This window comes from Neolamprologus brichardi, chromosome 16 (genome assembly GCF_056152115.1).
Source record: "Neolamprologus brichardi isolate AB-2024 chromosome 16, ASM5615211v1, whole genome shotgun sequence".
NCBI classification, from domain to species: Eukaryota; Metazoa; Chordata; class Actinopteri; order Cichliformes; family Cichlidae; genus Neolamprologus; species Neolamprologus brichardi.
Window position 1 is genome coordinate 19706350 of NC_142119.1, and position 121896 is coordinate 19828245.

General features: G+C 39.5%; 6 protein-coding genes across 20 annotated transcripts; 3 read left to right on the top strand and 3 right to left on the bottom strand.

The window, feature by feature from the left end:
* Positions 1-10256: 10256 nt before the first annotated feature.
* trim13 (tripartite motif containing 13) lies at positions 10257-25291 on the bottom strand. 4 transcript variants are annotated; one of them, XR_004843547.2, is made up of 3 exons: positions 22668-24505; positions 15745-15822; positions 10257-15635 (listed from the first exon to the last, which is right to left on the bottom strand). XR_004843547.2 is itself a non-coding variant. In XM_006788217.3 (3 exons), exon 3 carries the CDS (start codon positions 23800-23802, stop codon positions 22594-22596), a length of 1209 nt encoding a protein of 402 aa, XP_006788280.1. In that variant the 5' UTR covers positions 23803-23808; positions 24515-24629; positions 25221-25291; the 3' UTR covers positions 22247-22593. The 4 variants fall into 4 exon arrangements, 3 of the variants coding, with proteins under 3 accessions (XP_006788282.1, XP_006788280.1, XP_006788281.1); XM_006788217.3 differs by lacking the exons at positions 10257-15635; positions 15745-15822 and adding exons at positions 24515-24629; positions 25221-25291 and having other exon boundaries at positions 22247-23808; XM_006788219.3 differs by having other exon boundaries at positions 10257-15822.
* A 117-nt stretch (positions 25292-25408) lies between these two features.
* On the top strand, positions 25409-32531 carry spryd7b (SPRY domain containing 7b). Its single transcript, XM_006788220.3, has 5 exons — positions 25409-25655; positions 26629-26745; positions 27164-27330; positions 30584-30686; positions 31372-32531. The coding sequence occupies exons 1-5, from the start codon at positions 25550-25552 to the stop codon at positions 31467-31469; spliced, it is 591 nt and encodes a 196-aa protein (XP_006788283.1). The 5' UTR covers positions 25409-25549; the 3' UTR covers positions 31470-32531.
* Positions 32532-32781: 250 nt separating this feature from the next.
* kpna3 (karyopherin alpha 3 (importin alpha 4)) lies at positions 32782-50626 on the top strand. 3 transcript variants are annotated; one of them, XM_006788221.3, is made up of 17 exons: positions 32782-32937; positions 35464-35508; positions 39780-39869; positions 41021-41050; positions 41172-41224; positions 41322-41417; positions 42944-43029; positions 45701-45787; positions 45907-46076; positions 46394-46438; positions 46585-46716; positions 46806-46934; positions 47279-47383; positions 47657-47728; positions 48028-48190; positions 48311-48405; positions 48518-50626. In XM_006788221.3, the coding sequence occupies exons 1-17, from the start codon at positions 32869-32871 to the stop codon at positions 48614-48616; spliced, it is 1566 nt and encodes a 521-aa protein (XP_006788284.1). In that variant the 5' UTR covers positions 32782-32868; the 3' UTR covers positions 48617-50626. The 3 variants fall into 3 exon arrangements, with proteins under 3 accessions (XP_006788284.1, XP_035762533.1, XP_035762534.1); XM_035906640.2 differs by lacking the exon at positions 32782-32937 and adding an exon at positions 34159-34242; XM_035906641.2 differs by lacking the exon at positions 32782-32937 and adding an exon at positions 34918-35284.
* Positions 50627-52966: 2340 nt separating this feature from the next.
* On the top strand, positions 52967-68647 carry LOC102781939 (RCC1 and BTB domain-containing protein 1-like). The gene is made up of 12 exons (XM_006788222.3): positions 52967-53191; positions 56095-56342; positions 58700-58850; positions 58933-59099; positions 60540-60698; positions 60794-60901; positions 62193-62335; positions 62412-62602; positions 64183-64309; positions 64425-64576; positions 64788-64918; positions 67498-68647. Exons 2-12 carry the CDS (start codon positions 56217-56219, stop codon positions 67636-67638), a joined length of 1596 nt encoding a protein of 531 aa, XP_006788285.1. The 5' UTR covers positions 52967-53191; positions 56095-56216; the 3' UTR covers positions 67639-68647.
* Positions 68648-69003: 356 nt separating this feature from the next.
* Positions 69004-77788, bottom strand: phf11 (PHD finger protein 11). Its single transcript, XM_035906687.2, has 18 exons — positions 77596-77788; positions 76390-76494; positions 76171-76304; positions 76003-76037; positions 75811-75914; positions 75019-75089; positions 74859-74908; positions 74698-74777; positions 74583-74605; positions 73210-73280; positions 73030-73118; positions 72893-72912; positions 72537-72571; positions 72387-72439; positions 71931-72090; positions 70314-70703; positions 70149-70220; positions 69004-69381 (listed from the first exon to the last, which is right to left on the bottom strand). Exons 1-18 carry the CDS (start codon positions 77749-77751, stop codon positions 69305-69307), a joined length of 1725 nt encoding a protein of 574 aa, XP_035762580.2. The 5' UTR covers positions 77752-77788; the 3' UTR covers positions 69004-69304.
* Positions 77789-78539: 751 nt separating this feature from the next.
* Positions 78540-121375, bottom strand: mcf2lb (mcf.2 cell line derived transforming sequence-like b). 10 transcript variants are annotated; one of them, XM_087853232.1, is made up of 34 exons: positions 115181-115572; positions 102250-102333; positions 101050-101164; positions 95730-95820; positions 92295-92414; positions 92042-92158; positions 90903-91052; positions 90654-90778; positions 89934-90048; positions 89742-89861; positions 88471-88662; positions 88184-88375; positions 87812-87971; positions 87063-87121; positions 86882-86967; positions 86664-86730; positions 86459-86574; positions 86301-86370; positions 86113-86205; positions 85663-85755; positions 85431-85556; positions 84794-85015; positions 84607-84699; positions 84437-84515; positions 84257-84329; positions 84000-84106; positions 83638-83730; positions 83108-83167; positions 82537-82602; positions 82311-82388; positions 81770-81879; positions 80895-81007; positions 80702-80805; positions 78540-80605 (listed from the first exon to the last, which is right to left on the bottom strand). In XM_087853232.1, the coding sequence occupies exons 1-34, from the start codon at positions 115335-115337 to the stop codon at positions 80526-80528; spliced, it is 3726 nt and encodes a 1241-aa protein (XP_087709358.1). In that variant the 5' UTR covers positions 115338-115572; the 3' UTR covers positions 78540-80525. The 10 variants fall into 10 exon arrangements, with proteins under 10 accessions (XP_087709358.1, XP_087709357.1, XP_087709350.1 ...); XM_087853231.1 differs by lacking the exons at positions 83108-83167; positions 115181-115572 and adding an exon at positions 120841-121375; XM_087853224.1 differs by lacking the exons at positions 82311-82388; positions 83108-83167; positions 115181-115572 and adding an exon at positions 120841-121375.
* Between the last annotated feature and the right edge of the window lie 521 nt (positions 121376-121896).

Genomic DNA, 121896 nt, shown 5'->3' on the forward strand with positions numbered 1-121896 from the left:
TCAATCTTTTCTGTTGGCGCGGAGAAAGTGAACTTTTCTACAAATCTATGACAGAAAATAACACATCGAGAGAGCAAATGGTGGATGGGATTATTGCTCAAATGCAGTCCAGCTTTTACGCTGAAGAAAAGCTGAATTCGTTTGACAGCACAGGGTTTTTTTTTTTTTTTTCTTTCTTTGAGTGGTAGAAAACTGGAGGACTCCTACTCCTTGCTGTGGGGGGTAACGCGTTACTGAGCGCGTTACCGCCCTGCACTGTCCGGAAACTAGTTTGAAGTTGAAAAGGCGTGTAGGCTGCACGCGTTCTGCTTTTGAAGACCGTGGCTCGGCGAAGTAACAAAGAGAAAGCCCGTCTCTGCTGTGCGGCTCTGTGCAGGAACTCAATTTACCGAGACGCACTGTATGCAAATGCACCCGTTCCTCTACACGCGCACGGGCGCACCGACCTGTAGTAGCCTGATCTTGGACAGCCTATCGGACCCGGGCACCGTGTGCCGTGTAGCCTTGTCTGCTTCACTTTGAAGAGATGCTGGTCGTCCCGAACACGTGAGCTGAGCTGTTGAGAAGACTTTGTGGCGGATTTGGATGAGGGTTTTTTTTCTCTGTGCGTTAATGGCCAGGCGTGCGAACTAGGTTATGGTGCGCTCAGATGTGTACGTATGTATGTGTGTGTGTGTGTGTGTGTGTGTGTGTGTGTGTGTGTGTGTGTGTGTGTGTGTGTGTGTGTTTTCTTTCTCTCCCTCGGTCGCTCTGTGTATCCACCGCTCCGCCTCCTCCCCCCTTTTCGCAACATTGACGCAACCAAAAATACTGGAACAAAAGAAACAACTTCCTTGAAGCTTTGCTGAAACTGCACTTAGTCGGTGAATAGAAGGTTGTTGTCAACTTGCCTGGATGAAAATGTCGATGTGAGGGTGTCACCAGTGGCCGGCTGGCAACGAGAGAGATGCAGTCGATCCCTCTGAAACGCGCCCAGGCTTATCCAGTAAGTGCTATTAAACATTCAGTGGAGTAATTTCAACTTTTGCTGTGTGACCTCTCGACTAGTTGAGTTTGCTGTACGCTGTCAGTCAACGCAAAAATAAAGAGTCGTTTTGGTCGATTCTCCGCGACGCCGGACACAAAGTAAAGTCTCTCTGAGGTAATGTTGACGACCTGACGAGGTAGAGTATAAGTTATATATTGTGGCAGACGTCGTTGTGCACGAATGACAAGTTTATAGCGTTCTCCTTTTCAACAATCCGGCTCTTAGGAACCAGTGACAACAAGGCTTTAACTACACTGCTGTCAATAAATAAATAAATAAATAAAAAAGATCCGTCAAATGTGAACGAGACATCAGTTTGTTTGAGGCAAATGTGACGGGGGCACTATTAGGTTGTGCACTAGCAAGTCTTGAACACGGGCTACCAGTTTATTATTGTTATTCATGCAGCAGCCTTGAGCTGTCGCCGGTTGCACGAAGATCCCGGTGATCTTCAAACATGTCCACAACGGAGCAGCAATGCGAGTGTTTTTATTGATTCGATTTGCTGTCACCGTTTCAGATGATGTGTCTAACTTTGCTTTTAAAGCTTCGGTCCGCAGTTTGGGGCGGACGATCACTCCGCTTTGTCGCGTCGCTGTTTTTTACTGCATGAACAAAGGACTGGATGGAGTAGTCGGCTCGGCACAGAGCGTCGGTGGAGAGCAGGCGGGCTGTTTACAATAATAACACGATAGCGGTGACGTCACGCAGACTGACAGCAGCCTCGGCCAGTGCGGAGTTCGCGTAGCCATCAGCAACACGCTATATTTGGAAAGCGGTTACATCATCGGGATACAACAGTGGCCCGTGGGGGGAGGGACTTCCGCAGGAATTCTCGATTTGTAGTCCAGAAGCAAGACAATGAATAGGCCTACATCAGTTGTGTCTTTGCAGGGTGAAATCAAATTATTTCAGACCTTCTTTGGATTTCCATAACCTGCTCACACTCTCATATTTCTAAGATGGTGTGAGAAGTGCCTTAGACACTCTTTATGACTGTGGTACTACAATACCAGTAGGTTCAGGTAACATATAATTGAATCATAACATCTCAATGGAAAATGTAAGGAGACTATCTCCGATCGGCATTCTTTCAGTGTATCTGCTAAAGTTGGGGGTTTGGGGAAGGCTTGCGAGGCCGATGTTGACTTTGCATTGGTGAATAATATTTTCCAGCCTACTTAGTAATGGTTACTCCCCCAACATAGTAAGTAATGGTTCCCTAGTAGTAGTAGTAGTAGTAGTAGTATTGCTATGATACCTGCACCTCTTTTTAAGTCAACTTGAATATAAGGATTGCTGCTCTCACACAGCAGCAAAGTGACCACCAGACGTCAATAAGCAGATTAACTGCTGCCTGTCCTCAGTCTCCTCATCCTTAGCTAAAGTGCCTCAGGTGAAATTAAAGAAATTTGTTCAAATTTTGTCAGATTTTATATACAGATCAGCATCGGTAAGCCTACTACATGCTACACAGCACTCAGAAAGCTGTGGACTCCAAATCGTCTGCACAGAGCAACTTTGTTGCAATAACACACAATCTGCTTTGTGGCAAGCAGCATCACTGGTTTCCATTTGCTATACTGTTGTACACAGGTAACCTTTGAGTATTTAATGTGATGAGTATTTTCTTTATTTCAGGCCTCATTAGTACCAGTGATACGTTCTCTGATATCATTCAGTCAACCTGAAACCAACATTTAATTGAGTTAAGCGTGTCATACACAAATCTAGACACTTTGTTTTTATAATGGCACAAAGTCATTTAGTAACTTGAATTAGATGTGATTGTATGTACTTTTAATGTAAACAATGACATCATGTTTAATGAATATTGCCCTTTAATCAGCTTGCAGCAGTTAAGAAAACAAAAACAAAAAATTAAAATCTGCACTAATCTAACTAAACTGACTTATTTTCAGAGCTAGAAAGGATTATGCTACCTAAGGACTGCCGTGACTTCAGTGTGTTTTCCATAAAACTACAGGCCAGTGTTTTGGCATCAAAGTATAGTACAGTATGTGAGTAGTGTAAAAAAAAAATTTTCGGGTATGGAAAGCAAGAACAGTATTTGGTAATGTTCCAAGCACATTGGGTACTTGAAGATTAAGTAATAAATAAATAAAGCGCATTAAAAAAAAGAATGTTCCACCACTGTGTGTATATCATTTTCAATATATTACTGTCATTCCAGTATTTACTTGTTTCACAAATATACATCATGTAAAATAACAGCTTTTTTCAAATGTGGTCTTGCATGCATCAAAGGTGAAACTTTTTGGATAAATAGGCTTAATTGAAATGTTTCTGAACACAGGTAAAAAAGTGAGACAGACATAAAAGAAACATCATCTCAACGCTGTGACTTATACAGTGGGAGCATAGGAATATTGCTCAGTGCCAGTAAATACAGTTTATGAAATCTGTCAGACGCAGTAGTGGTTTTTAGATACATGCCATTACCTAAACACAGTTAAATGTCATAGATAGCATCTAGCAGAGAGCTCGCAATAGACTATCAATAAAAGAAGGACTGGCCAGAGGGATGTTTTTATTATGTGAGTCTCCTTTAGTCTTTTGAATGCCACTAGAGTTCATAAATGATATTAGACACTCTATATTCATTTTAAAACCATCTGCTTGGCTTTGTGAAGCTTTCGCAGAGACTTTTTGGTGTATTTCTTGTTCTAGTGACTCTAACTGTTACATGATTTTAATGACTCGTGTGCATGGTTAATGTGCTAATTTGATTAAGGGGCATGCAAATATGCATATAAAAATGATTTGTTTACATTGTTTCTGTATAGTTTGGGTCTTAGAAGACAGTTAAGACCTGTGTTGATCCTGCTGTTCAAACAGTACTTGGCTTTATCTTTTTTGTCATCCTCAAATTTAATGATAAAGAACATAAGCCCAAATATATCGGCAGTCATCAGCTTGAGGCAATGACCCAAAAAAAAGAAAACACACCTAGACAAAGTGCTCGTAACACCCAAGGTAACTCTACTGCCCTAAGATTAACTCTTGCTTGTGTTTAGACTTCTCTGTTATCCCTCTCACAAATCTGCCTTGAAAATAAATAAATAAAAATAGGTGGTGTGGGGTGTGGACAGTTTAGTTGAGATTTTTTAAAAAACAAACTACAAGTTCAGGAAGCAGCATGAATAATGTTTTGTTGTCAGATTTATATTTAAACCTACCTTGAATGGAAAACGGCTCTCATTATGTTACACACCAACGAGGCCACTTTGACTCAGGATGCAATTACACATGTCAATGCGGTTATGCTCCATTTTTTTTTTTTTTTTTTTTCATCCATCAGGCATGGGATCATTTGGCCTTTTGGCACATGACTTCACATTTAGTCTGGAAAACACACTATACTCATAATCAACTGGTATCAACAGAAAAAGTGTCCAAGAACACAATTTTAGGATGAAAATTAGGCGACTTGTGCTGGCTTTGTGACTGATGCTCGTTGTTTGCGGACTGCATGGAAGTCTTTGCTTATCCTTTGGCTAATATAGAGAATTTCTCTGCTTTAACCTAGCCTTCTGTGAAATCCCTTTTTTTACTCTATCTGCATTACCACCAGGACAAGTATAGTTTGTCCCCATAATTGTCCCCTGTTAGTGATGTCGCTTTAGCCTGTCCAATGAATTGTGCCCATTTAATTTGATTGCTGTGAGAATGTGTGTAAGCTTATGGAGTGAACAAGTGAAAAGGGCTTCTTGTGCTGTAACATCTGAACTTGCTGGCCAAGCATGTGATAGTGTTTAGAAGAATTCTGGCTGTTAGAGTTCATCTTTTTCTTTTTTTTAAAAGTGTGTTTTGCGTTCACCTGAGCAAGTTATCTGTCAAGTAACTTTATTGAGCGAAAGTTTGTCATAAAGCAAAATAAGAAACATTATTTACATGCAAACAAGTCGCATGCATGTGTGGAGTGCACGTGTGTGTGTGCCAAATTTTAAAGCACCCAAGGGCTAATGTGACCACCTTTCAGCCTTTGTGCTTAAAAAAAAAAAGGTCAGAGGTCTCTGTTGTGTTTTCAGGATGACCTGCTAGTGACTATTAGCCATTGACAAATGTGATGTCCCACAAGTGTGCGGGCCGGACCCCTCCAAAGGGGGAGGTGTCGTAACACGCCCCACGCTAACCTCCGAGCCAACCCCACCTCAACTAGTGCATACACACACGCTCTGCCCTGCTGACAGGAGCACAAGGGGGCAGCTGCTACAGATGTCTAGAGGGGGAGGGGAACCAAGGAGACATCAATGGAGAGTCTCTCTCTAGTATGGAGTTTTCTGTGGGGCTCATTGTGTTCTCTAAAGACCAAGACGAGGGCCATGTTAATATAGTACGCCTATGGTATCTTCAACTTCGTTTCAGGCTGCGTTGGTCATAGGGCTGCCTCGTGCATATGCTGCTTTCAAAAGGAACTCTACTTTGATACGTGCTGCCAAATGTTCCTAAATGTTACACAGCTTGATATTTACCAAGAAGAGTTGGCAGAATAAGCGGTTTCTCTCCTTAAAAGTACTGTTTAGTCTCGAGTCTAGGATGAGGTGATATTTCTTTGATTTTACAGTGTGAATGGATCAGACTGTAATTAAAAATCACGATTATCCAAATTTCACCGCTACAGTGGGAGAAGGGAAAAAAAGAAGAATTAATTTCACAACCTGCTCTGTTGTGTTGGTTGATTTAATCCAGCAGGCAACAATGTGCAACAGAGAGCTGACAATGTGCGTACACTCTCCGATCTGCAAACACCTAATGCTCCTGAGCGAAGTTAAATCACCTGCAGTTGCTTTAAGTTGACAGAAATGCTGCAAACTTTGTGTTTTCTGTGGTACATGGGTGTTTATTCCTGGTTTAATATCACCCTTGACCCTCACTCACCCCTTTTGGGTGCTATTAATGTGCTTTTTTTGTCTTTTGGGTTTGTTTTTTTTAAAATAAAGAACGATATATTCAGTCTGTTACTACTGCCTATTTCCCCACCTTTTCATATCACGCAGCCCCAAGTCTGGTGGTGGTGGTTTTGGGGGTGGGCATGTTTTTGAAGCACATGAATCAAGAGAGAGAACCAAAATAATGTGTAAAAACCCCTCACTGAGTGGGTAGCGGTTGAGTGTAACAGCCAACCATGCACACGAGTCATCTAAACTGAAATCAAATTATGCTGAACTAAAACTACCCCAGCGTAGCAACTTTGCAGCCAGGTTTGCCTGCAGTGGTCAAACACCATGATACGTGACACTGTGGCTCTTGTTCGGCGCGTCTACCAGAGGACAAGGGAGAGCTCCACTCTGTCTCAACCCTCCTAATGAAGAGATGCATTATGATGTGGATTTCATTTAGGCCTGCAAAAAAAAAGGGGAAAGAAAAAAAAGCTGCCATGGATAACGGAGCAGTCTGAGTAGCATGGCTCATTTGTGTAGTGACATGTGACTTGTGTTTTCGTGAGTCATAAGGATCTCCTGCCTAATGGAAGGCAGTGTGTGCTCATGTGACGGTGACACAATGCAGGATGAACTGTATAGTGTTCACCAGAGCTCAGCTTGGCTACTGTTTTGGCACTGCTAATAGAGACCCATGAGGGTCCTGTTAATTTTTATCATAGTGAAACCAAACAAACCACAGTGTCGGTCACTTTAGGGTTTGGGCGATGATGATTATGTTTGTTTGTACACTAAGGATCAAAGCTGGAAGCACTGCAGAAATGCATGCATGCACTCGTGTGTGTGTGTGTGTTTGTGTGTGTGTGTAATGTCTATGAGTACTGCATCCTATTCTTCCCATGGTCATAGTGGTGTTTTTGCTGGCTCATCCCTGCCTCTCCACATGCCTGTTTAACAACACAGAGCTCCTCCTTACTGGCTTCCTGTCCAAACCAGTTTATCTGTAAACAAGTGTGTTTTTTTCCTCTCCACCCTATTGTCCACACTACACCAGAATGCATACACAATGGGCGCCCTCTCTCTCCTGGTCTGCTTTTGTCTTTTTGTACTCAAAAAGTAAAAGGCATTATGTTTTTACTACAATATACTGCAATGTAAAGAAATTATGTGCTTCCTGAAATGCTCTAAAGACATATTAAGTATTTAAAGGTCATTAGCACGAGTCAAAATGACTTAAGGCACAGTTAAAAACTAATAGCAGTTGCCGCTAATCCTTTTTTCCAGTGGAACCAACTGCTAATATAGCAGGTGAATGCTATGTGTTGTTATTATGTGTGCATTGGGATGAAATGGCTGTCTCTGTTTATCTTGCCTGAGGTACACTATGCTACAGTAGATGTGATAACAGTGGGGTTATTGTAGTAGAGCCCAACCCGTACGTGCTTTGGCTACCGCATGTATACTACAATGGTACGTGTAGTTATATAGTGTTGCCAATATAATCCTAAATTGAGAGAAAACGGTTATCCCATTACTTACTTATGGAAGGTGTTATTTTAACAGAAATGTCCAAGCCCACTTTAAAAGGCGTGGAAATAAATCAGTGAATAGTTAAAAAGAAAAGTGTAGCCTCGCTAAAAAGGAAAGTTAATTAAAATTAGGCACAGCAATATGATGTCACAGCAATTTAAGATAAGAAAGCAATGTTTGAACTGTGGAAAATAAAACAAAGCCAACCTCAGAGTGTGACTGAAAAGAGTTAGGAAGGAGGATTTTAACTGCTGTCTGAGCCTGTGTTACCTTACTCAGTCAGTGCTTTTCTTTTTTGCTCATTGTTACATTAACATTATTTGGTTTGCATCTCCATAGCCTCAGGACTGTTACTTGTTGACCTATAACACAGATGTTAGACTTCTGTCTACAGTATGCTTAATTTGGCTATTCTTGTCTTTGATAGGCCTGTCACTCCAAGGCAAGCATTTTAGTGCTAACGACAGATAACCACGCCATCCTATAAATGACTAACCGAATTTGAATAGACATTCATAGTGCTTATATGAAAGATGGTAAGAGAAGCATGGGAGAAAAGAAGTAGAGAAGTATTTCAAATTCTTATGCATCAGTAGGAAGATGCTTTTACATACTCTGCATGGGATCAATCCTCCTATATACAATATTCTATGGCAAGTATAATTAGAAAGATTGCTTATACACTGGCAAAAGCCTTAAGAAGAAATAATCAGTGAGTTGGAAAAGAGCAAACTATTGTAACCCCAAGCATAAGTGCAACATCCTTGCTATTTTGTTGTGGGTCACTATGGACTGAATTTGCTCAGTCTAGCCAGTACAAATGGATATAGTTGCAGGTGTAAATAACTGTAGCTCTCAGTAAATGTTTATTCGTGTACAATCATGCCTGGTAGGACACATTATGTGTGTATTTCTAACGATATAGATTTTATTCTATGAATATAGGCCAGCTTGTATTCTGTTGATTTTTTTTTACACACACTCTTTTATTCACACTTTTACTATGTATTTAGACAGACTGCAATGTTTTGTAAATAGTGCGCAGTCTCTACTAAGAGTATTCGTGTCATATCAGAAATCCTCGTATGAACTAGTTTGAACGAAAAGGGTTTCCCGTTAGTTGCTGCCGTAAAAGACACTGCGAGGCCTGAAGAGTTAATTTGTTGATCGCTGCGGTGGGCTGCGAGATCATTCGAGAGTGCATTTTCAGCAGCCAATCAGCAGGCAGACTCGACACTGTATTTGGCCAATAGGGCGAATGGAAGGCTCTATCGAATTTGAATGAGACAAGTCTTTCGGCGCCATTTTCGAGTGAACAGCGATTGCCTCGACAGCTGCGGGTAGAGGATGCTGCGAATGTAGAAAGCTGTTCCGAGACGAGGGGGGGGGGGACCAAGCGCTCAAAAACTGCGCTTTTAGAGAAGGAGTCGTGTTATTTCAACGGAAACACAGGTAATTGTAGCCTCAAAATATTTAAATTGATTTAACTGGAGTGCACGAACGGACTTAAGGCGAGGAGTACGTGGAAAAAAGACCGCGGAGGGGAGACGTTAGCCATTTGGCCAGCTTTGCCAGCTTGTACTTCTTTAGCAGCTAGCCTACTAGCTTAGCGTGCTAGCACGTAGAGAGGGATATCTGACTTTGCTGCACTGTAACGGTGAAAAAAAACGAGAGCGGGTCGTTTTAGTCAGGAGATGAGGAAGAATTATTTGGGTGAAAAAAGACTTGATGGGAAATTATACCACACTGAAGACGCGCTTCAATCGATTGTTATTAATCAAAGTTAAACTATAATGGACTATTTATTTTGCGCTGGAGCTCAGTTTTGAGCGGGAGGTGTAAAAGCTGCCAAGCTGGAACAGAGGCGAAGCGCATTCGGCAGTGTCAACAAATGCACACGGCACCTACGCTGGCTTAGGAGGGAAAAAACCCCAAAAGGAGACCGGAACAGACACAGTGCTTTTTGTAGGAACTTAATTTGACCAAGCTTTTTAAGTTAAGACAGGCGTTTTTTCCGAGCTGCTTAACTGCATGTGTGATGTTGGAAGTGTTTTGTGGATTGTTAGACAAAAACACCTGGTAAGTTTATTATTATATCCCTGTATGACCTATATCCCTGTAATGCCCACAATAATAATGACGGAGTTTTGTTTTATTTCCCTATCTCTGTCATGAAGTGGCTACTAGCGTTTGTTTGTTTCTGGCCGTTACTAGTGACAGGTCGTGTTATAATGAAACTCCGATGAATAAAAATAGGACTTTATCTTATGTAGCGTTGAGTACTTGCTTTAAATTTGTGCCTGTCAATATATTCTAATGCCTTAGATTAATGTAAGATGATCCGTGTGGCTCTCAGCCAAGGGACAACAATCATAACTCGCGACATGATGTTTCTACTTTAATAGCTGTGTTAAAGGTTTGACGAATGGCTGTCACAGCCACTAACGAAGCAATAAAGTTGAGGTAAGGTTAGATTTACAAAATAAAAACGCACAAAATACGAGGAATTGGTAGTTGTGGTGATTCCCGTGGCATGCTGTAATGTTAGGGTATTCGGTTCATTGTAGTTTGATGTAAAAGACTTGGAGCCACTGCTCGCTGCCTCCCTTTGCCCCTTCCTTTCTGCTCTTACTAGCGTCGCAGCAGTTTCTGTGTGCCATAGACCCTGATTTAATTCAAATAGAGTGAACCGGGGAGGGGAAACTGCGTAGTCTAACCTCTAACGAGTAACCGAAAAAATGGGCCCAATCATGACGGGTAGGGGCTGTTTCAGTATTATATTTATTTAGTTTTTAAAAACGAACAGGACTTCTCGAGAAATAAAGCATATTGAAGGAAAAGAGAGGCTCCATATAATTGCGCGTCTGAACCCGCCCTTCTACTTCCTTCCAAGTAGAGATCGGTTTAATATGTTACATAATGTGAGGCCTTTGTATCTTTTGCTGTGTAGCCTTTATTCATACAACTACGTATTCACATTAGTAAACAGGTGATCTTGCTTAAGTTTATTTGGGGGAAAAAAAAACACTTTCAGATGAGGGATCTACAGAGTGTAGGCACCCCTTTCCATTTTTCTTGAAATGTATTTTTTTCTAGGCCCATGGCTTACTAATAGCATTTTCCCTGGATTGTTATTTTGTCATACATATTCTGCAGCAGTAAGTAAAGAATTGTTTTAGGTTTGCACGAGTTTAAATGAAAATGTAACTAAATGGTTGGAAACAACAAAGTTGTCTTCTATGGAATTACATATTACACCCATAGTATGATAATTATTGTAGAAGTGGGGCAGCATTTTTAAATTATTATTTATTTATTTTTATAGTGAAACTTCTAAACCAAGATTTTGTATATTTTTAAGAGTAATTGGGCTGTGGAAAGTCCTTTCAAAGAGACATCAGAGCAAAGAAGTGAAGGAGGAGAAATTACTGTACAGCATCATCTGGTGTGTCAGACTTACAAGAATAGTAAAATTTGTGGGATTATGAAACTCTTTGAATAGTATGATGACTTAAAATGTGACAGGCATGTGATCACCAGTGTTGGGAATAATGCAGTACCACGTAGTGTACGAAAAACTGGAACTCTATATTTAAACCAAGTTCCCATTTCATTCTACTGTAACTGCCAGTTTGAAATTACATGTTTTAAAAATGTTTCATTGATAATTAAACCATATGTTACTCCTACAGTGTCAAAAAGGCTAATTGGGTCACTACACTTGAGCAGAATTAAAGAATGGGTGTAAAGTAGAGCTTGACAATGTAGGCATTTAGACACCTAATTGTAAATATTTAATGGATTCTTAACATTTGTCTATCTACTTATTTCGTACTAAAAGTTGAAAGTGTCAGCCTGTTGAACCATCGTGGTGTCAGTTTAGCCAGAGAGGCAGTAAGTTTTTAAGCTATGTAGTCAAATGTTTGTAATACTTTAGGTGGATGAGGGTATTGCTGAGTACTCGGTTGTTAAAGTGTAGTTATAAAACAAAGTCACACTGAAAATGTTTTGTTTCAAAAATCGAAAAGTGATAGAGTGATTATAAATGACTCTTTGTTTCAGTGTAGATTATTATGATATTATTATATCTAATTTTGTCTAGTTTAGTTGAAGTGGGCTTTAATGTTACTATGTTAGCTGCAGCATGAGTAGTTATTTGTGATATTAGTATTGAAGGGGAAAAGTGAGAAATTGCACCTCTAATGTCTAGAAGAGAGCGGGCAGCACCTTGTCAAAGTGAAATTTTATGATCAAAAACCTCAGTAATATTTGGACTCTTGCTTGCTGGTAACTAGGTTTTAAAATTTTTCTAATGTGCTCATATAGGTAAAGTGGGTGTAAATATTTACCTCATATTCTTTTTAATTTTAGAGTTACAATGCAGCATTATTCTACCACCCCTCACAATCCCTTAAAAATATTAATGCAGTGCCTTCAGTTGATCTCTATTAAAAGCTACAGGTTTATGTTTCCTCTCCGTTCTGTGGTATTTGCTTTCTCACACTCTTTGCAGAGCACCGATGTGCTGTTTCAGACATTCTGTGACTCATCATTCTTCAGACCCCTCTGGCAAAATAGGCTCCCACCCCCCATTTCCTGATAAACTGTGACTCTCTACTTGTACTTGCTCACATGTGCTGTAGCCAGACTGCAGAGAACCCCCACCCTTCTTTTTTTTTTTTTTTTAATTTTTTTTTCTTGCAGTGCAAAGTTGCTAATTCAAATTTGCTGTGATAGGGACAGCTTTGGATCTTTCTTTTTTCTTTCTTTCTTTCTTTCTCTTTCTTTCTTTCTTTCTTTCTTTTTTTTTTTTTTTTTAACACTTACTCGAGGAGTTGGCCTTGGCTTCAGCTCTGCACCATTAAATGGAAGCTGTCAAATGGTCAGTCACTTTTCTGGAGCAGTTTTAAGCACTGGTCATTCTAGTTAAGCCTCAAGCTTAGATGTGATCTTTTGAAAATGTGTGCTGATTTGCATGATGATTTCTCTCTCCCTCCCTCCCTCCCTCCCTTTCTCTTCCATCCTCCAAAGCATATAGTTTAAGGCTGATGGTACTAGTTACAACAGCTAATTGCCTTGCCACATCTTTAAATACTGCCCTTCTATTGGCTTTATTATTATTTTCTAAAAATGTATTTTTGCGTACACTAAGTGCTATAGTGCATATAGCCTTACATTTCTTTAACTAAAAAGTTGTAAGGTTAAGCAGTGTAAGGATTAATTAATCTGACTTAAAAAAAAAAAAATGTCAGTTTTATGTATAATTGTTATTGTTTCATCACATTTTTTTGTAAATCTGTTCAGTGGGGAAGTGTACTTTTGAGGTCATCCTAAAGTGAGATTATGTGTCTCGAACACTGAAGTGATTAGGCTGGTCTGTGTTCAGAATATTAGTAATTTCAAATGGTCAGGTACAGCTCTCTAAAACATGTCTTTAAAAAATATATATATATTTATTTTTATTTTTTTTAAGTGAAGTTGTGCCTCAGACAGCATGTTTAGAAATGTATCAGCTGTTACAATGCTAGGGAATAATCTACTTGATGATTACATTTTAGATTTTAGGTAAGTAATATGATAACCTGCTGCAGCACCAGCAGTAAGATTAAACATGGCAAGAGTCTGCCTCCTGGTTAGACACATGGTGTTTTCATTGGTCTTTTTCTGTGGCACAAACTTTTTTCTTTTCTTTTTTTTTCCACACGAGGGTTATAGAGTATCCCACAGTATTAACTAGTATGCCATCAGATTGGAAATATTTAATTATCCAAAAATTTTCAAGGCATTTTTATGTTATTATTTTTATTTTATTGCCCTAAAACAAATTACACCTTACCCACTACCCCCAGTAAGGGAATGTGTTTGTGTTCACATAGACCAGATATTTTCATACAGTGTGACAAACAGTGTTTTATTTAGTTAGTGTTAAGTTTTAAAACTACTTTGGTTTATTTCCAAAAGTAATATAAACCTATGTAATTTTGGGTTTATTGCTTTATCTTGTGTCGATTCACTGGTGTGTAACGGTCCCTGTAGCTGTAAGCAGATAAGTCGAGCCTAATAAGGAACATGGTGAAAACGACAATCATTCTTGTAATGTTTTTTTTTTTCTTTTTCAGACTTAACACACACAATAATCATAATACACTGTTTGTATTTATTTTTTATTTGTGTTGTTTAAAGTCGGCCAACTGCAGCAAAACTTTACATTTTTTAAAAGCCTTATTTTTGGCAGATAAGACTTTTGCTTGTGTTGTGTGCTTAACTTTTTTTTTTAAACACTGAACTAGGACAAGTTACTAAATTTCACCTAGACATTGTGCTTTATAAGCAAAACAACAAAAACAAGTATAGTCTGTGTTTGTGTAATTGCTGCATGAGTGTATGGGTGTGTGATTCAACTCTTTCTCAGTTTGCCTTTCCTTCCTCTTTTTTTCTCCTCTTACATATGTAAGCATGCACATTCAACATACATGCTTACTTAGATCCTAATTTCAGTCTTACTCATCGATCTGTAAGTACTGCTTGAGTGTAATGAAAAAACTTCTAGCAGCCATTTTAAAGGTTGTGGTAGTTGGGATTTTTTTTCTTTCTTTTTTTTTAGTATTATTTTTTTCAGGGTATTTGGAGCCCAAGGTTTTCTTAACTAACCTCATGCTGTTGGTCAACTATAAATTGGGTTCTCAGGTCGTACTTTTGATATTGCATCACAGTTTACAGCATTGTCTGCATCCTGTTTATGGCTGCTCTGTCTTTTGCGACAGTAGGAGGAAACTTGAGAGAGTTCAAGTATAGGAGTAAAAAACTGGAGAGACCAGAAATGTATTTGGTTAGTACTTAGTGGTACTCAGTTGAATTACTGTTTATACTGTAGTTCAGGTACAGCAGTTGTTTGGATTAAATATTTCACCACACATTGTGGACGTACTTGTATATTTAGATGACAGACACCGCTGTTTGGCATGGGGGAGTCTTACAGTGTGGTCCGTACTTTCTCTGGAAGTGGTTAAAAATGGCTTTAACTATAAATAAACACTTAAAAAATTAAATGAATGGAACAATGAGTCAAATTAAGCTTTGCATATTAGTTGATTAGATAGCCTTTGTGTTAGTGTTGTTCTGTGAGATGGGTTTATTCAGTTGTTGATCCTGATGTATATGTTTTGTAATGCTTCTGCAGTTTGTTTGAAAAAAATATTGCTGGAGCTTCTAGGGAATCCCAGTCACTGCTTTACATGTGTGAGTGGCCATGCAAATGTAACTGGCTTTTCTTGAATTAACACATACTGTCATTACAGCGCTGTTTTTTTGTTTTTTTTTTCTAGAAAGGAACAAAGCAGTTCTTTATTGGTAGCATCCTTGGACTACTGTGAACAGTAAAACTATTCATCACCTTCTGAGTTGCTCTTAAACAGCTCTCAAAGGTATCTGCCTCTTTTTTTTTTTTTTTATTAATTATTTTTTTCTTCCCCCCTCTTGGGGGGACAGTTGAGTCCTTTGTTATTTTGTGGACTGATCTATTTTGTGCGGAGATGATGAAAAGATCTCATGCTGTGTAAATATTGCCCAGTAGTTGGTGAAACATTTCATCATTAATTGTAAAGCTGTGGCACAGTGAACATAGTATATTTTTACCCTGTGCAGTTGTCTTGTCATATGCAGAACAACAATGATTTGGCTAGGCTAATCCCTGATGTTTATCTGGCTTACATGCTACATGAAACGGATTTGTAATTGGGTAAGGATATAGCTTGCTTGTAAAATGGAGAAGAAAATGTCTTCCAGTGTGGTTCCATGCACTGTAACTCTGGGATGGCCAAATAGTTTTAATCAGTGATATTTTTTGCAAAGACCTTGTCACATGGATGGATGTGATTGCTGTTCCCTGTTTTTTCGCAGTTGATGATTTCAATGCGGATCTCCCTTTACTTTGTGCTTATACTTGCAGAAGACTCTGTAAAACAGACAAGAAGAGGCTAACCCAGACCACTTGATCTGGGGAGGTGATGGGTTGTCATGTCCATGTCCCTTTTGCCCAACTGGGTGTAGGAGGTTACTTGACCATTCAACCTTGGGGTCAGGTGACTCTTTAAGGTCATTGTATGGGTAGCAAGTGTCTGTAGGAATGGGTTAAAAAGGCTGAGCAGAGAAGATGACATGTCCGGGCATGCTTCCTTTAAAGGAGAGAGAGAAAAATAGGGAGAGGTTAGAGTCAGTGATGTGAACACTTCCACCTGGACTTGGAAAGAAATGATCAGCTTATAAGGAAATTGCACAACTTACCTGGTCTGTTTCTTTGTGTGCTTTTTGTTAAGTATTTTAGGTTTGTTTGATTGCAACTTCAGTGTAGATCAGGCTGTTCTGCAAAAAAAAAAAGGTGTGTACAAACTAAATATGAGATGAGAAAATTATACATGATTATTCTGCAGGAAAGTAGATCCACTGTAACAATAGTGGGCTGTCATTGTTTTTATAACTAGCAAAACCTTTTTGTAAATCAGTGAATTTATATTTCTCATAAATTTATTTATTTATTTTTTATGATTTTAAAAATGTGTCTGATGTCATTTCTCACCTGCAGCTTTGCAGAGCATACTCGTGTCTTCTGTCAATTTTTTATTTTATTTTATTTGAATGGCTATTGCAAGTTATTCTGTTTACAAAGCTTAAAAACTGCAAATCCCTGTGATTGGGAAGTAAGTGTGTGTAGCATTTTTGTTTGAAGACTAGTGTCTAATTTTTGTTGCACTCCTAACAAGGCAGTGTGGACTTTATTAGCCTAGGAATAAAACAAGAATTTGCCCCACAAATTTGGCAATTGCACAGTCCTGGTTTGTAGTTTTAAATTAACAGCAGCTTCAAATGTCTTAAAACTCTGTTTTCTTAGTAACAATCTTATTTTTATTCATTTTTTTTGTCATTTAGAAGGTGCAAAAAATATTTTAGGTATGCATGATATCAACTGTAAAATTAGAATTAAGGAAGTGTTTAATTTCATACTGACTTAGCTTGTACTATGTTTTTTTCCATGTGTTTTTTTAATGTTAGGCAATAAGGGACATTATCTTTGAATTAAGGACTAGACTTCTACTTATAAACTGGGTAAGTAGAAGAGTGAAGTGGAAAGGGGGCAAAAAAAAGTAAACCACACCAAGTGGTTTTCACTGTTTTTCCACCCACCTGGCACTCTCAGGTAGGTCTGGCTGAGTTGTGCTGTGTCACCTGTGTTGACTACATTGGGTTACGCAATTGGGCTGTAATCATGAATGCCTCTCATTAATAAAGGTGTTTAATTTGCCTGAAGTCAGAATCACGCGATGTCCTTTAGATATCAGAAACTTTGCGGTAATGGCACAGGAGGTAAAATCAACATTTCTATGCAGGCTGGTATAACAAGTTTTAGTTTGCCAGTCATCATAGTTCAAGTTGCATCTGTTTAACACTTTATTGAGAAATACAACGTGTTTGGGGATTTTTAAAGTCAAATTCAAATTAAAGACTTTTGTCTGTTACAGTATAACAGATGAAAGCAGTGCCTTTGTGCCACTATTGTTGTTATCCCTACTCACACCTTCATTATTACATGAAAAAAAAAATGTTTTTGGCTTTTCTTTTCTTTTTAGTCTTTCATGTGAACTAGACTGGAGTTTGTGTGAGAAAGAAAACAACTGCTGAACTTATCAGTGTCTTTTTGGAGAGGAAGTATGCAAGAGACTTTATCAGATTCAGGCTATCATGTCCATTTCAGACTAAGGTCATAATTACAGGTCCATTGAGACCTCTAGTGGTAACAATTGTTGGCCTAAATCTCCCATGGGATTATTATCGGGATAATGTTTGTTTTAACACCTACATGTTTTAAGATTTAAATGTTTTGTTGACATTTACTACAGCAGCCTAAAACTTTTTTACATGAAGGTTGGCACATTCTTCAGTTGAAATAACTGGAAGATATTTTATTTGCTGAGCTGTTGTTTTATGTTGTGGGCAAATTGCTTTTTTTTTTTTGCATTTGCATTTGCTTTCATCTACATTTCCGATGACCTATTGTGTGCTGGCTCCTGAAAAGGCAAAATATCTGTTAGTATTCATGCGAATTTTATATTTGTGGTCTCTCCATATGACCCCCTTACTTTGTTTGAATTTTAATTTTTTAAAGTAAACTATTATTCTTATTCTTTTGATTTTGCCCTATTTTAAGATGAATTTTAAACCTAAGTTATTTTCAGTAGTTTCTATGGAGTATGAACAGTGAACTGCACTATATGCTAGCTTTACACTTGGGAGTTTGAACATCTGCCAGTAGCACTAATGGAAGTAGAATGAAAATGCAACAATAGTTTGCAAATTTACATTAGGGAGAAATTTAGTAATGATTTCTGACTTTTAGAAAAGTGCCTTGTCAAATAATTTTACACTGCTGACATAAATCAGTCCATGCCTTATTTGCAAGGGTGTAAATAAATAGTCATTTAATTTTGACTCCTACTTGTGTTTTTTAATAAAAGTAGATTGCAAAATCTTTAAACTTCAGATGTAAAACTATAAGTACATTACGAAGTCAGTGGACATTGGTGCTCCTATAAGCTGCTTGGCTCAAAGTTGAGGGGAATCCTAATTGTAGAGCATACAATAATATTTCTGCCACATTTTAAATGTGGCAACAGTTTGGGGAATAAATCTTCTAGTTTCACCAGTGCTTCCTGCATTGAGCAATATCTATAAAGAAATATATTTCCAAGTTTTGTGTGGAAGAACTCCACTGGCCTACACACAGCTCTGACCTCAATCCCTTCGAACAGCTTGTGGATGAACTGGAGGCCGACAGCTAGCCAAGGGTCCAGGCCTTATCATCCAGCATCATTGTCCGACCTTACATTGTGGCTAAATTGGTGCAAATCTTGGCAGCCAGGCTTTGAAATCGTGATAAGTGATTTCCTGGAAGAGTGCAGCAGCTTAGTAATGCCCATAGAGTTTTGAGATGAGGCTTTCAACAAATGCAAGAGTGTTAAACTCTCCTGTCCACATACTTTTCAGCACAAAGAACACTTTAATACTTAATGTTAATATTTTGAGAATGACTTCTGTATTATGTTAAACCTTTTCTCTCTTTTTCTTTTTCTTTTTGTTTTGTGTGTTTCAGATGCCAAGTCTCCTTGGCCACTTTAGGAGAAGACTGAAAACTTCAATCTGATTCTGGTGATCACCTGAACGTCTTTAGGTGGTTTAAATAATAGGTAATGGCTCTGTATCCATCCGTAAACACGTGCTAAGGATTAGAAGGTCAGAAGATGAAGACAGCGCAAATAACACAGAAGCAGAGACGGTTTTGAATGGAAGGACCGCAGCAGCAGTTCTGGTGATGTTGTAGCAGCACGGAATGGTTTGTGGGTTATACTGAGATGCAGGCCATACTGTGCTGCCGCACTAAAGCCTGAATATACTACATAGATATCCTCTCACAGTCCCTCCACCAAACATACTGTTGCAGTGAAAGCTTGAGGTAACAGGTAACGTACTGTCACTTTTGCATAAAACTGTCTTTACTGACTTGAATTAATTTCTCATAGCCTTTCTTCTCCCTCCCCCAGCTGTGATGAGAAAGTTGTTTGGGCTTCCCCATTGTCATTTTCTGGTCGCCTTACTGTAGCAGCACGTAAATATTGGAGTTAACACTCTAGCTGAAGTCTCCAGTATTGATCGTACTGCTGAAGCAAAGCGGGCCACTCACATTCACAGCAACTAACCACCACTGAGTGTACTCAGACCACTCAGGTGGTGGCAAACAGAGGCTGGCCTTTAGAAATGTTTACAGGTACAGGTTGACTCACTGATTCTTACTTAATATCTATTCCATATTGTATTGACATGTAAAATATGTATACTACATTTTATTACACTTCACTATTATGTGTAAACCTTTTGAGAATAAAAACGTTTTAATTCGGTTTTGTCTGCAGTGTGTTTTCAAGTTGTCATGCTAAACTTTGTGTCGGTGTGATGTGTTTAGTAGTCTTTAGTTTAAGGGACAGGAAAAGCGTTTGTGTTCCTGATAGCGGAAACTATTAAGGCGGCTTTAAGAAGCGCCGCCGTCCTTGAAGAAGAAATGCTCACAATGGCCTGCGTGGCCTTCCTGCAGCGCTGCTGGGATATTTGGGCCTATTCAGCAAAGCGCGGTGACACAGATTTGCTTCGGATTCAAATCGTTACAATCATGCTTGGATTGTCGCCCAAACACCAGGAGTGCTTATGAAAAATCAAGATGAATTCACTTTCTGTTATGTGTTTAAAAATAAATAAACAAAAATAAAAACAAAATACGGTTTTTAAAAATAATTTGTGAACCTAAGTTTGTTCGATAGTTGTGTGTTGTTGTTTTTTTTGTTTTTTATTTTTTAATAACTTGCTTATAGCGGTCAGAATTTACCTTATTCTTTTGCATTATAACTGCCTTTATATTTTTAATCTATAGCGATATATTTTGTGCACTAACTGCAGTTGTGCTCGGGCGGCGGGCTTAGCCCTCCATTTTAAGTGCTGCCAGGATGACGCTGACGATGATCCAGATTCAGACTCCCTTAAATAAAAAGCGTTTAACTTCGATTTACAGGCCTTTGGGATAGGGTCGTTTAAGCTGGTTAATATCTGTATTCTTTCAAAACATCACGTAGGCTTTATGTGGGTGTATAAATTAGAAAAGATTAATAGAGATGTTGACTGCGTTGTTACACTCCTGTAAAGTTATACATACCAGACCTTTCCGTTTTTTAAAGTTTGTATGAAACACATACCAAGTGCTTGCATTTTCTTTCTTTTTTTTCCTTGGGAACACTGAATTCTGTCTAGTCCAACATTTCCCCTTTTACTGACGAAACGCAGCTGCAGCAGTTTCCTTCCATTTGGCCTTATGCGCCTTTTTTGTTATTATTAAAAGTTCAGAAAATCACGTATTTATGGAACTAAGAGAAAAATAGAATTGGTGCATTTAACAAGGGTGATATTTATGAATTTCTAATAAAAGTGGCAGGGATTTTATTATCCCTGATTTATTTCTTTGCAAGAACTTTTGAGTTTTATGAAATTATACAAACAATATAGCCCTCGTACTTGTATATACACATTAAGCATATTTTATACCATTCATACGGATTTACTAAATTATCTATAATGTCTTAATCTTTAATATTGCCAAGACTATACGGTGGACTTAAAACAGGTGTGTGTGTGTGTGTGTGTATTGACGGGGTAGGTGGGAAAGGGGGGAAAAACAGTACTTATAATTTTGGAAATATTTATATCTTGTCTTTCTAAATGCTATGATTTAAATGCCAAGTGTTGCATTTAAATTCCATTATTTTGCGCATTAGAAAAGCAACAGACTCCGCACACATCAAAATGTGGAAGCAATGATAATCGATGTGCAGTCTGAAATTCCCTATAGTGACTTAAAAATGCATATATAAACAATTCTATCACTGCTGATATTTTAAAAAAAAAATGCATATTTACCTGCTTATACCTTTCAACGCATTTTATTACCTTTACCTACATTAATATACGACTGTACATTAGTTCCCATATCCACCCCCACACCAAGAGAAAATTGGTTCCTGGGTAAAATGTGTACCCGCTAATGAGAAAAATAATGGGAAAACTCATTATTCAATAAGGCAGCAATTAAAAAAAATTACAATCACATGCTGGGTTTAAAAACGTCCCAGAGTACTGGAAATGTTCCAAAAATGTGATATTTGCTACACTGAAAAGATTATTCACAAATTATTTGAATATTTAGTGACCGCCGATTGTCCAGATGAGAGCTTGGAGTTTTTTTATTCTCACTTTTGGTATAAAGCGGTTGACCGTACGCTTTATGGCCGTGTTAAAAAGTCAGTTATACAGCCGCCCAGTAGTTTTGTTTCATTTTTATCTAGTTAACATTTAACAGGCTGTGTTTATATTTGCGTGAGATTAAAATTAAATATTAATGGAGACTCCTACTTTTATACCCATGCTGTATTTGCCTAGCAACAGAAAGCTATATATATGTACATGCGTGCCATGACGTAGATCCTGAATTATGGTCAGTGCTGACATCACTGATTCGCTTTGTGGTGTGATCTTATGGAGTCTCCCTCTCCAAAATGCATATAGGGAATACATAAACAACAGGATAACTGATCCTTAGACACAATCCACTGTCCTTTTACTCTGATCCATTTAAAAAAGAGAGAGAGAGAGAGAGCCAAGTATCTGATTTGAGTTAACCCAGATTAATTCAATTTAACCAGTGTTTTGAGTTTTAGGCCACAAAGTTACTTTCATTTCTATTCAGACGCACAGCAGAAAACCAGAGAATATACACACACTTCTATTAATTACCCACTCTGCAGGATTGACTTCACTGTCTGGACACAGTCATGCAATGAATGAGTCGCATAACAACAACAAAAATAGTATGCACCACTGCCTGCAGATCTATGATCTGACAGACACCTATAAGGATGTAAGGTTTCATCCACACACGTCAACGAGCGGTGTGATCACCGGGAGCTGCTGTGTCTGCAGCCTGCTGAATTTTTCACACGGGCCCTGTTATGTAACGCTTATAACCTTGAAGAGGCTGCAGAATCACTGTGGCGCAGAAGCCTCTGTGGGAGAGAGGCCGGGAATCACACTGCATTCTTTCATTACGCACTTGCTTACTTCATCGAATTGCATTTACATGTATACATTTGGAAAAAGCAGCCCGTTCTGAGCTGTCGCATTAAATAAAAACAAAGAGTTGACTCAAATTTCTCAGATTTATTTGTGAAAATCACGTTGAACAAATATGAAATTGTTTTTGTTTTTTTTGTTTTTTTAGGAAAAAAAAAAGGAATCGATTGCACATGGAAAAAGGTGAATTGGTGTTTACTTGATGAAAAGACAGGCTATAACCTCAGAGGATTAAGGGTTGATTCGTTTGATTCTATGGCTTCATCGAGGTTGCAGCTTGTTCAATAAGGCAAAAAACAAACAAACAAAAACAACTAAGACACGGTAAACAATTAGATGTTTTAAAGTACTCGCTAGAGTTTTACATCTCACTTGTCATGTGTAAATTATCTGACAGCTGTGAGTTAACGCTGTCTAGTTAGTGGGTAATTTATAACTGTCAATAAAGCGGGCAGTAGAGTCGATTAACTGCATGATATATTTCTGACCTGCATCAACCACATCTATGTAAATGTCCTTGATTTCCTGGAGGCACGCACCGGCATGTGCAAAGAGAGAGAAAAGTGCAGCGAGAAGTGATTCAGCCTCCCTGGTCACATACGCTGTGAAGGTGTGCGGCAGCAGCAGAGGCAGCACCAACGAGCTGATAAGTGTGAGGATAAGAATGCTGATCCATCTGGGCACTGCCATGCGTTTGTTCCCTATTCGGTAGGAGCCACTCTCGTGGGGGACCGACATCCTGTCCACTTCCCTGAGCCTCAATGAATCCCAGTTTTTAACGTCGAAATTACGCACAAGGGGACCGACGTCCATGTCTTTCCGAGACGGCAGTGGAGTATTGTTAAGCAGCTTTAACTTGTCCCGGAACTCTTGCATCTGCTGCAGAAAGCACAGGGTGTCGGAAACGCTCCCGAAAGACCCAGCGATGCTGAGCGCCCGTTTCTGCTCCTCCAGCGCTGCGCTCAGCTTGCTGATCTCCGGGTCGTATGCTTGCATCACCACCAGCTTTAGTGTTTCGAAGTCGGACAGCATCTCATTCTTTTTGCATTCAAGGGCACTGATGAGTTTCTCGAAATAGTTTTTTACCTTCTCTGCGTCCTTACTGACCGACAGAAGCGCTCTTTTCTTACTGGCTTGTAGTGTATCCAGGCAGGACAGGTAATCTGCGCTACGCCAGTTCTTCACCCCGCAAAGCAGCTCATCAAACGCCGCCTTCTCCCGTTCATACGCATCCTCCAAAGAGCAGAACTTGTGCCCTTCGTGGTCATTCGTCGCTGCGCAAAATCCACATATTAGTTTCAAGTCGGTGGCGCAAAATATGTTAAGAGGCTGACCGGAGTGTTGTTTACATGCAGACATTTTGGGTATAACCTTTATTTTGCTGAACTTCTCGACTATCCCGCGCAGAGAGTAGTTGATCTGCAGGCTGTTTGCGCCGTTGTGGGGGGTCTCTTTGCGGCAGGTGGGGCATTTGAAAGGTGTCCTAAAAGCTGGACCTCGATTCCCCTCCAAGAGTCCCTCCAAGCATTTCTTGCAAAAGCTGTGTGAGCACAGCAAGACCCGCGGGTCCTCGAACAGACCGCAGCAGATTGGGCATGTAAGTTCCTCTTCTAGCTGCTCCATTGCACCCTGCAAACACATCATCCAGGCGTCAAATCGATACTCAATTTAGAAAACAAACGAAAAAAAAAAAAAACCCCAACAACAAAACAAAACAAAAACCCAACAGCAAAAAAAAGCACACGATAAAACGCACTACACAATACGCACCCACTAAGGGATGCCTCCCCATAAGGCAGAAGATGCAATATTTGAACACGAAAAACAGTGATGCAGCATCGCAAAGGATACAGATTTGGCTGTCACGTTCCAAATGTGTGTGGAATATCCCCATCCCGAAAGTGAAACCGACTCGGATCCCTGTACGCGCGTAAAAGCTTGGATTGAGCTCTGCCAAAAGCTCCGTTTGAGCAATTTGGGTCACGCAACATCCTGATTTTTGATGTATCTCAGTTGCCAGTTGGCGTTGTAAGAAACTTTTAAAAAGAGAGAGAGAGAGATCTCTGCAGGTTGGATGTGAATCAGAATCATCAGTAACTTTATAGTTAACAGTAAATCATTATCTCCAAGCTGTGTATTGCAAAATAGGACGGTGGTTAGCTGAGCTGAGCTGAGCCCCTAAATCCCCGTCGTCTAACCAATCCAATGCGACAAATTATCGACAAACAGCGCTCGCGTTAGAGTCGATCCTGTTGGCAAGGTACTGAAGGAGGGCTGTGACAGATTTTGCAAGCGCATAGTAACATGCAACTACTGGACCAAAAGATTCACTCACCAGCTGCTGACTGCTGAGACGCACAGTGCAACGCAATCATGGCGCTTGTTGCTGTGCAGACTTCGCCCTTTTCCGGGTTTGGAGTTAACCATTTCAGTGGCGTGCCAAACATTTTCTGCAGCATAAAAACTCCTCTATAACAGCACACTTATAATTCAAACTGCACATAAATCCATACCGAAATGAAAACTATTGGCGTGTTAAAGCGATTTGACAGGTTTCCCCTTGAAAATCGGGAAGTTTACGTTTTTAGCCCTGCGGGTAATTTGCAGAGGATCCCTGCTTGTCTGTTGGGGGAGGGGCTGTTGCTATGCAAAACATTCCAGCGTGAAAAACTGTCAACTAGGTTTTAGTCGCAGCTTTGCCGTTGCACGTTTTTTTTCTGCAGTGGACTACTTCTGTCCCTCGTGTTGGCACTTGTCAATATATACCTGCAAACGATTTACACGCTAAGAGGCGCACGTGTGGACCTCCATCTGTATTAGCTTATATATATATATATATATATATATATATATATATATATATATATATATATATATATATATTACAAACTACATTTAAATGCTTTGCTATTATGGAGCCTCAAGTGTGAAGATAAACTGAAAAAAAAAATAACATCAACAACAAAAGTACATCAGGTGCACTGTGCTGGGCGAAATCAAATCTACATGGGTACTCTTCCATTAATAGGCTATGTATCCACCATTAAAGCTTTGATGTTTTCCCTCCAAAATTCACTCTCTCTTCGTTTCGGGTTATGTAACATCGATATCCAATAGTTACTTAGTCACGTGTAGAAATGTTGACTTTGATTTTCTTCCCTTGTTTCCATGCCATCAGGAGCAACTGCCTATCTTAGGCGCTGTGATTGGATACAGCAGGGGTAGCAGGGGCTTATGCTGCACCGCCTTCTGCCGCTGGGTGTCGCCGTTGCGCAGCGGGACCTCTTGACGCTTTGACGTTCAGCGCTCTTTGGCTTCTGGTCTAAGTTTGTTTCCGGATGTTCGGCTGGTGTCGTGGAGAAAAATAATAATGGCTGCGATGTTTACGTGTTGTCTAGGTTGCTGCGGAGATGGCGGATCGGGGCATATTCCCCTCAAAGAAATGCCCACAGTTCAGTTAGATACTCATCACATGGGTAAGTGAAGTTTGCGTGTAATTCTTGCTGCTCATGTACGAGCAGTTTATGTCTACACACGCCCAGCTGCCTCTCTCTCCGTGTATGTGTGTGTGGCAAGGTGGTTTGCTACTTCCGCTGCTACTTCTAGCTCGCTAACCGATAGCTGCTAGTAAATTTTCCTGCGCTGCTAGGCTAAGTGTTTCTGTTTGTTGCAGTGAGCTGCCCTAAAACGTTCATTTGGTAAACTTTCAACAGGGCTTTCAGTTGTTGCTAACCGCAGCTTGACATGACACAAGACAAAGACAGCAACAACTGACCGGACAGAAAATTGAACCTGAGCTCTTTTACAACTGTTCATGGATGGAAGCTGTCAGAATCCCCTCTTTGCGCCCCAAAGAGAATTTAAGACACACTAAATTACTGTGATTTTAAGCAGAAAGCTGTATTTACTTTGTATCTTTGGACACAACGGATTAATCAGCTAGTTTCCGTGTTCACCGATAAATGGAGAAATATACACATTTGTCCATTTTTATCTTGGCCACAACATGTTTCCCACAACATTGTAAAGTATGACTTACTGCTTCCTGGAGATCTACTTAAGTAGACTTCACAACCGGTTGTGACAGTAGAAATCACGACACGTGTGCTTTTGTATTTGAGGGGAAAAAAACATGTTCACCTGTCTCAGCCTCTGCACATTAAGATGGAAGTGAACTAGTAATTTTTAGAAGATACAATCATAATTTAAAAGTTATGATATTTTTTAAATGGTAGTTGTTACCGTAAAATTATAGGCATGGCCTCGCCTGGATTCATCATAGGATTACAACTTAAAGGCTATTTTTTATTGAAGTGGTGATAGTCTGGATCAGAATTATTACAATATTAATAATATAAAAGTCTTTTCAGCTGTTTCACCGGTATCATGTGATCTAGAAAGTGCATATTATAAGTTGAAAGTAAAATCGAGCCTTGCTTTGTCTTGCAGGCACAGATGTTGTCATTGTAAAGAGCGGCCGAAGGATATGTGGAACCGGAGGCTGCCTGGCCAACGCTCCTTTGCACCAGAACAAAAGTTATTTTGAGTTTAAGATCCAGTCCACTGGTGAGCACTTGGCTTTTAAGCCTTTTAGTTATCGTCTTCTTTTCCTTCATGATTGCAATTTTCTGTGTTCCTGCTGGGAGTTATTGACACACTATTTTTAGATGCAGCACTGGTCTTGTGACTGCATGCTCACTGGTTCATGCTTACTTTTTTTTTCTTCTTGCAATGACCATATTTGAAAGCACACATTATATTTTTGTACATGTAGTTTGTGGTAAAAGAGTGATTGAGATGACATTCTCAACAGTTTTAAAACAAACAATCAGATCTCAGTCCAGAAATCATTGTTGTAAAGTTTGTAACATAGATTGGAAGTCATCAAATATCAGGATAGTTTGGAATGCACGTTTTAAAATGAACATGTTATTGGTGTGTGCCCTTCACATCTTCGTACTTGAGTGGTGTGCTTTGTGTGTAGGTGTGTGGGGGGTAGGTGTGGCAACCCAGAAAGTGAATCTCAACCAAGTGCCTATGGGCAGAGACACAAACAGCCTAGTCCTGAGGCACGATGGCTCCATTTACCACAATAATGAAGAGAAGAATCGTCTACCCGCTAACAGCATTCCTCAGGAGGGGGATATTGTGGTAAGTCACAAAAATAATTGGGCTTAATTACATGTTTAATTTTGATGCCCTGACCTTTGAAATGTTTAAGTGTTATTAGTTGGGCTGTGAAGCTAAAAATGGAGAACTGTTTTTTTTGGGGAGAGGGTTTTCTCGGAATCTCGTGGAATCAATTAGAACTGGGGTGGGAACTAAAAACATTAACTTTTATCCTCAAGGCTGTTCCAGAGATAAAAATATCTTCTGTTGTAAGTACCAAAACGATTTATTGCAGAGAATATGCTCTACACAGCTGCTGATCATCCCTTTTTTATTACATATTATTGGAATTGTTCACAAAACTGTCAGGACTCTGAAATAAGTTTTAAAAAGATACAAGTTTCATGAGTTCAGACTTTAGGTTGGAACAAATTGATTTTTTAAAAGCAGATTGATGGTGTAGAAATTCCAACCATGCTCTTTATAGGGCAATGTTTGGTTCTGCCACTACTATACAGTTTTACCATAATTTAAACTTCGGTCACCGAAACCCTTCAAGTCTGTTAGTAATTCAAGGTTCAAGGTTCTTTATTTGTCACATGCATAGTTATACAAGTATAACACACAGTGAAATGTAACCTGACACGCTCCTCGACATGTGCAAAAATGGGGGGGTAGAGGAAGAACAATATATATATATATATATATATATATATATACATACATACATACATACATACATTGGGTGAATGTGCAGTAGTAGCAGAAAGCAGGTGAATTCTGTACATTAATATGAATAGACATCTGACTATTTTACAGAATAGACAATATAAACATATTTAAAATTAAAGGAATTTGAAATGTACATTGTGCCTGGGTTTAGAGTGTCTGGAAGAGAGTCCTGTCTCAGTCATTTATAGACGATGTGAGAGGGCGGGTGTGTGTGTTTAGGGTCCGGATGGCTTGGGGATAGAAGCTCCTCTTGAGTCTCTCTGTCCTTGCCCGGATGATGCGGAACCTTCTACCAGATTGCAGAAGTTGGAACAGTTTGTTGCCAGGATGGTACGAGTCCTTCAGTATCTGCGCTGCTCTAGTCCGGCATCTCCTGGTGTAGGTGTCCTGAAGCGGGGGGAGAGCAATCCTGCAGCAGCGTTTTGCTGTACGGATCACTCTCTGGAGAACTTTTTGGTCCTTCACACAGCTGTTCCCAAACCACGATGTCATGTTCTGTGTGAGGATGCTCTCCACAGCGCCTGTATAGAAAATCCTGAGGATCTTTGGAGAGACCCTGAACTTCCTCAGTTGTCGTAGGTGATACAGGCGCTGCCTAGCCTTTTTGGTCTGGACCTGAATGTGGGCAGCCCATGTCAGGTCTGAGGAGATGTGGACACCAAGATACTTGAAGGACTGCACCCTCTCCACTGGAGCTCCATTGATGATAATGGGCTTGTAGTCTCTGTGCTGACTCCTTCTTAATAGTAGTACGAGTGCACCAAAGTCACCTGACTTAAAAGAAAGCAAGAAGCTATTTCTACAGATTAACTTGACATACTGGAACTACGTAAATGCAAAGGAAGAAACTTGTGCAAAGAGAATTATGAACTCTTTTCCCCATAAAGACATTTGATGACCTCCCCTGTACCCTTTAATGGCGATTTTTGACACAGACACTCCTTTTGATTCTTTTCCCCATAAAGACACGATTTGATGACCATTAGAGTAGTTTCCGTGTTTTTCCAAGGATAGCTGCATAGGCTGACACCACCCTCGTAATTTCTGATGTGAACCCAGTTATTTGGTTTTATAAGCAGGCCTAAACTTTGACAGAAACCACTCAGATCCCAGTAGACTCTTAGTAGGCTTTAAAGGGGTAAAGAGTAAATCTATAAGTGATTATCATTAATTTTATTATGACACAAAGTATTTTCATTTTTATCAAATTTAGATCAATCACTCACTCTGCACTGTGACTCAGATTTAGCTGTTTGAATCTTGTCTGACACACACGGAGCGATCCATTTCTGCAAATATTTTTGCTAGAGAAACCAACTTGTATGAAAGTTGCGATTGATCACTGAGTTGCTATACTGAGATTGTTTGACGTGTGTGACTGTGAACATGCACACCATACACACAATTCAAGATGAGCTTATATTTTTCAAAAAGCAATAGGATTTATCAGATCCAGCATTTGATCTGTGGTGTTTGTTCTATCCTATATGATGGTATTCTGCAGCCCACGTGCAATGAGTCTGCACATTTAATATCCTTTATTTATATCAAATAATCATAAAGACAGATGCAGTCACAAAGTTAAAAAGAATATAAGTGAACGGCCTCTCTCAGAGACAGTAACTGGACAGCTCATTAGCAGTCGATGCTTTTCGACAGTTGTTTCTATGTAAGTAAGGTGAACTTTACACAGCCTGTAACTAACTAGTTTGTAAGGTTGTGGTGCAGCACACATGTACATTATCATCTGTTCTCTTTATCACTTCTTACTGGAACACTAGGCAGCTAAACAAACTGACATTGGCCCTCACTAGTGTTTCTTGAGTGATTCAGGCTACTTAGGCATACTTCTAAACTCTTAAGCCTTTGATTACAAAGGCTAAAATTTAATTTACGTGTTCAATCGGCTAAGTGCTGATGATTATTGCCTCTTTTCCTCTGATGCGGTGCAGTTTTGAGTCAGTTCTCGCTCTGCGCCTTTTGAGTACAAGCCCACATTTTGACAGGTTTGAAAATCAGCTGTGTGTGGCAGAAGTTGGGGTGATTTCTGTGGGAAGAACGTCATGAACACATTCAGTCTGCGGGCTGTAAATCCTCTTTTTTGGGGGTAGCCCCTCCCATTGATGTCAGTGGTTTCAGCTTTGGGAGCAGCAGTTCTGTGCTACAGTGTTGGTGGGTTTGTTTGTTTTTGGTTTAAATGCGTAGAACCGGTTTTGGATTAGACACTAACACTGTGTTGGTGGCAGAGATTTAGCATGTCTTCATCAAAAAATGCCTTGGCATGTTTTTTAAATCCAACTTTGTCAGTCACATTTTCATTTGCCATAAGAGGAGAAAGCAAAGAAGTCTTTGAGATGGGAACCTTAGTGTCTTGTATTGTCTTCTTGTCTTTGTTTATTTGATAAAAGTTCTGTTTAAAAGAGAAAAAAACAACTTTTCCTGCTTCTTTTAAAATATAGGAAAGATTTTAAACATGGCACAGATGTAAGCTGTGACCTCCTGAGATAAGATACTTCAACAAGAGTTTCATGCTTTTCTCAGCTTGTGTATTTGTGTTCCTCAGGGAATCACATATGACCACGTGGAGCTGAATTTATATCTGAACGGAAAGAACATGCATTGTCCTGCCTCAGGGATCCGAGGCACTGTATACCCTGTTGTTTATGGTAAGTTGATTTCATATGTTCACTAGTTACCAATGATTGCTAACTATATGATCATTGTTGCCTTACTTAAATATAACAAAAAAAAAAATGTATGGATCTTTTTGTATTCGTTACAGCAGTTACAACTTGATTCCACTAGAGGGCTGTATTGCACATCTTTGCACAGCTGTTCTACAGACAGGCTGACAGTTTTAGTTGAATCGAGTTTACCTGGTTCACCTGGAACCTAATCACATCACCTTTAATTTGGACTGATTCCATGTGTACTTGTAAATCAGATCTTGGTGTAATATTGTGGTATTAACAGCCAAATCAGAATGAATTCGCTAGCATATCCTGAGTGTCTGAGAGTTGTAGGTAAAAGTTGCATTTAATACCCAGATATTTTGGATGAAATCTGTTTCATTTATGCCCCCAATCCCAACCACTGCAATTCTGCATACGCAAACACATGTATAATGTGCTGTTTTCATCCCTGTGTTTGGTAACATTCTCAGACAACACACGTACCCAGGCTCAGGTTGAGCTTTTGAGAGTTTATCTCATAAACAGTAGAAAACCTAAAGCTGTTTTCACAGAGTTTCAGGGTTTTTAAAGGTGAAATTCAACCATAGAAAAGTTAAGACGTGAACAAGAATACAGTGTCTGAACTTATGATTTATTGTGTCTTTATCTTCTGTTCTAGTGGATGACAGTGCCATCTTAGACTGCCAGTTTAATGACTTCTATCACACTCCTCCACAAGGATTTGAGAAGATCCTCTTTGAACAACAAATCTTCTAAAGGAGCACTTCGGCCTCAGCCCCTCTATATGTTGTCGCCCTCCTCTATATCTCTTAGCAACCTCTGTATCACTACAGTTTGACCTTAACTGGTAGTATCATTATGCGTGGCTTGGAGGCATCTTGTTTCGTTCCCCCTGTTTACTCTCTCTCTACTGCTGCTCTGGATTGACTTTAGAGTACCCATGAAGAAGTGGGGATTTCTCTTCCTTGTTCGACTACAATCGGCTGTCACAGTCCATGATGATGGAAAGCTGTAAAATCACAAACTTATGTAAATAATAATCAATCTGTATTAATTGAAAACCTTTCAGTTGCTGCTTTAATCCACAATACATGTGTGTAGATAACAGACAATGGATGTAATGGTATGTTCACTGTTTTTGAGGATGAGAAGCCATGTGTTATTGACATTGCTTTATATATTTATATCATCCAAAATATCATACTAACATCTCAGCATACACCCTGTATTTATTTTTATTTATTTGATTTCCAGATCAAAGTTTGGCATCTTATTTTTTTGATATAATATGCATTTTGTTTTGGCCAGCAGAAGTTAGTGACCCAATGAAGGGGCAGCTATAATTCTAATACATTAACTATTACGCTGCCTTTTTGAATTATCACGCAATGAAAACATGGAGGTACCGCAGCACCTTTATGATTAATGTCGCTGCATTATCTAGAGTTGATAGGGAGATTAATACAAACAATAAATCAGTGCACATTCCAGGAGGTGATGGTGCTGGAAACTGACATATTTCTGAAATTGTAAATACTAATATATATAAATCACTAATTTGAGCAGCCCTTTTTTCACCCTAAAAAATATAGATTGTGTGTATTCTAAGTATCTGAATATTTCCAGAGCTGGTGCTGGTCGTCTCTGATTAGAGATATATCAGAAACGTGGAGTTGTCGTTATGTACAGGTATTGCATATCCGCTGCTGAAGTGTGACGAATAAATATTTCAAATGCTTGTCCTTGTTTGCACTAATGATGTTATTGTATGAAACCAAATATTGTTGATTCATTAAAGTTTTGTGTATGGCGGCATCATTCTGGACCACTGTCATGTCTTGAGATTGTAGATCATGAAGCTGAGTATTTTTCATTTGCCTCGCTGTTAACGTAGCGGTTTCGTAGCTTTTTTACGTCCGAAAGTCGTCGTCGTGCGCAATAAATCGCAGGTGAATTTATTGTCACCGCATCGAGGAAAGCCGTGGAAACCAGGGCAGCCCAGACAGGAGGTATGCAATAACTCCTCCCCTCGCTCTGCGATCTGTTACGTATTCCTCCCTCTCTTCGAAGCCAGCAGCGGCGCAGGAGCTGCCGTGCCTCGTCTTTCACGGAGGAGATCCCGAAAGCCGGAGTAACAGCTAAACCCCATACAGCCATGGCAGAAAACGCCGGCTTAGAAAACCACCGCATCAAGAGCTTTAAAAATAAGGGGCGTGATGTCGAGGTGAGCTGACATATAAACGCTGGTCTTCGTAACATGACTCGAATTAGATTTATGTAGAAAACGACAGTCTTTGGGCCTCCGTGGGGAGCCTGGCCCCGGCAAAGCTCCCTGCCAGCCAGCCAACCTGCTAGTTAGCAAGCTAGCTGGCTAATGCGAGCTATCGTGAGGGGTTCGCCATCAAAGGTGTTATCTTGCTACCGGTAAAATTCCTCGTAATGAACCAAAGGTGGTGATAGCTAGCAAGTGCGTACCAGTGGCTTGCAAATGTTGTAATGTTTGTGAACGATAAACTGTGTTCTATTTGAATCGTTGGAAATGGGAGAATTAAAGGCAGACGATGTAGCTGTCAGTGCCAGCTAGCGTTAACTAGCTACTTGCAGAGACACCGGTCACAAGCAAGGCTGGGCCCTCCCGGCTCCGTAATCCTGATGTTCGCTCTGTTTTACAGCCAGCTGAACTCAAATGACACCCGTTTTAACTCGCGGCTGTCTCACACAATTACCATATTAAGCAAAAAGATAAGTGTGTGTGTAATTAAATGTCTGTTCCACATCCACCCTAACCAAATATTGCCCCTCCTTGTTAGCTTGCTAATGTCAAGCAAATGACTAGCATGCGATGCCAGGTGAGGCGGCTGAAGAGGGCTGCTAACTAAGCCACTAAATGGTTAGCTGAAAGGTAGTGATGCGGTGACCTTAGCTTTACGGTACATTTTCAATCAGAAAAGCAAACTACACTGAAATTGCTACAACACCACGATGAAGTGAGGAAAGGCACTTTAGGCACAACATTAAGCTTGCATTGCTGTTAATAATAAACTTTTTCTGACACTGAGGTTTTTTATGAAATTTCTTAAGTTAATCTTAGACATTTACTAATAAACAGTGCTGTTACAGAATAAATGGTGAGGACATTTATATCAGATTCGCTGCTAAGACTCATTCTAGAAAGCGCCATCAGTAGTCTGTGTGCACAAATCTACGCTGGGCATTTTGCAGCATCATTCATCTAACGAGTCTAATTATAAATTTCTCTGACAGCATTTGACTGCAATGCTCATTGACATGATTACCAAACCATTTGGGTAAAGGCTGGGTTCAGAGAAGTCAAGATAAAGGAAGCTGAGACCAAAGGCTGTAATGAAGTACCCGATATCTAGACTTTTTTTTTTTTTTTTTAAATTACATGTGTTATTTTTGGATTTCATCAGAAAACAACGCTCAGCCATGGCATTCACCAACAAAGACACACTTGTGCTGGGTTGTTCTGATCTATTGGTAATCCTGTGATAATCCTCAAACAAAGGTATGTCTGGAAATGGCCTTTCAAAAGCCACCAGTTTCCAGAAAAACTCCAGTTTCTAAAAACACAGAGTGAAGACCTTTGGGTGGTTGTTTTGAAACTCTGAGTCACTTTGACAAGCACATGGCTACTAGAACAGGCAGATTTGTGCCAAGTGAATTCCAGATGCTATTTTTGACAAATTGTCTGACCTGGGTCCTCTTAAGAGTCTCGGTGTGAATTTGAGTTTTTGTAAACGGATGACTCAGACTACAGCAGAGGGGGGGAAAAAAAGCCAGTTTGGGGTTTTATTTATTTAGGTCAGGCATAACAGATTGCTCTTCATGTCTGACACCATTTGGAACAGCAATGAATTGCAAAGCAGTCAAGTCTCGCTGCTACAGGCCATAAAACCCTCCTTTGTTTTACTGCACATCATACAGAGTGTGTATATTGGACAGGGTGTTTTGTTTTTTTGACTCCCAGTAACAAATCTGAAGAGTTTGTTTGTTTTTTCCTCCTTTTTTGGTGTGTCTGGTAGCACCTGTGTGCCCTCATCAATTTTAATTTTATTTAAACATAATTGTTGTACCAGTATTGTAGGAACTTCTAAATCTTTTAGGTCCATCAAACAATCAGAATTTCAGCAATGAATCAGTTTAAATGTTTTGGTCTAGTTTAATTTCTCTTGATAGTCAGGCTGGACGGCTACTTTTCATCTCGGCAAAGGAAAACATTTTTCAGCGTACGCGTCGTTATTGTTGTTTTGCCATGGTTGGGAGACACCTCTGCTCTGCAGCCTCCCAAGTTATGACTTTCCCAAATTACGTAAGAGGCTATTTAGGAAAGCAACATGAACCTCTTCGAATAGTCACAAGATCTGAGACCATCTCAAACTGTTCTGGATGAATTGGAAACCCAGCAGATGCACAAATACAGCAATTAGTTACTCTCTTTCTGAGTTGTTTTATTATGATTTCACTTTTAGTTGGATTGGTGATGGTTGCCTTTTGTGAGATACAGAATCTTGGTTTTTCATCAATTTTGTGTCACCTGTTTTTGACTAGTAGGGGGTTTTTTTTTTTTTGTTTTTTTTTAAATGTATATCCATTAAATCACTTGGCGTAAAAGGCTACAGTTTCTATTTTCTAACCACAGTAAATGACATGATTTCTCAAAAAAATTGGGGGGAAAATTTCTAATTTTTCTCTTGTTTTTGTGTGTTTGTTTTTTTTGTCATTGCAGACTATGAGAAGACATCGAAATGAAGTGACAGTTGAGTTGAGAAAGGTGAGAAACAATGCCCCATTCATCTACACAAGTATTGCAAATCTTTTTCTGTTTTTCAACCAATGGATTTGGGCGTATTAGGCTTTAACATGCTTCATATATATGTTTCACATTAAGAGTTTCTACAAACGCTTGGGACATTTGGGAAGAAATCTGCCTTTGCAACCTGAAATTGCATAGACTGAGGGTTTAGCTTTAGCAGTGCTTTAACCAAAAAGTAGCAGCAGATTCTCTGCGCCGTCTGTCTGCCTAAGAAGCATTCAGGCACATGATTGAGCTATAGCATGCTTGCCCTTGTGCAGTACACAATCACTGTGGTTAGATGCACATCCGGGTGTGTAGACTGAGTAAATTACAAGCCATTATGCCGTTAATTAACACAGCTGGATTGATTAAAATAGGATTCTGTGACTTCTGTCAGAGATGTGAGACGGGCAACTGAAAAACAGAGTTGAATAGCTGTATTAATAAATGCAGCTTATGAAACTTCTATATTTATATTTTGTAGAGCACAGTGAACATCGTGATGCTGTTAATAGAAGATGATCTGCACTGTAGGTCTGCTTCAGGTGGTTCTGCCAAGAGATTTGCATACTCAAAAAGGACTGGGATTACTTCTGATAATTGTTATGCCATCTGCAAATGTATTTGCAGTAAAATAGGATCTTAATTGAGTGCAGTGTGCGCCAGTGCAACAAAAGTACCAGGGGCTTCAGAATTTATTCAATTTCTACTTTGTGTTGCTAAATTATGTAAAACGGCAACAACAAATGGTTCTGGATTAAAGTTTATTTGATCAACTTAAATACGGAGATTACATTGAAAGGGCAAAATAACCTTAATTGTTTTATCTTCCTTTCTTGTCTGCATTGAGTGTTAGCTTAACATATGAAGGGGAGGTAGATCCCCTCTACCTCCCCTTCATAAGGTCGGTATTTATTTTGTTCTGCACCACAAAAGGAAATCAGTATGATGTTATTAAAATGCAAACACAGATTTTTTTTTTAATCCACTTTACCTAATCAGTTTATTCACTGCTAGTATGTTTAGTTTTGAATCCATATTTTTGGGGGTATTTCAAGGATTGGGCCAATCATTAACCTCTAGGTATATCATCACTTTTCATTTGCTGGGTAATATTTTCAACTAATTGTGCTGCTTCTTTAGGGTGTGGAGTCATTAAAAGAGATGTGATTCAGTTAACTGATCTTAACTGAAAAGAAGTATTGCATTCATTGTGCTCTCTGTTGTGGCTTCATCAGTGAACACATATAAATGATTTCACTGAAAAGTCTGCGTGTCTCAACAATACCTTTTCTACCCGATCACAAGTGATGTGCTGCAGCTTGTATCATGTTTTTCTGTGTGTGATTCTATTGGCATTGCTCTAGTATGGGTGTTTTCTGTTGTTTTCTTGTTTGTTTGTTTGTTTGTTTTTTTTGGGGGGGGGGGGGGGGGAATCTTTAGACAACTCCCTGGCTGTTCTATATACAAGAACTAGAATCCATTTAGGTTATGTTGTTGAAGCCATTCTGACAGAGGGCTCCTAATCTGTTAATTTGAGTTATCAAGTAATCCTAAATTTGCATCTAATTTTTTATTTATTTATTTTTTTAACATGTTTGAGAAGAATCTTTGTTTTTGTTGCACAAGTTGTTAGTCTTATGTAGATTTCTACAAATGTAGCCTTTGTGGACACTTTAAAGTGCCAGATAGATATTCCTTACAGATCCTGCAATTAACACCATGAGGACAAAGTCATTTGTAGATATTTTATAGTCAGATTTTATGATTTTAAATGACTGGAAGCCGGTCCTCAAGAAGCTTTAGATCAGAAACAAGATCTGTATGATCTGCATTGAGACTTTGAAATTTGTCTTTAATTGAAATTGTGGCTCTTAAAGATTTGAGCTGTTTACCAGCAGTTCAGTTTTTACAGCAGGGAAACCAAATCCCAAGTGAAACCATTTCTTAGAAACTTTCTTTTAAGCTTACTGATGTGTCAGAGCCTGTTCTCACTTTTATGTAGTTGGAAGCTGATTTCAATTTATTGCCAGTGCTAGCTTGATGAGGAATATAGCAGGTTTTAATGGTCGACTTGCTAGGAAAATGGGAAGTAGGTGGAGTAATTTATTGAAACTTGTGCAAATATGCATGGAAACATACAGAATATGAGGCAAAAATTCTAATGACCTTGGAAGTCAATATTTTGTATGACCACCATTTAAAGCTCGTTGGATGTTGCCTGCTTTTTTTAAAAAAAAATTTAATTTTTTTAATGATCCCACACAGTTTCAATACTGTTCCTTTGAAGGAGTCATTTTTGTATTTTTGTTGTTGTTGTTTTTATGTTTGTTTTTTGTTTCCCCACCCAGGTATGCTTTTTGCAGAGTGTTTGGGTTTGTCATGCAAACTCTCTCCAGATGGTTTTACATGGTGGATTAAAATTTTATGGTACTTTTCTCTGTTCATAATTCCACCAATTTTGCAAACACCTCCAACACCACTGGCTAATGCCGGGCTCACACTGTGCGATTTTGTCAGTCGCGCAATTCAGCTCCTGCTCAAACTGTACGATTGACTCGCAGGGGTTAGAAGTTCGTAGGTCACGATGCAGGGTCTCACACTATACGACCCGATACTCTGATGCAACCCGAGTGCTCACACTGTGCGTCCATAAAATGAAGGTTATAACAGAAATTCTGTCGCTCACTCTCCCTCTCTCTTTCACTCACACAGACACGCACACCACCACCATCAACTTTGCTAAATTGCTAATGAAAAACACTAATCAGGCAGCTGTGATTGAGCAGCAATGTCTATCCAACTATTTTCACGGTTGTTGTGGTCGTGATAATTTTGTGAGGCCACATCAAAAAGGCTCGGATGAGCTTTCCAAAGTTCTACAAGTGCCTCCATCGCTTGTGTCCAGATCACACGCTGCGCTGCCGTGCTGCTCCGTCTTTTTCGCTGACATTTGTGTTTGCACGTGCGCAGTGTGAGAAACTGTGGTGACACCCTCACGACGGTCGCAAGGATTTCAGAAATCCTCGCGACCAAGCGATTGATGATCGGGAAGTCTGCCATATTTAAAGCTCCAAATTAATGTCTGCAAATACTTAGAGATAACTTTCTTTTCTTTTCTTCTTGATTTAGTTTAGCTGTGTTTGTTGCTGTGTAAAACAAACCAGAAGTGGGTGGGTGAAGTTAGAAACATTTTCTTCACATTTAAACTTTGCATAGGTGGTTTGATGGAGGACCTTTATTGGTATTTTAATGTGAAAATATTGACTGCTTATTTATTTTTAAACTGACCCTGGGCCAGTTGGCAGTTGGTTAGGGTAAATAGGGTTCTGTAGAACCTGCAAGAAATCCAGAAGCATGTTTTTGTTCATGTCATGTTCATTTTAACAGCGTGTGTGAAATTGACACACTGTCCCTGTGTTTTTGTAGTTCCCAGTTTCCCCATATTGGAGGGGTAGCTGGTTAGTGGAAGGTGAAAGTGACTCTACTCTAATTTAGTGTAAAGTGAGAGAAATTTATATTGACTGTTTCCAAGTAACATTTCTATAAAAATCTGTTCTTAGCAACACAGTATTGAACAACTGAACACTATTAAGACAGTTGCCATATATAATCACCACACTTGGAAAAAGAAGCGTATAAGATGTATAAGACCTTCTAAACTTGAAATTCAAATTAACACGTAGTAAACTGTGGCATTGTGCTTTCAGGGAGAGTCGGAGAATGTTGGTAAACTAATGCATAAAGCAGCACAGCCTTCAGTAGCTGGGGATGTTGAAATATAAAATATTCCTGCTGAGGTGGTCTCAAGTCTGGTACATTCCATTTGGATCAGAGGAACAAGAAGCACTGCACTAGCTGATTAGTCATCAGTGACGCACATCGGCACTCTGAGCTGGAATGTAGGGCAAGGGAATCTCCTCCTACCACTGACTCGCATGTCCTGTAGATTGATACCGAATGAAAACGTTTGATGGGGACGCCGAGTGTGTTGAGGGTTAAAGGGTAAAGGTTCAGCGTCTGTTTGCTTTGTGGGTTCTCCTGCAGGCATTCTTTTCTGGATTAACCCCTATGATATGGGATTCTTTTCATCTGGCATACTGGATCTCCTGCAGAAAATGAAAAAGTCTGGCAAAGAGAAAAACGCTATGCCTAGACTCACTGTTGGTTTAAGAATTCATGAATGCATTAATGAATACTTTCATCTCCTCCTCTCATTGGTCTTCTTGTCTTTTTCCTCTTGTCAGAACAAACGAGACGAACATTTACTGAAGAAGAGAAATGTCCCGCAGGAGGAGAGTCTGGAGGACTCTGATGTCGACTCAGACTTCAAAGGGGTAAGTGTGGGTGTGTGGTGGGTTTGATTTGAGTGAGCGAGATGTAGCTTAACCGAACTATATGGATATCAGGTCAGAAGGGTTAAAAAGGTGGGCAATGTACCGCGTATGGGATATGTCAATACGACTCCAGTTAAAAAAAAATTCACTTTAATCTCTCATCTTTTTAGATGACGAGGTTGTTAATTAGTATGGCAGGTGATACTGAGAGGAACCCCACTTATTTATTTTTATAATTATTATTCAGCCTGCATAGCTCTCATACAACCAGGGGAGGATGAAAGAAAAAGCATGACATTGTGTAATATCTTGCCAGAAGCCTGAACACTAGGTGTCAAAAGCAGGGAGGGTTTATCACACTGTTAAGACTTAACAGTGATTAATGCCATAGAAGATCCCAGTCTTATAAAATCTCAGTACAGACTTTGACTCAGTGTAATTGCAAGAATTTTGCAACATTGTTTAGAGTCTTGTGGTTGGGTATAAAACATTTCACCCCATACCAAAGCCCAGAAGAAACGTTTACCCCTTTGGATTTTCTGAAACAAAGGTAGTCTGATATAAAGGTCGAATGTGCAGCTTTCTGCTTTTTTTTTTTTTTTTTTTTTTTTTTTTTTTTTTTTTGTCTTCGTCTTCGTCAGTATTATCTGAAAGCAACCAGGAATTTCACATATGTGCACTAGAGGTGCTCCCTGATGAACTAGCAGGTGCATATTTACAATACCAGTTTATTATTTGACTTGTGAGACAGAGAAAGAATGTGTTGCAGTACCAAGAAATACACAATTGTAATGCACTACTTTGTAAAATGTAAATCTTACAACCAAGCCAACTGTTTAACAATATAAGCAAAATCTGTAGTGTAGCGTTAGTGCAAATGGCAAATTTTTGTCTTAACATGGTTCACATGATAAGCCATCTTTGCAGTTGGTCTGCAATGTTCTTCATCTTTTTGGAGTCATTCCACACTTTAGATTTCCTGTCCAGCCTAGTAAATTTAATAAAGTTAGTTAGTTTGTTATATTAACCCTGAATAACGAATAAAATGCACCATAGTGACAATGTGTAGCGTTAGCTCTTCACTTGCTATTGATTGCATGTTCTTAGCAAATTACGACATTGCTAATATTCTTCATTTTCTCTTTGTTTAGCAAAATGTTACGCTCGATGCCATTCTACAGGTACGTTTGTCTCGTTCACACCTTTTAACAAATATGGAATCCTTTCCCAAATGTACCAGCAGTGCCACCTTAACTTTTGGCTAGTTATGCTGATGTCTGTTATTGCTCTTGTTCACTGCAGAACGCTACCAGCGATAATGCGGTTATACAGCTCAGTGCTGTACAGGCAGCCAGGTGAGTAGCTGATGAAACACTTTTGTATAAATACCAGTTCTTCCTTGTCTTTTCTGGTGTTACCTTTTCTTTTTTTTTTTTGCATTTGATTTTTTAGAAAACTGCTCTCAAGTGACAGAAATCCTCCCATTGATGATTTGATAAAATCTGGGATCCTGCCTATTTTAGTCAAATGCCTGGAAAGGGATGACAAGTAAGTGTGCTTCCTAAGTAGTACTTTTTAAAGTTTATTAAAATTATTATTTTGTTTAGCTTTTTGTTAATGTAATAACTTTTATTACTGATCCTGCTACATCATTTCTCTGCTGTAGTAGAATCATTGTGTGCATGAGAGTGTTTCCCACTGTGTCCACACGTTAGAGTGTGTGGAGGCATGCAGGGCAGCTGGCTCGTCCTCTCAGTACAAGCCAAGCCAAATATATCAACATTCCTGTCTCTCGGAGTTCCCCAATTCCCAAGACCTTGTGTTCACTGAGGGGGGCAGGAATGAAAAACTCGAGTGAAAGAGCTTGTAAGGAAGTAATTGTAAAGATTTTACCATGGCAACTAACAGCTGATAGCATCATGTTGACATTACTAGATATTTGTACATCAGGACTAGACTATTAAACTAGTTGATAGGGGGGTTTGGGTTTTTTACCCCTCTCCACTCCTCCCCACTCCAGCGATCATCACACTTCACTTCACCTAATTGTTGCCAACGCTGTGGCTATATTTAGCAGCTTTAAACACCCATTTCTCCCCCCCCCCCCCAAAAGTGCCAAACAAGTAATTGGGGAATAAACGCTCAATAGTACTGCACTACAATGACAAGCTTTTGCTCTCGGATGGCAGACACAGCACTGCTTTGTGTGTGTTGTTTTCAGTGAGTGGCACTAGCAGCAGTACCCTTAAAATATTCACTGCTGATTACTATTGAAGCTCCTGAACCCAAAAATCGTATTCAGGGCCGCCCTTAATATGTTGCCATAGCGCTGTGGCAGAAACCCAAGCCAGCTCAGCTTGATGTAAAGCCTCACAATAGAATTTACAGCATGAAAACCTCTGGCAATTAAAAATGGACGACCTATCCTTTGGAGGTCTATAAATTATCTGTGAATGCCTGGCAGGGCAGGAAATAAAGCGGGTCTCTTCACAACTGGTTACCTCCCAAAAAGAAGCTGTTTTATTCTTTTAAATCCCAGAAGGTGAAACTTAGAAACTTCAGATCATGGCAGGTTGTCTGATGAAACATTTCTTTGGGAAGACGGAATTACCATTTTTTGTTACAATTAGCTAGCATTTGGCTGGTGGGTGGCGTGAGAATCACTTTTATGTGTGTGATTTTAATTTTGTGTTGCATCAGTTTTCCTAAACTGATTTTAATGATGGTTCTCCATTTTGAGTGCAGTTAAACTGAATGATACAGTTTCTAGACCTTTCTAGCGTCAGATTTGTTATCTGTCACAAGATTTTAGACTACCTGTATTAATTCTGCTGTTATAGTTATCTTTTTCTTGAAAAGCCTGCCGTTGAAAACTCAGTCCTCTAAATAAGCACCACAGTTTGGTTAAAGCATGTTTTGCTCTAATTAGTTCAAGAAGGCCCAAAACAAATATGTTAAGAATTTGAAATGGCAAGTGGCCATAATCCCTGCTCCTTCCATTCTGTCTCGTCTACTGCAGAATAAATGAGCTTATCTTGTTTTCTAACTGGTTTTGTTTTTCCTCTGTCTTACAGCCCGTCGCTTCAGTTTGAGGCAGCTTGGGCTCTGACCAACATTGCCTCTGGGACGTCAGCACAGACCCAGGCTGTGGTTAAATCCAGTAAGCTGACCCCACGGTTCATGTTCCCCTGTGTTACCCCTTCAGTCTGTGTTTATATTCTGTCTGCAATTTGCCAAGCAAGCATATTTATTTATTTTTTCACCCAGTAAGGCTTAGTTAGTTTTTGGGATAATGCCTTTTTTTCTGCCTCAAAGTAAAACATGGTTATCTAATAAAACTAACATGACTCTATAGCTAAAACCATGTTTAATATTCAAAAGATAAGATGGCTGTTAGAGATATGGAACAACTTAGTTTGAAATAATGGAAAGCCCCATATTAAAAACATGCATGTTTGCTGAGAGTTATAATGAGGGGTAATTTATACTTGGACGTCTACATGGCACATTTAATCATGTTGGCATTTAAAAAAAAAAAAAAAAAAAAAAAGACACAGCATCCCTTTCTGTTGCTGGGAAAGCTTTGTGCTCACTTGCTATCGGTCTAACATATTTTAATGATAAATTTGTAAATTTTGAAGATCATGAACAAATTGGTTTAGACAAAAGGTTTCTTTATGGTCCAGCCAGTGCATCGAATGAATCATACTATAATGGTTGTAGCGTATGTATATATTTGCATTGCGCTTCCATTTTCTCTAGATGAGTGGGCCAATCTTGACAAAATTTGCATAAACACTGCCATGGCACTCAAAGTGCCAACATCTATATGACACACATTTTATACAGATCCCACAATCATCCTTTTTTTTTTTTTTTTTTTTTGTACACTTGAGAGTTCAGTTAAGCACCAAATGGAGTGTTGGATTGGAATAGTGTGTCACACAATATAATGTACACTATTGCCAAAAGTATTTACTCAGTCATCCAAATCATTCAATCCAGGTGTGCCAATTGCATCAATGTTAATATGTGTATAAAATCAAGCACCTAGGCATGCAGGCTGCTTCTACAAACATTTGTGAAAGAATGGGTTGTTCTCAAGAGCTCAGTAAATTCCAGTTTGGTACCATAGTAGGATGTACCCAGTGCACAGTTGACTGTTAGTGGCAACAAAGTGGAAGCTACTGGGAATGACAGAAACAACAGCAACCAAAAAGTGGTAGACACATGATGGTCTGCACAGAGGTCGCCAACTTTCTGCAGTCAGTTACTACAGACCTCTAAACTTTACATCACCTTTAGCTCAAGAACAGTGTGTAGCTTCATGGAATGTGTTTCCCTGGCCTACCAGTTGCATCCAAGCCTTACATCACCAATTGCAAAGCAAAGATTTGGATGCAGTGGTGTAAAGCACACCACCACTGGACTCTAGAACAGTGGAGATGTGTTCTCTGGAGCAATAAATCACTGTTCTCCATTTGGCATCTGATAGATGAGTCTGGGTTTGCCAGTTGCCAGGAGAACCGTACTTGTGTGAATGCACTGTGTCAATGGCAAAGTGTAGTGGGTTAATGGATTATTGTGTGGGGCTGTGTTTTAGGATTTGTTATAGCGAAAGGCACTTTTAATGCGGCAGCATTCCAAGACAATTTGGACAATTTCATGCTTCCAACTCTGTGGGAACCGTTTGGGGGCAGCCTCTTCCTGTTCCGAAACGACTGCACATGAGTGCACAAAGAACGGTCCATAAAGACATGGATGAGCAAGTTTGGTATGGAAGAGCTGCACAGTGTCAGCCTGACACAACACCTTTCGGATGAATCGCAGTGGAGACTGTGAGCCAGGCCTTCTCATCTAGCATCAGTGTCTGACCTCACAAATGTGTTTCTGGAAGAATGGTAAACAAATTCCATAAACACACTCCTAAACCTTGTGAAAAGCCTTCCCAGAAGAGTTGAAGCTGTTATTGCTGCAAAGGCTGGGCTGACATCATTTTAAACCCTATGTATCAGGAATGATATGTCACTCGTGTTCATATGCATGTGAAGGCAGATGAGCAAATACGTTTGGCAATATAATGTGTCTTAGCATCATACTGTAATGATTGTAACACATGCATGTTTATGTTCCCGTAGTAAGTTGAATCAAATGTCTGGATTTCACATCACCAAGTTGTGATTGTGACCATAAAGAAACAGAAGTGAGTGTAGGTCCTCAGCATTTTGAGAGTGAGTGCATAGAGCCAGTTACCAAACCATGTCATTAATAGCCATAACACATTACACCATGTGTTACAGCTATTTTTAGTAATTTAACACCTGAGCCATTACTGTGCCCCTGTAGAAAGCTGCATCGATTAGCATAGAAGCCTATTGTCTAGAAGATGTAGTACTTGGAGTATAGCTGAAAGCTTTCTTCATAATACAGAACCATCTCTAGAGTGGAGAGGACCTGCTTGTATGAGGGGTGTATGTGAAAAATTACCATTCATCTCACCCCTCCATAATAACTGTTAGTCCTAAATGAATCAGGTGTCAGTGTCAGTTTCATCTCTGTTAGTCTCTATAGAAATACAAGTGTCTTAACCCATTGTGGTCCAGCATGGTTGCAGAGTTGGAGCAGATGTAATGATGGTTCAACACATTACTGTGCGTAAGGCAAAAGTCTGTGTTGGCTCATTCTGCAAGACAAGTGGTGGACATCTGGACTCATGCTTAGTTTGTTTGTTTTTTTTATCCCCCTTGCTAGGTTCTGATCATTTTAAAGGTGGCAAAATAAACAGTCCATCCCCCTGGGCATATCTGATAGTTTAATTTTTGTGCTTCCAGATGCAGTGCCCTTGTTCTTGCGACTGCTACACTCTCCTCACCAGAACGTATGTGAACAGGCTGTGTGGGCTTTAGGAAACATTATAGGTGAGTGTCCCTCTATGATAGATGTGCTTTTTGTTTTTTATTTTGTTTTTATTTATTTTAATACTGCTTGGAAGCAACCATCCAGAGTTCTGTTGACCTCTGCCCCCTTGCACAATCAGGTGATGGGCCACAGTGCAGGGATTATGTCATCTCTCTGGGTGTGGTCAAGCCCCTGCTTTCTTTCATCAATCCATCAATCCCCATCACCTTCCTCCGTAATGTTACCTGGGTCATTGTTAACCTCTGCCGCAACAAGGATCCACCACCACCCATGGAGACTGTGCAAGAGGTGGGTGTGACTGCATGTGTATGTGTGCGCGTGCGTGCGTGTGTACCAGCTCTCATGTGCCATACAGATGGTTGTGTTTCTTTGCATTTGACTCTGTCACGGCAGGCTGAGTCACGCTGAGCTTTTACAGCACATTTTCAGTAGCCAAATCAGCCTCTTCACCCTGGGGAACTTCTGACTAGAAAGCTCTTTTGCTGACAATTGAAGTCTGGTTTTGACAGCTGTTCCTCTTGTGATGTTTTTTTTCTCCTGTTTTTACCTTCATCTATTCCTTTGCCTACTTCCAACCCACTCACAACCTACTTCTTTCCCCACAGATATTGCCTGCCCTCTGTGTGCTAATATATCACACCGACATAAATGTAAGTATCTGGCTGTGCTGTGATTACTCAAGTTATCGGTTTACTAATGTACATAAATTATAAAGGCAAAATTTAGTGCTTAGTTTTTTCAGTTCTAGCAGTATAGTAACTGTCTCAATTCTTACGTGTTCTGACTCTGTGTATAGATCCTAGTAGACACAGTGTGGGCTTTGTCCTATCTGACGGACGGAGGCAACGAGCAGATTCAGATGGTCATTGATTCTGGAGTTGTTCCATTTCTTGTGCCTCTCCTCAGCCATCAGGAGGTGAAAGTTCAGGTAAGACTAATTCATTCCTCCCACCTGGTCCACACTCTGAAGCCAATTTTTATTTGAAGTTGTATTCCTCTTTTGTTCACAAACTACAGACGGCAGCTCTGAGGGCAGTGGGAAACATTGTGACGGGGACAGATGAGCAGACACAGGTGGTTCTCAACTGTGATGTTCTGTCACACTTCCCCAACCTGCTGACACATCCTAAAGAAAAAATTAATAAGGTATGAGATCCACAGCCTCAGCCTTTAAGCTCATTATGCTTTTTCTTCTAGTTTCTTATAGCTTTACATTAAAGTAAATGGAGAGTAAAGTAGTATTTATTGTACAGATAATGTAACTGGAGCAGGTTTTTTGTTGTATGTAGTTATTTTATTTAATTACAACTCTCAAGCTTTTTGAGTTTAAGTTAAATTGGTACTAATCTGTACTTAAAATCCATTATTTAGGTGAAATGTTAATATTTTTTTATTGAAGCAGATTCATCCTATATAATACACTGAATGCAGTCTCTTTCTTTCTTTCTTTCTTTCTTTTTTTTGACCATTTGTGATTGGTCTGTTTGCAGGAAGCAGTCTGGTTCCTGTCCAACATTACAGCTGGGAACCAGCAGCAAGTCCAAGCTGTGATTGATGCTGGTCTGATTCCTATGATCATTCACCAACTGGCTAAGGTTTGTGTGTGGTTAGAAATTGGGGGAAGGGGGGAAAAAGCTCAAGATTCTCTAGTTTCTGTTCAGTTCTGTCCCTGCGTGGTACCAGACACACGATGTATAAATTCATCTTGGCATTTAGTTGCACTGACACCTTTTTATATTTTCTAGCCAGAAAGCAGAACAGTTTCTGATAGAAGACATGGAGACTGAATGCATATTTGGCCTACATATTGTGTGTATTTTGGCAATTTGCTGTGTAGTACATTTTGGTGACAGCCTGGCTCTCTACAGGGTGATTTTGGCACTCAGAAGGAGGCAGCATGGGCCATCAGCAACCTCACCATCAGTGGGAGGAAAGACCAGGTGAGCTTGGCTTGTGGACCAGACAAGATTTTTTTTGTACTTGGTTTAAAAAGATTTGCTACAGTGAAATGGGTATATGTTGTTTTAATGAACAAAAACCAAACTGCATTTCTTCACTGCAGTAGGAAATGTTTGCCTCATTGTTTCTTTCAAGAAGCAGAAAAATAATAATTGTAGGCTGAAGCTACACAACATTGACTTAAGTTATGAAGGTCACTGTGAGTGCACTTTCCACACTTGTAACCATGTACCTATGTTGTAATCAAGTATGGATGTGGTGTATGTGTGGGTTTGTGTAGGTGGAGTTCTTAGTGGAGCAGAATGTCATCCCTCCGTTCTGTAACCTGCTGTCCGTGAAGGACTCCCAGGTGGTGCAAGTCGTCCTGGATGGCCTGAAAAATATTCTCATCATGGCAGGAGATGAAGCCAGTACTATTGCTGAGATCATAGAGGAGTGTGGAGGTCTGTGTTTGATGGTTTCCTTGTATCCTCTTAGAAACTTGGTGCAATTGGATTGTTTATCTTACTGAAGTTGCTTTTTTACAATGTATGTTTCTAAAACTGTTGTTTTGTCTTTTTCAGGTTTGGAGAAGATAGAAAATTTGCAGCAGCATGAGAATGAGGATATCTACAAACTAGCCTTTGAGATTATTGATCAGTACTTTTCAGGAGACGATGTGAGTTAACCGCCACCATGCGTCTCACTTTCTGTTATTTTGGATTTGTTTTCCTTTTTGGGCAATGTCTTACTCTAGCATTCGATCTTACAGTGTTTGTTCTTTTTTTCAGATTGATGAAGATCCTAGCTTGATTCCTGAAACTACTCAAGGAGGAACCTTCAATTTTGATCCAGCTTCCAACATGCAAACAAAGGAGTTTAATTTCTAAAAACCAGGATGTTTGGTTCAACCAGTTGCACGGGTACTCTGTAATCACCCCAGACATTCATCCATCTCTCCTCCAATCTGGCAACCTGGTACAGAAGGATATACTTAGCATCACGTCAACATGGAAACTCACCACTGAAGGGTTTACCCACCCCCACCTCTGCACTGTGGGGTGTTTTTGATTTTTTTTTTTTCTTCTTTTAAATGGTCATCGTTCACAGAACACTGCAACCCTTCATAGGAGTCCTTGTTATCCAAAAGGCACATTCACCACCTGGCAACCTGCATCAGGAAGATTGTCAGTATTTTCTGCCAGTGCTTCTAAAATGTCACACAGAAAGGAAACCAGAAGGAAGGAAAAGCCTTCACGGAAAGATTCAATTGCCAAATGTCAAGTTCTCACAAAAACAGAAAAACATAAGCACATTTTCAGACACATGAACACGCATGCATATACACGCACTTTTTTTTTTGACACTTAGAAGAATTTGTGTGCATACTTCAGTTAGAAGCCATCATATCACTCATGGGGAAGAAATACTGCTGTTTGTTTGTGCTTTATTTTGTGCTTTCCCCTTCCCTGGATTGTCCTCTAGTGTTACTTCACCCATGCACACTGACATACTACAAGTACATACATTAATACATTTCGTGACACTGATTCCTGATAGCCAGGGCACACCAATACCCTCTCTCTCACCCAGTTTAAAGAGTTAATCCCAGAGCTAAGCCATGATTAACCACGGACCCCCACTGCCCTCCCAGGAGAGTCCTTGGGCAGGTGGAGGGGCGAAAGGGCTCTAAGGCAACAAGAGGACTCCGTGGCAAACTGACTGACGGGACTTCTGACTCAATGGCGTCACTTTTTTAATGTGACCTCTGTTGAATTATCAAACTTACTGTTTGTTTAAAAAGAAATCATCAAAAATGTGAAGAAAATGCCATAATTCTTTTGTTTCCCAATACAACTGTTAAGACCTGCTAATTGCCTGCTACTGATTAAGCAAAGCGGCAAAATTTTTATTTTAACGGATGTGAATACCTGTCACGGGAGGAAGCACCTTTGGGCGAAGGCACAGAGACTTAAGAGGAACACGTCAGCTGTAGCGTTTATCTCCCCCCGCCACCCACAGGACATCCTCCTCCTGAGCTCAGTCACGTCCTGGGATTCAGTAAACTATTTGCTCGGGACTCCCCTGTAATGTGAAACTCTGAATGGAGGGAGGGGGTTTAACGAAAAGAAAGAAAATGACTTAAAGCTAAAATCATCCTAATTGCGATATGACCTTTTTTTTTTTTTTTTTTTTTTTTTTATTTTAAATTTCGCTACAGACAAATTGGTTTCATGTTTCCGCTTCTACTGGTTGGGTCTGTGGAGATTCCTTTGTATTACTATTTTATTTTATAGGTTTTCTTCAGTCTTATGCACACGTCTGAGAGGCATAACGATGTCTGACTGCAGAAACGACAAAAAGGACCTACACTCACTGAAGACTAGACTTGTACAACGAGTGCAGGTCCTGATCTTTACATTACTTAACTACTTTCGATAAAGAGGTCACATGTCATCACTCAATTTGAATAACTGTACAAAAACGTGATGTGTATCTCTCCTTGCCGTCTAATGAATATATATTTACATAAAGCCTGTACAAAGCTGCTGCAGCTGACAGTCATTGGATGGACGATAACTGTCAAAGATGGCTGGGGAGGGTCTCTATTTTTTTTTTCTCCTTTTTGAAGCAATATTTCTTTGTTTTATTGTTTTTACTTTCGACTTGCATATGTATTGTGATGACATGCTGATAAATTGGAACAGGCTGGTTTTGTTTTTTTCCCTCCTCTCTCTGTAGTGGTGACGGGCTGTTTAAAATGTACCGTCCCGTGTCCTGGTTGATGTGCAGGCTTGGGGTAAATGTGTCAAACTTTAATCCCAATCATAGCCCTGGTCTGGAAGACTTAATGATCCCACCCCCCCGTTTGGCTGCTAACTACTTAGAGGGGTTCAGAGCTGGGGTTTGGGGTGGGGGTGGGGGGGTGGGGCTGGGGGTCACACTGGGGCTTTAAATACTGAGTGGGCTTGTTATGAGCAGCCCAGGCTTTTTTTCTTTGTTTGTTTTTTTTGTTTTTGTTTTTTTTGGGACTAGCTGTTTATTACTGAACAAAACTATAGAGAGGGTGTACAGTCATGAACTAGCAGACTAGACCGAGCCACTTTAAAGATTTACAATTTCGTTGCCTTGTATCCGCATTGGATACAAGCTTATGTTTGTTGCAAGATTTTTACTTGCTAATGAAAAGTTGTTTTAAATAAAATAATAGGAGAAAAGCAACAGACAGCGTTTTGGCCTCTGATTGTTTGTATCTTTTTATAAATTTTAGATTGAATTCTTCTCTTTAAGGTGGCTCACTGATGCTTTCAACTCTTGTGCATATTAAAGACGAGAATGAGTTGAAAATCATTGTGCCTTTTGTTTTTCATTTCAACTACAGCTAGGTTTTATCGAATAGAAACGAGACTGAGTGACTGGAGAATCTCTAAATAGGGGACGTGGCTTTAGTAATGCGTAGTCTCCTTGTTGTTGGAGTTTGCCAGTAGAAAAGGTCAATGCTGCTCTCTGCTGTTGGAGAGTAACTTGCTTCCCTTCTAATGTCATTCACTGAACATTGTATGACACCATGCATCCCGACCATTTTACCCCCCCCCCCCCCCCCCCCCCCCCCCTTCTCTTCTCTTGGAAAAACCACAAGCCATCATTGCCATATTTCAGTCGGGGGGGATTCTGATATCTCCTCCTCATCTTTGACCCTCAGGACATGATCTGTGTTTCTGATCCTAACCAAAATAAACTTGCTGTTTAGCCGTTGGATCTTTCGTGCTTTTGTGACTCACACATATGGTAGCTGTTTTAAGTTGTATGGGTGCGAGTTGCTTTCTGCAGGGATTCATTTGATCTAAGTGTTTGTGAGGAAGATGGAACTCCCTTTGAGCTCAGTTTTTACGCGCTCTGAATATATTTTAAAGATGAGCATCGCTTCCTTTATGTGACTTTAGCAGGCTGACCACCTTGTTATGAAAAAGCAAATGTAAAGTATTCTTTCTCCTTTCTTTGGCTTGTCCTTTTTATAGGTCAGACATTTCAGCAGCTAATTGGATGAGATTTATTTGTGGTTTGTGGCTGTCTTTCAAGTAATTTTTAGAATTTACTCTGCCACCCTAATGTAGACTATACCAGACTTTTGGCTCTGCTGTACATATTCACAACTGAAAACTAGATTATAGGAATAAATGCCTCATTTGTGCTGTGAATGTTTCCGTTAGCCGAATCCTTACATGAGTGTTGATGAACACACTGGCTCACTCAATGATTAACTTGGACTGCAAACACTGAATCTGGTTTCCTGTGGAGTACAAAAAGAAGCAAAATAAGATAAGAGGCCTCCAAATGGAACGTTAATCCTGCTTGACCCAGATCCAAATGCACAAAGTTAACCGCGTGGGGAATTGTTTTGTTTTTTTTAGGGGGGTGAAGTACATGTATTTTACATAACATGGTGCATTTTGGAAGAATATGTAATCAATAACTCTAAAGAGGCACACTGCAAATCTGAGACTGGATTATCTCTTGAGCGAGGATGCTAACTTCTTTCTTGACCTTTGGAAGAGCAGGCGACTAAAATGTCCACTTAGATCTGAAGGTTTTGGTTGCTTTAGATCCGGGCACTCAGTTGTCTTGAAACTTAAAAAAAATCTCCAACAAAAATAGGGAGAGACACTCAAAGTATATTTCAATGATGAGAAAATGCAATCAGAGAAAGAACGACCTTTTATTATAGAGAGGTAAGGCAAACTTTATTTTCAGAAGATGTTTTTCCTGCTGATTCTGGTACCTCTGGGTAAAATCTGATTTTTATTTATGTAGTCTGACATAAGCAATGTACATAACTGATGTTTAAGACATTAAAGAATACAGTACTTTAAACTGTGCGTCAGGATTGTTCTTTACACTTACAAATAACAGACACAAACGCATTACTAGTCTCCCCACCGCATTAAAAAAAAAAAAAAAGAACCTCGAGTATAAAAATATTATTTATTCTGAAATTTGGGCTGCAAAAGACCAGATGTCTCCAACTTCAAATCCTAGGTGTTTATTAAGTTCTGGTTATATCCATGTTGCATTTTGGATACGGCATAAAAGAATAACTATCTAACAAAACAGTCTTATTTTTCTTAAACCTGACCAAATATTCCTCTTCGGCGAATGAATGTGAAATCTAGTGTACTACTTGGAGGTTAACTGCATACTAATCCAGCCGAAAACCGCAGCTAGATTTGGTAGGAAAATGCGAGGTGGGGATAGAGGCGAAAGGGAAAAATTGGTGAAATCTGGAATCGACTGTGCTGGTCTTAGAATCACGTGACATTATTTTTCTCCCCACTTCCGCAAATAAACGCACTTGAGCACGGCGGCCGCGGCAGAAAGTGAAATCGGACTGCAGTCAGCCGTTATGTGCCATGGTGAGGCGGCCAGGAGCAACCGCCAACGGCCGTAGACGCAGACCTGCCTAACGGGTGAGTCAACGGGAACGTATTAATGTTGTAGCTTCTTAAAAAAAACAAACAAACTGAAATGTGTTTTTAGAAAAGTCTTAAACGCTAGCTGTAGCCAATTAAAAGATAAGTTAGTACTGATTTTCCCAGCGGGTGCGTCCAGTACCAGCTGCATTCACTGTGTGTTGTGATGCGTCAGCTGGACTCACTGTGCTGAGTAATGCCTTTGTTAACAATAGCAAACATTAAACAGCAAGCTGTGGTCATGTAACAGTAACTAGTGGTTTTAATCATTACACATGAAGCAGGTGGGAGGGGGTGGGTATTTACGGGATGACGCCTGTGTTGTGTCAAAAAGGGATTTCCGGTGTTGTGCCAAAGTAGGTATCCCCGACAGAATTTGTTTCCCCTGTGCTGGGAGCACGCAAGAAGTACTGATGTTTTCATTTTGTGAAAAAGTGAAAAATTAGTATCATTACATTACCATTCAGTTTGAGGGTTACAACATTATATAATTATATATTTATTGCTCACGGGTATCAGATGGGATTATTTTAACAAACCATTAACGTTTTGGCTGATAACTATTTTTATATTTTTATTCTCCTATAACTTTACTATATAAAGAGCTAAATCCTCCAAAGTTTCAGGAGTAATGCGTCATAATAAGAAGTGTTTGTGAACGAAAAATCAGCAATGTGGGATACTGTTTGTCCGTGATTTACACAGGGGGAACAAATTGTGGCAGGATCAGCCTGATATTATTTGTATCCCACTATAACTTCGTTGTATAAAGAGCTAACATCTCAAAAATGTCAGGAGTAGTTAGTCATTATAAGAAGTGTTTGTAAACTAAAAATCAACAATGCGGGATACTGTTTGTCTGTGATTTGGACAGTCCAGCGTGTGCTCCCGACGCAGGGGAAACAAATTCTGTCGGGGATACCTAATTTGGCACGACCGGCATTTGTCAAAAATAAATAAATAAATAAATAGTCCGTCTTTAAAGTGTTGTAAATTACTTGTCAAGCACATCTCTTCTGAATGATACCAAGTTAGTTTTAGTCAGAAAGAACATTCATGTCATAAGGTAGACGCTTTTAACAGGGGAAAAAGGCTCCTATATATCCTTTACTTATCCAGGGAGAAAGTCTGACATTTAAAATAGCTTTTTCAAGAGAAAGCTAGCCAAGAGGGCAGCAAAAATTGGGGAAAAAATAGAACATCCCTTTTGGGATATTTAAAGTCACCTTAAAGGTGTGGAGCAATTGTAATGTGGGTGCATAACACAGAGTCATAAAGATTATTGCAACAAAGGTCATTTCTTTATTTTATATATGACCCCTTTATAAATCCTGTTGATTACAGTCTACCAAAATAAGCAAAGATATTACACTTAAAGTTTTAGTTAGTGTTTAGCACAATACTGATTTAGCTGTGTTGTTACCAAACAAAGAACCTCTGTGACCCGGTTTACTACGCTTTTAACACCCATTTTATCAGAAAACCTTAAGACCTTGAGGATCATAAGCTGTGTTTACCCATAACCGTATAAGTGAGAGTCAAAAGAGCATGTGTGTGTGTGTGATGTCTGGGATGAATATAAAGTAGAAGATTCTCCAAAGCAGAATTATACTTTTTAAAACTGAGTTAGAGTAAGCTACGGGGAAAAGAAAAGTAAGGATGCAACGTTACATTTGCCCAGCTCGCAGTGTCATCTGATATCGGTTGTGAAGAGCAGAATGATAATTTTCGTAGCACTTGCTTGAATCTGAGCAAGAAGTAAAGGCTGTACACGTCATAATTCACCTTGCTGCTTCTGTGAGCAGTCACATCACCAATGAACGGTAGTGGCCTAGCTCCACTGGCATCCATATAAACTTAAACAAACAAAACAATTATACAGAGTACAACATGTAGTGAAATGCTTGTGTCCGAGCTGCGGACAGGCTGTAGACGTAGCCGTGTCACTTACATTGATCAGAAAGTTTGTTAACTTGTTGCCTTAGGTCCCAAGACTCGTATCTTCTGTATGCTCTAAAGATTTCCACTGAACTTGGAGAAAGAGCATTAAACTTTGCAGCTCCTTACTCCTAGAATCAGATGCAGGCCTTTTGGTCTTGCTGAGGTTCCTGGTGCACTGATTCTTTTAAAGAATGTAGCAGATTGTTGATTAGACTCCACCTAGTTTTTTTTTTTTTTTTTTTTTTTAAATCTCTGATATGTTTTATTTTGGTTTTTCCACCTAATGATGACCTCCTCCACTTGCACTGATGTCTCTTTGGACCTCATATTTTGGCCAGTTTATCTGGCCATAAAACTTCTGAATATGTATGAAAATGGCTGTATTTCCAAAACAGCCATTGACTCTTTTTTTTTTTTTTTTTTAACAAACCAAAAACCCTTGACTTAAACCTGAAGCCCTTTGAATTAAAGCTACACTGAACAGGCAGCATGGTGGCACGGTGGTTAGCACTGTTGCCGCACAGCAAGAAGGTCCTGAGTTCAATTCCAACATCAGGCCGGGGTCTTTCTGTGTGGAGTTTGCATGTTCTCCCCGTGTTTGTGTGGGTTCCCTCCGGGTACTCCGGCTTCCTCCCACCATCCAAAGACATGCAGCTTGTGGGGATAGGTTAATTGGATAATCCAAATTGTCACTAGGTGTGAATGTGCGAATGAATGTGAGTGCGAATGGTTGTCTGTCCCTGTGTGTTGGCCCTGCGACAGACTGGCGATCTGTCCAGGGTGTACCCCGCCTCTCGCCCTATGACAGCTGGGATAGGCTCCAGCGCCCCCCGCGACCCTGAAAAGGATAAGCGGAAGCGAATGGATGGATGGATGGATGAACTAACAGTGTAGCTTTATATATTGTGAAAAGATTATTATCTGGAAGACATTACAATTTTGCTTGTGTTTGTATCCAGTGACTGCAGCGCTGGCAGCCTTGCCTCTTCAGACCTTCCCCCTCTCCTTGTCCCGTGTCCCACCTGTGGATTGAAGTTCATCCTTCTAGCCTGCCGCCCTTGCCACATACTGTGAGGACACCATGGTGGATGTAACCAAGTGGCCCATTTTCAGCCTGATGGGGCCTCAGGAGCTCGCTTCCATACGGAAAGCATGCGTGTTTGGATCATCTGCTAATGAGGCCATCTACATTACCAATGATGATGAGGTGAGGGGTCAGAGGGAAAACAGGCTTGTGGTTGTGTGTTAATCAAGAGCAAGATGACTGAAAGCTTTGAAGCTTGCTTCATGTTGCATAATTGATAGTCAGATGACCTGTTGTTTTTCCATGTTTTTAGCCTTTAAGCTACATTTCATGTTTACATTATTATAATTTCATTCAGCCTAGTGTGGATTGTTTGAGTGTACTACCTTGAAAACAGATGTTGGGTTCAGTTTACACCGCATTCAACTTTAATCAGTGGTAGAAGAAAACATGCTTACAGTAGGTAATCCACCACAGAGCATGCTTACACTGCATTGCATTTTTTATGTCAGTGTTATTGTAGCATGATAAACAGAGACTGTCTCTCAGTAGCTGTGTGTTTTAAGCTGCAGTACTCAATATTTCTGACAATAGCTCCAGGGAAAGAACCAGATTTTTCATCTGGAGACCATAAGGAGACCCAAAAGTTAAAGAATAAATAACAATAATAACAATTTTAAATGTTGTATTGTAACAGCCTGATGTGTAAAGATTGCAGTTGAATGCTAGTGCTGAAAATCAGTTATTTGCCATTTTAAAAAAGCTCAAAACTGTTGAGACTTGCTGAAAAGTATTTATTCACATGATGTAACACAGAACAACAACAGTTGCCTCAAGGTGCTTCACCTTATATTGTAAGGTAATAAAGACCCTACAGTAACTCAGAGAAAACAGAGAAACCCCCAACAATCAGATGACCCCTTTTAGCAAAGGCTTTGTTAAAAAAAACAAACAGTTTCGGAAAGAAAAGAAGGCAGGCTTTACAGGGATATTCAGTGTATCACGGTTCACAAAGCATTCACAAGTTCTGCTGTCTGAACACTGAAAAGATGCTCCTGAAAGATGAGAATTATCTTGTAATTTTACAGCCAAAATTACAAAATAAGCTTAAAGGGTTCAAGACAGTTGTTTAAAAGGATGGATCTCTGGTCCTTTCATCCTTTTTTTTAATTAGTACTAAAACTTGCAGTAGCTAGCTAGATGATTTGAATTACTTTGATGTTGTTGGTGTTTTAGCTCAGTGGTTCTCCAGGATTCTGCAACCCAGCTAAGGGGTTTTACATTTTTTTAAAATAAAATTTATATACGCAGTTTATACCGTGTTGTGTGTCGTTACCTCTTAAAATGTTGATTCCACTCTTGTGAAAGTGTTCGATTATCATATCTTCTGTGTGCTCTAAAGATTTCCACTGAACTTAGAGAAAGAGCATTAAACTTTGCAGCTCCTTACTCCTAGAATCAGATGCAAAATTAACTACATTTAAGGAACTGGTCTCACTAAATGAACTTAAAGAGACTGCAGTTCCTTCAGCCTGAAAATGTTTTGCCTGAATATTATTACCCTCGTTACTGACACTGACTTATTATAAAGACTGTTGAGGTTTCAGGCTTTATTGATGCTGAAGTTTTAGTTTTACATTTTGGTTGGTTTCGTTTTTTTAATCAGCCGTATTTTAGTGTAGTTAATTTGTGTGTGTGTGTGTGTGTGTGTGTGTGTGTGTGTGTGTGTGTGGGGGGGGGGGGGGGGGGGGGGTTCTGTGTGTATTTGTCTGTGTTCCATAAAACAGAGTTGCATAACACACACACCTCTGTTGTTTGTACTGCTGTCTTTCTTGGTAAGGACATGGTTGTGAGTCATATTCTCCTGGTTAAATAAAGGTTAGCTAACTAACCAACCAACTAAATAAATAAATAAGAAAAAATGTTATTGTTTGGCCAGAAGAAATTCTATGTTAGTTTGTCATAAAATGATTTGTTTGTAAGGCTGCAAAAATCACTCCTTTTGGTTTGTATCTTGGCACATTATCTAGCTCATAAGCATTAACAAATATTTGAGTCAGTCTACATTATCAGGTGATGCGAAACCCAAGCAAGCTAAATCAATGTTAAGATTTTAGGAGAAAGGGGGGTCCTTTGAATTTTTTTTCCCCCAATTGGGGGTCCCTGGCCCCTAGAAATGTGAGCACCTCTGCTTTAACACATGCTAAATGGCTAAATCGTGGTACCACTGTGATAAGAAAAACACTTTTTAGAGGTTTGTGAATGGGAACTTTGTTAAGTGTAAAAAGATTTTTCATACCATTGTAATGAATTTAAGTCAGGAAAGAAAATTCACCTTTCTTTTAAAATTATCTTTTCTATTTGTGTTATTGCACAATTAACACACATCTTCCTCTCAGTGTTGCCTGCTGGTGTTGATGTTTCTGTGTTTGTACTCTGACCCGTTCCCTACTCAGCTGACTGGCGCTGTCTGTTTAGCAGTCCTTATCACCAATCAACACTTTTTTTCTTTTTTCCTCTCCCCCTACCTCCACACTCAGGTGTTTGTGTTTGGGCTGAACTGCAGTAACTGCCTGGGAACAGGGGACAGCCTGAGCACAATTGTACCCAAAAAACTGGACTTCCTGAGTGGCAGAAAGGTGGTTAGCCTGACTTACGGTAGTGGACCCCACATCCTGCTGGCCACAGAGGGTAGCTTAACAAAAGATGTAATCCTCCTCTTTACAGTTGGATTAAAAAGTGCAGGAGAATGACTAAACTCTTTGTATTTCAGATGGAGAGCTATTTGCCTGGGGCCATAATGGCTACAGCCAACTGGGAAATGGGACAACCAACCAAGGAGTAGCTCCAGTGCTCGTGTCTGCCAACCTGCTCAATAAGAAGGTCACAGAGGTGGCCTGTGGCTCTCACCACTCAATGGCTCTAACTGATACAGGAGAAGTGAGTTTGTAGGAGTTAAAGAAGAGAGACAAAAATAATTTACTTTTACAGCAGATTTACAGAGAAGGAAATACAGAAGCCTGTTTGAAACTTTTCTAGTTACACAGGTGACTCTGCTCTGACTAAAGCTGTTACATAGTTAATGGACCCTAACACTTACCCGTATTCCAGTCACAGCTACATTTGAGCCCCCTGAGTTAAGAACCTAGCAGAATAAGCCCAGCCACAAGGAATGTATTGTACTTCGAGTTGCTTCACACAGTTAGTGAGCTCTGTTAGATGCTGGCTGGTCAAACGTTTTTCCCCCTACTTTTAATATGAGGGATGCAGCTATCTTGGTAGCCAGAGAGTCTGTGTATTTTTCTTGTTATACAGCTGATACAATAATCACATTTGGAACTTAATAAATTCATCATTCACTGCTGTGAACATGGCTGACATGTTCTTGCAAATCTTACAAAAAATTAAACAAACAAAAAAACAGTAATAACCATAAAACATGAGCCAAGTCAGCTCACTCTTTGTACAGTATTTACATTTAAGGGGATAGTGTTATATTATTTAGTATAATATATTTATACATTTCATTTTGTTTTACACATACTTTCATAAATTATGTTATTAAAAATAAAATATAAATGCATATGTTTGTAGTACACTAAAAATGAGATAAGGATAGCATGAAATGTTTGCTTTGATTTCAAACATTATGGAGGAGTAGGTAAAAGATTATAGGTATTGATTTGTAAATGACTTAAATAACACGAATAACTTGAGCTTATTATATAATATAATAGAATAGCTTTTTTATTGTCACTGTTACAAGAACAATGAAAAGTAGTTTGGCATTTCTCCATGTGTGTGAAGTACACAATAGCGTAAGTATTTACACAATAACAGACAAATTTACATTTACACAAGAAAGATATGTACAAGTTATACATACACGCACATACATACATATATGTATATATACATGTATGCATCCGTACATACATACACACACATATTTCCACACATATATATAATATTATACCTCATCTCTGACAGTAACCATGCAGCTCATTCTTTCTCTCTACAGTACTTTCTCTAAAGATGTAACACATTATGGGGTTGGCTTAAAAAAAGCCAGATGTGAAATGTAAAAGTGAGGTCAGAGGTCAAATGTGACATCTTATTTGGATGCAAACCATAATGTGATATTTATAATTCCCATATATCATTCCTTGTATGCCTTTATGTTGTCAGTATAAACAATGTAAGCAGTAAGAACTATCATTTTAAGTAGCTTTATATTACATTGTCACTTTGACCTTAAGATAAATCTGTTGACTTGAAGGAAAAGTGAGAGGGGGTAATAACCTTTTCAAATTATTTTTAAAGTATCTGGCTTTCATAGAGAATTTCATCCTGTTCTTATTCTTAACTTTTGCCTGGCAGGTGTATGCATGGGGTTACAATAACTGTGGTCAAGTGGGCTCAGGCTCCACAGCGAACCAGCCCACACCCCGCAGGGTGTCCAGCTGCCTGCAGAACAAGGTGGCTGTGAGTATCGTCTGTGGTCAGACCTCATCCCTGGCAGTAGTGGACAATGGAGAGGTGATTTTTTTTTTAAACTTATCCTGGAGCTTTATGAAACAGTATTGGCTTACTCTCACTGAAGCAGCACTCATGTTCTCTTTTTGTCTCTCTAGGTGTACGGCTGGGGCTATAACGGCAACGGACAACTTGGACTTGGAAACAATGGGAACCAGCTCACCCCCTGTCGACTTGTTGGTCTGCAGGGTTTATGTGTGCAACAGGTGTGAGATTACACACGTCAGGTTACTGTGAAATAATACTTGTATATACTTGTATGAAGTTTTTTAAAAAATTCCATATATTTTAATGTCTTTATATGCCTCAACTACAGCTAAATCCTGAGGTATGTTTTTGGTTGGCCAACTCTTAGGAATGCCTTGAGGGAATTTGGCAAAAACAAGGACTCAGGAATGAACTGATTGTAATCACTAGACTTGTTTGTGTCAGAAACTCAATAATCCGTATGCTAATCATAGAAAACAAAAATCCACACACACCAGTATCTAAAATGATATATAATAACATTCGCTGAAACAACTGAAAATAAAGTGCTCTGCTGCTGGAAAGAAAATGAAAATGAATTGCTGTCATATTATCTTGCTGTACAAAAGCAGTTACAACAAATTTCTATAACAAACCAAATGTCAGGAACTTACATCATTTACTAATATATTTATAACTTCAACAGAAAGCAGGATATTGACCTGTTTCTGTTATTTCGCTTGTCTCCATAATTGTCCTTGTAACTGTTTCAGTCCTTTGACTGTTCATACCGAGGCTGCTGGATTATAGCAGGCTTGGAGCTCTGGATAGTTTTAGCTTTAGCTTTGTTTTATTGGTCTTCCACCGTTGTGTCTTCCTCACTCACAGTGAAGAACTGGTCATGCATGAGTTCTGTACGAACGACTGTTTGTTGCACATGTATGAAAGACTGTACATTTTGGATTACAGTTTATATTTGCTTTTATATTTTATATATTCTTTTGTGCAGAATAAATTGCTCTAAGTTGCTAAGTAGCTCTATGTTAGATATGGACATTTATGCAGGGCCTGTTACTTTATTTATTTAAATTGTAGTTGGGTTTATATTCACTTGTTTTTTTTCTTTTCCTTAAATGAGCATTCTTTACAGTAATGATTTAAAATCTTAGCACTCCTGTAAAACTACTGCCAGAGTAATTATAAAACACCAGAATTTGAGTGTGATGCTGTATGTTGTCCAAAAAGGAGTGAAGTTCCCAAAATACAATATTTTACACAGGAAACTTTGTATTATTGTAGGGTCTACCTTACAATATAAAGCGCCTCGAGGCAACGATTGTTTTGATTTGGTGCTGTATAAATAAAATTGAATTGAAACCACAATTAAGAGGCTGTAATAAGCAAATCTGTAGTACAGAATGTATTAAAAATGTTGCTAATAATTTAGTATTATTTTATTTATTGTAGACAAGAGTTTAAAATACTACGTTATATTGAAAATTGTTTGATTTTTTTTTTCCCCCTCTCTAGATCGTGTCAGGATATGCACACTCCATGGCACTAACGGATGAAGGGTTGCTTTACGCTTGGGGTGCCAACACATATGGACAACTGGGCACTGGCAACAAGAGCAACCAGCTGAGCCCAGTTCAGATTCTGACTGAGAAAGAGAGGTGAGGTAAAGCATCACACATCTAACTCATCCTGTCCCTGCACCACCATCCACTGACTTCTCTGCTCCTTTAACAGAATTGTAGAGATTGCTTCCTGTCACTCCACACACACGTCAGCTGCTAAAACCCAGAGCGGTCAGGTGTACATGTGGGGCCAGTGCAGGGGCCAGTCCATAGTGCTCCCTCACCTGACACACTTTGCCTGTACCGATGATGTCTTTGCCTGCTTTGCCACTCCCTCAGTAATGTGGAGGCTTCTTTCAGTGGGTAAGAGAATGATCTGAAAGAGTCCAAGGATAGCACTAATTATGTAGTATTATTAATTTTTGGATTTCATTCCATTAACCACAAATGTATGGCTATTAATCACTGTTTGTTTTATGAAGCCCTTTTTATTTGATGTGCAATTATAAAATGTATTGACTCCGCCCATAAAAGATAAAAACCTTCCCATATTTGTCCACTGTTCTCTTCAATGTCGTCTTCTTGTGCACCTCTCTTTGGAAGTCTTACATGCCAACTTGTGTCAAACTGACCTTCACTGAAAAGTGAAAGTTGGTTCTTTGTCTATAACGTGGAGACCAAAGAGCAGTTTTCATTTGGAAAGTCCAATCTTGAAGTCAACGCATCTCCAGTTTGTATTACGAAACAAGTTCAGCACACCCAGGCTTTCATTCCATTATCTGGCTTTCCTTATCCCAACACTTGGAATCAGGCTAAGCGGTCACACAAAGGTGGTTCACAACTAGGTAAATCAACCCTAAAGATGTAATGTAAAAGACACTTTAGTTAACAAAAAATACAAATAAAATATAGACTTTTGGAAAAAATGAAATGATGTTGTGAACTTTGAAAACTAAACTTTTTAAAAAAGACTAAAACTAACACTCAAACTAATGAAAATAAAGTAAACATTTTTAGCTTTCTAAAGTGAAACAGGAAAACTTGCTGTGTAGCAGGTTATCGCTACAGTGTAAGCTGGCAATGTATCCTGGAAAGAAGTAAACTGCCTTACATAATACAGAGAACCCAGAGTTAACCCTGAGGTTAGCTGGATAAGACCAAATCCTACTTCCTAGTCAGGCTTCTGGTTAGAAAAGTGACCGGGGGGAATTCTTGTTCCCGATATGATTTTTTTCAGCGTCGAACTGACAATTTGATGTTCTACTATATACATTTTTGGGGTAAGACATAGAGGTGATGATTTGAACAGTCTCTAGTGCCCAAATGGTGCCCAAAAAACATTTCTTTATGTTTTCTATTTATGCACTTTCCTACTCACCGATGTGCAATTTCTTGGCATTTTGCCACATTTGAAGGGATGCAGTGTGCATCCCAGATAGCTCCAGGCAAGTGGTAAGAATGGGGCTTCCATCGTGAGCACGAAGAAGACCTTGAAGGGTACAACAACCATATTTAAATTAGGTATGGGTTTTGTGGGAGGAGTCAAAAAAGTTTTGCTCTCACTACATATGCACGCTGAAAAAAAAAAAAAAAAATACTTAAAGCTCTTTAATTTATTTTATTTAACTAGAGAACACCTTTCAACGTTTTTTGTTGTCCTTGTCCATTTTTTAAAAGTGTAATGCTGGCCTCAAATTAAAAATGAGCATATATTTATCAAAAAGTAATAAAAGTTTCAGTTTCAACATGTGTAATGCTGTCTTTGTCTTGTCTTTGTCTACCAAATATAGGGTTTAAAGGTTCTGAAAATCTTTCAGTGTTTTCTACACAGCTTCCCACCTTTTTGGAAGTGGGATTGGTCTCATTGCTATAGTTGTTATCTTTCTGTTGCCAGAGCTTGAGTGTTGTGGGATCTGTATGTGTGCCGTTTTTTTCCCCTCCAGAACACGATGACTTCTTGACTGTGGCTCAGTCTCTGAAAAAGGAGTTTGACAACCCAGAGACAGCGGATCTCAAGTTCTGTGTTGATGGAAAATACATCTATGTCCACAAAGCAGTTCTCAAGATCAGGTTTGAATTCAACAGCCAAGCTGGTTTATCGGGTTGTAGGAGTTATAAACTGTTTAAAAAGAAGCACGCAGAAATGGTTCTTGTAACACCTGTGTCTGTATCGTTTGCTGTGCAGGTGTGAACATTTCAGATCAATGTTCCAGTCTCACTGGAACGAAGACATGAAGGAGGTGATTGAAATAGACCAGTTCTCGTACCCTGTGTACCGCTCATTTCTGGAGTTCCTCTACACAGACAGTGTGGAGTTGCCTCCCGAGGATGCTATTGGTCAGTCCCACATACACTTCACCACATGATCTCTGAGTGATTTCAGTGCTACCCATTGACCTAGTATCAGTGATATTGGTAACAACGATATCTATTTGTCATGAGTTTATTACTTTTTTGTATTTTTATTTATTTCTGTGAAAGGGACTACAACTAAAAGTTCTTGAATATAATCATAATTCCAGTGCTGTGTGGTTGTGTGTGCGCTCAGGGCTCCTGGATCTGGCCACCTCGTATTGTGAGAACCGCCTAAAACGTCTGTGTCAGCACATTATCAAGAGGGGTATCACCGTCGAAAATGCTTTTTCTCTGCTGTCTGCCGCTGTGCGCTATGATGCAGAGGTTAGTCTACCAACTATCAGCTGCATGTGTGATAATATGCAAATGTCCTTGAAAGCTCTTTTTACTTTGAAAAACACATGTAAAATTGATATTTTAGATTAAATCACAGAAGAAAATGCTGGCTCCCTTAGTTCTGTTTTGTGAAAATCTTTGTTTTCTAAATAAGCTTATTCACTCCTACTGAGAATGCAGTAAGAGGTTGATTTCACTCACAGGTCTGTACAGCCAGTATGATGCTACAGCCAGCAGCCTGTTTTGCATAAATAATGCAAACAAGAGGGAAACTATTAGCCTGTCTGTACAGAGGTAATAGAACGTATTTGTTAGCATAGGTTTCAATTTCAAAGCCAGACATGGCCGTCTGGAACTTTTAATAGGACCTACCAATAAAGTCTGACATTCATTTTTTTATGACTTGTGTGCTGGTAATTACATTTACATTAGCATTAATATGAAATCCTGAAAATGCTCCCACACTTCTTTAATCAGTTAGGCTACAAATTAGACAGAACATAAATGCTAAAGCATCTGGTTTTCCAACAGTAGCTGTCACGGTCACTGTGAGTCACACATATGTGAACCTGACCGACACCACAGGCAGGTGAACCTTATGTGCAGGAAAATGACTCAAATCAGGCAGTGATTCACATTAGGTAGTGATGTTAGCAAGCTTAAACAGTGGGGGGAAAAGTGGATGATAAATATAGACAATGAATGTATTTGGGCTGGTATTTCAAGCACTTTCTTAGGCTTACTGACCTCTCAAAAGAATTTTATACTACAAGCCACATTATTAACCATTCACACACACATTATTATCAAGCTAATTCTTTATATACATTGCTTAGTTGCAATTTGCAGTATGTTGTCCAAGGAAAAGTCAGTGGGAATTGAACTACCCACTTTTTCTTCCCCCAATAATGTGTTTTTTTTTTGTTGTTGTTGTTGTTGTTGTTTAAAAAAAAAAAATTCTTCAACACAAAAAAAACCAAATCCAAAAAAGAAAAGAAAATTGTCTCAAAGTTGTGTTTAATCCATTGATGTAACAAATTAATAACGCTGCATAGTTAAATGCAGTGTTAGTAATGATTAATGATGAATTATTCTTAAGTATAGTTAAACTATTCCAACCAAACTCTTTTATAAAGTTAAAAAACGAGTCTCCAGAGCCTTTTAGTGTGCTTTAGTGCTCATCCCAAAAGTTTAATCTTTCTGTACTGCCAGTCACAGTGAAACTGCCTCTGCTTGTAGTGCATATGTTTGGTATAATTTTACTATAAACTTTTCATAGTTTATACTATTCTGCTATTCAACTGTCGTTTTATTTTACCAATATAAATGTCATAAAGACTGTTCTTCCTTACCAACTTACAAAAAAAATATGTATCAAAATTTTCAGGCCTGTGTAACCTTATAACAATGCAGCCGAGTCTAACTTATTATTTTTATAAATCACTGTTCAAACTTTCAAGAGAAGTGTAGAGGAAAATAAAATAGCTGGAAGTTAGACAAAGTTAGGCCACTCAGTAATATGGCCCTCACCCTGAAAAGTACAGTGTAGTTACTGTTTCTTTGTTTCCAGTAAAAACCTAAATTGTTATCCCCTTAATCATTTGTCCCTTCTTTTAAGTATTTGTGGTTAAATATAAAATTCTAATTTCAAATAAAATCCACTAAAATTTTGATTCATTTTTTTTCAGCAAGCGTTTGTTGAGCCTAGAGAGTCAATTGTGCTGCAATATTAAAATGAAGAATTTTTAATTTCATACCTCAGTTCTTCATGTTCTTATGAAGGACTTCATAACTGCATGCATGAATGATTGAAACCTTTCATTCTTGAAGCCCTTTAAAGATTCAAAGCTTAAAAGTAGATTTTGCTCTTGCTGGGGTGAAAAACTTTTTGTTTGTTTTTTTTGTTTTTTCCCCCAGAACAAATCTGTTTGAGGCAGCAGAGAAAAGATAAAGTAACTTTGTTAAAACATTCACCTTTAAAAAAAAAACAACCAGTTAATGAAAACACCCGCCAGTCCTGATTGGTGGATGACCAGCTCCACCTGCTGATCCGCAGCTGCCTCTGTAGTCATTTTCACACATGCACTGCAGCCCTGATTTGATCTTTTATCCAACAGAAGTGAGAATGCATGACGCAGTCAGACTCAACATTAATCTGCTTTTAACCCACCAGCTCAGCAATACAAAGACTATTTGATGTCATATTGTACCGACATGTCAACAGGGCTACTAATAGTCTGATGCATCCACCACTACAGAGTGGGCATCATGTGTGCTGTCTCCTTCCTCCTGCACCCTTCATGCATCCACTCCGTCTCCCTCACCTAACAACACTAAGTTACATGTAGTGAATAAAACACATCTGATGCAGACTGTTGGCACCTGTGTGCTACATGAGAAAAAAGCAAACCATGTGTGAGCAACTGGGGCTTAGAACAGTGGAACTGGGAGGATCACCAGGATGCAGGAAGCTGGGTCAGCACTACGAGACACTCACTCTCTGTTGTTGGAGCGTTTGACCAAGTTGAAGAACAGTTTATTTATTTGTGCTCTTCTCTGTCACTCAGGACCTCGAAGAATTCTGCTTCAAATTCTGCGTAAATCACCTGACTGAGGTGACTCAGACTGCTGCTTTCTGGCAAATTGACGGTAATCTGCTCAAAGATTTCATTTGTCGAGCCAGTCGCTGCGGAGCCTTCAAAAATTGACCATGTCTCAAGGTACTGATTTGGGCTGATGCAAAACACACTGCTGGACTCCAGGAAGGATTTTGCCTAATACATCGTTACCATCAGATGGAGATTTGCACATAATTTCAGTAGAAATCTTAAGATTTACCATCACTGTCAGATTTGTGGTTCATCTTCTTCCAGATTACTGAAATGGCTAAAATCCGAGCTGTAAGGTTGCAGCATTGTTCCATAATGCTGTTACAGTAGCTGTTTCCAACAATGCCTGACTTTTAATTTACACATTGTGTAAAGTAGGAGCTCAGATTAATTGAGAGACATGACAGTGCTTGAACTTATTTGTTTTTAACTAAAACTATTCTTGCCAGTTGCCTGTGATGGCAATTCTGTTTAAGTGACCAAGTTACTTGTAGATTTTGCATGTGTACTTTCAGGATGAGTTTACTTCTCTTTACTATAAGAGGTCATCATAGTTTGGATGTCATTTAGATTGAATGGTTTTCAGTTTGAAGTATGAGAATCGAAACTTTTTTTAATCCTTACAGTATTTAAAGACAGGACACTGAGCCTTAAGCCTTAAAGGCTTGATTAGATCTGTGTAGGTCAACTTCAAGGCTTCCAGTTTTGCTTAGATTGTAAGATGGGAACTTGGGTTTAATCTTTACAATTTTTTGCATTTCATTCTTGATTATCAGATTCCATATGTTAGATTGAATTATTATAAGCAGCTAAAGCACCATAATTTATATTTACAGGCAGTTAAACATGCCTGGTTGTCAGTTCACACAAACCAGAAACATATGAATCCAGTTTAAGGCATGTGACCTTTCTTAGATTTCAGTCTGTATGTTGAAAAGAGAATTTTACAGTATAAGCATTTATAAAGTGGTTTTTGTAACTTCTGCACTACTGCTGTGAATATTTTTGAAAGATATTTGAAACTGAGGGTTATGAAGTGCCAGTTAAATTATCTAACCTATGCAAATAAATAAAAACACCTTGATCATCTTATCTGTAAACTTCACAATGAGACAAAATGGAGAAAGAAAACTGTTTTGTTTTTTTTGTTTTTTTAATCATAGTAAAGTCAGAAAAACAGCACATCAGGTTTTTCTTTGGGGTGCCAGTAAACCAGAACATGTTAACACTTTCTGCAAAAATGAAAAGTATAAAATGATGAGAGTATGGAAAAAAATATAAAACTGCTCAAGTAACTTAACTTCAAGTGATTACTCCAACACATATCTGGCATACTGTCATTACTGTCTTAAAACATTTCACTTTTTAAAACTTCTCTTTGATAAATAACACAAGAAAAAACAGACCGTGAACATAGAAATTCCTTAAACATTATATGGTAAACCGTTTTCAGGTTTTTTTTTTTTTTTTTTTTTTTTTTACAGTTTAAGAATCTTGTGGGATATAGTTTGATATAAATCTTTGTATTGTACAATAAAAACAGAAAAAAAGAACAGTCTTGAATTACAAAAACAAACATTTTTAGTAACTCGAATACAGCAAAAAAAAAAAAAAAAAAACTTGAATCATTTCAGTTTTTCACTCAGCTAAAATATCATTCATATTAAGGCCTACTCCATATAAAAGTATAAATATTTTTTTTTTTTAATAAAATGTAATCACAGACAAAATAACCTAGCTTTAATAGCTAACACTCAGTAGCTGCTCATTTTCTCAGTGCTGAGATGACATCTTTCATCGCTGCCGCTGCCTTCTGCACTTCCATTTGTTTTTTCTGTAGCTCTGTAACCACAGTGAACTGTCATTTAGTGATTACAATAAAAAGGAGAAACATCTTTTAAAAGTAAAACAACAAAAAGTAAAACGACTTAATAGCAATTATTTCTACAGTATGTTTTTTTTTTCCAAACTTCTGAAATAGTTCCCAAAGAGCTTTTAGCTGGAAACTTGGCATTTCAGTAATGCTGTGCACTGTGTCCTTAATAGATTTGCAGAAACTTGACTAGTGGAGGACAAAAACTGTTCCAGGCTTAAAGAGGGAAAAAACAACCTGCAGAAGATGAACAGTATCTGAAAGTCACATCATTAAGAAAAAAAACCCAATCAAAGACCTGGCAAAGGACTGGAAAGGTGCATCTGGTCCTGCCATATATCTCTGCAAAGTGTCCAGGAGCTCAGTGACACAATCCCCAGTGTCTAATAAGCGTGCCCAGATGTCAGATGGTGTCTAATCAGCCACATTAGGACACAAGTTGGATCAGCCTGTCATTGCAATTTTTAACTTGATTAACTTGATATTTGAATTATGCCTTTATACAGTTGTAGATTTTGGTTTCCACTGACCATTGCTGTTTAATTTTTTCTCATTGAATTACAGAATGTATCAATACACACAGTTTCCATGGTATTGTAAATGCTATGAGTATCTATAGGACATCTGTTGAAATCTCTTGAAATGCTATCAATGAAGCAGACATTAACTTCTGTTAACCAAAGAGGGTAATCGGCCAACTAATACCACACCCCGAGAGCAGTACTGTGTACTTTACCTTCTTGCTGCTTAGCCACAAATTCTGACAATTTTCCAGAAGCTGCCATCACCGACAGTGCAAGATCATATTCTGTGGAGAAAAAAAAAATACAATTTTCACAATTCCCAGTTTAAAACATTAAAAAAGGTCAGACAGAGTCTCATAAGTGTCATGCACCCTTACCCTCCTGGCTGGCCTGATCTGACTGGATTTTGCTGGAGATATTTTTCATCCCATCAAGGAAGTCAGTGAAGATGGCCTCTGTACATCCTGCTGCATTACAGCTTTTCCAGAAGCTGCTGGAGTCAATTTTGGGCTCTGGACTTGAGGGAAGTGCCACAGGAGAGGAAGAGGAGGAGTTAATGGATACACTGGCGCGTTCAGGCAGAGCCAGAGCTATGGCCGAGCTAGTGCAGGGAGGTGAAGTATGAGACTTCAGGGAGGTGAAGTATGAAGGGGAAAATTTGGACTGGCCAGGAGAGGGAGGGGGGGCAGTGGAGTTTGGGGGTGAGACAGAGGATCCACCGGTGAGTTGACCCGGGGTTTGGACATTGTTCTGCTCAGGACTGGACCCTAAGAAGAGAGTTAGTTCTATAAGTAATCCCAGCTTTTTATCATTTCAAAACCCTTACTCCTGTCTGATTCTTAAAAAATCTAGACATTTCATGCAACAGCAGCTTCCTAAGCTTTCTAGATAAGTGTTTGACATGGCACATTTCTTCTTTCTACGTTTTTCAGTGAATGTGTCTTAATAATTTCATTGTGTGCTTTTTCAAACAAAGCTTGCACATAACCTTCACTTTGTCATTCTCATTCATAAAAATCATAAAGATTAATCAGCCACAAGATTAAAATCACCTGCCTTAATATTAGATCTGCTTTGTGCCACAGTAACACCTTTGAGCTGTCAAGGCAGGGATTCCACAAGCCCTCAGCAGGTTTCCTGAGGTATTGAGAACCAATATGACAGTAGCAGCTCCTTTAAGCTGCAAGGCAGGGCCTCATGGATGGGTCTCATTTTGTCAGCAGATCCCATAGATGTGCAATTGTGTTAAACTACTTGCTGAGATCATAAACTCACCAAGAAGTGCTTAAAGTTCTAGAAAACAAATTTTATATTCCTCTTTTTTTGCAATCAGGATAGTCCTTTTTACACCACAAAGCTACTTCCTTCTTTTATATATAGCCTATGGCTGTTGTAACTGCAATTCATAGCCATCAAGTTTGTGCGACTGTAGCTTTTCTCCTGTGTTACTGGACTACACAGGCCTTGGGTGTCTTTAATGCTGTTGCCTTTTTACTGGTTGTCCTTCCTTAGACCACCTTGGGTAGGAAATAACTATTGGATATAGGGACACAGCCCAGAGGACCTGCCGTTTTTAAGACCCAGTCTTGTTATCACTGGGCTTGTCAAAGCCACTCAAATCCTTAAACGTCCCATTTTTCAAATTCAAACGCATCAACTTTCAGAGGCAATTCTTGTTCCCTATAGTAGCCCACCCAGGCTATACTACAGAAGAGGATTAGGACCACTGGAAAAAAAATCTGAGAAAAAAGTCAGACTTTTTTATCAAAATGATTTTTTTTTCTCAGAATTCAGGAAAAGAAGAAGAAAAAAAAGACGTGCCCATTTTTTATTTTATTTTATTTTTTCCCTTCCCTCAGTGGCCCTAATCCTCTTCCGTACTATACAGGTGTCTTTATAGTCTGATAAAAGTTTTGCCTAACTGCTGTGTAATCATTATCAAAGCTCTTTGGTCTTATAAAACATTTGATCAGTCCCAGGAGGAGAAACCTTACCCTCGTGTTCATCTACGACCGGCTCTACATCTGCATTAACCAGAACATCTTCAGGTGGACCAGATTCAGTCTGAGGTGAGAGTTCACCAGCTGACATTGTAAGTGACTGGGTCTGTATGCAGATCTTTACGGGAAGCAGCAGACTCTCTGACTCAGCATCCTCAGAAGACAAAGAAAACACATGTCATCACACCTCATATGAATCCCATGCAAAAAGAGGGATTTCCTTTAGTGACAAAATATATCTATATATATATATATATATATATATATATATATATATATATATATATATATATATATATATATATATATATATATATATATATATATATATATATATATAGAAGACCAAATCTTCATAGTTCTAAATTACCAAATATTAAACGTATAACAAAAAAAGAGACCATTTATAGCTGCTAAAGACAACCATTAACACAATATCAGAGAACTCACTGATTCTATGATTGTGTCGTCTTCATCATTAAATTCATCCTCAATGTGATTTCCTAAAAGAACCAGACAAGAGGAGTTTGAAAAAATAAATATTTATATCTTTAAAAAACTATTTAGCAAACTATACACACTGAATCAACAACTGCTTACCTGATAAAGACCCAGCAGGACTCTTGGTGTCTCTTCTGTAAAATGGAGAATATAATTTCAAAAAATGACCCTCTGCTGACATTTTTTACAGACCAAGAAAAGAAAAAGCATGTATGCAAAAGCCCTTTGGGAAAAACTAAGATTTCATAGGGGATAATTGCATTCATAAGACATGTTTGTGCCTTTTGGTGGTGCTTTGATAGGCTGCGATGTACTGAAACTTGCAGGTAATTAGCTTTACTGGTTAACTCTGGACAACTTTTTCATAATTTTATATACATATAATTTAGAATTACAAATATTAGTGAGACACTTCCCCCCCTTGCAGAAACCCCTCCAAAACTAGCAAAACCTACCTGATAACCTCAGGCACAGTCTGCCATCACGAGAAGAGAAATCAACACATGACAGGACAAAGATGGAGACTTCAAATTATTAGACATATTCAGCATACAGTGATGTTATTGAAGAATTAATGAATAATTAGGCGTACTTCGAGCTCTGGAACGGAGTTTGCATTTTCATCTATATCCGACTCTAATGGGGCGTATATATCCATTGGAGTGTTATTGTCATTGTCAACTATATATATATAAGATAAAAGAAAGGGGTTTGTTAGCTAGAGTGATAAGCCCACAGAGGTTACATTTTCTTCCCTTGCAACGGGGTTGACCTGAATTTGAAGAATCGGAGAGTCTCCTCTTCCAGCGACGAGGCTTAGGTTTCAAGAGGGTCTCCTCCTGCCTGTAACAAAGGTAAGGAATCATCACAACTGTATCTGCTGGTGGATAACCAGGGAAAATATATAAGAAGGAGGGAAAAAAAAAAAGGTTTGCACCATTTTTATTGTAACCGACAGGACACAATTTGCTCTTCTCATTTCTTTATATTGTCAAGCAGAATGTTATTTTGTTGTTTGTTGTTATTTTTTTAAAGTGATCTTGAGCAATAGCTCTCCAGGCTTTCTGAAGCCGTTCAAAGTTTTTCTTCAGATATTGGCTGCTTTATCGCTCATTTCCAGTCCAGTCCTTAAACCTGGGCATTTTCAGATGAATGTTTCTTTTGTTTGTTAAACCCCTTAACACTGATCTATGAATCATTCAAGCTTAAAAAGTGCACTAAACCAGTGAAAATTTGAAATTGTATTTTCAGGCACTTTGTTACTAGCTGCCAGTTGCAAACACCCCCCACCCCCATAATTTGTTTCCACTTCTTTAGTTGAATCTATGTAAAATACCAAGGATTGATATAAAATATGTGTAAAACAGTTTAAAGGGTATAAAATATATTTTTTTTGCACCAGCAAGGTTATTCCCAAAGAGATTGTAGCTGAAAACCTGGCAAATCTCAACATGCTGTGCAGTGTATCCTTAAAAGAATTTGAGGAAACAGCACACATGGAGGGGCTTAAAAGCTGTCTACAGCAGATGCACAGTACTTCCAGTATGGGCAAGTCATGTCACGTCACACCAAGACCTGAGAGATGCATCTGGCCCAGATGATCCATCTACTGTTCGCTAAAGCGTCATCAGAAATGGTTTCTGATGGCGTTGGGGATTTTGCCAAAAACGATGGAACATAAATCTAGAAAAGGCAGATTTTCATCCACCATACAATACCACCTGGAAGGTTTCTGATTGGCAAGAAGCCTGGAGAATTATTCCTGTAGAATACTTAAATAAATGACAAGATTGAAAATAAATTGACAAACATTGACATTTCCAGCTATTCATTCTCTTTTCCTTATCCAATATTGCGGGTCTAAAATGGGCCTATTTCCCATTTCCTAGCAAAATATAAAGAAATGAGCAGTGACTTAAGACTATATAGAACCACTTGAGTTCCTGACTTGTTTTGTGGGTGGAAAAAAAAACAACTGGGGTTTTAAGTGTGAAGTTGTTTAAAGTAAGAAAGAACGAAGGATCGAACTGTACAGACTTTTAAAATGAGCATTTAAGCTACAATATTAGATATAAGGGTGATATTCTAGCCAAAATTCTGAACGTAAAATTATTGTTCAAGAAATAGCGAGCATCCCATACTTACTTGTCACAGTCACTCAACCGTCTCTGTTTAAAAAGCAAAGACAAAAAACTGTAAAAATAACAAGCAAACTTGAAAATAGAACTTAAAAAAAAGTTTAAGTGACTGTGAACAACACCTTGGAAGAACTACACATTGTACTGTTAGATGAGCTGGAGTCATAGCTGTGTACAGAGGATCCAGTTGCGGTACCTTCTCCTGCCAATTACAAAGCAATTTAGTATTTGGCACAATGAAAAAATAACGACTTCATAGTAAATCTCTCTGGGCAACACTTACCGTCGGTGTTCTTCTTAAGTGACGCAGGAGCATGTTTGTCACAATATGACCTAAAAACACACATCTGCTAATTACAATGTGATACATAAGAAACATAAAAATTAAACCATAGACAAATAAGTCAAAAAAGGGGAAAAAAAAGATGTTTGTAAATACTCACATAACAATGCTATTAGACAAACTTTCCAAGCTGATATTACCTTCTCTCTTCTCACAGGTTAGGCAACATACCTCATGAAAACAAAACGGATTGGTTATTTATAACAGAGGAGAACGCGCACACACAAATGCACCACATAGCTCGCAGGTTAATGATGATAATCTCTGGCTCTCTTCCACTGGTGGAGGTTTCTTCCTGTTAAAGGGGAGTTTTTCCTTCTCACTGTCACCAAATGCTTGCTTATGTGTTACTGTACACACTTTTACCTTACAATATAAAATACTCTAAAGTGAACGTTGTTGTCCTTTGGTGATATACAAATAAGGCTGACTTGATGATTGATTTTGTAATGGTATCATCAGACTTGTGGTCATGTCTTTGACTGAGTCTGACTCGAGTATGTTCAGCACCCCAACTGCTGATGGAGGAAATCGCACAGACATGCATGTGTAAAGTCTGCGCTTACACTGTTATTTTGCTTAATGCCTCATGGGATCTACTAATTTTGACCCATTTGGTTAACTACAGAAATTAACTGTTCGGGTCTGTGTTTATCAGTTAGTGCATTGTTAGCAAATCTTAGTCAATCAACTTCCATCTGTGCATTCTTGCGATCCATGCTACATTGCTTCACATAGCAAAATTTGGCCTTTCATTGAAATTACTAAAAAAAAAACACACACACAAAAACAACAACAACAAACCTAAAACTACAGGATCAAGCTGCTATAGAGAGATGGAGGCCTTTCCCCCCCCCAAAAAAGTCTGTTTTAGTAAATCCATAAATCTAACCTTAGATGGTCCGGGTGCGTTGGGGTTTGGGTTTTTTTTGAGTTTTTTGGGGGTTCTGGGCTTTTTGGTGGAAGAGGCAAACTCATTTGTGGAAGCACTTTTTTCTGGTCATGAGAAATAAAAATGAAAATCAAAGTCTGTCATACACTGAATAAATGGTGACAGGATAAAGGATAAAAATTCAAAACTTACGTGTTTGCTGCTCAGAGTGAGATGAGCAGTATATCCTGTTAGAAAAACACATAAAACACATTTTTAGACAACTACAATTGTCCCAAGCAGTGCACAGCAGGAGTTTTCATTTTTAGGTTAACTGAATATCTTTTTCGACAGGCAATTAAGCAGATCTGTTAAACTGACACATAGCGCCCATGGTCATCATCTTCAATAGTCGTCGCTCCCTCTTTAAGAGCACACGGGTAATGGTAGGACTTTTTGCAGCGTTTGACTTCACACCCAGCAGTGGCTCCCCTTTTCTTACAGTGGTTACAGGTCTAATGCAAACAAAGGAGTAAGACATTTAAACATTGCTCTCAGTGCGCGCCATACTTTAAATCACACAATTTCTAATATATTTACCAGCTTGCTTCCTCGTTTCACCTCATTCAGCACATCCCCCACCGAGAAGCCAAACAGGTCATGGAACTGTGGTGAATCCCGGCAAAAGATACCAGCAGAAAATAACTGGAAATAACAAACAACACAAAATTCACTTGAAGGACATAAATGAGCATGACGTAGAAAAACGGTAAATGGACTGGTTCTTACAGAGGGCTTTTCTACTCTACCTTACTACTCAAAGCACTTTATGCAGCATGACTCATTTGCCCAAGCACTTTTCTTCTATGCTTAAGTACTTTCTGACTGACTTGACACTAAGTATACTGCTTTGGCAGATCACTTTGGGTCATTATTCATTCACTCTGAGAAGGGCTGTACGATCAGTTTGGCAGCATTTGGCTGAATCTGAGCGGAGACTGTAGCCCTATCATCAGTAAACACTAGTGCTGGCCATGCTCACAACAAAACATAGATAATGTAGTATGCTTCAGCTCACGATGTGCAGGCTCTTTTGCTGACTTTTTTCTGGCAAAGTCTAATCTGACCTTCATGTTCTTGAGTGTAAACCGCGGTGTGCACCTCGTAAACCGTCTGCATCTCCATTCATGAAGGAGTCTATAGACAATACTACGCCAACTTACTTGTTTACATGATATCAAGTTGTTGTTTTTTTCTCTCAACCAAAGAAAGAATTTATGATCACACACTTTAGTTGTCTTCTGTGGTCTTTCAGGCCTTTTGATGCTGCTGGGCCAAAAAGTGATTGCCAGTATTTGCCAAAAAAAATAAGTGATTGCCTGTATTTAAACTTTTATAAATAACTTGTTGGCCGTTACTATGTGAAACATATGTCAAATGTATCCCTCATGAATGATATAAAGTCATCTTGAGCCACAAGGTAGAAGCTGCAATCAGTTTTTGGCTAAATGACTTTTATATATCTTTTATTTGTCCACATAAAAAGTCTCAGCGACACTGACAAAAATAGCTTTAAACTGCTGGAAAGTTTATATGCATGAATCAATTTGTACGTTTATCAAAGGTGGTATAAGGAAATTAAAAGCGTCAGGAAAAATTACTCGTGTGCGTTATTTTTATAACTTTTCCACACTTCTTGTCCACAGGTACGTTGTGGACTTAACCGAAGCACTGAGCGGTGAATCACGCCCTCGTCGTTACACACGAAATAAAGACGAAGAACACAACAAGCGTGCTTGTATTTACCAGGCAGTTCTGATGAGCCGTGACTTCATCTTTAGTCGACAAGGCTCCGGTTATCTTCGTCTCTTTGGATCGCTGACAAAGTATGCAGGCCACTCTGCTCATTTTCTTTACCGACAAACACACCGCTTCCACTTTCTCTACCAGGCTTGCTCGCATGCGTCCATGTTGAATCAGCGTTGCTGTTCAAAAACGATTTCTTATCCACTTCGACGCCCATTTCTTTGGGGTTGCCAGGTTCTATCAGAAACCTCCTCCTTTCAGTCACCACCGCATGGAAACGCATTTCGATCGACGGAGAGAGAAACTAATGCGAAATTGCGACTAATATCTATCTTCTTTGGATAACTATTTTTAGGTTACCTTCACTTTAATACCCGACAAGAAAAAAAACAAACTAACTAACATTTGGCTGCTCACCAAATAAGATTTATTATCGGCTTATTATTTCCGGTGAATATTTACTATAGAGCTATGATATTAATCGATAATAATACAATATTTTGTATTTTTAAAGGCGTTTTTTTTTTATTAGTAATAAAAAATGTCCTCTGGCTGGGGGAAAAAAAGTGTAGGCAAAAGCAACCTACATTGCAACCTATATAGGTTGGTTCACGGTTCAACCCTTTGTCTATCTAAGGAAATGATCCTTAATACTATTTTAGAAACGTTTCTTATGGGGTTCCAAAAGCCATAAAGTGTGTGTGTGTGTGTGTGTGTCAAATACCACATTTCAATGAAAGGGTAGTTCCTTACTACGATTTCTTGTTTGTTTGTTTTATTTATTTATTTAGTTATTGGGGGGAAAGCTATGAAAAGACCTGGCAACCCGTTAAATTGTTTCAGTTTCATTTCTCGCTTTTTGTTGTCAGCCTATGACCACAGCTCTTTGAGAAACAGCTGGCTACAGAAATGTTTCAGGATGACTCAGTGAGAGAGACGGTAAGTGAATTGTCACAAGTCATTTATGTAAAAAAAAAAACCAAAACTGGACAAGTCACAAAGCAGTGACACCATACTTAATGTACAATATAGCATCTCCTTTAACAAACATATCATGACAGACACATATTAATAAACAATATCTACATTCCAAACATTTTCCCTCTGCTGGGAATAAGTTAGCCTATACAGTGACCTCCCATTATTCACATGGATACATTTGTAAAACTGTAGCATATATGAAAATGCACAAAGAGTTTGACCAGGCTATCAGAGACAAAAGCAAAAGGACAAAAGCTCACACACACAAACTGGAGAGCTGGTGACAGAACAGGTTTCTAATGACAGACTGACAGCAGACAGGAGGAGAGTAACAGACAACAATAAAATTCAAGAGTGGATGAATATCTGTGGGTGCTTCATACAAATAAATAAACATTTTTTTAAAAAGTGGACAGAGAGGCGGGAAAAATTCATTCAAGCTAAAGAAAGTGGACATTGCCCTCTTTCTCATTCAGAGTTAAAATATGAACTCCTGAAGAAATTAGTGCATGTGAACACAAAGACAGCTGTTGTCCACTAACCTCTCCCCGCTTTTAGTGTGAGCATAAATAGATGCATTCGCTGAGATCAGTCCTGCTGGCCCATTCATACATCTATTACATTATCAGCATGTGGATCTTCTGTCTCCATGACAGATCAATACAGTGAAATTACCATATGCATGTGTTCTTTTCCTTCACAGTAAATGTATAACATTCTCAATGTGCAGTTTATTTGAGAGGCTAGAAAAATGAAATAAAAATGCAGTTTTGTTTCATTAACTCATGACTGCCAATGGCAGGAAAACACAGCAAATATGTCTCCTCATATGCCACACAGGGTGAGATCCTATATGCTAAAATGTGATGGAAATACCCCCTGGTAGCCCAGCCCCGTTGATTTTCATGCTGTCAGCCCGGTGTTTTTTCTTGGTTAATTGTTCTTTAGGTTGATAATTAATTATCTATAATCTATGTCGGGGAGGTAAGCATCCCTTGGGGTAGGAGGTTGACATTCAGACTGTCATTGTCAGAGCGTAGTCTTTGCCCTCTTAAAGGTGTGGCTGGTTTGTATTTGCTATTGGCAACTCAGAAGAAGAGCTTTTTGGAAGAGCTGAAGCTCTGGTCTTTTCCTATTATGGCAGGTGTGCTAGGACCTTGAACATTGGGACATGGGGGGCACTGCAACATGGGACCTGTCTTTGATTTCTTATAATGAAAAGAACAAGTAAAAAGATGTGTTCATACCGGGGCATTCACACTGAGCTGTAAACTGGATGAAACAGGCATATGGAATAGCAGGTGTGCCTGCCTTCTTCAGGTGTCATCTGTCACCTGAAGCAGGGGTGCGGCCACCTCCTGGAGAGCAATGTGGGGTGTTCCATCTGTGCATAATCTGTGCAGCGGCATCTAGGGGAACACCGTGTACATTTGTGAGGTTCTGTCAGCCTGTGGATTCATGTTACCAGCCACTGGTTGACTAGAAGATGTCTGTTCCTCTTGATGCTGCTTTAAGTCATCCACTTTGTTTACTGCCACTGGCAGTAAGGAAGAAGTAAAACAGTACAGAAGTTTGATGACTGTGGTTCTGTGAAACCCAAGATGATTGCCAGTCATGCTGGTCACTTGGAAAATTTCAGCATGAGAAGTTTCATAGAGCTCATATGTAGCCTACCAAGTTATTTACAGCACATATGCACAGGTAGCCTATACATCATGCATATGAGTTTGTTTATATAAGATTTCAACATGTGCAGACTATGAGGAGACATTTTGTTTACTGCCACCAGTAGTGATCCCAGAATTCATAAAACTATAGTTACCTTTGTAACTTCTGTTTTCTGTGGAAAATTGACAAAATTCATGATTACAGATGCTGGCAAAACAGTACAAATAGCCACATGATGTAGGAATGATGGCAGTTTGATGATGAAGAAAGTGCAGAGTATTTCAGGGTTTGATATCAGAGAAGCTCGTGTAGGTCTCACTGCAGCTAGATGATGTGCTGAGGTTCCCAGAGCCACTGCCTTCTGTTTGAAACACAGCCATATTGAGGAGTTAATGCATGTGTAACAAATGCATGTCGGGTTTTGACATGATTTATTTGGGACTGTTTCTTAGAATACCTGAGCTGGTGAGAGACTGACAAGACTTTGATTTTCCAATGAGGTTGATAAGATTAGCAGCAGGAATCCAACCCTCCTTAGATGTGTTTAAGTTACGCACAAGCCTAGACACACAAGTATAGTTAAACCAAAGCTTCTAAATTATAGATTTTTTTTATTAGTTCACATAGATAATATAAGGTTGTAACCTCACCACTGTCCATCGTCCCCCTCCTTGACCAGCTGCACTACATCTCCGCTCTTCACAGAGAGCTCTTGAGTGCCACCGATCTCACACTCAGCCGTCACAGTGTATTTTCCAGCACACTGTTCATAGTCAAGATAAGAGACAGATTCAAGAGAAATTCAGCTATCTTTCCAGATCATGAGTAACACGTTAAGATAATTCCATAAATGGATTTCCATTAATGTCACACAATACAAAAGACAATTGCATGCCTTCAGTTACCATAGGCTCTTCCAGACCTCCAAAATCATGTTTCATGCGTGTTGAATTGTCTCTTCTTCACTTTACACTACAGTTTTAGATCTATTAGAAAGTAATGACTTTATGACAGTTCTGAAGTCATTCTGTGACAGCTCAGATTAATAAGACTCAGCAGTAATTGATATCAGAGTTTTGACAAAAGGTCAGCAAGAGTTGAAATCAGCTTTAAGCTTTCAGCTGTTTGTGGAAGTCTTTCTTCTGAATTTATCAGTATCGGAAAGCAGCAGCATCCTCCTACCAGCACAACAGTGGTAACTTTATCAAGTACTTATAAAGTTACAGTTTTAAACTGTTACTATTAACTAAAGTGTACAGCAATACTTTTGTACAATGGCAGAAAGACTTGCACACATTATATAATATAGCACGAATACTGGGAATCATTCCATCACTGTTGTCTGAAGCTATGAGCAACACTGACATAAAAGTGTATTCTATTTCTGCTGGCAGTGTTATGGTACCAACAATGATATCAAATGTCTGAAAACTTTGAATGTAACCTTAGATATAAATACTGGATACCATAGCACCAACACTGTGATTACAAGCCTGCTACCTGTTAGTCATATACAGTGACTCACCAGCTTCTTGCCATTTTCGTCTTCTGGGTCAGAGTTAAGAGGATCTTCAGCACTGGAGTAGCCGTCATGTTCCCCTGAGGCATCGAGTGACAGGGAGGCTTTATTCCAGCCTGAACAGAAGAGGCAAAAAACAAAACAAAACGGGTGCTTAGTTTGCAGCAACATTCAGCCTCAGCTCCTGTCAAACATGTACGTGACCTGAAGGGAGAGTGGTGAGTGTGGAAGAACCACTATAAGGTCCCCATTGTTAGAACAAAAGTGGCTAAAATCAGGAATCCCAGATTACACAATCAGATCCACAACTATGCACTACAGAAAAACTCCAAGATGGTGGAGACTGGCATGCAACTTCATATTTTAAACTTTCTTCAAACAGAGGTATAAAGTGGGCAGGCAAACATGCCTCTGTGTCAGAGGGTATTCTATGATTTTTCTCTGTGCTTGAAGGGCATGTGGAAAGGACAAACGCGCTGCCTTTAAAAGGTTCATAGCAGTGAAACACCCTGACACAGCCAGCTGGGGCAGGTTAGTGCCAATATACCTCTCCACTTTGTCTGTAAGAGACTAGAGGTGCTGAACCACCTGGCTCTGGTCAGGTGGAGGGCTGGAGGACCTGCATCTGAGGGACAGGAGGCAATGGAAACACAGCTAGTCACTTTTCCTGCAGTAGCTGCAGCCAACCAAACCTGTGTAAGACCTTGGATGTATTCAAGCATTATGGAAAACAACTAACCCAGCAAAGAGGCTATGCAGTGGCTGAACATTACCTTTAAAGCCAAATGGTGTGGGATCACTCTGGCGTTTCGTCTTGTGATCTGGGCTGGTGGGAGATCCTGGGGGGAAAAAAGGAAAAAGAAGAAGAGATGAGGTTGAAAGTTAAATCAAGGAATACATAATTATCAAAAAGTAATATTCAAAAGGCCTATTTTTATGAAAGGAATGAAGGAAAGGTATAAAGGAGGCATAGAAAACAGCACTTTCTCAGCTCAGAGTCTAATAAAACAAACAAAAGTCAACTAATACAGAGGTAGAAAAGTAACTCTAACTAAAACAGCACCTGCAAAAAGTAGCTGAACTTTGCAAGATTTCAGAATATAAGCTGCTGCCATAGAAAAAGTGCTTCAGCAACACAGAGGCCATTCACGGGAGACATTTTGACATGTTACAGTATGCAGGTGTAAGGTTTTTGCTCTTCTGTGGTTCTGATATTCTTTACCCTGACATAACTTTCAACACCTGCTCAGATTCACATGCTTTTCTTAACAAAGTCAAAATGTCAACTGTGGAAATGCCATTACACTGGATGAAATCAAACTGGGGTCTAGAGCTGTGCGATACCTGATGATGGGAAGACTGTCATGGGTAATGTAAAACTTTTGTCATCAGTACTTGAGGGCTCTGTGGAGGGAAGCATGCAGCATTTCTGACTAAAAGGCTTTAATAAAATCCCCCAGATACTTTCTCCAGACAGAGCAACAGTCTAATATTTCAAAAAAAAATGGCTTACACATTAATTTGATGAAAGTTGGATTAAAAGAAACCACACTCATGTCTTTGTGGTGAAAGTGAAAAGAGTGCTGTCAGAAGTTAGCTTTACCCCAAAGTCAGGAAAAAGGTTAAAAACATAATTGTATATGATCTATGATGATTTATAGCAATAACTTCCTGCAAACTCACTTGAGCCTGATTATTTCTTGTCCTAAAGACATGAGAGTGATCCAGCTTCTAACTGATGTAATATTAGTGTCTTGAGATGATTAAACAAAAATGTATTGCGTCACACTAAATGGAAAAATCCTTTTTTTGTTTCACAGATGCAGAAAATGACATATCAGGTGGATAATGGAAAATCTCTGGCTTGCAGTTACCTTTCTGAGCTTTGAGGTTACTGAAGCCCTGTAAAGTAAAGCGCTTTTTAGCCACAGCAGCTCTGTCTGAGGTCGGGCTTGTCACACCCTCATCTGACCCAGACGGAAAGCAAGGAGACAAGACAGACGGACAAAAAGAATTAAGGAAGAAGCTAAGTTGGGTTAAGAGGGAAGATCAATACGGAGGGAAAATGGAACTTGATTCATTGGGAAATGAGAAGTTAAGACACAAATCAATCATAAGAAGTGGGAAAGCACAGAGGTAGGGTAAAACAGAGTTGATGCAACATATGCATTGCAAATGTTAAAGTTAAAATTTAACAAGAAACAAGAAAGGTATCTCTCGTACGCTCTTCACTCACCTTTCCCTGCAGCCTTTACAGAAGAGGAGGAATTGACATCAGGACTGCAGGACTCCGCTTTCTTCTCTTCTCCCTTTTTAATGCTCTTCTGGCCTGTCTTGAATGGGCTGCAAGTGGAGAAGAGAGCAACATGAGAAGCTTCAACAATTTCTGAAAGAACTGGCCCAGATTATTAAAAGTTTACAAAGGGCAATCACATGGAAAATGTTCGTAACACCAGTGAGAGAAAGTAAATGAGGTTGGGAGTTCAGACTTACCTGAGACTTACGGTTCCAGTGGGAACAGGTGGAGCATGGGTGGCCTGATCTGGTGCCCTCTGCTGGCTTGCTTCTGAATGACACAAATGAGAGAAAAACAGCGATGCTGGAACATCACTTCAGATAAGGCATAAGTTATAGAAAAACTTCCATAATGGCTTTCATAATACATGAATGTACCTCTGCATTCCTCCAGCTGGGTCGTCAGGACCTTCCTGATCTCATTTACCCAAGTGGTTTTGACTTCAGCCGTTGGTGCCTGAGACAAAAAGGATGTTCACCCCTCAAAATCTAACCATTATCAGAGTATTTGTTCAGTAGTTGTTCTTTATTAGCCTTTGTTTATTTACCTGAACAATATAGACTTCTTCTCTGGAGTTGCACCAAATTTCAAACTTTTTGTTGTCTCCTTTTGCATTCTCAGTGATGCCCACGGCTCTCATCTGTTCAATAAACAGTGAAGAGAAATATGCATCTTTGTTACCACATCAGTAAAAAAAAGAATTAAATGCAATTTGCAACCTTAGATGGGCTCACATTCAGGGACTGCTTGAAGCTGTATGAAGGAGCTTTCTCATAACCTTCCCCGTTCTCCTCTCTCCTCTTGCAGAAGAGCAGGGCCTTCTCGTGGAGGAAGAGGTGTCTCTGCATGGGCTTGAAACGGGCCAGATCCTTAACCTTGGCATGGCCTTTCTTGTGCTCGGTCCACACACTGAATGACCCTTGCATAAGCAGTTTACCCAGCTCACTCAGATTACCCTGAGAAATTAATGGGTTAAAGGGAAGAGATACTTTAATTTAAAAACAAAAACATGCTGGATATGCTCTAAAATAGTTTACAGATGCCCAAGTTTCACCTCAGAACCTATCTGACTTCCATGACATCTCAGTGACATACACTAAAGTATTGGGTGGCAAATGTTATTCCTTGAATTCAGGTGTTAGCAGTCCCATTGCCACAGGTGTAGCCTATAAAATTAAGCACCTAGCCATGCAGTCTCACTCTACCTTCACAGATATTTGGGCACCTTTGCAGCAGGCCAGTTTGTGAAATTTCTTCCCTTTTAGATATTTAACTATAAACTGTAGGTTATGGTGGCTCTGAGAGACCATGTAGAGGATGCCAAGCATCTGTTAGGTGACTGATAAACTCTGGTCCTGTTTAATGTCTCACCTCAAATCCTGTAATGGCGATAAGGTGCATGGAGTCATTGACAGCCTTGAGGATCCCCACGATGGAGGTCAGCGCATCCTGCAGGTCGTCAGCCCCTTCACAGCCCTTACTGTACTTCAGCATTTCCTGAAGTTAGAACAAAACCGAAGAAGCAGCTCATAGCAACCACATGAAAATGGAAAAAAACAGTTGTAGAGTCCATTTGATTTGTGGCCAAGAGATAGATTCACACCTTCAGTAGCAGCTGGTACTTGGTTATCCTCTGAACCGGCTTCAGGAGATATGAATCTAAACCCAGTTTATGCTCCAGCTTTTTCTGGCATTCCTGATGTAATAAAAAGAAAATAATGTCAAATAAAACATTAACACCTTTTTACTCTGCCCACCTGAGCGTAAATCTCTTTTGAGCTACTGTATCTCACTGAAAAATGTGTTTAATTTGGTAACTTGAGTTGTTATATAATGCTGTGTTTTTAAAATATTATAGCTTTTAACTTCCCACTGGAAGCTGGAAAAATCAGTTTGCAATTTTTGGTAACTAGGCAACTGAATTAAAGTTGTTTCCAAAAAAAATAAAAAATATTTTTAAAAAATATTTTTTATGGGGGTTGTTATTTCCCCAAGCAATGAAATGTTAAATGGGTTTGGCTAACACGAATGTGCTGACGGCTGATTTGTTCACCTGGAAGAAGGCGCAGTCTGAGCACTGCCTCCACAGGCTCTCAGAGCGAGGTTTGTTGTGACAGTACTTCTCATAGATCTGCAGGTCTGTCATCTGAGGGGAAAGCAATGAAAAAGATTTGTACAGCACAGTCCCTTCCTTCAGTAAAATTAGATGTGTGTCTCTCGGCTATCTCACCCTTCACTCACCCTCTCTAAGAAGCATCTACCAACCAACTCTGGGCAGTCTGTGTACTGCTCCAACTCCCTCAGAAAAGTTCTGGTAAAAAAAAAAAGATGTGTTTATTGGCCTTAATGTCCAACACAGCACAGATATGATCAGTGACCACCAGATGGCGCTCCGTTACCTTTTGTGGAAGTGGTAAATTTCCGGCATGTTGCCAAACAAAACCTCCTTTTTGTTCTGCAAAGGCGCAGGGATAAGGTGAGACATTGCTGGATTATCCATCTCAGAGGCGTATCCCTGAAACAAACCAACAAAAGCACAATATGAAATACACAGAGCAGGAAAAACAGAGAGGGCAGGAAACCTTCTGTGGAGTGATTCTACACCTGTAAGACACAGAGCAGCTCCTCCACGTAAGCCCTCTCAGTTTCCAGCAGCTCGTTCATAACATGTCTGCAGAAAGGCAAAGGCAGAGAGATCAAGTAAGGAGTTTGGTGTACTCAGATAGCTGCACGGAGCTTTAGATCCCCAGATTACCCTTTTCACACAGCCCATCTGCTGTGTAATTTGATTACAGATGAAAGAGTTAGTGTTGATCCCTCACCGCCTGAGCACTGCCAGGTTCTCCTCCTCCTCTGACAGAGAGGTATGTCTGCTGCTACTGTATTCGTTCTTCAGTTGGCCATTTCCCTAAAAAAAAAGGGGGAACATTTGATATGGAAGAGACTCCAAAGTCTTCAGAAAAAACTTGTACAACAGTTTACAAACAGAATCTTGAGACTCACTTTTTCACAGTTGCCGGAGTCTGTCTCTGAGCATTTCTTCTCCAGCTTTGCTCTGCGTGCTGGGGATGTGAAAATACAGGGATGATTTTCAACTTATTAAACTATGTAATAACTATTAATAACTACTTTGATCATTTTAGCTGGTCATGAGGAATGTGGCATAATATTAGAAAAGCTGTATTCAAGGTTTCCAAATACTTTATTATTGTAAGAAGCTGGTTTCAGCTCAGTAATGCTTGCAGCTTGAAACATCCTTTTTGCAACATGTTTATTACACATTGTGTGGCAATTTTGTACAATTAATACAAAGAGGTTATGTGATTTCTATTACTGTCAATGCTTCAATATACTGACTAATAGAATAGCTGTGAAAAACTATAAATTAACTGGAGAGTGTGTAAAGGCCCTTGTATGTAAAACATATTTACATACTTTTAGGATGCAGGATAAATAAAGAAAATGTATACATTTTTTTTGTCCTGAAAATAGTGATTTCAAGCTAAAAATATAAGATTTTTTTTATTTCCTTCTACAATGTTGTTCTGCAATAAGTTATGTGTCCTCATTGTGTTTGAACAGTGGAAAATGGACTGTTAATGCATGGTCTCAGGTAATGCACACATAAGAGCTAGACACAGCATCAACAGGCTTCAAGTAATGCTAAGACTGAAGAGCACAAAAACCTGAGAAAGTCTGAAAAGGCTCTGCACTGCATGACGAGTGTAATGTACGGCCGTGTGAAGACTGACCAGGTGAGCTGAGAGGGGATTTGATGAAGGCTTCGGGTCTCGGGGCTACTGGCTGCACAGGCCTGGTTTGTTTAGCTGCTAGCTTCTTGAGGCTGACTCTCCTCTTGTCAAACATCTCCTGCATGGACGCCTGCTTCTGGAAAACTTTCTCCACTTGGTCCTGATGCACAGGAAGCCACCAGAAAAGTGTCACCATTAAATGTGTTATTAATGTATGCCAACATCAGTAAAGTCGTAACACAATAATCTGAGATGGGATATTATGCAATGTTAGACATTAGCACTAATGTGGTCATTTTTGTTGGCGGAAACCTCAGCGATGTGACGTTTGAATGCAACACATGTGTTCTCCTCACATGTCAGTCCTCTTACCCTGAACTGCTGGTTCAGCACAGCCTCGTAGTCTTTCCAGATGGTGCTGAGGTCTGTCAGCTGATTCTCGCCTGCATTATCCAGGTAACGTTCCAGCTCCTGCAGGGCCAACTCTGCGCCCTCATGTGACTGACATTTATCAACCGGCTGAGAAGCCAGCAGGTATATGCCATCATCAACCCACTTTGATGCCTGCAGAGGAGAGCAGAGGAGGATGAAAGTGGAAAAACCAGAAACAACACAAGACAAAGGGACTAATGGGGGCATGTATGCAGTTGTCTTCTCACCCGCTCTAGCCGGTGGTGTAGCTCCCTGGCTTTGAGGAGATGTTCCTTCTTGGCTCTCAGATTGTTGTTCACAATTTCACTGATTGTTCTAAGCTCACTGCATTTGGGCTGAATGGAGTCCTCAGCATAGTGGGACTTCTGGATCAGTTCATCACCCTCCTGGGACAAGGCTGCAGTTCTGACCAGAACCTCCTGAGGACCAGTGTAGTACAACAGTTTAGTTCTGACCTCAGCTCAGACAGTTTGTTCCAAAGAACAGGACCACAGTTATTGAAAGCACACTGAGATGACCTGAGAGGTCCAGTTGGGTTATAGACACTGAGTGAGTCAAAAATATATGGGGTTGTTGTGCACACAGGTATTGTGCTTTGAATGCACTGTGCAGCTCTGACACGATTTTTAGGGAATATAGGCCTAAAAGCTCATATTTAAGAGTTCCTGCAAAGTAATGAGATTTTGTCCAGATGAAGCTGCTGATATAGTTTTGATTCTTGATTTAAAGCTGATTGCACTACTTTTTTATTTAGGTCTTTCTTGCTTAGTATGTCGTTCTCTGTTGGTCAGTGCATAGCACGTTTCAATTTGAATTACTTACGCTTTTACTTTAAATTTGTTTAATTTTTTGTTTAGTTTGTTGTATTTTTAGACACAACCTTGCTCTTTTCCCACCCTTGATGTCATCTGAGTTCACTTGCTCCTTGCTAACCTTCCTTAAGCTTTGTTTTTTCTCATTATCTTTATGGACTTTAATTATTCTCACAGTTTGGGAGAAACTCATCTAGTTTGATGTCCTTAAGTTGGACTTTTTTAGCGATCCCTGTGTCCTCTGTGCAGTACTTTATTAGATAAAAGCACATTATGAAATAAGAAAACTTGAGAAAATTGCTGCACTTTAGACATTTTACACATGAATATGAAATATAAAGATGTTTAATCGCATTTCATGATGTTGATGAAGACCACTATTAGCTGTTCTATCAACCTTACTACATAAAATCACAAACAAATTAGTAATTTTGAACGAAATGAATCACATCTCGGTTTTTAAATTTTCTTACATGAAAGTTTCTTTAAAAATATCATTTAATTTCAATCATCTGCTAAAACACAGCCGGTGATTTGTTTTTGGAGTGTAATGTAATTTCGAAATGACAAAAAAGAAAGCAGAACACCTCCCCCTCCACCCCCATCCATATTATAAAGCATCTTATTCAGCTGTTTGCGTCCTGATCACACAAAGCTTTAATTGTGATGATTCAGGTGTGACTTACACAGACTTTCTCCTCGTAGGTCGTGAGCTCAATGAAGATGTGGTCAGCATGGGCTGGACTGATCCCAACCTCAGCGAAGGTTGCAAGTTTCTCAGACACCTGATCCAGCAGAGCCCTCACCTGCACCAGAAACACAAGTTTTGAAGAGATCCAGTATGCGGGATTTCAATATATAAAAAAAGTCCAGCTCACCTCTCGGTAGTTATGCTCAAAGTGGCGCAGTTGAAGACACTGCTCTAGTTTGGTTTGATGTCTCACCCAGAACTCATCAAAAGCTCGTTCTGTCTCGTCCAGCTGAGACAGCAATCTGCCAGGCAAGGCGAGAAAGACGGAGAGGAAAGAGCCAGTGTTAAATCGAGCTAAAGCCGTAGGGGGAAAATTAATGAAGCAGAGAATGCTGACTGAGGTATTCAGATCCCCTTGGTTTTTTGTGTTTGCATGTTTTTATGCTATTTAGTGGCAATAACTATTATGATTATTGTGGAGATCGGTTCTCTTAATGTGCCTTAAAATAAATGAAAATGACCTCAAAGCATACTGACTTGAAACAATATTCCTAAAATAGCGAAAAGAGATGAAACAGGCCAGGAAAAAAATATCTTGCATTTTTAAAAAAGGCTTTAATTCTTGTTACGTAAATACATCAGGATGTGATATGCCTTTGTAATTCAGTGTTGGCCTGATACGCTTAGCTCTTAATTTTAACTTAGTTCAAAGCATGTCCAAAAAAATCTAGGGAATCATTATTTATGAATTTCAAACAAATATTCATCCCACAAAAAGTTCAAAGTTCTGTCTCAATCAACAAAGAAAAAAGTGCTCCTCTAATATCTCCTAATGTGTCATGACTGGAAGTTTTTTAGTTTTCAGTCACCGTCCCGCAGCTGTGCCACTGGTGTAACTGGTTCCAACCTTTGAACTGTAGCCAGATTCTCCAGTTCATCCTGGTTCATGTTGTGGTCGGGGTCTCGCACTACAGGCTCATTGATGCTCTCCAACAGCCTGCTGCCCTGACCCAGAGCCACCAGTATATCCTCCTAGAAATACAGAGACAGATGGGGCAAGCATGCATTATCTGAACAGACCAACGAAGCAATTAATGCATATCATATTACTCTTGTAATTTCCAAGAATGCATTTTTTTGTATTTGAAGGTATTACCTTCATTCTTTCTTTCTTGCTGGTGTGTGTGCTCAGAAGGATGGTTGTGGCCTGTATTTCATTTGGGAGTTCAGTTTCTGCCAGCTCAGTCCCAAATGACTGCAGAGTCTGTGCCGTTTTCTTTACCATCAGTGCAAAGCCTTCAATAGCCTGAGTCACGCGAGACACAACAGAGATTTTCATTGAGAAAATGCCAAATTTTCATTCTCAGGTGATGCTGATAAAATGCACTGTGTTCTTGTAACATGTAAAACAAATCATAAAGTGCACTTTTGAGGGGATTGGCTAGTTCCGAATTGCAGTCTGTAAGTAGAATACCTTATGACAATATCGTCAGTACTCAATTTGCAAATTTCACTTTACATTTTAATCTTATTGTATAGGCGGAGGTTAAAGTAGACTGGATGGATCCAGTTCTGGCACTTTTAGCTAATAAGTGATCAAATCTTATTAGCAGTTTAATATCTAATAGAACCAAAAAATTAATTTTTCATGTGCTGCAGCCAAATTACAAGCCAGCTTCCACGTCAATATCCTTTTCATCAGCATTAACACAAGTAAGGTGTTCATGGATAAACAGAGTAACACTTATAACGTTCAGGTAATTTCAAATGCTTCAAAAAGTTCAGCAAATATAGACTACTTCTGTACCGTTTGGACCACAGTGTGGCTGCGAGCCAATTGTGTGTGGTATAGCAAGTTCCCTCATAGAGAGGAGAAATTATTTTCAAAGGCATCTGATAAACTGGAAATTTAAAGCTTATGTAACCATGCTTATTTTTTGGTCATCAGATGTTGGACCTATACATGGTACATATATATGTGCTGGATGAAAATGCTGGGGATTTTAGTGCAGGCTGTAGTGGTTAGTTTACAGCACTGTGGCACACATAGACTAAGCAGTGCAGGTTGTGGTGTTCATTGTAAGTGGTTATGTCAAGGGTAACACATTTCAGTTTAAATTAGATCTTAAAGTATTATTTTTAAATGATCCCGCCCCTAATCTGTACAGCTGCATTGAATATTAGAGTTCTCCCTTCTGCCAAACCCCACTTTAACCATTGCTTACAGGCATGCAGAAAAAGTTTTTTTTAAAAAAAATGTCTTATGATCAATGGACAGTACTGAACAGTACATACTGTGCGGTGAGAGATCCACTTCTCATGGCAGTACTCCTGTGTTCCCCCGAGCTCCTGAGTCAGTTGGGTGCGATCAATATAAGAGTGCAGCTCAGTTATAGAGCTCAACATAATCACCTGAGAGAGACAAACATCAACATCTTTAAGCAACTATATTTCCTCTTCATTTTTTTCCTATTTGAGAGGAGAACACAAGTCACTCATGGAATAGACATGAGTGTGTTTTTGCACAGGAGACCCAAAGCGCACGCACCGGCACCTTCATCTTGAACTCATCCTTGTTGAACTTGAAGAGGATGTCGGAGAGTGTGCGTTGCAGAAGGGTAGTGGGCCTCAGAACCAGAACCAGCTGGAGGTTCCCTGGGAAGGAGCCCTGACATAGGAAAGGAGACCGAGTATGTAGTAAGGCAAGCAAGTCAGTTATACATCACACTTCAGTTGTACATGTTCTGTTTTCTGCTTCTTTTGTTTTCCTGCTGACAGCATGGACTTCTCATATATTACTCTCCCCCTTTGTCTCTCCTTCCATCTCCCACGTGATAACACCGATGTGAGAAAGCTAGTAGACTACCAGAGAATGAAGAAAATGTGGAGGGTGCAGGGCGCCATCGCATGCCAGGGACATTAATCTTCGTGTCTCTGAGATGCTTCTGCATGAATAATGAGGTAGACGGCGTATTCACACACGTGTGCAGGCACATTCAATCAGGTTTTCCCCTTACTCAGTTGACATTGTCAAGGTGAACTGGCATAGTTTTGATTTGTTTGGTGACAAGGAAGTTATCAATTTATCTCCTTTTTAGACACATCTATTTCACATCTTATCCCTGTATCTGAGGAGTATTTTTTAGCCCTTTTCACAGCTTGGCTGCACAGTATAAACACTAGGGGACATGTCTATAATTAACTTGATTATTTCTTTGCAAAAAGAAAACAAAGACAGTTGCTTCAAACAACATACTCAGCACAAAAACAGATTTCACTAAGCAAAACAGTTTTGCTTCATGTGTTCAGAACATCCACATAAATCCTTTTCATATTTATCTTTCTGTCCATCTACCACACACACTCAGCCACTAGACCCAATAAAAGCTAATTAAAATGTCAAGATTGACACCCACTGACAGACTGCGCACTGCTGTGAGAGCAGTTGGATGAGCACGGAGGGCACAAGCTGATCTCCCTTCTTCAGGCAATACAATAGATAATGCAGCTTTAATTAGCTAATGACCTAAATGCATGGCTTGTCTGATTGGCCATCCTCCTCGAGTGAGTTGGGGAATGCTGGTCCAAGCAGAAGTGAGAGCGAATACATTGTTCATAAAAGAAATCCTCTTGGGAGCAGCATTATTAATGGGATTAATAAATCAATCCATTGTTTGTCCTTACTGACCCGCTGGAAGAAGGAAGATAACTGGTTAAAATGGTCATTCACCATCTGCAGAGATGAATCATGCAATCTGCAGAACATATGGCTCTGTTTGGTAGTGGTAGGTGTTATCACAAAACAGGCCTGTTATTAATTATTTTATGATTAATGGATTTGGCAGTATTGTGCAGAAACAAATCTGAAACGAGCCACTTTAATGGTAAATCTGGTAAGATTCTATATTTTATCACCATCAAAAAAAACAAACAAAAAACCCAAGAAATATATATGCAAATTAATATCTGAGCCTGTGTGTAGCAAAGCGTGATATATTCGATTCCTGGTAAGAGTCCAGAATAGCTGTTAGGAACTTTAATGTAACGTATTGTTAAACCTTCAGAGAATACATTGAACAAAGGCACTGCTGTGAGTCCTAGTGCACTAGCTAAATATAGTCCAACTAACACAGTGTGTTTTCTAAAACAGTCGCAGGAATTAAAAATATATATATTTTTTAGAAATATAACTATATATTCATGTGCAGCAGGTTATCTTCTTTAAATTAATGTTCTCATAGGCTAAAGGCTACAGACAGTTTTGGGAGCTGACACTACATTATATATCCAGTCTTAGCTCCCAAGCATTCATCCATGTTGCTTGGATCTGTGGTCTCTGGCAGTCATGCACTACTTGCTCTTTGACAATGGCTGACACACACACACGCCTCAGGAGGAGCCTGATAAATGACAAGCTTTAGGTAGTGACAGACTTAATTAAGACCAGTCTACAAACACTTTCTCTCATAAGACTCAGCTCAGCTGTCCTCAAAAACACACTGACCCACATTCAGGCCCACAAGCCCACATATGCACGAGTACACACATCTACATAGATGCACAGCAAAAGACAAAGAGCATCACTCCTCAGCCGCCGTATTTTCTCACAGACATAGACCAACACACAGACGGAAGAACCTCCACTCGACAGATAGCGCCACTTTTCATCACCACGTATTTAACAGCCTGGTGGAATCACTTCAAGCAGAGTGTTATTACAGGGCTGACTGAATGGCCCCTTATTACCAGCCTGTCAACCTGTAAAAGTCTGCCTTGTGGGATTAATAAAGCTTGATTTCATTTGAAATGACTGAGTGGGTCTCCCATATCTCTGGAGACAGTGGGTGGTAATATCCATCGTTTGCTCTCCCACTCAGGCATTTCATCTTTTTATACATCTGCCTCCTTCAGTGTTTTCAATAGACACGTGAGGATCTGCTTCACACAAAAAATGCTGTTCTATGTAGATTTCCTTAAGGAAAACTGTCCTACACACCATCTTTGTCATCTGCCGTGTCTGAAGAATCCTGAGATTCTTTTGATTCCAGTGGAGCAATTCTATTATACTGGAGATCAACACAGTAGCTCATTTTTGTTACATAAAGAACCTACTAAGCCAAAGAAAAGTGGCTTTCTTCCATTAGTATATGAATCATGGAGCTTGTCAGCAGTCCACTGGTTTAGCTCCAGTTAAACAATACTGAGAGATTGTGTAAGAGGGTGATTCCCACCCCCATCTATATACACTATGGAGCGCTGCCAGTGCTTCATCAACTCCCTACAGAAAGCCTGAAACATGGATGATCATATAGACACTCTGGCTCACTGTACACAAGTAAAGCCTGGGACAAATGAAACATGCTCCAAAATAACATTCCCCTTATTCTGTTAGTGTCAGTTTTCCATCTAAAAAGAAGTAGGATTAATGAGCAATGGAAGAGATTATATCAGAAGTTCCCTCTATCCTGATGAATCATGCAGCAGCTGAAAAACATACAAAAGGCTACTTTGCTTAGTAGGTTGTGCAGGAGTCCTTTAAGCCACTGTGAGCAGCGTTTAAGTGACTCATTTATACTAATTTACTCAATTGTTTATAATAGAGGCCCAAATATCAATCAATGTAAAGCCAAGATGATGAGTGAGAGATTTAAATGAATGTGTGAACAAAACAAACACATTCTGCTGTATTTTCAGCTTATTTTCCCCCATAGCTGTGAAAACACTGGCTGTGATGGTAATGGTCGAGAGCTTATGGCTGTGCTTTCTCATATATTAGTGGTGGAGCTGTTAAGTAGAGAAAGTTACAACATCTCTCTGAGGCCTAATAAGCTTCATCCTCCCATTAGTGATGGTGTACGGACAGTTCCTGTCAAACCTCGGTCCCCTCACTCTCACAGCTGATGAAATATCTGTTTCTGTCCCAGTGAGTCTCATGCAGAAGGCAAGTGCACGCTCAGATCTGCAGAGGCAAAGACAAACTTACTGCAATACGAAGCAGGGTCCCCTTTACAGCTGCCCATCGGTCTTGCCGGCGATCAATCACCAGGATGAACCCCACGCCTGTTGACGACAAGCTGGAACACACAAGGAGGAAACGTTTTCAGCACAAACTAAACAGAGATCTGTTGTGACCAGCTCGATGGTTCAAGGGTGAGAAAGTTAGCAGCACAGTGAATGTGGAGGATGTGATATCAGGTTTTTTTTTTTTTTTTACATGGAAACAGCCTGTACTACAACCAAACGACAGACAAGAAGGGAATTCTTGTAACACAAGAGCATTAAGAGGCAGGGAAAAATCCTCTATGGCACAGAAGTGAAGCCAAGTGCCTGTTCACAGATTTCAGTTTTGTTGTGCTGCTCTTTATCTTCTTAGACAGCTGGTGCCATCAATAAAAGGAGATACTGTGAAGCGCCTCCAGATTTCTTGGCCACCAGCCTCCAGCCCTCACTTCCCCCATTCCCCTGCTGTCCTTTGTGGTCCCAGTAGAAATGGGGAGGGGATGGGTAAACACTGACAACAACTACTGACGGCCGCTCGTGCAGTTTACCAGCAGAATCCTATCTACACTACCTGAAACATGTGCATCCTGTTTCAGGTAGTGGTAAAGCACTGTCATTACCTTTCAAGCAGAAATATTCCAGTAAGCATCAAGTATTTGTTTTCACATCTTTCATTCTGCAACTAAAAAAGAGCGGTCCGTGTAACAATGAAGGCAAAATGAAAACACAGTAGAGGAGGCAGATCCCAGTGTGTTGTGCTGTTTGAAGCAGAGGCAGCCAAATGTTTAAGACCATTCCAGGATCCAGACTCTGCACCCCCTTCACTGCATCTGTGAGCTAACCAATGAGAGACGAGAGCTGCTGGAATAAGAGCCAACCAAACCAAGGGTGCATAGCAATGGGCAGCTTCAGTAGCCAATCAACGGATCAAAACAGATGTGAGTGAGGTTCTGAAGAGCATTTACAGTGTGCACCCAAAGCTTGCAGTATTAGTAAACCTATTCATGTCTGCCTCTCTAGTTAATGCTGTTGCTTACTGTATCATTTACATTACTCATGACACTTCTCACCATTTATTTTTGGCATTTCCTTCCCCTTTCATCTTTTCCTTTTTCTCCTCCTCTATCATCCTCACTTTTCACCCCTGCAGTTTCACACAGTCATTGCTTTACAACTCATGTGCAGAGACATTTCAGACATTTATGACTCCTAAAATAAGAGGGTGGTTTATGCTGAACATCCACTGCCAGGGGATAGGAAATGTAATCATTTGGCCTATCAAGTAGTAGCACAACTTTAAAGTAAAGTATTAGCAGAAATTTGAAGGTAAATGTGAATAAGTGGATGTACAGTTTTTTATGTAGCTATAATTTTTTTTGCAAACACACAATTTCCCAACTACTGCAAAAACTACTCATTTAAATATTCATAGATATTTTCTGGTGCTTTGGGGGCTGTGCATCCATGAGTGTCCTTCTAATAATTGGATTTCTTATGACAAAGGGTACAGAAGCACCTCGAGCTGTAAGTCGAGCTGTGAAAAAGCTTTTGCTCAAAGCCACTGCAGTGATGGGATGAGTCTCCTGGTTTAGTGGATATACAACACATAACACGCATGGTACAGCTCCGGCCTCCTCTTGTCTTTTAACAGGGCAAAGAAATGTGCATCTGTGTTATATAATAAATAAGAAACAATCAAATTGTTAATTTGTGAATCTATAAGAAAGAAAATAAATTAAAATTTTAATTTGGATTATGCTTATGAAAACAAGACCATTCGCCTGACTTCTAAGGGGGATTTTCTCGCAGTGATTGTATCCATGTTAATTTAATGTATTATGAAGTTGAAATGATTTTCTCTTGCAAAGACCAAATTAATATAGACTTAGATCAGAGACGGTGTGATTTCAGAGAAGTCATTTGGGCCTCTCTTTCTTTCTTTGGTCTTTCGTTATCAACAAAAATCTTACTGGGCGTTACTTGTAACGCGTTACTGTAATCTGATTACTTTTTAAAGTAACGAGTAAAGTAAGGGATTACTATCGCAAAAACGGTAATTAGATTACCGTTACTTTCCTGTAGGAACGCTGCGTTACTGCGTTACTAAAACCGTGATTTTTTTGCGAGAATGTCTGATGGCAATGACGTAAGCGAGTGCGACGTTCGTGACGACAGCTGTGTGCAGATCAACAATGGATAATATATCGAGTACGGAGAGAGTATGAGCGTGCAGCGTTTAAAGCGTGGAAGTACTGGCCTTACTTTGAGTTTGATTCCATAAAAAGTGACAAAAACATTAGTGTCCGTTGTGCGTGGGAAGAAAACTTCTTTTTACAGCGAAAAAAACCAGACAATAGGTTTAAATGTTAAACTAATTTCTTAGGCTGCAGCGCCCCCCGCGACCCTGAAAAGGAGAAGCGGAAGCGAACGGATGGATGGATGGATGGATTATGCAGAAAAAGTAGAATTGGGCTGAAAGATCTATCGCTTTATTACCTATTCAGGTTGTAAATCGTGTTTTTAAAAAGTAGTTAGTAACTAAGTAACTAAGTAATTAATTACTTTTGAAAATAAGTAATCAGTAAAGTAACAGGATTACTTTTTGGGGGAAGTAATTAGTAATTAGTTACTGATTACTTTTTTCAAGTAACTTGACCAACACTGCTCACATGTAACATTAGACATAACTATTAACAGTCATTGAATGGTCACATTAGAGTGAATCTGTCTGTGGAAGTACTGAGGTTTCATTTTATTTTCGGCATCAGTCTGCAAAGTGTGATATGAAGAAGACATTAAAAGTCATATATAAATTCTTCCGTACTTACTATAGTAATATGACAAATGTAGAATGTTCTGTTCACTGATTATCTCATTCTAAAAGTGAGAGTTCAATTTCCTCAGACCAGTTCTCAAGGTCTTTGCATGGTTTTTGAAGAATTACAAACTATAATTATTTGATGCTTTATACTGGTTTATTTAACATGATGCAAAACAATAACTTGTATTCAAATTGTCTGTGTCAACATAGTGTAACGAGATCTGGCTGAAGGACTGATGAAGTTATGTGATGGCAAAGTATCTGTTCATCCATACCTCTATAAGGCACAAGAACTGCTGTTCTACTTGGAAATATTAGCAGATTTCAGTGAAAGCTGGACATGGTGTTTATTTACTGGGTTTAAACCCAAAATGAGCCTAAGTCCAAGATCATATTTGCTGTTATATAGGCATTTTTTCATTTTTTGCAAGAATTGGTAGGTCCCCTAGAGTAGTGGAACCACTGCAGACACTGGATGTGCCATATTAGAAATTCATACCAGAAGTGAGGAAAAACAAGGTCCAAATGTAAGTGACCTCATTTATATCTGGACCTTGCTGTGGACCTTCTGATGGAGATTGGCATTCCCAATTGTGCTTTGGTAAAAAAACGTAGTTATGCTTGTGTTGTGATGTGCATGTAGTAAAAAATGCTGTAAACTGGATTTCCTCCATGCAGTCCTTATTTATAAAGTACTCTGCAAACCCTAACATTACGGCCAACAAGTGGATTCTCCTGTTTCGGTGCAGCTAGCCAACGATAAAGAATCAGTTAGTGAAAAAGATAAAAATAAAGTAACCACCATAGAATGCTTTTTAGTTTTAGCTTCCTTGCTTTCCACTGAGTTATCGCTTCTTTCACCAGTTATTTTACATAAACTAATCCAAGTCTATTAGCAGCAACCAACCCACCAACCCTGTGACATCACATTCTGTACTAGCACAAGATGGTGCTATGCATTTGCTAAAACCTGCAGCTTTAAACACTTCACAGTCATAGACTGTTAAATCTATGACAATTCTTTTAAGAGTAGAGCTCCATGGTCTTAACCTTTATACGTAGTGTTTCATGTCCACTTTAAGTGTTCGTCATGGTCTAGAGAGTGCACCAGCTTAATGCCCCTCCCCCCACAGTCTGTCTGCTGACTGTATTCCCCAAGATACACAAACCATTTACGGGTTCATTTACTGAGTGTTGGCGGATGCAAAGAATAGAGTCAATTAATTAGATTCCTTCATTCACAAGACAAGACCCAAATTAGTTTAGTAGTCAACACATCCCAGCAACCAGCCAGTCAAGCATGCACACGTACGTATGTATGAGAGTATCAACATAAGAAATTATGTCTACAATTAATATCGATCCTCTGGTATTAATTTCAAACAAGCAGCAGCTGTCCAAGGTCAGAACAGACATTTGTCCCTGGATTCTGTGTGCCCCATTCGTGGTGTCAGTCCCTCAGGTATCTCCAGCCATCTGTCTGTGCATTCAGAACAGCTTGAGGCTGGCTCAGCACCATCTCACCCTGTGGCTGACCCTCACTCACTTGACAGAGTGACCAACAAGTAAGTGCATTACCTAAATTGTATCCAGTTAGGAAAATTAAGCCCATACTGAAATAAAGTTAGCCGAACATTGGCCAACTAACTCGGTATTTACTTCAAGTGATTAAAGCTCCACTGTTAAAGGAAGAAAAGCTGTGCTCTGACTAAAGGCCATTGCAGACACATGGATACAGAGACATGCCTCAGTGAGCAAGCGGCCATGTCACACACACGCACACACACACACACACATACACACACCTTTGGTTAGCTGTATGCATTATTCAGGTTCAACCCACTAGAATCACTGCTGGTTTCTATTTATACACAATGAGACATTTCAGGGAGAATGAAAGGAAGGCAGGACATACAAGATGATAAGCTAAATCAAAAAACATAAAAAATATAATGATTTAAAGAGCCAGGTGTTGATTATAAAATTAATTTGGAGAAACAGTCGCTCCTGCACATTTTTCCTCTTCTCTCGACATCTGCTCTGCCCATGTGAACAAAGACTGAACTGAAGAACACTTATAAAATAAAGTGTCCACAGGAATCCCAACTGGCCCTTTTCTTTTATACCAAGCTATGAGGTAATTGAGTCTTCCTCTTTGAGCAAATCTAGAGTGAGGCTGTAATAAGTTAACTACTGCCACCTACTGGCAGACCTCATACACTCCTTCCAGTCCATCACTATCCTTCCTCTAGTTTTAGTTCAGATGATCTGCATGAAAACGTCCCTAGTTTGAACCACTTTCAAAGCCTTTCTATTTTATTACATAATATTTGATACTGTCTGGGCCACATGGTTTATCCATAAACCTGGACATGTTCATCAGCAGTACTTTGTTGCAATGACCGTAGAGAAACCAAGGGAAAGGTGGCACAGGGTGAGCGAGATGAGACTTTAATTAGAGGTGAAAAAGTTCAGACTTTACCTTGGGACGCTTGTCAGGTAGGTCAACACGTTTTGAAACTCCCTGTCTGTGATCTCCCCAAATGCAGGGAATTCTGGGAACACAATGATGGGGCTGCCATTATCTCCTCTTCCTCCTAAGAAAAGGAAAACAAGACACACAACAAGACAAACGTTCCAGATAAAATAGGGGGTTCTGTAAGAATGCTTTTTGTTTAATAGGACATAAGAATAGAGCGAAAAATGCAGTCACAAGGGGGCACTGATGTGAAGACTAGATTGTGATACTGGAGACTGGACAGAAAAAAATACTATATATTCACATAAAAAATATAGTCTTGTAGGCTCTCGTTCTCTTCAACAGACAATTGGCAAAAAGCCACAGGTTTCATGTAAATACATGTTTTCTCCAATACTGATCTCCAGCACATGATTTAAATGTTGCCTCAGGTTTGAGACTTTGAGACTCAGAGATCATTTACATGAAATAATGACAAAAAAGAAATATTTGATTGTTCTCACTCTCAATAAGACGATGACAAAAGATTACATAACAATTAAAGATGGAAGGATAGTAAAATAATAAAATGATATGAGACAGAGGGATGCTTCAGTGTTTGCACACAGTGAATAACGCTGACAACAACAGTCTCACCTCACTCACTCACACACACATGCGCGCGCATGCCTGTCCCTGTGCGAAACAGCTGCTCTGTCAGCGCTCATGACTAGAATATAAATCTCTGCCTTTTCCTCCCTCATCACTATAGCAACAGCAAGTGCATGGTCATGGTTTCAACGTCTGCTTAGATCTTTTTCTGCAAAATGTTTTCCCAATTCTGCCACAGCCACAAGGTCGCCTCTTGGACAGGATTTTTGTCGCTGTAGGACTTGCTGTAGCTTGAAATGTCTTTAAAATGATGCTAAAAATACACTTTTTTGGAGGTGAAAACACTGAACATGCGGAGGCAGTAAGTCCAAAACTTCCAAGTAACAGTATCAATGAGGCATGGGCCGTAACGTGATAAACCGTGAAGAGGAAACCGATAGAGGGGAAATTTGAATGGCAAATTAAAGCTGTCCTGTTCAGCTGAATTATGAAAAATTTAAGAGGAGTGCTGATCATTGAAAAATAGCAAACAAAATGACAAATAACCCAGATCTGGTGAAGCAGACAGACAAAACAAAAAGGAAGACAAAAAAAAAGACATGGCAATTTGACCTGAAAGGAAGGCAAACTTCTTTTGGAGGTCAGGAGTGATGTCAGCAGCGCGGAGAGGACAGCTGTCCAGCTGCATGATCTCATCTGGAGAAAAAAAAAGTTACAAAATTATAAGTAGCAATACATCTGAACCGAATACACAAAGTTTAGCAAAGTCTGACAGATTAATTTCAGGATTGTTTAGACTGTCATGGTTCTAAAAATTTGTCTACCATCTCTACACATAATTCATTAATGAAACAGTATATTGTGGTGCATTTTCATATATACTTCATTTCACCAAAACGCAGGTTACTTTTGCTGTAAACAAACAGTACTGATATGTTAACAGGCTTTGTCAACAGCTCTTGATCTGCCCATGTGCTCGCCTCATACAGATTAAATTAATCAGATTAAAGGTCATTCCCCCAGTTGGAAATAGAGATTGTAATTATACTGGGGATCAAACTAGAGGTTAGGGAGCCTCGTAGGCTAGACAAGCTGTAACGTAATATGCAGAAGTGGAAGGAGATTTTAATCACGCAACAGACAACTTTCCAAAATAATCTTCACCACAAAGCACAGAGAAACAGATTAAATACATATTGAAAAAGCTTTACAGATCCCAGTTTCTGAGCTTTAACCCTCATGAATATGTATTAAAAGGGACTAAAAACATACTTTATGTCCTCGGTTGGCCTCTCACTACAGTTTGAGTAATCAACTCTTAAATTAACATGTTACTTTCTGCTGAACTATTCTGGTTGCATCACATAAGAGTTTCTGTGTTCTTTTCAACACTTCTCAATGATTTGAAGCAGAAGGAGCTCAACAGGGAAACTTACTTTGGTACACCAGTTAGGACTGGGCAATCATGAATTAAGAATCTGGCTGAAGTGGCAGGGTCGCTTACTGGTGTTGGCACAGGCTGCTGTGATGAAGAGGGCAAAACTCTAGCAACACTTACAGCTGATTTAGACTACTGCGGTGAATGCTGTAGGGGTTATGACTGCCTGGTATTTTATATGCAATGGAAACTATACAATAAAAACTGCCCAGAGCTCAACTTGAAACTGATGGTCATACATTATATACATACAATAAAAAAATGAACATCACTCACTCCCACTGTTAAGACATGTAAACTAAGCCACCTCCACAGCATCCATAAAAAAGCTGGATCCATACTGTAATCCATACATACCATCCACATGTTTCTATATCAAAGATCTAAACAAGCTCTGTGAGCTTTGTTGTGTTTTATTAAAAAAGCTTTTTATTGGTTTTGAGCAGGGAAAACAAGCAGAGAAAATGTGGCACTGCTGTAATGAACTCTGTGCCATTTTCTATGATGCTGAGATGTGTTTTATGTGACGAGCTCAATAATATAAGTGTTACACTTGCCCAGTGTACCAGTACATCTGTCACCCTGTCATTAACTTTCTACCGTTACATTTAAGCTTCAGATTTATTCCTAGTGCTGTTTGGCTGCAGAAGTTTCACCTTCGCTCATATAAAACCCAAGAAGCTGGAGCTTCTGCTCCCTCACCTCCATCAGCACAGGCATTATTCCTGTGTTACTTTTGCAGTTGTGTTTATTATTTATTAATTATGAGTTGAGTAGAAAGTTAGTGGCAATCCTTTTTTCAGTCATGGTTCAATTAATCTGGGGAAGAAGCTTAAATCAGATGTGTGGTTGTTTCTGGGTTTTCTTTCTCTTGCAGCAGCATTCTGGCATCTTTTACATCAGGTTCTTTTGAGCCATGGATTTAAGGTCCATAATGATACCTAATAATTTAATTTAAAAACAGAACATGGACAAATCTGAAGCACCACTCTATTTAGTTCCTACAGAAACATTCATGCTCACTAATCTATCCAGGAACAGAAATCTGTATTATATTGAGCCAAAAGAGAGACAGAACATTTATTTGTGCCATCAAGTTTCCAGGAGGGGAGCTTCCTGTAAATATGGATGTGAGCACAAACATACTGCTTAACATAAGACTGAAGAGCAATATTGACTTTTGGTATCAGTCCGACTTTGTTTGCTTCATTTTCCTAAAGCAAATAATCCACACTGGATTCACATGTTATTGTTTCACTGTATCAAAAGTGTTATTTTATTCCCTCATCATTATGATCTTTTCTTTGAAAAGGACATTAGTGGGGCCTCTGTGGATCGGGCTTGCTCTGGCACATCTCCTGGTTGCTTGACTGTGTTGGGATCTGTAAAGTCTGCAAGCCCAGGCTCTTGTTTATTTTGTGATGTGGCAGTGTCCTGACTGGAGACTGCCACTGGTCTGATGCGCTATATCTGCAGTCGGTCATTGGTTTTAATGTTGTGGCTATACTGCAAGCTGTTATGCTTCTTTTGATATCTATAGCAAGAGTCCACAAACATACATAAGGAAGGGGGTGCCTAACAAATATACGCATGGAAATTATTAGAACTTAAGAGAGACAACATAACAGTAAATTAAATGGTTTGTTAAGCTCATTCTAGCAAACTCAAGACTTGGTAAGCTGACAAACATTAGACTCTAGACTCTACATGCACACACGTAACATTCAGAAGAAACCCAATGTATAGAGAACGTCTTGATGCATTCTCAATCATCCAGGAAAATAAATCTCCAATTGTATAGAGAAATATACAGAAAAGTCAGACGAATAAAGAGTCTGTCCCCAGAACCATACCTGTGTCCATGATATTCGCCAGAACAAAGCACAGACAAGATATGACCTGGTGCTTTCAGTCCATCATACAGTAATCCTCATTGTCAACCATAGTGTTCCCTTCTTTGCTGTGCATTTTAGGTGACTAACACCCTCCCTTTATGCAAACACTTCTCTTAGTGTAGCTTAAACAAACCAAAGTCTTAGTGTCACTCTTTGTTTGACAACAGGTCATATCAGGTTACTTGGCCTTTGGGTATTACCACCATCATATACAGAGAGTTAGTGTTGTGGGAAACAAAAACATGTCACTCTCTTCCCTTTTCAAACAAAGCAACACACACATATACACTGTTTAGTGATAGGACTCATTTAAATGCGCCGTCTTCGTCTGTCCTTTGAATCTGTTTTGCTCCCAGCTGTTGGCAGGGAAGCCCGAGGACTATTGTAACATTTATTGAGAAAAGGAACATATATATGTACACTAACTAGCAGTGCAATAGGTGTTTCCTTTTTTACTAATAAGGACAAGACTGCAATATTCTTTTTAATCCAGGAAGTCAGACTGCTATAAATAGCTCCCTTGGTGTGTACAAACATGATTGGTGCGATTGTGGCTCAAGAGTTAGGAGTTCATTTTGTAATCAGAAGGTTGCCGGTTCGAGTCTCGGTCGTTGTGTCCCTGGGCAAGACACTTCACCTACTGGTGATGGCCAGAGGGGCCGATGGCACGATATGGCAACCTCACTTCTGTCACAGCTGTAGCTTGCCTCCACCAGTGAGTGAATGAATAGTGGAATTCTAAAGCGCTATATAAATGAAATTTATTATTATTATATAAAAAAGTCATCACGCAACTATATCTCAAAAAGAAGCTATCTTTGAGGTAATCACATTGCTGCAATTGTATCTAATGATATAGCTTAAATACTTTAAAATTTGTTTAAATGTTGGGTATTGCAGGATGTGCCAAAGCCTACAAAGACTTGAAAAACCTGGAAGCTATTCTAGTGGTAATTCGATTTTAAGTCTACATATTAAATAAAAGTACAGGTGACTTAAATGTATGATAGTGCTTTGATGAAACAAGTTTCTAACGTATTTCATGTTAGTATTGACAACAGATATGGCAGATGGCATAACAGATCTTGATAAAATAACATAATAAGATCATGTAAACATGTTGATATATTCATTTAAAAGCATCCGAAGTAAAATAGATGATATGTATTTATTTATTTCTCACATGCTTCACCTGTATATGTCATGCATATACCTGCAAACTGTTGCTTTCTTTTTCTCCTGTCCATATGTAAGCTAATATTGTTTTAACACATTAAAAAAAACACTATTTTACACAAAACATGCTTTTTCATAGTGTAGTGGAATATGTCCTTTTAAAGAAAACAACAATAATAACAATAAACTGTTACAATTGCCCCCAATAGATTGTCCCAGCCAGGGGGAGCCGATGGCGTGTAGCGTGAAAAGGAGACGAAACTGCATTTCAAACAAAAAGTGAGCCGTTTATTCAGGCTGATTAAACCTGAGTACAAAAGGCAAAAGGCGAATAGGGGCAAAAACTGAACTAAAACCTAAACTTGGGAAACTAAACTGTGGTTACTATGATTAAACTATGATAACTATGACTACAGACAGGAACATGATTCTGAGCAGGAACATGCAAATAACCGTGATGAAAAACCATGAACTGATCAGAATCATGAAAAACTCTTAACCTGCCGTGACACAGAAGGAATTAACACAGACGACCTGACACTGAACAAAGAAAGACAGTGGACTTAAATACATACAGGAGGTGATCAGGGGAAGTGGAAACACATGAGGAAACAGCTGACACAAATGAACATAGCGACGTTACAGGGAGGAGTAAAATGAAACACATTGAACAAAGAAACACAAGACAAACAGGAAAAAAAAAAGTGAAACATGTGACATAACACCGGCTAGACAACATGAAGCACACAGACAAGAAATTCATGAGAGTAACACAGAAGACTTAGGAGAAACATAAACGAAACTAAACTCAAGGCAAACACATGATAATCCTAGATCTTAACATCCTTTCAATATAACATTATAAATCACAAATGCAAAAATAAACACAAAATTCTGGGTCACAGACCCAGCCACAACAGTACATTAAAATCCTGGATTCTAGTTACAAACACCTATGTTATAATGGGCTGTTGATGTAAATTTTTAACACAGGGATAGAACTGATGTAAGTTTGAATTCACAGTCATCCAAACTTTAGACAGCAGAAGAAAAATGCTTCATATCCAAAACATCATATAACTTCATTATATCCAAACCAGCTTTGTCCTTGAGAATTTCTGCAGAAGTTAAGCAACTGTGTAGTCTTTCCATAAGCAGAGAGAGAGAGGGAGGGAATCCTAATGAGCATGTGCAGAGTAAGTAATCACTCCAGTTTGTTTCTGTTTCAAGCAACTGTGTGTGTAACACTTGGCCCCTGTTACTGCTGCCCTTTCCCCTCTCAGTCCATATTTGATCTAATCTTGTTGTTAATCTAATCTCTAATTGTTGTTGATTTTATAGAGCAGAGCCCTTTCACAGACGTATGAGTGCTCGTGGTTTTTTCTCGCCATAATAGTAGTCTAATGAAAAAATCGAATAAAATGGAATATTAGGCATCTTTTTAAAGTTCTGTGTATAAACTAAAAATGCAAGGCACATGCAAGCCAAGAACAGAATACGTGGTCAGTTTAAAACAGCCCAACAATGAAAGATAATGTGACATTTCAAACACCAAGAACTGCTCTTCACCAGATTTTCAAAATGTTTTTAGCCTGTACTATGAATGATTTCTTAGAGTGATATTGGCTTAATCATATTGTGTTTGACTATAACTGTGATCTAGCAAAAAGTAAACAAATCAATGCCGTCAGTAATTTACAGATGTTAAGATTTTTTGATACACACTGGCCTTCTTCCAAGCTGTTAAGAGTTAGGAGAGAGCAGCATTAAACAAATTCGACAAAAAAGTCATTTAAGAAGTCAATCAGTAACAAGACGGCCAAGAAAATAGGTTTTCAGCATTGTTTTTATAGCCACCTTATGTGTAAGAAACCAAATTAGCAATAAAGGGAGTGCACCTCAATGGCACGACCTCTGTGAAGCCTATCACACGTAGTCCTGTACAGCCTCTGTTTACTGTAGCAGGTGGTTTTAAATCTTGCATGACAGCCGGAGACCTCTGAGGTGGACTCCAAGATTACACTAATCTGCCACGTCCAGGAATACACTGACGCATGTGTCTGAAGTTCAGTAAAGTGTACATTTCAAAAGCAAAAACCTGACCCAGTCGCCATCATCAGTCAAATAATCGGACTCATAATCTCCTTCACTATACATGTTTCTGTAGCACTAAGCTTGGACAAATTTATTGTACATTACCCTCCTAAATGTAGGTGTGCAGACCATACTGATCACATACTGACTGATTGAACCTCAGTTTGTTTTAGTAAAAATCCTCTTTTCTTTGAACTGAGTTAGTTTTGTCCCTTCAATGCTTTTAAGGCCAAGCGATAATAAAGGTTCTCTACTGACTGACCCCTACAGATGTTAATCGGAACAAAAACTCTCTTTTCCTCTTTTCTCTCAAATTAACCTCAAGCAAGGGTGTCGCCCACAAATGGCTTTTTAATAAAAGAAACAAAGCAAGTGGATATAGGCTTAGATAAATGACCATATCTGATGTTCGTAACTTGGTAAAGCAGTGTTGTTACGTCGATAATGGCCAGCAGTGCCTGAGGTCATTGGACACAAAGCTGCATGAGGCTAGCCATCTGGAAAGCTCTCACAGGTGCTCGCAAGCTTCTAATGTGCTCAAGTTCACACAGAAACCTCCAAGAGTTTCCACTTTCTGACCTGCCCAACCACACCTTGCACCCAGAATCTCCCACGCAGATCAAATCAAAGCCGGCCCCGACCCAGGCCGGCAATAGCTGCACTGTTTAGAGAAAGGGGCTATTCGGTTACCGAAAAGTCTCCCCCTGAATATCCGATCTGGCTCCTTTTTAACAGCTTTTTTTGTTTTGATTTGTTAACATAACCTTATTTATGGTTACCTTCTACTATGTATTATTATTATTACACATTATTTTATTAGAGTCTTCATACCAATTGTATCTCCTATAGCCCTTACTCTACAAATCACAATTTTCTCACATGCTTGCATAAACTATTCACACATGCACAATGCTAAAAGCCCCTCTGGCTGTGAATTGAAACAGTATCAGATACTACAAGACACTGAAACTATGAAGTTTTTTTTTCCCAGTCTGTCTTTCTTTGTATTTTCTCTCCTCAGAGTATCTGTGGTGTCAAAACAACCTAAAGCGAGACAAGGATGTACGTGTAACAGAGCACTCTTTACATTAAGATGTCTGAGATGCTATTATTAGAGCATTCTGCTCTTTAGTGATACAGTAACTATGTCTGTTACAAAAAATATTCACTCTAAATAATTTTCAAGTAATTTCAACATTCCCTACATACTCACATACAGACACACAACCACATACCACCTGCTGGGTGAGGCGCTAATGTTCTTTAGAAAGCTTAACGACTGGGATTAGCATCCACTCACGTACACGTTTATGGGCAATTGGTCAAACTTTAGTGGGTCACAGTGACACACCTGGACTGCCTGCCACTACTGACACAGATTAAGCAGGAGTAGACGAGGGGAAAGAAATCCTGGATTGACAGGCCCACGTGACTGACACACACACGCACATGCAACAAAACAAACTGCCTATTTTCTTGTTAATTTATATGGTTAAGAAATTGCTTCATTCACCAGAGCTGTTCACTTGATCCACTCCCTCTATGTGATCTTATAGTAATGCACTCAAAAAATATAAAATTCAAATAATTAACAGTTGGGAACAGGAAGGGGCAGGAAGCGGAGCAGTGGGGGTCTGGGTGGGCAACAAGAGGGAATAAGGTGCTTAAGGGGTCATGAAGGAGGAGGAGTAGCAGAGATAAAGCAAATGGTTGGAGGAAGGCAAGGGGTGATATTTACCCCTGGAAAAAGAACAAAACAAAACAAAAAAACCCCTATCTTATCTCATTGTGACTTACAGTGAAGGGACTTGATGGTTTTTTGGAACATTTTGCTGTTATAGTTATAGTTTTCTTGATATAGGCTCACTTGTCCCCACTGGAGAAAAGTTTGCTGCAATTCACTGCAAACTGAGACTTCATGTTAGAATGAGGCATTTCTATCCTACTGGGTTTGGGCTCCTAGTAATACAGCATTCCCATTAATAAGATACAAGAGGTCACTAAGTTTATTAGTATAAAAAAGCAAATAAATTGCTCTACGAGTATATCGGATTTTGTTCATAAGCAAGGAAAGAGTGGAACAGGAGACTGACAGATGGATTGGTGCAGCGTCTGCAGTGATGCAGAAGCTGCACCGGTCTGATGTGGAGAAAAGAGACCTGAATGTGAAAGCTACGCTGTCAATCTGCTGGTCGATCTATGTTCCTACCCTCGCCCTTGGCTATGTAGGTAGTGAACAAAAGAAAATGATACAAGCAACAGAGCTTCAGCTGAAGGTCTTAGAAAAAGGATGAAAAGCTGTTGTTCCTCCACTTCAAAAGCAGCCAGGTGATGTGGTTTGGGCTCCTGATTACTCCTAAGTGACTTTTTTGTGGGCATATCCAAATTGTGTGGTGTGGGGGATAAGTTGGAAGTGTTGTCTGGACATAAATGGCAGAAAGCTGGATGCATAGAAAATTGAATAGCAGTATGGTTCAATCCCTTCAGAAGATTTACAGAATCTTCAAATATCTCTGTCAACTTGCACTGTTGCTGCTTGTGGTGGCTCAGCACCTAATCGCGATTTCTTTGGTCAAATGATTTACTGGGTTTACATTGTGATGTCAGTCATTTCTGGCCCTTGTCCAAATTCAGTGCTGTGATGCTCTCTGAACCTCTGGTATTTTTTAGAGAGAAATAAATATTAGCCTTTCTTTTCTTATCAAAGGTGACACTCCAGAAGAAAAAGAAGGGAGAGGAACTACTTTCTCAGACCATGGATGAACTGAGGCCTGCACAAACGCACAGTATAAGAAAAATAAGAATTATTTGAAAGTTCAAGAATGAAAATATCATGTCTTAATGATAACAAGATACCCCCTTGAAGATATGAGAGCCATTACTTAAACTGCTCTTAATGTAATACAACAATAAAAAAGAAAGAGAGGATGAAGAATGAATAGGTATAACTTACCACATAACCAGTTGCAACGGCAAGAAAATCTGTAGTAACTTTCCACCTCCTCAATAGTGAGCCGGACATGAACCCCAATTTCCTCCCTTGGCCCCAAAAATGCATCCAGTACTTCCTCTACCATTTCCTCTTTGCTCCTCTGATCTTCCATATCTATGTTTGCATTTTCATCAGTCTCTCCATTCTCATTTGACGTGTAATACGCCTCAATCTCAGCTGCCCTTCCCTCTTTCATGTCTTCACCCACAACCAGAGAATCTGTGTGTCCTTTAATTACAAACCAGTCCACTTCCTCACTGTCAGAGCACTCCTGTGAGCCTGGACTCACCTGTCCAGCTAGAGTCACCTCTGAGTCCATTTCCAAGCAAAACCCAGGATCTAGCTCAACCTCGATGTCTACATCCATCAAGGAGCCCAAATCTGCTATCTCCTCTCTTCCCATCTTCCTGTCCCAGTCTATGTCTCCTTCACTTCTCTTCTCCAGCATTTCTTCCATGTAGCTTAATAAACAATATCACAACAACAATTTCCCTCTCATCCTGACTCTACCTTTCGCCAGACACTACATTTAACCTCTTGGTCAGGCTGCAGGTGCTCTACAGCCCGCAGACGCAGTAACTGAGAGCACTTCCTCCAACCTCAGGTTACCTTCCCTGTATACAAAAGCTACAGTGTACTGCTAGACCCCACCCTCTCTCCTGGTCCAACTACCTTTATACCTCCCCTAAGAGGACAGTTATCAAACTAGCTAAAAAGCCTCCAACTTTACATAACTGACAGTCTGACCAATAAAAAGGAAGTAGTCATGCCTCTTCATGACTAATCAAGAATAGGGAAATAGGTTCTGCATTAAGCTGCTGTGCGTCACTTTGGTTATTAAAGGTACTGCAGCTTCCACTGCTCATTTACCTACGGCAACAAAACACGTGATCCGCGTCTGCCTTATCTCAGGAAATGTGGACTAAAAGTACAAAGCCTCCATTCTGACCAACCCATTCAAATACTGCTGCCTGCATCCCCATTTAACCATTCAGTGACTCGATCCATTCAAAGCCTCTATTCTTGTTTACTCCGCTCAAAAGACCCCATTCTTACAAACTTACTGAAAGACTTAATTCTTAGGAGACCTCTCAAAGAAAGACGCTGTCTCTTAATACAAAGTGGCAATTTAGATTCCATTACAGTGAGTTGTTCAAAAGATACATTTCAGTTAAAAAAAAGGCTAATAGACTTGATTCTTTGTCTCCTAATTCAGCCAATACCTATTAAACGAAGATGCAGTGGTGCTAAATGGCTTGGGGAACATATACTTGTGTAAAGTGTGTGCAGCTTGCCTCTGCATCGGTGTGTTTGTGTGTTTAACGTGGGCATTTGCTTTATGACCAAGGGCATGCAGGTTATCAGTGCCATAAACTTTATAAGTTCAAAGCTAAAGCCACTAGACTGGAAAACTATGCAGCTTAAAGTGAGCAAGATAGTCAAACAAGGCACAGTCCATCAAATCAGTTCACAGAGTCAGTCGAATAAAAGAAAACACGCTGCATAAAACGGTTAAGAACACACACACACACACACACTCATACACTCATACACACCCCACCCGCATTTTGGGTAAATCTTTGTTTCCACCATATCACACAGGTGTTCTACTGGGCTGAGATCTGGTGACTGTGGATACCCCTTGAGTAAACTGAACTCACTGTCATGTTCAAGGAAGCAGTTTGAGATGATTTGTGAGATAGTAGGTTATCCTTCTGGGAGCAGCCATCAGAAGATGGCTATACTGACACATGGTTAACAACAATACTCAGACTGTGATATTTAAACAATGCTCTGTCAGTACTAAGGTGCAAAGTGGGCCATGAAAACATCTTCAATACCAATATAACCCAACAAACCCCCTGAATGGTACAGTGCAGGATGGATTTATTCTTTTATGTTATTTACACAAAGTTGACTCAACCAATCAAATGTTGCATCATAAACTGAAAGTCAGAGTGCCAGCTTAGCTCAGTGGTGGAAGCCACATGCCTTTTGGCTAAAACGCAGCAGGCGGGGTTTGAGTCCAAACTGTGACCCTTTGCATGTCCTTCCTTGCTCTCTCTCCCCTCCTTTCTGCTCGAAAAAGGCTCAACTTTTTGTGAGCCCATGCAGACTGTAACCTCGGTTTCCTGTTTTTTGCTGAGAGGAATAGCCCCTAGTGTGGTCTTCTGTTGTAGTCCATCTACATTAAGGTTTGACATGCTCAGAGATACTCTTCTGAGATCAACACAGCATTTTCACCCAGAGAACTGCTGCTCTCTGCATATTTCCTTTCTTTTGGATCATTCCCTGTAAACCCTAGAGATGATTTTATGGAAGAATCCCAGTAAATCAGTAGCTTCTGAAACACTTGGACCAGCCTTTTTGGCTACTTTCTTCCTTATTTTCTGCACAAGGCAAATTTCTTTAAACGTTTCACATCTGTATATTTAGAACAGGGCAATTTAATGCCTGGAATAATGATTTACTTTGGTTTTCTGCTCCATTGTTAATATTCTGTAAAGTTTTACCAATAATAATGTATATGGACTCATTTCTCTTATATTATTATGTGCACATATCTTAGATTATATTTTTCGATTTTATACTTTTAGATTTATTTATTATTGAGATTGTGCAATCTGATGGCGAGTAAATGCATTGAAATTTCATTCTGATGTAAACTCACTGGTGTAGGTATTCTAATGCTCAGTTTGAATTTTAGCAGGTCATCTTGACCAAGTCTACATGTCTAAATGCTGCCAACTCTGCACATGTAGGCACATAGATTAAATATTTGCATCAATGAGCAGTTCTTATAAAGTGGCCAATTAGCATACTTCTGTATACAGTTTCACTGTCTACAAATGTTATTATAAAGGCTGCGACAACTGTGCAAAAATCACTTTGATCAACAAGAAGAGCGAAGGACTGGCAGACTATGAGTTACTTGCAAATGCAAGAAATCAAACAAAACTACTACACCAAAACATTTGCTAATCTTTTCTATTGAGAATTTTCCATGGTGTCAGAGTTAATAGTCTCAGTCTACAAAACATAACATCTAAAAAACAGAGATCCCTCTCTCAAATTCTCCTCATAGCTAATGACTAAAACAGAGCTGGGAGGACAGGAAATGAAAACCTTCCTCTGAAATCTCATAGCTTCAGGTACAGACAAAAATGCACATACTGTGTGTTCAGATCATGCATATGCACAAATTGTATATGTAGAAGTAAAACCTACAGCAGGCACTGCATGAATATCTAACAAAATCACAAAGAGAAACATGGGAAACGAGAATATGAAGAATACAAAAGGTTTTAAAATATTTATATAGACAGTCAGCAGGAGAATAGCTGAAAACAGCTGCTTTCTATATCTCCCAGATAAAGAAAAACACTGAAAAAAGACCCCTGACTCACATGGCTTAAGTGGGACCATTGGCATCCCACTATCCCACTGAGAAACACTCTTCTTGGTTTTCTTCACCATTTCTTTTCTTGCTGTGTGTTAGTAAAAGTGGCAACAATCTGGCTGAGACGACATCAAACTGTTAGCTCAGCAGCTTTAATCAGCATTCCTTTGCACCAGCTCTGCTGCTCTGTGCTGCAGTTTCTGCATCTGCTGAAGAATTTTTCACTGCTTCTATGGAAAAATGTCAGTGCAGCTGCCGAGATGTGCATGTTGGATACTGAAGCAGCTGATTAAGCTGCGCAGTCATGCACTCACACACAAAATGTTATACACATCAAGACACAGAAACAGCCAAGCAGAGGGGGTAGGGGCAAGGGAAGCCCACAGGAAACACTGTATGTGAGTCTCTGGGCGTGATGCCCTACATACTAGCTTCAATGAAAAATATATTATGCGCAAATACACACACAGGCACAAAAAGTTGCAAGTATACGTGCACACATGCACACTCACTCTCACACAGAATACACTCTTTTTTCTCAGTCCTACCATCCCAGGCTCTCCAGGAGTTCTTGCGGCTGGCAGGGCTGAAAGGGAAAGCCGAGCCCAGTCCAGAGAATTCCAAGTTCTGCATAAGATGACTGAGGCGGTTCATGATCCGGAACGATGCCTCACCGCCCTCCCGAAGAAACTCATGGAGAGACATTAGAGCTGGCTGCTGGTCTCACCCCTCTAAAACAAACTTTGTCATCCAGAGAGAGAGACCCCTCGCTGCACTTTTTAAAGCTTTGACAGACTCCAAAGCATAATTCCCAAATGCTGACATGGGAAGGATCCGTCTTTTAATATGCCAGGTTACTCAGGATTACAAAGAGATGCACTCACACGTGTTCCTGTGCGGAGATGTTTGCAGTGGCTACATATAAGATAAGCCTACTGTCCTCTGCAGAGCCACATTGAGGACTCAAGGCAAGCGCACAGTGCAAAGCTTGCAGAATCACAAACAGCTGAGTCACTGTCTGCATAAACTCTGAAACAAACACTGTTCACACTAGAGGTGAGAACAAGCCCAGGTCCCTTCACACACATTCGCACACAGACCCCTAGTACACACACACATCGTCAGTGGAACTATTGACAACTGAGAGAAGCAATGCTTTCCAAGGAAGGACAAGAGGGGAGGAGGGTGGAAGGCAGCAGAAGCAGAGGGCAGCCGGCAGAGCATAAATCCCCTTCTGCTGTTTAGGCTAATTATACTCCTCTACTCCTGAACTAATCTACCCTTTCTTTCCCTCTATCTCACGGGATTCCTCCATGCATTAAATTCACAGTGCAAAAAACTACTGCGCTAAAGCCAATCACCTGTAAGACTTAAAAAACAAAAAAAAAACCCATAAACTTTTTGGCAACAGTTAAAAAGTTTCTTGTTACTATGTTGCCTGAAACCGAGGAGGAGCAAACACAGTGGAGAGGAGGTTGCTTATTGGCAGGCATGGGTTTATTTGTGGGTTTTGTGTGAGTGTTTGGCTGGCAAGCAAAAAGGCAGCTTGCACTTTATAGGCTTAGAATAGAGATGAGAGGGGAGATGCACTCTCTCACATACCAATGAGGCACCTACAGCGGATGGGACACACAACTTCAGCTTGCTATTCAGTGACATTGTGATGGACCGAGTTGAAAAACAGGAGTCGTCCCAGGAATTATTAGAAAAATATGGTTTTCATTTATTTAACTCCCCAAAATTATATTTACAAAAGTAATAAATGTTGAGCTCATAAAAGAGGTCAAAGAAACAAAACTGAACTCAGGCAACGACTGCAAACAATAAACCAAATGACTGCCCAATCAAACATAACTGACCTAAACACAAATGACATACAAGGGTATATATATAATGGCTGATCAGACCATTGTGACACATGAAGGGGGTAACAAACAAACACAATCATAAATCACAACACAATGCAGTACAATCTAGTTTGTTTATCAACTAAACACTAAAGAAGAAAATCAAAACCATTAAACCCTAAACTCAAATATTTAATTACATACAAATACTTTGTTTTTAAATTAAAGAAAACACACATTCTCCCCTTCAGTAGGAAGTGGTGGTGTGGTCCAATTATCCCTTTTTGCATTTAGTGGTTTCAAACCCTGGCTAGTAGTAAGTAATGAAGTGATATGAATACATAAGTAAACTAAATGTGCGCGCTTACAAATAGAACAGATGTATCCAAACCAATCAATAAAGTTATTGGGAACTAAAGTGTGTTACTATGTTCAAATGAAGAAATGAAAATACAAGAGTTATTGACTTTAGAGTGTGGCCACGGGTTTGGCCATCACAGACATTCAGCCCTAATTTCCACCTCATCCCTCCATCCCTGTCTTCTTGTTAATCATGTCTGATCCCCCATTTATGACATATTCCACCTCCTATACTTAACTTTCTATTACCCCTTTGGTGTTTGGGCACATACTTACATACAGTGCTATGAAAACCTATTCTCTCTCTCTTCCTGTTATCAGACAAAGATAACCCAAGTGTGCTTGAGCTTCAGGGCATGAACTGATGAACTGACAACTTAAATTTCCTCTCCTTCATACAGACCAAAGCAATAACCCAATATTGTAAAACCTGCAAAGAGCACAAATAAGTAAAGAGTCTACAGTCATGAAAAAACACTCCAAAAGTTGTCAAGGCATTTAACTAAAAACCACAAATGTACACTTGTTAATAATGGTGCTTTCTTCTGTGCTCCACACACTTTGACCGGGAATCACCAAAGCCATTAGATTCATCGTCTGGGGACCTCAAATCGAGCATTGCATTTTCTCAAAGTCAAGCTCAGCTGCAGTCCAAGCTGATCAGCTGATGGCTTAGCTGATACCCTTCTACACAAATGACAAATCCTATATAGGGCCTACTTTTTAAGTCAGACTGCAGTTGCAGCAAATCACCATCTTCACCTCAGGTCCACCTTTCATGATTTCTTCTCTATTTAATCAAAGTTATACTGATGCTCTATTCTTTGTCAAGGTCTTACTGCTTCCATCCCTGCCTCTGGGGTTTCATGTACATTAGAGGAAGGTCACAGGACACAGCCACACCGCTAAATATAAACCACTGCAGAGTGAAATCTTCTCTACACTACAGGGGTCCAGACTGAATCTCATTTAGTAAATGTTTCAGTGTATCCCAAAGTGGTGGATATATATAGTGATACATTAGATTTTGTTTTACATGAAACAGCAATTGTAACTAGCAAAAGACAAATTTAGAATGTTTTTACTACCACTCTTGCTATCCCTAGGTACTATATCTCTCTGAGCATGGCTGGCTAGCTGGAAGCTGATAGTTGCCTGCTGGATCCATCTGGTTATACACCTGCTCTGCCTTTAAGGATGAACAGCATAGCCCACTTAGGGCAGAATGAACCTTTAGCTTAAAAAGGAACCTGACACAATATAGTATTTGATTTATACACCTCCTTGTTGAGTTAATGTTCCAGCAATGAAACAGTGAAAAATCTGCTCAGTTACAAATGACCATTATCAAAATGTAACCATACTCATGGGATAGATGGACTGCTTTCAAGCAAAGGTTCATGAGAGTCAGCTCCTTCCACGCCATAAACTCCCCCACGCAGTATATAATAAGCCTCTTCCACTTGGCTTGCATGTGTGTGCTGCACGATGAATAAAAAATAAAGAAACAGCCCCCCTAAGCTTCACCAGCTGCAGCTTCACACATTCCTGCTGGAAAAGCCGACACCTGTGACTCAGTGAACTGGATGTGTCCTTTTAAATCAGCTGGAAGTAGGTCAAATGCCCAGTTAGAAAGTTAGAAAGAGGCTTCCAGTGATTATAGCTCTAAGTATTATATTCATAGTTGACCTACTGTTTTCTATGGCTATGGATTGGTTCATGAGTGTTATTGTACTAGAAAACCTCCACAATTGTTAAAAGGACTGCCATGAAATTTCATGGTTTACACATGACGCTAGTGATCCCATGACTTCCTGTACGGAAACAACACGTGTCTTTAATTGTGATTTTGTGAGTGAACATCTAAGTATTTGATAAACTGCCATAAAGGCTCACACACCTACACAAAGACCCACGCACACGTCCCTTAGAATGATTACTGTGGTGATCCTTTAACCTGTATTCTAGCACCATCATCAGGTCAAAGTTTTAATGTGTCTAATATTTTGGTTTGTTATCACATACAGTGTAATTCGCAACAATCTGATCAAAATCCGTTAGCTTTATTTAATTGCATTTAGGAAAAGCTACCATGTACCCAATATTTTATTTTCTCCTTCCCTTGAATAAGCTGTAAAAAACTACTCTTGTCCACCCACAGCTTACTACATTGACAGATGAACTGGATCACCCATCATCTTTACCAAAAAAGGAAAATGCACTCATCTACAGGTTATGATCCAAATAGATCTTTTTGGTTTATATCAGGTTGTGTTGCACTCATGCTAATAGCACTGCAAAGACAGCCAGCAACCAGAAGTTGAAACAGACAGGAGTGCAGTATTCCCCAAGGGACAAAAAATCATTAATACTTCAGCTTTCTACAGTGTACAATGCAACATCCATCAGAGGAGGAGAAAAACAACAAGAAAACAAAACAGTTCTTCAAGTTAGATGATGCTAAATCCTATGCATCCTTAGCTGACTCGATTCCCCGAATCTCCCTTTTCCTCACTCTCCCTTCCTCTCTGCTGTCTTCTGTGATCAGCGTTACTCTCCTCTCTGAGCCGATTACTGCTCTCATTCTCCTGCCACAGCGAATTCCTGTCACACTTCCTTATAAACAGCTACCAGGGACTGGATTAATGTACAGTTTTAGGATAGTATTGCAGACTTAATAAACCCCAGTAACAATCTGACCTTATTTTCATTTTGATTTTAGCTAAGTAGAGTGATGCAATTCTTGATTTGCCTTTAGAGTCTGTGCATTTTCATTCCTCTAGCCTGGGCATAGCCAAGTCCCCCCTCCTTAGTCAAGTCCACCCACTCACTACTGCCATGCTTTCACCATCTTAAAAATGAAACCATGCAAAGGGGAAACCAGTAAATGCACTTAGTAAAACATTATTTCCTCTCATTCAGCACGCACACTTTAGCTTGACATGTACAGGTGCAAAATGAAATGAGGGTCTGAAAGCTATAACTCTTTAGGGTAGGCTTTTCTAAGGTTTTACAAACATTAAATAAAATATTAACACACCCAAGTGTTTGGCAGGTTGTCTGTGCAGGCTGTGCATGTGTGCGTTCATGCTTATTAGAGTGGTTGTGTGCTGGCGGTGAGTGGATTAGGGGAGATCTCTATAAATGGATCAAAAGGGACCAGAAGCAAAGATCACAAATCACATCAGTGGCATTAGTTTAGCACAGGAGAAACGTCTGTCCTTGATTTGGTGGCGATAAATCAAGAAGCTGCAAAAGCAGGAGAACGTCATATATAGAGTAGAAAAAAAGACGTCTAACCACAAAAACACCATGAGGGGAGCTCAGGAAGGCAGACCTAACAGCAAAATCAGTAAAAGAAACCGTGCGAATGTTCGGAAATGAAAAGGTTATGTTAAATAATCATTCCACGGTTACAGAGGAAGGTCATTGTGTCTCATTTTTTAAAAACACTTTTGCTAATCAGACATATTCCACACCTATAGTTGTCTAGGGTGGAGTGCTACAATTGGGGTTAGTGAGGTAGTGTATCACAACACAAACCACCCTGTGTACAGCCTGTGTTTCTGTAAAAAAATGAGACAGCTTTTCATGCAATAGTTTTTCTGTCTATCCGCATTGTAAATATTTTAATATCTCTTTAATGTCAGCATGAACCACATTTTATTTCAGAAGATAAAATCGTATTCCGGCTAAGCACCTGCATGTCTTGAGGCAGAATGATCATGAACAGCAGCACATTCAAGCTTGTGTGGTTTCCTGTACAACATGCTTCAACATTGTGATCCTGCATTGGCTTTGTAAACTGCTTTTGTTTTGATGTCCATTTGGACTTAATTCCATCAAGGCAAAGGAATAATATGTCTCTTACTGTGCCTGCATTTTAGTAATAGTATTTTTACCTATGTCTATGTTTAAGATCAACATGCAACATCCTCAGCAAGCAAAAAATACAATGACCAGAGACAAGAGCTGCTTCCCATTGTGTCGTTGCCACCCACCTATGCTTTGGGTGACGGTCCTCAGTCTCACTAGCAGCTCACCGAGGGCCATCTCCTCTGTCTTCATCCACAGGATCATCCTCCAGAGGGACAGTGGAAGACCAGCTGTCCAGCTAAGAGACACTTTTGTAGGAAGAAGAGACAGCTTGCCTGCTTTTTGCTGAGCGGTGCTATGGAAGAGTGGATGGTGGTGAGGGAGACTGTTGAGTTGAGCAGAAGGGAAGAGGGAGATGCGACAGGGTAAACGAACCTAGGATGTGGGTTAAAAATCTAGAGGAAAGAGAGGTAAAAGGGGGTGTGCGCTGCGTGGCAGTGCGAGTATGCTTGTGAAAAATGAATGCTCTCCAGGATGGAGTGGATGCTGCTGATACAGATGAGGAAATGATGCTGATGCTGAAGCTGTTTTGGCTGTGACAGCCTCAGCCACAGTGACGAGTCTCCTGCAGGAAAATGCAGCGCAAAGGATGGTGAAGGAGGGAGACGGGGAGGAGGCGGAGCAGCAGACAGCCTCATTCACACATGCATGCTTCTGCCTCAGCACACATGATGGTGCAGACCTGGCAGGCAGATTGGGGGAGGGGATGTGAAGGTCAGCATAGCAGTTTTGCACAAACAGCTGATCCAATAGTGACATCCAGCGTAAAGGAAAGGGACAACAGCTTTGTCATGAAACATTCTTATCTGCAGAAACAGAGACGGCAATGGTACCAATGCCGGCCATGCATCATTGATTATGCTGCATTGCCACCATGTGACGGCACATGGTTATGACAAATTACAGTAGGATCATCTTCGGTAACCCTCTTTGCAAATTCCATGTGTAAACAAACTTCACAGACTGCATATATAAGAGCTTTAATTACATGCATCCTTGACACAGCTAGGTAAGATGCTCAATAAAATGATGGATAAATTTCATAAATCTGTATTCATTGTGGGTGCTGGTTGCTGCTTATCTAGTTTCTAAAGTTTTAGCGATGTCTTGTGTAGACTCAAAAGCTGAAAATACAAGGGAAATTCCAGGGAAATTCAAAGAAAATGTCACTCAGACAATAG

Bases quoted from the DNA above. Each gene is read 5' to 3' on its own strand.
- trim13 (XM_006788217.3), bottom strand. From the start codon at position 23,802: ATGGAGCAGCTAGAAGAGGAACTTACATGCCCAATCTGCTGCGGTCTG.
- spryd7b (XM_006788220.3), top strand. From the start codon at position 25,550: ATGGCTGCGATGTTTACGTGTTGTCTAGGTTGCTGCGGAGATGGCGGA. The intron at 26,746-27,163 runs GTGAGCACTTGG...CTTTGTGTGTAG, and splicing joins GTTTAAGATCCAGTCCACTG to GTGTGTGGGGGGTAGGTGTG. The intron at 27,331-30,583 runs GTAAGTCACAAA...TGTGTTCCTCAG, and splicing joins CTCAGGAGGGGGATATTGTG to GGAATCACATATGACCACGT.
- kpna3 (XM_006788221.3), top strand. From the start codon at position 32,869: ATGGCAGAAAACGCCGGCTTAGAAAACCACCGCATCAAGAGCTTTAAA. The intron at 46,077-46,393 runs GTGGGTGTGACT...CTTTCCCCACAG, and splicing joins CCATGGAGACTGTGCAAGAG to ATATTGCCTGCCCTCTGTGT. The intron at 48,191-48,310 runs GTCTGTGTTTGA...TGTCTTTTTCAG, and splicing joins GATCATAGAGGAGTGTGGAG to GTTTGGAGAAGATAGAAAAT.
- LOC102781939 (XM_006788222.3), top strand. From the start codon at position 56,217: ATGGTGGATGTAACCAAGTGGCCCATTTTCAGCCTGATGGGGCCTCAG. The intron at 62,603-64,182 runs GTAAGAGAATGA...TTTCCCCTCCAG, and splicing joins GTGGAGGCTTCTTTCAGTGG to AACACGATGACTTCTTGACT. The intron at 64,919-67,497 runs GTTAGTCTACCA...TCTGTCACTCAG, and splicing joins CTGTGCGCTATGATGCAGAG to GACCTCGAAGAATTCTGCTT.
- phf11 (XM_035906687.2), bottom strand. From the start codon at position 77,751: ATGCGAGCAAGCCTGGTAGAGAAAGTGGAAGCGGTGTGTTTGTCGGTA. The intron at 73,281-74,582 runs GTAAGTATGGGA...CCTTTGTTACAG, and splicing joins CGGTTGAGTGACTGTGACAA to GCAGGAGGAGACCCTCTTGA. The intron at 72,091-72,386 runs GTGAGTTCTCTG...TTGTCTTCTGAG, and splicing joins ACGACACAATCATAGAATCA to GATGCTGAGTCAGAGAGTCT.
- mcf2lb (XM_087853232.1), bottom strand. From the start codon at position 115,337: ATGTCTCTCCATGAGTTTCTTCGGGAGGGCGGTGAGGCATCGTTCCGG. The intron at 88,376-88,470 runs GTGAGAAGACAA...TCTCCTCTGCAG, and splicing joins TACACCACCGGCTAGAGCGG to GCATCAAAGTGGGTTGATGA. The intron at 82,389-82,536 runs GTAATGTTCAGC...CCTGTCCCTCAG, and splicing joins CACACCATTTGGCTTTAAAG to ATGCAGGTCCTCCAGCCCTC.